This window comes from Halichoerus grypus, chromosome 14, assembly GCF_964656455.1.
Source record: "Halichoerus grypus chromosome 14, mHalGry1.hap1.1, whole genome shotgun sequence".
NCBI lineage: Eukaryota > Metazoa > Chordata > Mammalia > Carnivora > Phocidae > Halichoerus > Halichoerus grypus.
In genome coordinates, this window is record NC_135725.1 from 3,669,139 (window position 1) to 3,811,434 (window position 142,296).

The 142,296-nt window shown below is 52.7% G+C and overlaps 1 protein-coding gene and 1 long non-coding RNA gene across 3 annotated transcripts; both read left to right on the forward strand.

The window, feature by feature from the left end:
• The first annotated feature begins 10,976 nt into the window (after nt 1-10,976).
• On the forward strand, nt 10,977-14,364 carry LOC144379978 (uncharacterized). The gene is made up of 2 exons (XR_013443595.1): nt 10,977-12,371; nt 13,441-14,364. It is a non-coding gene; the product is annotated as an uncharacterized LOC144379978 (long non-coding RNA).
• Nucleotides 14,365-20,517: 6,153 nt separating this feature from the next.
• On the forward strand, nt 20,518-97,293 carry SYK (spleen associated tyrosine kinase). 2 transcript variants are annotated; one of them, XM_036113940.2, is made up of 14 exons: nt 20,518-20,581; nt 52,674-53,137; nt 54,790-54,950; nt 66,644-66,782; nt 69,102-69,183; nt 69,522-69,571; nt 71,170-71,238; nt 79,166-79,253; nt 80,118-80,295; nt 82,803-83,012; nt 83,945-84,134; nt 88,674-88,814; nt 89,477-89,589; nt 95,101-97,293. In XM_036113940.2, exons 2-14 carry the CDS (start codon nt 52,724-52,726, stop codon nt 95,171-95,173), a joined length of 1,908 nt encoding a protein of 635 aa, XP_035969833.1. In that variant the 5' UTR covers nt 20,518-20,581; nt 52,674-52,723; the 3' UTR covers nt 95,174-97,293. The 2 variants fall into 2 exon arrangements, with proteins under 2 accessions (XP_035969833.1, XP_035969834.1); XM_036113941.2 differs by lacking the exon at nt 71,170-71,238 and having other exon boundaries at nt 20,523-20,581.
• Nucleotides 97,294-142,296: the final 45,003 nt, after the last annotated feature.

A 142,296-nucleotide genomic window follows, 5' to 3' on the forward strand; every position in this document is an offset into this window, starting at 1 on the left:
CACTGAGCAAGCCCCCTGGCTTTCAAAAGTGGCTCCTTCAGCAAGGTCTTTCTTTGACCTGATTGTGATCGGTTTGGGTCTCAGGGACCATGGCTCCAAAGTGCACCCCAGACATTGGGAATTATCCTACTTGGAATAATCATGATAATCTCCCTGGTGCATTGCATTTTCTCAAAAGCTTTAAATGCGTGTTCATGACCACTCACCACCAAGCACATGATCCCCCCTGAGACTGAAACCTCAGGAAAAGAACAAACAGGACAACCGACCTAACAGTCATGAGCCTGAAGTCCTGATCTGTGACTATCACGGAGAGTGAACAAAACGTCTCGTCCTGGGAACTCCATGCCCGCGGGGAGTGACAGAAGGGGCAAGAACCATGGAGCCAAGTGGATAGGGGCACCAATGCCTTAATTTTGATCACATCTCTCAGGTAACCAGACAGTGTGATCAAAAGGGGGGATTAGAAAAAGCGAATGGTGGGACCAGAATAGAGTCACTCACGCCCGGGGCAGTTGAAACTCCCCCGCGCCCCCGGAAACGTGACCTTTAACCAGCCAACCTGGAATTACCTGGTCAGCACTGGGAGGTGATCCACCGATAGATCCTTTCTAGTCCCCTTGGTGGGCAACCTTGCCCAGGACAATATGTGCTGTGCTCATAATTTCCTTTTTTTCCGCTCCCTTTCTGCGCAGCTAGTTGGAGCTCCCCTCTGCTTGCCGAGACGGGACACTGCCTGATTCATGAACTATCCCATCCAGGCCCTGAGCTCTTCAAGTCTACTTGGCTGAATGCTGTTTGTTAGCGGTTAGAACTCCCCTAGGCCACATCTGTGTGGTGGGCGTCCCACTAACGCATGACAAAGCACTAGCGGCCAGTGTAGACGTCCACACAGCGCCAGCAGGTGCAGTCCCCTCGGGGTCTGGTGCCTGAGACCCCGACAATCCTGCAGATTTCTCTCCCCAGAGGTCCACGCGGGGCGAGCCCTCCACTCGCCGCCCTGAGCGCCTCACTGAGCCCATGAAGCCAGGCGAGCAGGGTTCAACCAGCCACCCTTGAAGAGAGAGAGGACAGGGGCCACAAGCCAAGGACACGGGCAGCTTCTAGAATGAAACAGAGTCTCCCCCAGACGCTCCGGAAAGCGTCTTGCCCACACTTTGCTTTTAGCTTTCGTGAGACCCGGGTCAGATCTCCGAGCCTCAGAACTGTAAAATAAGACATCTGTGCTCCCGTGAGCCACCAAGTTTGCGGCAATTGCAGCCGCCAGAGGAGACGAACACACGTCATCTTTGCATGGTGAAGGCTCTACTCTTGGCAGAGCAGAGAATGCTCCGAGGGGCCTCCTGCCTCCGCCGTCCAGAAGCTGCCCGGTCATTTCAGGGGATGACCCAGAGGGAGGAAAGATCGGGAAGGAGGGCTATTTCAGAGAGAGATGTTCAGAGGGCTGGGAGCCCAGAGACAGATGGTAAGGAGATGAAAGGCAAATACTGAGTCAGAGCAAAGCAGGAAGACAAAAGACAAGAGGATGAGATGCAGAGGGAGGAAGAAAACAAGACATCCCACGCCGGGTGGTGGCCCCTCTCCCAGCAAGGCTGCAAGGACTGTCGGTCTAGGCCACCGCCACCGTATTGTCACCAGATTCCAGACTGGAGGGTGGTCTGATGATGCTGGGAGGGGCCCGACACGTGGGGTCCGGCCAGAGCCCCCTCCTTACCGAGGGCCCAGGTGTACTCGTTGCCCGGAACCAGTACCTGGCAGAGCAAGGAGATATCACATCATCCCTCCTCCAGCCTCTGAGAGCGTGTCCTCGGGCCCCAGGCCCGGCTCACCCGTGTGCGGAGAAGCCAGGGTGTCCCAGCCCGCTCTCTGTCTCCCCAGCACCTGCGTGCTTTCAAAGGAAAGGACGAAGAGGTCCCTGGTCTGGGTCATCCAAAGGGACCGGGTGGTCCCAGAGGCCCAACAAACAGCATCCTTCCCTTGGAGACTTTGGGCATTTTTTTTCTTCTTCTCTCCAAATTTCCCTTCTTGTGAACTATGAACCCGACAGGTAGCTTTAGCCTCTCCCATCGGGAGCCAGGGGACAAACCATGTCAGGACTTGGCCTCCGGTCGGCCATGGATAAGCCCCAGACCCTCTCTTCATTCCTGTGACACTTACCGAGGAAGGAAAGGCTTGCATTTAAGGTTTTCCCCTATAAGATGGGAGTCATGGTGGTTTAGAGGTGGTTTAAGTGAGGGGACATATGTAACCGCCCCCCCCCAGACATAATAGCATATGGCCTGTAGACAAGACCCCAGGAGGCTTAGCTATGGTGTCGTATGAGTTTCCCATCATTGCCATAACAGACCATCACATACCTAGTGGCTTAAAACCACGAGAAATGTCTCCTGTTACAGTTCTGGAGGTTAGAAGCCTGGCACAGGTCTGCCTGGGTCAAAATCAAGGTATTGGCAGGGCTGTGCCCTTCTGAGGCCTCGAGAGAGAACCTGTTCCCGTGCCTGTCTGGCTTCCGAAGGCATGTACCGCCCTGGCCCCTGGCCCTCCATCACCGGCCTCCCTCCCGGCGGCTCCCTTCCCTGCTTCCGAAACTCCCACCTCCTCCTTCCCTTATAAGGACCCTCAGGCAGCTGACTGGGCCCTTCGTAATCCTGCACAGCCCACAAGAATTCGTGGGGACACTCTTGGGGTTATTCTGTCTTCAACGGGTATGGAAACAGGATGCGAGCATCCTGAGACTTGCTACAGTAAAAGGAAAGGCCTGGCTGGGCAGAACTCAGGTGGGATAGAAGGAGCAAGCCTCGGCGCCGACACGGGGAGCGGCAGGGGGCCCCTGAGGGGTGTCTGCGAGGACGTCGAAACGGACCAAACAAGAAACAGGGTCTGGAACGGTGACTAGGAAACCAGTAGAGAAACTGAACAATTTCTGCCAAAAGCGGAAGGCGATGAGGACAAGCAATAGCAGGTTAAAAAAAAAAGTGAGCTGAAACAGCTCATGACTAAGATATAGTCAATGCATGCAGTCTGAAGGCACAGGATGGAGAGCTCCAGAAATGGGGCAAACACCTGTTTAGAGCTATGGAAATAACCCCCGGCAGAATTACAGATACTCTCTAGCATCACAGAATTCCCTCCCTGTCCCCTTTCTCTCATGCTGTTTGTCTGCTTGTTGGCACTTCCCTTTTGCTGGAGTAAAGCATCCAGAGACAGAGAGCATCTTTTGGGGTCCCTGCTTCTTGCAAATCCCCCTTGTTTGGCTCTCCCAGAGCCAGGTTGCATCTTCTGGAAACCTGCAGACAGATGATGCTCTTCCACGCTCCCTGCTGCGATGCTCGGGTCCCGCTCTTCAAGCCCTGATCGGTGGGGTCTCTGCGGGGAGGGGGTGAGGCGCGTGCGCTCAGACAACTGCATTGAACCAGAAGTTCGGCGGGTGCGTCTGCGCAGGCCTGCTCTGCTTTCCCGAAACCAAAGGCGTGGGCCTCGTGACGGCAACTGTCCCTGACACCTTCATGCCTTGTACTCCCGGGGTGCACTGGAGCCCCAGCTCAGGGAAGCAGCCCCCTGAGGCTGTACTTCAAAAAAATGTCTTACCACCGAATGCATCATCGATTTCCTTTTTTAAAACTGTGAGGCCCAGATGTCTTACTGGCGAAAGAAGTACGTGGAAGACGTGGCCTGGGGTGTTCCTGGAAGGGGGTCAGGCGTGAGCAAGAGGAACTCGGGAACCTCTTCTGTCTTTTGTTGTATCCCAGTGGTTGGACACGGTGGGGGGGAAGCGGTGTGCAAGCCCTTGCACACTCAGTGTCTCACACAGCAGCTGTGCGTGCGGCCCACCAGGTACCACTCAGGGCCACGACGCTGCAGCCGCATCCTGGGCCACAGGCAGACAAAGGTGCTCCCAGGATCCAGAACCAGGCGCCGACCACGAAGGCAGGCAAGCCAGGCCGATGACCCCAGGGCCCTTAGGGCCTGAGGAAGAGGGTCCCGAGTGAAAGGACTTGGAACCCACATTCCTAACCCCTCAACAGGGGAAAGCACGGGAAGCAGGGGCTTCCTGCCAGAGGATCCCGAGATCCTGTTCACCCTCTTTGGATTGTTATCTTTATTAGTGTTTATTTCACTTCTCTCCTCCCAGAATGTGAGTTAAGTCATTCCCGACAAATCCTCTGACACCTTCAGAAAGTCCCGAACACCTGTTAGATGTGGAGACCCACTGTTTGCCATCCTCCTTCCCCCAGGAGCACACCCAGATGTGAGACCCCAGGGAAGGAGGTCGTCCGGCAGGTGCAGGGCACCCAGCAGGCGTGTGACAGGGAGGGGAAGGGACCAGAAGGCAGCAGGTGAGGGGCACGACCAGGCTGCCATCCCTGCGGGACCCTGGAGCTCCGCCCCCTTGCAAGTGGAGCCCCTCCCTCAGCGGGGCCTGGGAGATGGGCATGTATTCACCAAGAGGCCAGTGGCAGGAAGGCACTACCAGGCTGTGAATTCCCATGTCTGCATGGACGTGGACAGAGAGGCCTCCCGAGGTTCGGGAGGTGATGCTGGGCAAAGAGGAAATGCAGGTAGAATCTGGGCAGAGCCCACAGGCCAGACGGCCGTGTTGGTGACTCATCAACAGCTCCTGTGACATTTACATTTCGGGAGAAGCTTCTGGAACCTACCAAAGGCAGATCCGGGTAAAGACCGTTCCTTCCAGTCGGTGGCCTGCACAAACCAAGCCTCAGAGGACTCACTGTTGCTGACCCTGAGGGCGGTGGGAACGGGGGCCGACTGTGTGGGACGAGCCCTGCTCTGCCCCCCAGGAGCTCTGTGATCTCCAGCACGTGGCTTAGCGTCCCTGTGCCTCACGTCCCCCCTCGGTAGCATGGGCTTGATGCTCCTCCTTCCCTGGGAAAGTCCTTGGGAGCGGCTCACACGGGCACATACATAAAGCCCTTAAAGAGTGCCCAGTTCTTATTCTCTGTCTTTCATGAGTTGCTTTCGTTTATGAATGCTCTGACGGCCTGGGTGCTCAAATGAAAACGAGGCATCCGTTCTGCCACGAGCCCGTCTGCAGAGACCCGGGGGTGCGTGTGCATGCGTGTGCACATGCATGTGTGTGCGTGAGGCCCGGGAGCGGGCCACGCAGGCCGCCGGTCACCCGAAGAGCCCCTCCTACTTTATTAGGATCATCGGACCTTCAGTTCTGAATCCCAGTAGCATGTAGGTGTACATGAAAACAACCTGCAAAGAAATGAGGTCGTACGAGACAGCCTGCGACAGGCATGCATTCTTTACGTTGGATTTCGGGACGTCGACCGTATCCAGTGCTTGGTGATGCGCTCAGCCGCCGGGCACCGGCCGCCCCAGCTTCCACTACAAGCATGTTAACAACTTCTATAAACAGACGTGAGGGAAAGCACACCACCTTCATCACTTCTTTTCACGCATGGAATAAAACAAGAAATCTGTTTGCTTTTATGCCTTTCTTACACCTTCCAAGGAACAATGTTCAAATGGTGCCTCCTAACAAGATAGGATTTCATCTGAATCTACTGCTGGGCACTCTTCCGAATCCTCTCCAGATTCGACCCCTTTCAGTGGAGATCGGTGTTTGCTGGAAGCGGTTAGATTTGGGCAGGTCCGCCCTGGGAAGGCAGGGCGCAGGTGTGAGCCGGCACCGCCCTCTGCTGGACGGCAGAGGCCAAGTCAGGCAGGGAAATGCTTCATTTTCACTAAGTTTATAAAAAGCCATACAGGAGCTTTGCCTGGAGAGCAAAGGGGGGCTGTTACCGTCGCAAAGTCTCTCCCTCTTGAGAGGCAAACATAGGAGGTCAGTGGTGCACTCGGAGCTGGAGGGACCGTAGGGGTTGCAAGGACAGCGAGGTTCCCGATGGGCCAGTCCCAGAGGTGCCACTGCTGTAAGCCTCAGCTCCTAACCTTGGAACTGGGTTAATCATCAGGATACCCCAGGATTACAGAAGAAAATGTATGCAGAGTTGTTCGCTGGCAGAGTGTTTTCAGTGAACGCTGGTTATCATTCCTTAAAAAAGGCAGAAACTCGAAAGACTTGGCAAAAGATCCCAAAGTCATCTGTCTGCTTAGGGACAGAGGAGAGGGAAATCCAGGCCAGAGCCTTCCACCTTCCCCTGGTCTCCAGTCCCCGGCTCCAGTGAGCTCCTTGTGCTCCCCAGTTCCTGCCTCAGTGGATACTTGGCCTCGACCCTCTGTCTGGGCAGCCCCATCACCCCAACAAGGAGATGTTGCCACTCCTGGGCTGAGCAGCATGCTGGTGGGCGCTGCAGAGACCAACGTGAAGCTCGCGCAGTTCTCAAGGTGGGGAGACATTCCCATGTGCCATGCGTAACTGGGTTGGGACAATGGGGTCTGAGAGCGAGGACCATCGGCTGACTGAACTTACCGAACCATACAAAAGTCCACTCATTCACTTTATAGTCATTTATTCACAATATGGATGAACACCACTTGCCAAGCAAAGCTTCTTGGCACTCATGTTGATGGGGCTCCAGATGGCTTCCACCACGCCCTCGCACACCTGGCGGGTGGACTGGTTCCCCTTTCATGTGGTTTGTCACACCCCAGGACTGCCTGTAACCTGACCGGGGCATGCTCAGAAGATCCCGCACAGTGAGCAGTCCCTCTGTAAACAACTGAAGCAGCTGAGGGCTCGTGTTGTCTTAAGCCATATGTCACCAAAGCCACATATGTGCTAGCCGGGACCATCCAGGCATCGTCCCAACACCACGGCTGTGCTTTCAGGAGATCCCACGGGCACAGCGACCACTGCACCTCGGGCCCTCACGGCACCGGGGCATTGCACAAGGATGGATCTAAATCACCACCACTCACCGTTTGGATTGGAATTCCAGAAATAATCCCAGCGGGGCCACCTTCCACCGAGTTCTATCTTTCTTGTCACACACTTCTCATCAGATCATGAGAATGATCATTTTTATCTTGCAAAATGGTTGTAAGAAATAGAGATAGCAAGTGTCAAGTCCCTGGTTGCACACTTAGAATGGGCACTAAGTAAATGGTAGCCCCCCCATCATTTCTCACCCAGACAGAATACATATGTGGACTGTGTGGTGCAAGATCACGTACCTACGTGGGTGCAGATAAAAACATGCATGCTGATTTCTGATATTTTTATAAAATACTGACACTGGAGAAGAGGAAAGAATATACACTTGAAATTATAAGGGGTAAATACATTTACTTAGCCAAATGAAAAATTGAAAAGACACTGCCTTGGGGCGTGAAGACAGCTGCTTTCTCTGTCTCTTGAGGCAAAGGAAATATCTTCTATGGAAAGCTGTGGAGATCGCCACTAAGTAAAAATGAGATTTCAACTTGTTTTAAGGAATGAAATCAGTGTTTCCCTTCACTTGTCTTCTTAAGTATCCTGAGGATAAAAAAGAGATCTCATCTACGGGGATGTATTTTAGGTTGACTGGCTTACATTTCCGCCATGCAAGGAGTTATAATCGTGCTGTAGAAATGCACCGTTCCTGACATACTCAGCAGTCATTGCCTCCCCACCCCCAAGGGAAGGTGTCGTGCAGGAGCACCTGCTACTTTCGGACAGACAAGTGATGGCAGGAGGGAGTTACGATGACAGCAACCTCATGCGTGAGGTCACAGGGACAGCCAGCCTCTGACGTCAGGAGCCAGACCGTATGGTTCTAGCACTTCCCAGCTGTCTGACCTTGGGCAAGTTCCCCGCCAACCTGTGCCTCAGTTTCCTCTATATAAAATAGAGATGACAGCACCCCAACCTTATTCTAAGAGTAAATCAATTAATACCTAGAGAAGCACATCGTTACTACTGTTTGTGAAATAATGCTTTTGACTTTACTGATATTTTAAAACCCCTTCAACTCAAAAGAGATGCCAAGGCTTCTTGTCTTGGAGAAGTTAATCTTGACAATAATAAGGAAACTCTCTCAATCAAAAGCATTGAAAACATGTAGCTGACAGCATACTTAATGATGACATAAGGAATGCTTTTCCCTAACACTGGGAAGGAGATAGGAATGTTCACACTCAACAATTCTATTTACTGTTGTATTAGAGGTCTTAAGTATTGCAATAAGACAAGAAAAGGGGAATAAAAGATATTTCTAAAAAGCATAAAGATAAGAAAGGAAGAATATAACTGCCTCTGCTTGCACGGGATATAATTGTTTGCATCAAAAATCTTAAGGGATCTACAAAGAAACTATCATAACATACAAATGAATTTACTAAGGTTTCAGGACCCAGAGTAAATGTACAACTTGCCATTGTATACCTATATACCCATATACCAACAAAAAACAACAACAAACTCACAAAAACCTATACTATTTTACAATACTATTAAATTCTTAGAAATACATAAAGTAGTGCAAGACCTAGTCACTGAAAACTATAAAACACTGCTGAGAGAAATTAAAGAGGAGTGAATTAATGGAGAGGTATACTATGTTGATGGATTAGGAGATTCAACATTGTTAAACTGTCCCTTCTCCCCATATTGATCTATGGAGTCAATTCAACACCAATCAAAATCCATGGAGGAAAGAATAAGCTAAATGTTTATATTTATATGGAAAGGAAAATGACCTAGAATAACCCAGACAATCTCAAAAAAAGAAAATCAAAATGAAGCAATTACAGTACATGCTTTTTCTTACTGGTGTAGAGTTAAACATGTAGCACGGTATTTATTTAAGGTTAAATAGATCATTAAAACCAAATAGAAAGTCTAGGTGTATATGGTTAAGTAATTTTTGACAAAGGCATCAAAGCAATTCAAAGGGGAAAAGGGAAGTCCTTTCAAAAAATGATGCTGAAACAACTGGATATTTGTATAGGAAAAACAACAACAACAGCAAACAAACCACAACTTCTATCTTACAGCATACACAAAAAATATTTCCAGATGGATCAGAGTTTCATTAAATCCAGAGCTATAAAGTTTCAAAAAAAAAATCTAAGAGAATATCTCATGAGGTTGCAGAGTTCTTAGACCAAAGATAACACTAATCTTAAAATTAAAAAAAAATGATCAATTTGACTTAAAATTTACAAAGTCTGCTCTTTTAAAAGAACAATAAGAAAATAAAATGGGAGAAAATTTTTGTCACATGTTTATCTGACAAAGGACTTGAACCCAGAATATATTTTTAAAAATCTCACAAATCAATAATCTAAAGATGAATATGCTAATATTTTTAATTGAGCTAAATATTGGACAAGCACCTTACCAAAAATAATAATAATAATAATAATAATAATAATAATAATAGAAGGGTCAATAAGCATCTAAAAGTATATTCAATGATCATTGGTGATCAAAGTAACTAAAATCACAGTGAGATACCACTATGCCCCCCACAAGAATAATTAAAGGATAGTCAGGGAACATCCCCTGTTGGGAAGGATGGAAAGCAACTGGAATTCTGCAAAAATCTTATACTTGAGATGGAACAACTTTGAAACTCTGTTGGAAGTTTCCCTTAAAGTTCCACAGAATCTATGATTTGGCAATTTCCTTCTAGATCCTAGAAATTAACCCAAGAGAAATAAAAATGTAAGTGCACAAAAAAAGACTCATGCAAGAATGTCTGTAGCAGCTTTATTCAGAACAGCCAAAAACTGGACACAACTCAAATATCCATCAATAAGAAATGGACAGATAAATATATATTTGATAAAAATAAATGGAAAAGCAACATAGGTGAATTTTTAAGAACCTGGTATTGGCGAAATGAAGCCAGACATACAAGAGTATACAAATGTATGATTCTATTTAAGTTCAAGAATATGAAGGGAGGGAGGAAGGGGGAGAGGGAGGGAGGGAGAGAGAGGGGCGGAGGAGGACATGCGGGCTTCCACAGCTGGAGCAGAAGGTAGAGGCTGAATGGACTCTGGCACAGCTGTAAGACCCCAGGTACAATGCCTGTGAGTGACTCCCCCTCTTTCTTGCTCCATTCCCCCAGCTGCCTTCTTCTCGTTCTTCTCTCCCCCTCCTATTTGCTGGCCCCTTTCCTCCATCCTCAGGCAGGCTTTCTCTGTGAGCCAGGAGATGGGGAGCTGTGTCCTCAGGGCACTCAGCCAGGAGGAGGAGAGGCCCTCCCTTTCCCAGAGTTCCGATGGCAAATCTGGAGGAAGCTTCCAGGTGGGGTCTGCATTACATGCCTGCCATGTGCCCATCACCGCATGGGGTGGCCTGATGAGCCCAAAGATAGCCGAAAGGAGGGAATAATAAACATAATAGCAGAAACGGACAAAATAGAGAATGGAAAAAAAATCAACAACATTGACAAACATTTAGCTAGACTAAGAAAAAAAGAGAGAGAACAAGTCAATAAAATCGGAAATGAAAGAGGAGACGTGAGAACTGATGAGAAAGAGATGAAGAGATGGTGAGAGAGCCCGGCAATCAGCACGGGGGGTGGCCATCTCCATGCGCCCGTGTCCTGACAATAGAGGGTCTGAGCCCCAGAAGGCAGCTCGAACCCCAGGAGACAAGTCTCAGGAAGTGAAAGTGTTGATCAGTGGAGGAAAGAACGCTACAAAAATTGGAGTTCCCCCAAAATGGAACAGAGATTCTAGGGCTTCTCAGATTCTCAACGCAGCCCCCTTGAAAGGAAAGTGCGGGATGTGCCTCTGTCTCCGTGCAGGGAGCGAGCCGCCTGGAGCCGACTCGGGGAAGGGGGTCCCCGGCCAAGCCCAGGCCGGAGCCGACTCGGGGAAGGGGGTCCCCAGCTAAGCCCAGGCCGGCCAGGAGGGGAGTGCGGTGTGAAGACAGTGGACGGGGCTGCGCTGGCCCCCCGACCTCACACTCTGGTGTTTCCCTGGACCCTGCTGGGCTGTGGGTACTTCCAACGGGCTGTCCCCAAGGTCATGGACAGAGTGATGCTGTCCGGAAACCGAGTGCTTTCTTCAAACCCAGTTTCCTCCACTGGTAGAAAAAGGGAAACAATTTCACATATAAAAGCATGTGCTCACTGTGAAGGCTCAGACAGCACAAGGAAGCTGATGTGTTCCCTGTGGCGTAACGGCCACTTTTTCTGAGAAGTCTTTTTTGGGGGGATTTTCGGCAAGGTTTTAGGTTTGAGGCTCCTGACTTGAATTTCCGGGCATCTGCAACTAAGCAAGTTGTGATGATTTACTCCCTGCCTGAGGCTGATCTGGAACAGGGACACGGCCAGCCTCAGGGCCTCACCCCTGCTCGCAGGGTGAGAAGAAGGGGTGCCCTGGGGAAGCCAGCGCCCCGGGAGCCCACACCTGTCTCTCCTGCAGCAGCCCAGAGACCGCCTACCTGTGACCCTTGCTCTCACCTCCGATGGCCACCAAGCTCGTCACCAGCTCCCTGATTGTCAGGACCGGTCAAACCCAACCTGTGATTGTATTTTTAATCATTACGATGAGAAGCTCTTTGCTGTTTCTGCTCAATTGGACGGGCACAGAAGGGATTTAATTTGGAATTCAGGAAGAACTTTGCAGTGATGGGAGTTTTGCATCTCTAAGAAAGATAACTGAGGGTGTCAGTATGGGCGGAAGATCCTTGGTTGCTTAAACGTAAGCAGGGGGGTTTTTCGTCTCCTTCTCTCGTGTGGTTTTTTCTGTATTAGAATCAAAGAAAATCAGATCTGAAAGAGGGCCTCAAATGCAGAAGGTAGGTCTTCCTGCTTCAAAACCCAAGGATGGAGGCGATACCATCAGTCATGCAGTTTAAACCCGGAGGGATGCTGAGTGGGCGTGGGGTCCGGGTCAGGCTGCGGGGACAGGGAGGAGAACATGCTGGAGAAGCCGGCGACGTGTGAGCAGAGCCCTGCGCTGACAACAGCCTTCATCATCAGATGCCATCGAACATGGGGGAAGCCGGGAGAGGCAGGTATGGCCACAGTCCGAAACATCTCTGCAACTTTTCTACAAATGAAATTATTCCCAGACTAAAAGTTTATTAAAAAGAAAGGACAGAGCACACGCCCGGCTGACTCAGTCGGGTCAAACATACGACCGACTCGTGATCTTGGGGTTGTGAGTTCGAGCCCCACGTTAGGCGTAGAGATAACTTAAAAATAAAACCTTTTAGAAAAATAATAAAGGACAGATTTCCATTTATTTGTAGATTTCTGAGTCAAATTTATTTTCTGTACTGAGTGATAATACATGTTTAACCCCGTATTGTATATGTAAATCAGGACCCCCAGCCAAGATCTCCGAAGGTTAGACAAATGAAGAAACTTCGTCCTCATTGTCATCTGCGAGATAAAATGAAAAGGTTCTAAACACTTCAAATCTTAATGTAGGGTAAGAAGAACTTAAAGTGAGCACCACACACGGAAACAAAAAATAATGTTTGAACCTGATTCTGCCATGTAAGTACGTAATTACCCTGCTATGTAAGTACCATAATTTTTTGAATAGAACCATCCTTTTAAGAAGTTTAGGTAGTAGCAAACCCTCGAGGGAAGGAAAACAGAACTTTCTGTTTGCGTTTTGCATTTTTGTTTCCGTCCTTTCATTATGCTACAGGAAAGAGGGAGAGTGGGCAAGCCCGTGGCAGATATCTCCTGTTTAACATAAGGTTTAATGTAGGCCCAGATAGAATCTCTGTCTTCTGAAGGTGGGGGGTGGCAGGGTGGCAGGGGCAGAAGAAGGGGGCGGGGGGTGGAAGGGGGGTGGCGGGAGTGACAGGTGTTTGACCACAGGCAGCCCCAGTGGGCTCTGAGGGTCGTGAGACCCATGTTTTTTCTCCCTGACTAGGACCTACCAGCCAAGCCAGCTCAGAATAGCTGCTCAGTCCCAAGAGACTTGAACGTGCTTGTCAAATTAGAGCCCACCTTCTGGTGACACGGACGTCGCACCGTGTCCCCCCCCCCCCCCGCCCCGGATTTGTGTAAGGCATCAGCTCCTTGAATACTGTAGGTCTTCCATCCCAGAGGTCAGCACACTTGCTCTGTACGGAGCCAGACAGTAAAAACGTGAGGTTCCGAGGGCCAAACAGAATCTCTGGAGCCCCATCTGCTTTGTTCAGCATTCATGTGTGTTTTTCACATCTCTTTAAAAATGCAAACACCGTTCTTGCTGTGGGAGGGCATATAAAGGGGCCGCTGGCCAGGTCTGGCCCGTAGCTCTAGACTGCCAGTCCCTGATGCCTACGGACACTATCTGTAATTTTTATGTTTTATAAAAATATCTCAAAGGAAAAAGAAATTACAAGTCCCCGTTAAAACCCTTTCCGTGACATGACCAAACATTCCTAGACCTGCAGGGCCGTTTCACGGGGCAGGCCTTCTTCTGACCCTGGCCTCTGAGTTCCGGGCAGGAAGGCTGTGGGTTTGTGGGGTTTGTGCAGAGAGCCACGGGCTCACACAGACGCTGGTCACGGACCTCCGTCGAGGTCCCCAGGCTCTGAGGCTGAGGGCCCGCCGCCTCCTATCTCAGGTGCTGCCAGGAGTCTGAGGGTGTCACCAGCGCGCTGTTCCGTCACCTGAGCCGGACGGCCAGCTGCCTCCCGCCTGTGCTCGCCTGCCTCTCCTGCGTGCCCCCTCGGACCTGTTCCGACAGCTACGGCAGCAGCCCACCCAGGAAGGACCTTCAGAGCTCTCCTCGCGGCTTCTCCGCTGAGACCCCCTGCACAGCAAGGATGCTGAGACCAGCTGGACAGCACAGGGCCGTCCCGTCCCAAGAGAACCATCATCCCTTGTCCCTGATCCTTGATGGCGAGTTATTCCAATGCTTGCGGTGCTCAGGATGTTTCCACCCTCAGTGCAGCCTTTGATGGGTAAGGAGAATGCAGAGCGAGGGACGCGTTAGGGATGCCCCCAAACCACAGCTTACAGAGGACCAAGGCGGACGCGTGGGCGGCTCCCAGGCGCGGCACAAGAATGCACGGTACGGATATACGTCCCGTCTCCCGCTGCTCCAAGCTGCCCATCCTCTGACTGTGACCATGGGCACTACCCCTTCTAAATTCTCAACGGTCTAACCACACTCCAAAATGTGCCTTCTCTACTACAGAAGGTTAGAGTAGAGAACGTGTGTATATGGTACCTCACGAGCTGTATTCCCCTTAACTGCAGGCAAGATAAATAGCGACCTTGAAGTGCTCGGGTTCTATGTGGCTGGTGTGTCTGTTTGATTTAACAGAAAGGTTGTTCTGGTCTTTATTTCCTATCAAGGAGTCTCTATCATGCCATCAAACACCAAAAGGGGGAAAGTTAGTTAAATCGGTCACTCAAAAAGACAGCAGCCATCGGCCTCTGGATTACAAAGTAAACTAACATAAACACATTCTATATCACCAATTATAGTTTAACAAACTTTTAATAAATATTCATGTGCCCAGCTGCATCTGTGCAAATACAACGGAGTATGGAGTGGTCTGTCCTTGCTTTTTTTAGCTGCTCATCCTGATGCAGGTCACCAGAAACATGGGAAAGATTTAACACTCGGAATAGATCACCATTAGAGAATTAACACGTGTGTCCAGACTCACTTTTCTACTCGACAGCCGTGAACTAGAGGGCAACGTGCCTCCATCTCCCTCACTTACCTCCTCCAAACTGAATTCAAGAATCTGTGCTTGGAGAGTCCACACACATATGTGCTTGCTCAGAATCTACTGATATTAGAAGTGAAAATCCCATCATGCCCAGGGAGGGCTGTTCCTACCAAAGAAGAGTTTTTCAAATCCTGAAAATGCATTATGTCTAATGAAGCAAAATTACAGAGCTACCTCAATACCTCGCATATTAGACAGATGAGGGCAACAGAACAGAAAGGCCAATCAGGTGTTGATGTAATTTGGTATTTGATAAATATGGTATTTGTCTTCCTCTGTCTGACTCATTTTACTTAATATAATGTCCTTGAGGTCCATCCATTTTGTCACAAATGGCAAGATTTCATCATTTTTTATGGCTGGATCATATTCCACCGTATATAGATCTCACGTGTTCTTTATCCAGTCATTCACTAAAAGACACATAGGTCGTACTCTGCTTTTCTCCGCCGTATCTCTGTTGTATCTTACTGTATCCCTGCAGTAAATAATGCTGCAATAAACATAGGGGTGCATATAACCTTTCGAGGTTGTGTTTTCCTGTTCTTCGGATAAATATCCAGAAATGCAATTTCAAGATCGTAGGGTAGCTCTATTTTTAACTTTTTAAAAAATGTTTTAAAGATTTTATTTATTTATTTGACAGAGAGAGACACAGCGAGAGAGGGAACACAAGCAGGGGGAGTGGGAGAGGGAGAAGCAGGCTTCCCGCAGAGCAGGGAGCCAATGCAGGGCTGGTACCCAGGACCGTGGGGTCATGACCTGAGCCGAAGGCAGACGCTTAACGACTGAGCCCCCAGGTGCCCCTCCTTTTAACTTTTTGAGGAACCTCCATACAGTTTCCCACAGTGGCTGTACCAGCTTGCATTCCCACCAACAGTGTAAGAGGGTTCCCCTTTCTCCACATCCCCACCAACATTTGTTGTTTCTTGTCCTTTTGATACTAGCCATTCTAACAGATGTGAGGTAACAACTCATTGTGGTTTTGATTTGTATTTCCCTGATGATCAGTGATGCTGAGCATCTTTTCATGTGTCTGGTGACCATCTGTATAAATGAAAAGAATGAAAATTTTTCATTCTTAACTGAGTTTCAAGGTAGCGACCTCCACCCTGGATCAAATCTGAACATTCAAATCAGTCAAGTTTTCAAACCTTATCCACAGAATAGATGCATAGACAAGCGGGAAATTCCCATTCATTGAAATGAAACATATTTTGAATCAGAAAACATTATTTCTGTTCTTTGTTCCTAGGCATATGTTTTTCTGGGTACACTTAAAATCTATTAGGACTCCCAGGGTAGTAATATTTAATAGGGACTACACACCAACACACTTAATGCTTTACATTAGAAGACTATCCTAAGATAATGTTATATTGCTCATCAAGTTAGTTACTATATACTTAACTATAAATTGCAACTGAATTTAATTAAGTAATTATATTTTTGAAGAGTAACCTTTTAGGCAAATACATGGTCACCTGTTGAGATATTTGATCCTTTTTAATCTCCAGGGCTTAGGATCATGCCTGGCAATAACAGACACACAGTGGTGGTTTGTTGATTTGAATTTCACTAAAAGTAAGAAATCAGAGGTGCACGGAGGAGCCACACACACCTAGGGAAGTGTGGGGACGGTAGCCTGGGCTTTCTTGCCCCTGCCAGTGGCATCAGCGCTGGGTGTAAACCCAGGCCATCCAACTTCAAGCGCTATCCTTAGTCCTCGAGTTACCTTTTCTCTTTTTTTGCTCAAAACCTCCCTGACAACAGAAAAGGAAGGAAGCCCACCATTTGCAGCTAAAAGGTCACTTTTAAATCCCAGTTCAACTGGGGAAGGAGATCCAGCTGAAGGAGCTTTTTCCTCCTACCACGTTCTGTAGGATTTTTGGTGTGATCAGAGGTGGGACTCATTGAGATTCAGCTGTGTGGGACTCACTGAGATTCAGCTGTGTGGGTTGATCGAAATTAACTTGCTTCGTAAGACAAGATAGGGTTGAGTTATTACATTTTACAAAGGTAGCCTTACTCCTTCAAACAGTTAAAATGGTGAAGTCTGTGTGGTGTGATTTTTCTTTCAACTTAAAACAATTTGTATTAAAGTATAGCTGGTGCTTCCTACCTCTGGACTTTGCCCTTCCGTGCACCAATAAAATCTTGCTATTTCAGGAGCTGGAGCTGAAGAGTCTTATTTGCAGCCTGAAGCATCTTAACAGATAGATCATGTGTAACTTGTGTTTTTGAATCCAAAAGAGATGAAAAATGCAGAGCTTTCATTCTAGATAGTAAAATGTCAATGTATCGTCCACATGTTCTGTACATCTATAGTTTAAAAATGTGTGTCACTAAATTCTGGATAAAGGTGGTGAACTCTTCAGGGCCCAACTACCTAAAAAAAGAAAAAAGAGCCCTCCCTCCCCCTCCCCCGTCTCCCCAGGAAAAAAGGGAGGGGCAGAAAACAAAAATATAACAGTTACCAAGATTCACCAAACACAAAAAGGAGAAGCACTCAGCGAGCCGAACTTGGAAAGGTGCTGGCTCATACGAAACACGGAAGTTGGAGGGAGTCATGGTGAGGTCACATCCCGCCTCCCTGAAACCGTATCTTGTGAGTCTATAGCATCCTCGCAGTTCTCACTCAAATCTTGAGGGGATAAAGAAGAGTCATTGCATATTCTCAGTTTTTCCTGATTTTGACTATGGGGTAGTGAAAATGGCCGCAGTGGGGATGAGCGGAAAAAGAAAAATGTCAGCACCTGGGCATGGCTTTGTCACAAGTGTGAAGACTGGGGCCCCACAGGAATTAGGGAACTGACCTGATGCCCACGGTGCCTCCAAAGAAGTGGGCGAGCTCCTCCCTTTCCCTCTGCCAGCGAGGAGCGGACCCTCCTGCATCCAACCCAGAGTCCTGTGGGCAGGGGGGCCCCCGTTGGCACAACTCATCTTCAGCTAAGCCTATCCCCCAATGCTGAAGGCTCTAGAAAATTAGTCATAAAAGGAATATGAAGCCCCGGAACTGTAGCCCTGAAAGAGAAAGATCTGCCATAAGGATCAAGGAGCTGTCACCCTCCGAGGAGCAGAGCAAAAACAATTCTGGGAAAACCCTGCCAAGCCAGGGCAAGGTGAAAACAGTGAAGCAGTCACCATGCTAACAAGGATAAAGAATCAGAATAAAAAGACAAAGAATAAAGAACAAAGAACCAGAATGGTTGGGACCTCTGGACATCAACACTTGAAGCAAGAAACCAATAGAATAATGACTTACAAAATGTAAAGAAAAACAATTTCTGAACTAGAATTCTTTACAATCCAAACCGTTGAACTCGAGGGTAGAACCTTTCTGGATAGATATGGAAGCTCTTTAAAATACCTATACTTCCGTGTCTCGGGAAACAAACAGAGAGTGTGTTCCTCCAAAGTGATGCAATAAACTCCTAAGGAAGAGAAAGGCACGAAATATGAGAAACTCAGACTCCAAGATACAAGAAAAAGGAAAGGAGGAAAAGAGCAGAAATAGAAGAAATGAATCCTTGAAAAATGGCAACCATAAGTTGACCAAAACTGTGCCCAAATTTCCAGCTCAAATTCCTATCACCTAGGTGGTCCAAAGAAACCAGAAGCTGAGAATTTACCTTCAATTGTCCAAACACTAGTTTTACCCTGGGCTTCTGATGGAAGCAACAGCAAATCGTCTCTGAAAGAAAACACAGAGACTCCAGATGCCAACGAACACGGCAACACCAGAAACCAGGCGTGCTTACTATTCTTAAAGAAGAAAAATAAAAATCTGCAGGAAGAGGAGACTTTTTTTAAAAAAAAAAGATTTTATTTATTTATTTGACAGAGAGAGAGAGACAGCAAGAGAGGGAACACAAGCAGGGGGAGTGGGAGAGGGAGAAGCAGGCTTCCCACCAAGCAGGGAGCCCGACGAGGGAGTCGATCCCAGGACCCTGGGATCATGACCTGAGTCGAAGGCAGGCGCTTAACGACTGAGCCACCCAGGCGCCCCAGGAACAGGAGACTTTAAAAAGTGACAGTGTGGGGAGTCCCTGAGACCATCAGAGTCCAGGGTTTCATTAGGGGGGCCTCCAGGACTCCGAAGATAGTCACAGCAAAGATTTTCTAGGTGAAAGATTAACAGCAAAGTGGGCAGCAGGAGAAGACCTGCAGGGAGAAGGAAGAAAGACTGGCAGAAACGTGTTGACTTTTATTTATTTATTTTTTAAGATTTTATTTTTGGGGCGCCTGGGTGGCTCAGTCGGTGAAGCTTCTCCCTTTGGCTCAGGTCATGAGCCCAGGGTCCTGGGATCGAGTCCCTCGTTGGGCTCCCTGCTCAGCAGGGAGTCTGTTTCTCCCTCTCCCTCTGTCCGTCGCTCCCCCAAGCAGTCTCGCTCTCTCCCTCTCGCTCCCTCTCTCTCTCCGTGGCAAATAAATAAATAAAATCTTAAAAAAAAAAAAAAAAGATCTTATTTTTAAGTTGTCTTTTAGAAAGGTTTTTCCCTGGGTATTTGGGTGATGATTTTAACACTTTTTTTTTTTTTTTCAAAATCATCGTAAGCATGCAAAGTAACTTTAAAATGCCTCAAAGGTGAGAGGGCCCGCAGCAGTCCAGAACAGCGGTGCATGAGAACAGATCTAGAACCTCATCACCACAAGCCACCCCTAGGGAAACACATCATCTTCCTCCACACCCGGCTTGCTCTTCTCATGCAGACTCAAAACAGGTCCTGTTTGTCCATTTCCAGCAATATCGCCCACTCTGGAAACCTCCTGTATCCATGTTCTGCAGCCTCTGTTGAGAGAACCCTGACTATCTCATTGTCTGTTTGGAGCACAATTAAGTCCACTGCTTAATAAATAGAACCATAATAAAAATCCCTCACTTGAGTTAAAAATGAATGGAAGAGAAGTCCAGGTGGGAAAGACAGAGGGGCACCGATGAGGGTCCATACTCCCCATCACCTTGTATTTCTCCACAGCAACTATAATTCTATATATTTAATTTTAATTTAATTTAATTTTTTTTTTTGGCTCAGGGTACAGCCTTTTACACCTACTGCTAACTGCTGTTACCAAGAATCTGCGGGTGGGGCACTGTTTTATGGGAAGTTTTTAAAAGAAGGCTGTTCAACCCAAGAACGAGGAGAGGGGATGGGAGCTGAAGGCTAAGAGAGGTGTTTTCAAAATAATTTTTTAAAACTGCGGTAAATATTAAACTTAATTTATTTAGCTCCAGGCATGAGGACCGGTCGTGGGTAGAAGGAAGCAAGTTAAACTCACTGGCAAGAACCCTGAAGTAGCGAGAGCCCTCAGAAGACAGGGCGTTGGAGGAGCCGGGCCGGCCAGCGGTGCGCAGGGAAGGGTGGTGTTCACCTGGAGCCCGGGGCGGGGTGGCACAGGGCCTTGTGGTCACAGGTCAGCGGGGGCGTCTTGGGTTGGTGACTGGGAATACACCACACAGGGAGCAGGACTGTCTTCCCGAGGCGTGGCTCGGCGAAATGCGCGCGCCCCTCAGTGCTGCCGGCGCTTCAAAGGCCCAGATGGCAGGCTGGCGAGGGGGCCCCAGGTTCCTGTTGCTGGCAGCGCCCCTGGTCCTAGAGGAAGGCCCCTCGCGCGGCCCCGCTGCGCCTGGACGGCAGGGCGCAGGGGCGCTAGGGGCGCTCGGAGCCTGTCCTGGGCGCTGGGGCGCTGGAGCCACTCAGGCGCGAGGGCGACAGGGCGGGCGGGGGCGCCGGGGGCAGTCGGAGCGGCTCCGGGGCGGGGGGGGGCACTCGGGCGCAGCGGCAGGGGTGGGGGGGGCGGGCCCGGGGCGCTGGGGCGCGGCGGCCGGGAGGAAGTGCGGGCCCTGCCCGGGCGCATTAAGGAAGTTGCCCAAAATGAGGAAGCGCCTCGCGCTGGGCGGCTGAAGCCACTCCGGCAGCGGGAGGAGCGAGGACGAGCGAGGACGAGCGCGCCGTCCCGCTGCGCCCCGAGCGGCCCCGGCCCCGGCCCCGCGCCCCGCCCTCGGCTCACCTGGCACAGGTAGGTGTGCCGCGCGCTCCCTCCGCCCGCAGCGGGGACGCGGAGCCCGCGGGCACCCACGCGCGGGGGAGATGCGGCCGTTGCCCCCCCCCACCCCCCGGGCCCAGGTCTGTGCCGGCTCCCGGGCGGGGCAGATGCGCTCAGGGCCTCAGGCCTTTGACAAAGGAGGGACGATCTGATTGCCTCTTTTGAATCAGAGCCGGTAGGTGCTGCCAGCTTTTGTCCTAAACCCAGCGCGTCTGGGGGTCGGGCCTGTCCGGGCGGTGCGGAAGCCGCGCGCGGGTGCGGAGAAGCGCGGGCCCGGAGTCCCTGGGCGCCAGCCAGAAAGCGCACATTTTCGTTTGGCCATTTTACAGATCCCCTGGAAAATTCCACTGTATTTACGGGAGTGACTCAAGGTGCAAATGCTTCTGTGCCTGCAGAGGGTTTAATATGTCCACGCCTTTTCCTACAGAAAGAAAGAGCAGTTGCATAAAAACATGAAACTTCCTTAGCCACCGCTAAAATTTAGCGGGATTGCTCACTGTGACACATTTTCATGGCAAAGTAACTTAATTAGCCAGTAAGGGACTTGGAGCAAAGTGTAGCACCCTGTAAGTTTGAGTTAAATACTGTTTTGGCAATATGGCTCCAGAACGTTAAGCCCACCTACATTACTGTACAAAGGCAGTTCAGTTTTAGGTTTACTCGAATGTTCGAGAACTAGAAAGCCCGTCACTAGAGAAGTTACAGTTTGAATCTTTTGTTGCAGGTTATTTTTATCAGTTTGCCTGAATCACTGAAGATTCCATTGATCCCTAGCAAACCTTAACTAGCAGGCGTTCCTTTCCTTAAACCCTGGAAGCATGTCAGCGCGTTGTTAGGAGTTGGAGATGCCCCACATCTCAATTTTCTAGTTAAAAAGGAGTTCATCTTGTGATGACTTGGAATTCCTGGAAGAAATGGAAATGATTCTAGAGGCTGAAGTCTTTGTTTTAGTAAGAACAAATTCATTGCTACTAGGAAGACAGCATTTCAATTAAATGCAACTGAATTCATTGATCTGCCTCGCCCCCCAAAAAAGTCCATATAGTGCACGAATATATTTATCCTTGAGCTAAAACGTCGAAAAACTTGTAGAGTATTAAGTGTTTTAAATGAGAAATCCTGTCTGTTAAAATTATTTTATCAAACAATTTTGTCCCTCCTCCATTATACTTTTGTTTTGATGTGTTTAGAGAAATTTTGCAGTAAAATAGAAATGGATTTGGATTCTCTGTATGTGGAGTGCTTTCATAGGTAGGATTTTATAAATAGGCTTAATAACTAGAATGTTTTTAATGTTTTGAGCTAGGATAAAAATTGAGGTATATACTTTAGGTCTTACCCTTTCCCAAGGGAGGAAATTGACAGATAATTTTATTGCTAGATCTGTATTTAAGAAATAACTCACGGTAGTCTTCTTTAGGCTCATATTTAGTATTCTAAGCACAGGTCTGATTTCTCTGTTTTTATTTAATTTTCCTTTTTTTAAAAATTTCTCTGTTTTTACACCAAAGACTTCTTAGTATGCTGTCACTTACACAGTACATAGCACGTCCATACTTATTTTCCAAAACCCTTGTGCTGATATGTTTTGGAATCGTGGGTTTTTCACAACTTAGAATTCAAATTGAGGCTCTAAATTTCAGTACTGAGAAAAACATTTCTCAGAATTTAGAAAGGTACTGCTCCCTGAGCAGCCTCCTATAATCCCACCTGTTCATATATCTGCACTAACAGTGTGATTCGTCCCGCTCAGTGGAATAAACAGACTATAAATAGCTGTGTGTCTGTTTAGGGCAGATGTTGTCACCAAGTGAGTTCCCTAAAACTTACCTCAAAACCTTGTTTCTCTGAGCTTTTGCGCATTAGGACTTAAGGGACCCTTTAAGACTCCTAGGGGCTATTGTTTACTTTCGGAAATAGATTGCATTTCTACTGCGCAGTAGCTCACACCTTCTGCGATTAAATGGGCAATTGTGCCTTTTCGGGGAGTCTGAAATAGCAAGACTTCGCTGAAATTTCGGTGATAACAATCACAGTACAGATCCCAGTGAGAATAGCATGTTTCTGATAAACAGTGCTCTCAAACAGCAAGGGTTCCGAGGTCGACGATTTCAGAGCAAGATCGCAGGGAGGGTACTGCCAGCCTTTATAGGTTCAGTGTCTTTGGAAGAACCGCTGTTCCTGTCCCCTCCACGCCTGGCTCGCTGTCTGCCTGTTATCTGTGCCTAAGGAATGGCCGAGTACTTTTCCCAATCCGAGCTAATTTTTGCTTCATCCTCACTCCTCTCCCCCGGATCCCCATTTGCAAGTTTTAACATTTTCTTCCCTTTCTGGATTGGTTTCCCTGTAAATGAGTAGAGAAACAATGAACTCTTTAGGCCCTTGGGGGAGAATTATTTTTTAAACATTCATGCACTGAACTTTTTTTTTTCTTTTAAAACAATTGAAATCAAAAGGCAGAGTCTTCTTGAGAGACTGGAATTAAAATTGCCCAAATTAACGGTGTCTCATCTCTTGCTCTTCTGCCTTGCATTTCAACAGGTCGGTTCTTTTTCACTTAGAAAAGCAGGTTTTTGTTTTGTTTTGTTTTTGGCTAAGAATTGTGGAAAGATTAGTATGAAACTAGACAGAGCGGATTTGAAAGGAGAAGTTCATTCATTCATTTGGGTGTTATATTAGCAGGCGCATTTTCTTTTTTTTTTAAAACTCTTTTTTTTTTTAAGATTTTATTTATTTATTTGAGAGAGAGAGAGCACGTGAGGGGGGGGAGGGTCAGAGGGAGAAGCAGACTCCCTGCTGAGCAGGGAGCCCGATGCGGGACTCGATCCAGGGACTCCAGGATCATGACCTGAGCCGAAGGCAGTCGCTTAACCAACTGAGCCACCCAGGCGCCCAACAGCAGTTTCTACGAGCTTATAGTTTGTCTGACAAAATGTTAGCTCGTATCCATTTGAGAATTGTTTGCCTTTAGAAATTAATTATGTAAGTTTTTTCCTATGGATCTTGAAAGGTGGTTGAATTGGAATCTTAAATGCAGTCACACTTAGCTAAGGCCTAAGATACGAGTACAGGAAAGAATATTGAAGTTGTATTACAGTAGGTTTAACGAATCAAAAATGGCTCTCTCTTGATCTGTCCATTTCTGGAAACCACCAGAAATGGGTTTTGGAGGCTGCCAAAGACTGATGGTTAGGAGGAGGGACTGGGTGTTGAACAAATATCAGTGACACCCCAATTACGAAGGAGGGTGGACTAGCAGCTTTTATGACGGATGGTACCTGGTCAGCAGCATCATCTGTCCTGGGGTCCCTCCCTCTGGCGCTGGGGTCCCGGGTGCTGAGCTGGAGAAGGCGTGACCCCCCTCAGGGCAGTGCGGGAGCATTGGAAGGGGCCCAGGGCGGGAGGGTAAGTGAGGCACAGGCCCAGGGATGGTCAAAACAGCGAGTGGGCAGCGGGGAAGGATGGCCGAGGGCCCCAGGCCCAGTTTTAGAAAAAGCCACAACTTAGATATTGGCTTGTTTATCTATGCCCTGTGTGGCTACAACAAGCGCTTAAATGTCCAACATGTGACCTTCTGCTCTCCCACTACAGCTGTTTGTCTTAATTGATAAATCTTCATTGCATTCTGGTCAGTCTGATAATTTCTTAAAGCTGCCTGTTTCTGCTAACTTGTCGTGGAAATGCTTTGGTGTGGCCAGAGTTGAGTTTTGCTTTTATGAAATTCGACTTTATAACAATACCTTCCCACCCTCCAGTGCTGCTCCCCAGAGCAATCTTTTCATCTTTTTAGCTATCTCTTCTAGAATTCTCCACCTTATTTCCTGATAATATGCTCCTTTGTTCTTGGTTTCGATGTGTCCGTGTTAGACCGTGTCTGCCAACTTCCTGCCCTGAGCCAGGAGCACGCGGCAATCCCAGACCACCACCACCCACGGTAGTCATGCCGTAACTGGGGGCTAAGAAGCCTCTTTGGAATCGATTGTGATTATATTGATTGCTAGAGAGAGGTGCATAATATAGTTCCAGTTTATTTCTTGGAGCCCTTTGTTGTTTTTCCTGGGTACACTCTTGCCTCTGTGTCTTCTCAGTAGGCTCTGTGCCTATGACAACGTCTCCCCAACTCTCTGACGCAAAGCCAGCCCCCCCACTCGCTTTCCCACCGCACCAAGTAAACCAGGCGATCGATCCGTTCCATTTTTCTCTTTTTTTTCTGGAACGCTTCGTCTTCTTGCTCGAGTCTGATGGCTTCCCCTGTCTCGCTGCACACATATTAATAAGGGAAGCCTGTCCGGGGAAATTGCTTGACTAAAGACATTTTTCGCAAAGTGCCTGTCAGATCTTTGCTCTACCTTTGGGGTCTTAACATACCTCTGATCAGCAGCATTCACGTACAGTGTACCCATTAAAAATCCATGGTAAAAATTTTTGAAAGCATTTCCTCAAAACTTTTTATTTCTGTAAGATATATATGTGTGTATATATATATGTGTGTGATGTATATATTATATATAATATATAGTCATTCCAGTTTTGGCATCTGCATTTTACATCCGTTTTCCTGTCACCTTTGTATTTGCCGTGACATTAGTGTTTTATTATTCAGTTGATGGGAACATGTATTTTCCCAGGAATGGGGAGCCCACATTGCTTTTTTTCAGATGCTTGGCCTGGATCCCTTGGTCCTGAAGCGTGTGCTGTGTGATTTTAAATGACATTCCCAGGGAAACTTCCCTTGCGCTAGTCACGAGATGCTGGATGGAATCATGTTGCCTGAGCAGGTAGCTGTTGGAGGAGGGGAGCCACGGTGCAGGTGACTCGCCCGGGGAGGGAAGGCATCTGTCAACACACTCACACCTCCGTGGCCATGGGATGCGTTGGTTCTTGGAGCATCTTGGGGATCAGAGCTCCTGAAGTCCACTTTGTGAAATGATTGGTGACCTCCTGCTGCCCCTTTATAAGATCCTCGGGTGTTGCTTGGGTGGAGGTAGATGTTGTGGTTATTTTCATCTTAAATGCTAAGAATATTTGAATCATTTGATTGTTATAGGTCTTCCTGAGTATCTTTATCAACAGTGGTTGAGAGTAGGGGTCTGAAGCTCCTTTGGGTTCAAGTCCCATTCTGTTTTGAAACTACTGTTTTGGTCTTTAGGAATGGAACGATCACAGGGGGTTTCATGGTGAGGCACCACGGGGACCCCGGGTGCAGTGCCCATTCCTGGCCTGTGGGTAGGACGGACGTGGCCATCTCCGCCTCTCCCAAGGGAGTGGCTGTGAATCTTCTGCAATCTTGGGGGGAGGCTAGTAATAGCACTCCCAAACAGGTCACAGATGAATAAGTACTATTTCTAAAGTGAGTTTCTCTGACCTCCAAGTCGGGAGAAGCTTCTAGCATTTTTTTTTTTTTTAATGTGTTAAGTGCACGACATGCCCCAGTACGTGTCCATCAGGGAAGAATTCGGATTTGACAACACCACTAACACTCACCTTGACCAGCTCCCCCCGCCCCAGCCCACCCTCGGTGGGAGGGAGGTGTGTTTTCTTCCAGCCTTGGCCCTGTGCGTTGTATGTGTGTGTGTGCGTGTGTGTGTTCTTAACACTAGTATCATTCTGCAACTTTCTTTTTCTAATCAACCACATGCCTGGGGGTGAGGAGGTCTTCCTATCAGCGATCACTGCAATTTATTCCACAGACTAGAAAATAAGCTCATTTACTGACAGACATCTAGGGTCCCCCCCCCCACCAATTTTTGATATTATATTAACACCACGCCTCTCACCAAGCGAGCTAACCAGCCACCTAATTTTTATGAACAAAGCTGCAGTGAATGCACTTTTTCTCTCATTTTTTTCCTTCTTTTGCCCTCTGCATTATGTTTCACAAAACCAGCAGGTTACTCCTCATCTCGAGAAAGATCTTAGCCCTGTCCATCCTGTTACGAAGTCCGTCTACAGAAGCTGTTATATTCCAGCAAGCAGGTGGTTAATTTCTAAGGAGTGTAGTTAATCCCTTATTCTTTTTAACGATACATTTGGCTTTTGTGGTTTTTCCTAGTGGTTCCAGCTCGGACGCTGTCTTCTTACTCCATAGCCTCTGTCTTCCTTTGGCATCGGCTCGTCTGTTGGCTCATTTTGTGCCTTTCCTTTATGGGGCGAGCTTTCCTGCTGTGCTTGGTGTTTCTAGGATGTGTGCTGGTCTTTTTTTTTTTTCCCCTGAGGTGCCGTAGGAGTTCATTTTCTGGGTCTGCATTTGTTCTGTGGCTCTCACTGAGCCTGTGCCCCTTGCAATAGGAAGGGTGAGGTATGCACAGGGCAGGGGGAACCAGGAACCAGGAACCAGGAACCAGTGTGTGGGCTGCAGCCCTGCCTCTCCAAACGCATGTCTTTCCTGCGGAGGGACTGCTTAGCAGGGAAGGGGGGCAGCGGCCGAGGAGCTGGAGAGGTTTGGGCTGCCTGGCTGCTCCGACCCCCCCACCCCTGCCCTCCAAGGCTCTGGCATTCCCAGGGCACCGCAGCCTTGGGCCCGCTCCCCCTTCACGGCCGCCCCCCTCCTGTACGTGGACTGTGGTTTCCCTCGCCAGGCTGAGCCCACCTTGCTTTGTCTTCTGGGGTGGGCAGCAGCTTGCCGTCCGCTGGCGGTATGCCTCCCTTGCTTCCCATCGTGGTCACGGACTCACAGTCTGTCTTACCGTGTTAATGCTGTTTCTTGCCTTTCTCGGCATTTATAGCTGCTGCACAGGCTTGGAGAGGAACTCCACCACTTCCTTTTCTTAGCAACCCCGATCAGCTGATGGTCATAGCTGTGGAGGATGTGACAGCGAGGAGGAAGGAGGGGAGCTCACTAGAGCGGCCTGGACTACAGGCCCAGCGCGGCTTTGGGGTTCGCGGTGGCCCGGGAAGCTGCACCAGCCACCCTGGGGCTCAGGCAGGAAGTGCACCCAAGGAGAGGGCTGCCCTGTCATGTCTGGGCTGACGATTAGGATGTGGCCGGTCCAGAAGCATCGCTCGCTCAGAAGCACGTGTAAGGATGCACAGGGTGTGAGGGTGGGAGGGGGCTTGGGGACCATCTCACTCACCTGCTGAGAAGGTGAAGTGACTTGTCCAACTGCTGAGGGGTGTCACTGGATTTTGAAGCCTCAAACCGATGTGCGGCTCATCCAGACCCGTGATTCTTACCTGCTGCTCTGATAAGGCACGTACAGGGATCTGCCATGGTGCCTATCGAGGAGGTGGAGAGTCCTGTCCACGGACACGAGGAAGCCCAAGGAGGCAGGGCGGGGGAGGGGGTCATGAGCTCAGTGCACCAGCTTTGTGTTGGGAAACTAAGCTAATTCAATAGGAATTGGACAACAAGTCTTGAATCAATGAGAGGTTAATATGAGAACGCCAGATGCTTTCACGCTTTGGCTCCTTTCAACACACGTGAAGCTTACTTCCAGGTTCCCCATCAGAGTAAACCAGAGCCACATGGAAGCTAGTTTGACAGGGCGCCCCGAGGCACCGTCTACACCGCAGGCCGCCCCACAAAGGGAAGAGTCGCTGCTCCCTGCGGGCATTTCTGCCGCCAGCGCCGGGAGGGGAGTACGAGGCCTCCTGACCCGTGGAATGGAGCAGGGGGAAGGGACGTTTTCCAAATCAGTGGCGTCCAGTTGGGGGAACACTTGTGATGCAGGCAGAACTGAAGTGGTCCGGTCAGGGAAGGCAGCTCGCGAGCTGCTGGGAAAGGATGCACTCTAGAAGGAAGGCAGAAGGCCATGTGGGGTTCCCGCCAAGGAGTACAGGTGTCTGCAGACCCACACACACAGACACATGCGAGCGCGCGCCAGTTAACCCTTCCAGCTCATCTCTTCTAAGGAAACTCTGGAAACACGTGCATATCCATCCAGAGAGGAATGGTGTTCGTTTGCTAGGGTTGCTGGAACAAAAGACAAAAGACGGGGGGGGTGGCGGGTTACATAAAGGTTCTGGAGGCCTGAGGTCTGAGATCAGGTGTCAGCAGGGAGGCCTCTCTCTCTGGCTTGTGGATGGCGTGTCCGCCCTGTGTCCTCACACCTTCTTCGTTCTGTGTGCCTCTCTGTGTCTTAACTTCCCCTTTTTATGAGGACGGCAGTCATATTGGATTAGGACCCACCATAATGGCCTCATTGGAACTTAATCACCTGGGTAAGAACTCTCTTTCTAAATAAAGTCTCATTCTGAGGTCCTGGGAAGTTAGGACTTCAACACACGAATCCGTGCGATGTGGTGGGTCAGCCTGGCTCCTCCTCACAGTGACCTGCTGCCAAGAGCACAAGGGGACTCCACGGGCCTCACCATGAGAAGACCCAGGGACACAATGAAACACAGGGTGGGTAAGGGGAGACGGGATCCACGGGATCTTAAGACACAGGTGCAGTGGACAGTGGAGAAACAGGCCCAAAGTGTGGAATGTTAGCACAAGGCAAGCAGGGCATCTGCCATCTGTCAGGGAAGGGAGCATGGGGTATTAGTTAGTGGCCTTGGAAAACCTTTACTTCTTATACCAAAGTAAGTTCCAGGCTGAGCAGAAGATAAAAATATAACAATAAGATCATAAAAGAAAAACTTGGGCAAGTTTTTAAATAATTATGGTGTGAAGAAGGCCTTTCTAAATATGATAGAAAATACGAAACCAAGGAAAAGATTGATGAGTATCATTTCCTAACATTTTAAGCAAGTTTCTATACAAATGATAAAGAATGTATAAACAAGTGGCAAAAACCCTGCAAAAGATTTATTTTCAGTGTCCGTGGTGAAGGACCAATAGCCTTGACATGCAGTGAGTTCTTTCAGATCAGTGAGAAAAATGAACACAGTCCAATAGAAACCTCTACCAAGGATACAGACAAGCAATTAAAAAGGCAAATGAGCCCAAAGTGCATGGACATACCCTGCCTCTCTGCTCTGAGCATTGATTTAAGGGTCTGCTGAGTGACAAGGTATGGGGGAAGAGAGACACACAGGTGGACGCAGGCAGGATTGTCTTCTGAAATTTAAAACACGCATGTGCTTTGACCAAATAGTTTCACTTTTAGGAACTTACTACACATATAAATTCACAAAAGTGAAGCAATATATATGCATACAGTAATTCGTTGCTGCATTTCATTTTGTAATACAAAAAAAAAAAAAAAAACAGGAAAAGAAAGGAAAAAAGAAATACACATCACAAGAGGGCCTGGTTGAATCAGGTGTGCTCTGTCCATGCCTTGTAATCCCGTGTGGTGGTCTTTCTAAAAACGTGGGATCTTTGTAGACCAAGATATAAAGATGTCCAAGTTATAGTCGGTGAAAAAGCGAATTGTGGTACATCGCTATGTATTTTCTAAAACACATTCATACACATGACGAAGGAGGCCACGTGGATTATTTCCTACATTTAGATGGAGGTCTGTCCGCTCAGGTATGCACCGCACACGCACAAGTACGCGCGTGGTCTGGAAGCAAAGGCACCGGCTGTGAGCAGCTATTACCTGGGGAGGGCAGTAACGTCAGTTTAGAGAAAAAGTGACATGCACCTTTTGACTCTGCATGCGGAAGTTTTTGGTATTTACGGTGATATTGATCAAATGAGGAGGTTTGCTCGGGCTGAGACTGGGGGAGAGCAGACACAGGACAGAGCATCCCCCGTGACTGGATGTCGGTCCCCGAGCGAGGAGGTGGGCCTCCAGAGGTTTGCCGGCTTGCTCGAAGTGGTGCAGCTGGGGCCCTCCTGCGTGCTCTGGCAGGTGGCTCGCCTTTGGACGTTCGTGAAGGCTCCCGCCCCTTCCCCCACCGAGTGCAGCAGCTGAGGTTGAGAACAGGTGAGCAGGGCTTTAGAGCACACAGGCACATCTTTAAAGCCTAGCAAAATTGCCATCGAGTTTGACTGTGTTCGTGTGCTGGGCGTAATGGTGGCTGTGCGTGCCTTTGATTGCAAAGACTCCGGTCCGTCCGCACCTGTGCATGGGCGCGTGGGAAGAGCGAGACCTCACACGTCTTCACACTGTGGACACCCCCTTCCTTTTGCACTTGCATCACGAGGTCTGGATGTCTGAAGTTGGGGAAGAAGGGGTGTGAGCCTGAACGTCAGGGCGTTCACTGCACAAGCCAGCAGACTGGTAGGAGGTGCAAGCATGAGGAATGATTCTCTGGGAAAGAATGTGCACCCGGGTCTGAGAGAAACACTGGCCTGTCGCGAGGGCATTGCACGGTTTCCATTTGTCAGATGACTCTTCAGCATTACCCCAGCTCCCCTGTACTTACTTGAGATGGTTTTTTCTCACGAGGACTCGAACAGTTTCGCTCAGGGTTGAGAGCTGGGGCCCTGGGTTCTTGGTGGCTGTGGCTTGGCTTCGGGGCCTCGCCGGCTGCAGCGGATGGTGACAGGGGCCTGCTGTCACTGTGGGCCATTTGGGGACAGTCTGTGGCTGTGCTTTCCCCGGGGCTGACTCTGTTCATCCATGCACGCACGTGGGACACGGAGCTGTACTTCCACGGGGAGCTCCCAGGACTCATCCCACGTGCCCATGTTTGTATTTGTAACAGAACTTTTAGGACCACTCCAGTGGTCCTCCAGTCCCTCCCTGGGGGCAGCAGGGTGGCAGAGGCAGACAAGGCACGTGGGTCTGGAGTCCATCATTCACGGAAACTTATTAGGTTCTTTCTTGCTAGCGCATCTCCAAAATGAAGCTGGAGGATTCCAGGTGCAAGATTCTGGGGCCTGCAGATGCAAGAGTCTGGGGCTCACAGACACAGGATTCTGGGGCTCACAGATGCACGGTGCAGAGCACCAACGTTCTGGCTTGCCTGCCGGATGGTCGTGGCTCGGTGCGGGGAAATCCAGGCGTTTACATAGTGACCTCTGTTCGCCCGGGGAGTGAAAAAAGGGGTCCTTTAAGAGCAACATGATTTTAGAAGACCGTGGGAGGGTCACAGAAACAGAGTGGCCCTTACCCGACAGTGTCACTTTGACTCCGAAGCAATCCCACTGCTCTCTAGCGATGCATCTGGGGAGCCTGCTGGGTTTCACCGAGCAGCAAGCGGGGGATGTGCTTGTCCTCCTGTGCCCAGTCATTGGACAGCAGCACCCCCTCCTCACAGGGTCATGGCCTCCCTCCTGCCCTAGAGCACCGAAACACTCCGTGGCATTATTTGGGGCCCTGCCATGCGCTTCTAAAACTTCCATTTGGAGACTGTGCCACAGACCCGTCTGCGTGCTCTGTGCTCCCAGCTCGGCATCGCTTTGTGTGCACACATTTCAGTGTATCACGTATGCTTTGGATACAGTGACTATTTGCTATTTGGTATAGGTATTTGGAGTAAAATGTCTCTCCCCTTAGTAAAAAGAAAGCCCACACTTGGCCTCAGGAGGAGAAATGTCTGAAAGGGAGAGATGTCTCGAGGTGACTTTGCAGGATGATCCCCAACTGTCCCATCATGTTGGTCACGGGCTCCGCTGCTGACACCGGACCCGGGTGGGGACAGAGGCCTTTCCCTCGCTTCCCTGCCAAGGACCGAGAACCGTGTGGTTCCATATAGCACCACCAGCCACATGTGGTCATTTACATTTCAAGTACTTAAAGGGAAATACAGTTTTAAGATCGGTCCTCTGCCACACTTGAAGCCATGCATTCAAGGGCAGGAGCCCCCCGTGGCTCGTCGCTCCGTGGGGGGCAGAGAGTGGAGCAGCCTTTCCCTCATGGCAGCACGGGCCAGCCCCATGCTCTTTCTTGCTCTTTCTTCCCGGAGTCAGGGGACACAAGCTTCTACCCCCTGCCCCCGAAAATGCTGCCTGTGGAGAGTGGATTGTAACAGTTGCCACTTTTCCACATGCGGACCTGGATGCCTCCCGTTTCCTTAAAGGGCTCTGACCCCAGGGCGCCCACATCCTTCCGATGAGACCCAGAGTTTTGTCCACAGGATCTGGTCCAGCCCAGTCATCTGCATAGTGACATCTACACTACAGCCTTCCTTGACACATGCATGCACATGCATGTCATACACATGCACAGAGCACACATGTCTCACGTGTGGACGTGAGCATGCACACACCCATGGAGAACACACACGCATGTGTACATGCACACCCACACGCCCCCACGCATGCAGCATACACACACATGCACACACCGCACAGAGCACACCTATCGCACGCACGCAGGTACACACACACACACCAGGATAGCCTAGCTCAGTGACGGGTCGGTATGAGCCGCAGAGAGACTGGGGTGGTTTCCGGTTGCTGCCCTGGCGCGCTCCCGAGGGAACACAGCCTTGGAGAGAGTTACTAACTGCTGTGTCCTTGGTCATGCATACTTGGTTCAGTATAGTTCTGGAAGAATCAACTAGTTTCTTGTTCAAGAGGATTTTGAGGTAATGGAGAAAACCTTAGTACTTGTTCATTTCTCTGCAGTTAAAAAAAAAAAGTCCAACATCATTTTCTCAAAATATTTGAGATCGGAGTTTCTGTCCATTTAGAAAGGGACGTCTGAAGAGGGAACACGTTCCAACTAAGGCAGAAGGAAGAAAATCGTGCAGATCTCATGCCGTGCAAGAAAGCAAGGTCTTTATTTCCGGGAGTGTGCACCGTGTGCTCACGTGTGCTGAGCAGAGGGGTGGGCGTCCTGGGGAGACTTTGACCGCACAGGTGCCCATCCCGCCAGGCGGGACCGCCCCAGCTGGGCGCCTGTCCCTGTCCCCGAGGCTCCAGCCCTGCCTCGCCCTCCATCCGTGCACTTTGGCCTGTTTCTGGACTCCTGTGCTGCTTATTTGGGCGAGAGATAAAGCGGCACAAGATAGCAGTTCTGAAGGGTTGGGGAATTCTAGAACTTTCTTTCATGATTCAGCCTGTTGTCAGGAAGTGTAGCAACACGGGCTTCCTAAACTTAGCTCGGCGCCTCGCCGCCCGCCCGCACCACCGACAAGGCGGCCAGGGGCGAGGCGCTCTCACCTGCGGGACTGTGTTCGCAGCGCTGCTGTGTCTGAGGGTTCGGGGTGAGGATCCCCGTCGGGGCAAGGGTTTGCCGGAATGCCGCCTGCACATTGCTGCCTCTTCCCCAGCAATGTTACTGCTCACCACCCCGGGCCGGCTCTGTCTGGGTCAGCGTGGAGCCCCAGAACCTTCGGTGCAGAGGCGGCTGGCCTGGAGCAGCGGTTCTGCGTGCCCCCTCCCCCCCCCACCCCCCCGGCTGCACCAGTCACCTGGAGAGCTTCCAAACCCCACAGACGGCTGGCCCCGCCCCGGGAGGCTCTGAGCAGTTTGGGGCTGGAGCTCCATCACCAAGCACTTAAAACAATGAATCACCCGGGCTATTCTAAGCTGTAGTCAGGGTGGAGAAGCATTGCTGTGGTCTAGAACTTTCTTGGGTTTGTGAGTCGAGCTTGCTCAGGAACGCAGACCTCTTAGGATTCTTGCATGAGGAACGCCTCGGGCAGCAGGTGTCCTGGGGCTCCACCACGGTGGTGGTCTGCACCAGAGACAAGCGTCTGCAGTGGTTTTGAAGCCACGTCTGGAAGGGGGTAGCCCTGCTCGGGCCTTCCGATTCTGGGGAGACCATCAGAGCCTTCCTACCATCCATGGCACTGTGGTCCATGGTCCACGTACCCCTGCCCCCAGCCCCAAGCCCGCTGGACCGTCGGCTCGCGCTGGGCACACGGGCCCCTCGGGACCGGCTCCCACCCTCCGGCCTCGAGGGTGGCCGGGGAGAGGTCTGAGGTCAGTCATTCACGCTCCCTGATAGGCTCCCGGGCTAGAGAATCCAGGGGAGAAGTCCTCTGGGTTCTGAAAAGTGACTTTAATTAAAGCTCTAAACGTCTGCTCCATTCCTTCATTGAACTTTAACACTTCGGGGACATGGATCTTGCCTATTGGGGTCTCCTTTGTCTTTCTAGTGTTTTTGTGCTGAATTCTTGGTGGATTTGTCTTTCAACTTTCTCGAGCTACTCCACCCTGTCCTTCGTGCTCTTCATAACCAAGCGCCTGTTCTCGCTCTGCTTTCCCACCTTCCCCGACCTCTGCCGCTGACTTCTCGTGACCCTCCTTGCCTCCCCATCTCCCCCACTAACGTTTGCATCTCCAGTTTGAGCTGCTGTTTTAACCAAGCGATTATTCTGGTAAGTGCTTTGATCCCATGGCTGTGTGTGTGGGCTTGACTTCATCTGCCCCTTGGGACAGTCTTCCGGTGAATGTTCTTTATGCCCCACCTGTCTCTCTTACTCTTCTCTCCTTGGGTTCTCTTAGTGTCACTGTGCAGACCCAGGGCAGGTTCCTCCCTTGGAAATGAGTGGCCCAGGGTGGGTTCCAGGCCAGCAGAGTTTTCCTCTTCTCAGTAATGCTGTGTGTGTGTGTGTGTGTGTGTGTGTGTGTGTGTGAGAAAGAGAGAGAGAGAGAGAGAATTGGCTTAATATTTATTTCTTCCCAAAGAGCCTGCCAGCCATTCAGAATCTCTTCTTTGCCCTCAAAACATGGTTGATCCCCCACTGCTCTGTGGGAGCCCTGCTCTGTGGGCTTTGCCCAAGGTCTGCAGCTGCCCCCATGTTCCCTGAGGGTCTTCGTGCTCCCGGGGTGAGCCTTTGCTGCATTGGGTCCTGCTCCCACAATCGGGTGTTTGGGGTTAGAGGGGTCTACTACTGATTCCCTGGCATGTCTCCTTCTGGTTCCCGTTGTGGGGTTATTTCAGAGAGGAGTTGGTCGTGACATCCTTACTTTGTCAACATGCATGCTATCTGATGTTTTGCTATTTATCTTACAGAGCGTTTGTCATTTTTTATTAAACGACTAAGTTTCTGCAGGAACAGTTAAGAATAAACAGAAAATACATTCAGAATGACCAAAAAGAGTTCATGTGGCACTCTTTGCTTCTACCAGCCTCTCCGATCTGCGTGGCCAAGCAGAGCTGTTTCCTTGGCTGGCTCTGTGATCTCTTCAGCACATTGATTTATTGACCAAGTTCCAGCAGCCAGGAACAGTGCTCGGTGCTGGGGCTGGAGCAGTAGCCAAGATCCTTCCCTGCACTCAGTCTGTTTCTGGTCAGACTGCAAAAAAGAACAGGAGCCCAGCCCCAGGCCTCGATCACAGATGACCTCATTTATTCCTCATGACAACCATCATTTGGGGGAAATTTTAAATATACAGAAAAGTGCGGCCACACTCATAATTAACAAATGTTGCCATTTTACCTTTTTTCTTCCTCTTTTTTTTTTTTTTTTTTTGCCCTTATATCTCCTCAAAGAACATTCCACATAAAGTGAAAGCTACATCCTTTGTATGGAGAGTAATTTGCCCAACACCAGAGAGCTGGTGAGCAGCAGGGCTGATGTTCAGGCTCGGGTCCCTCCGGGGGCAAAGGCTGCTCGCTCATTCTCTTGTTTACTTTGCGCGTTGTCGTGTTGTTTTATGCACACAACATTGATTGGCTGGCCTACAGCAAATATCAACCTGTAATAGTGGGCCAGGCAGACTTGTCTCATGCCGTGGACCGATTTTTGATATATGTATATAAAACCTATGTTTTTGAGGATGCCAGGAAATTTTTGCAAAGCTGACAAATAACAGCAAGATGGGGTCGTCAGGAGCGAAGACTAAGCGAGGTTTAAGTTTTGCAATACTACTTCTGTCTCCTTACCGTTGTATGCATTTTACAATAACTACTTGCCCATCTTATCTGTGTGTGACCATGGATGCCCTTGTGAATGTTCTGGAAGTCACTCAAAATGGGTGAAGGATGAATCTACAACTTACATTTAGGATATCTTCTATAAGACAGGGTACACTCAATCCCCATGAGTCGCAGATTCTGTGTCTGCGAATTCACGTACTCGCTGAAATTCACTCGAGGCCGCAGACCCGAAGCTCACGGGCTCTCGAGGTCCTTTTCGGACGTGCAGACGGCGGCAGGGCGTTGACTCACCGGGCCACGCACGCTCCTGCTGAGGTGGATGAGGCGCACTCTGCCCACGTGTCATCTTTGTGTCAATCGAGTTTCACATTTTAAAAAAAATTTTCTGCCTTTTGTTGGTGACTTTGCAGTTTAAACCTGCCTGTGACCCTAGCGCTGGAGTGCTGTGTGGTGCCCCACGGGCACGAAGCTGTGATGCGCCTTCTGGGGAAAATACATGTTAGATGGGCTTCCTTTGGGGAAGGGGTTGCCATGTTGCTGGCCATGGGCTCAGTGTTAATTAATTAACAATATTCAATCAGGTGTCTTAAAGCAGAAACACACCTAGAACAAGACTGTGCATTGATTGGTTGATGGGAGTGTATGACCACGGACCCCCAAGAACAAGCCTGTGTTTCCTCTCGAAGCAGTGGTTCCTTATCCACTAACTTGGTGTTCAGGGCAGCTTTTTAGGACATGATTACCACACACAAGGAGAATTGACTGTATTTTGTTTCTTTCTTGTACAAAGCAGGGAAATTCTTAAAACCAAGTTGGATTAGACTGTTTTTGTAAGAGACATGATTTTGAAACAAATGAACCATTTTACAATACAGCGAAAATCCCTTAGCCGTGCATTTCTTATTAATTAATCAGGTGACAGATTCCTCTTGAGCTCCCACAACGTGCCTGGCACCAGGCTGCTACCTAGGGGACATCAGTGAATAGGTGCAGAGGTCAGATCACAAACCTCAGGATTCAAAACAGTGTCGACGACTTGATATTTCTTTTTTTTTTTTTTAAGATTTTATTTATTTATTTGACAGAGAGAGAGGCAGCGAGAGAGGGAACACAAGCAAGGGGAGTGGGAGAGGGAGAAGCAGGCTTCCCGCGGAGCAGGGAGCCCGATGCGGGGCTGGATCCCAGGACCCTGGGATCATGACCTGAGCTGAAGGCAGATGCTTAACGACTGAGCCACCCAGGCGCCCCATCGACGACTTGATATTTCTGTTTAAAATGGTAGCAAGCCCAGTGAGTTCCCCAAACAAGAATATTCGAATTCTCACACAAGTGTTTTTCTTTTTTTTAAGATTTTATTTATTTGACAGAGAGAGACACAGCGAGAGAGGGAACACAAGCAGGGGGAGTGGGAGAGGGAGAAGCAGGCTTACCGCCAAGCAGGGAGCCCGATGCGGGGCTTGATCCCAGGACCCTGGGACCATGACCCGAGCCAAAGGCAGATGCTTAATGACTGAGCCACCCAGGTGCCCTCATAGCCAGTATTTCTGAGTAAGTATTTTTCTCATAACCAGGGACTGACTTTATGGCGGGTTTACTTCCAACTGCACAATTTGGCAACTGACAATGATGTAGTAAAATGCACACCCACTGGGGGGGGTGGCCCCTGCGGCTCACACTGTTCAGGCCCCCAGGTCATGGGAGGTCACGTTCAGCACAGGCTGACTCAGAAGGTGGGAGGCAGAAATCTTGGGGGCACATTGGGGCGGCAGTGGGCGTTTTCCTTCAGTGGGTCTGTACTGCTTCATACAGCGCAGGGGCAAGGAGATGGGTCCACACCTGCAGCGTGCCCAGGTCCCCACCAGAAGCTGATCCAGAGCTTTGTTTTTTATCAGGTATTTTGAGATCTTCCAATGCACATGCAATTTATAAACTAGGGGATAGGAAAGGAGCTCTTAAATGGCCATTTTGGTGAATTTCTGAAGGCTGAATGTGGGCTAATTTGAGAGAGAGAAACTCCCATGGGTTGCAGACTTAAACAAGGCCTCCACTTGCTTGGTTTTTTATCTCTAAATGTCTCATTTTAAAGATACTTGGGAAATGTTTTACTCAGGTGTGGTAAGACACACAGACATGGAAATGATTGTCGTGAAGGAAGAAGTCTTTACGCTCACAGATCCCTAGAAACAGCGGGTACCGCATGCCCTGCCACACGAGGAAGCACCAGGCTCAGTCAGGAGGCAGAGGGAAATGGGGAAAAGGGGGCAAGAGCCCTTGTCGTGGTTTCTGCAGGAAAGGCAAGCCAGGGTAAGCAGGCTTGAGATCAGCTCCTCTGAATAATTCCATTGGGTTCTCGGGCGTAAGGGCTGTCCACAGTTGCCAGAGACCTGGCCCTAGGGTGTGAGAGCCCAGTGGAGGAGGTGGATGTGGGATTGGTTGGCTGGGATAAGAAAGACTTACTTGTAGGAGAGAGAGACCTTTACTGTCTGCAGAAATTGTCCTACCCTGCGAAGGGCAGTCTCTCTGGGATCAGCAAGACCCAGGCATCAGAACATCAGAAATACAGAAAATAAGAAGAATAAGAAAATAATGAGAGAAATGATTTATACAAACGTCCTGAGGTTCTTACAGTGACGACTGAGAAAGAGCCCCTCATGACTGGAAAGGGGAGGAGAAGAATCATTATGAAATTCACCCAGAGCCTTCCCCACAAGAGACTCCTCTCCAGGGAGAAGACCTTGTCACTGCTGTGTCCCAGCTGAAGCAAAGGGATTCTTCATACTCCACCCCCCTCCTTGTGTCACCTGAAGGCCAAAAACTCACCCACCCATCGTTAATGGGGGTAAGGCTTCAAGTAAATGGATTGGAACATAGCAGACAGGAAACGGGGTGTGGGGCTGGGGAAAAAAAGAAGCTAGACCACTGGAGTAACACTTGGGAAGGTCACAGCCTTGTGGCCCTGGCTCGCTGAGAGCCTGAGAGTTAATGGCAATGTTCTGGGAAGCTCTCCTTCCTGTGTGCCTTACCCCCACACCAACAGGGCATAGTGTAGCACTGGATGGCAGCTGAAAGAACAAGGGGCAAACAGTCCTCTGAGAAGGGGTAGTCGGGGAAACCCAAAGGCAATAGAGGACATAGAAACAAGACACAGACGAATATGTAGTCTTGCCTCTGTAGCTACAGAAAGCATGAAATCCTAGTATAGGAAGGTAAATCCTCACACCTCAGTTCCTATTACCTGATTCAACACTGCCAGGTTTCCAACAACAGTAACAACAACAAAAAAACCAAAACAAACAAAAAAAGCAAACACTTCCAGGTTTCAATAAAAAATTACAAAGCATGCTAAAGGGGAAGCGAAAATACAGTCACCACAATGAGGATCCAGGAAACCCACAGAAAGAACCTAAAGACAGAGGGAAAAATCTTGAAAAAAGCCAGAGAGGAATGGAGACCCTATGCACAGAGAAATGAGAAGAGTTATTTATGGCAGACTTCCCCTGATAAACTGTGCAAACCAGAACTGGCGTTGTGAAATATTTGAAGTGTTGAAGAAGACTACCCAGCACAAACCTAGACTTGTATCTAGCTCAAGTATCCTTCAAGTGTGAAAGAGAAATCAAGACTTTCTTGGACAAACACACACTAAGAAAATTGCCCACCAGCTTACTGGCCCCACAAAAAAAATACTAAAAGAAGTTTCTCAGACAGAAGGAAAAGGAGAGAGATCTGAAACTTAGACCTGCCTGAAGAAAGGAAGAGCATCGGAGAAGGAAAAAGTGAAGGTAAAATAAAATATTTTACTTTTCTTATTCTCAATTGATCTACAAGGCAGATCGTTCATTTAAAGCAATAGAAGTAACAGCGTACTAGTGGTTCTCACATGTCTGGAAGTGGAAAGAATGACAGCGTTGTCACAGATGTGGGGAGGGAAGAATAAGAATGCTGTTAGGAGGTAACTGTACTGTATGTGAAGCAGATAGTGTCATTTGAAAGTTAGATTTCAAATTTAGGTTTTAAGTGTATACTGTAAACTCCAGGGCAACCACTAAAAATTTTTAAAAGTTATGCTGGGAGGATCTACTGTGGAATCACATAAAATGCTTGAGTAAAACCAGAGAAAGCAGAAAAAGAGGAGAACAAAGAGACAAAGAACAAATGCAATGAATAAAAAAGTTACAAATGTGTTAGATAGCAGTCCAACTAAATCAATAATCACTTTCGGCGCAGATGTTCTAACTGTACCACTTAAAGTACGGAGTTTATAGGAGTGGGTCAAAAATATGACCCAACCGTATGTTGTCTACAAAAAAACCTATCTTAAATGTAAAGACACATGTGGATTAATAAAGGAATGGAGAAAGATATTCCCTGCTAACACCAATCAAAATAAAGATGGAATAGGTACATTAATTTTAGCTAAAACAGACTTGAGAAAATAGAACACTATCGGGGCTAAAGAGGAGTGTTGCATAACAATAAAGGATCAGTTATCCAAGGAGACATAACAATCTTCAATGTGTATGCACATAACAAAGAGCATCAAAATACACAAGGCAAACACCAATAGAACTGAAAGGAAAATAGGCAAATCCACTACTGTAATTGGAGAGCTCCATCACCTTGTCAGTAATTGGTAGACTAAGTAGATGGAGACTCAGTAAGGGTACAGATGACCTGAGCAGCACCTTCAATCCCATTGATCTACTTGACACTCATAAAATATTCAATCCAACAACCCAAAAATACACATTCTTCTCAAACTCACATGCAACATTCATCAAGACAAAGCACATTCTTGGAAAACATATGTAAACATACTTAAATGAATAAAAAATAATATAAAGTATGTTCTCAGAATATAGTGGAATTAACCTAGAAATCAGTAACAGAAGGATAGCTGTAAAATCCCTAAATATTTTTAAATTAAACAACAGACTTTTGAATACTTTGTGGGTCAAAGAACAAGTGTGAAGAGAAATGTAAAAGTATTTTGAACAGAACAAAAGTAAAAATACAACTTAAAATTTATGGGATTTAGCAAAAATAGTGCTTAGAAGGAAATTTATGGAGTTAAGTGCAAATATTAGGTGAAAGGAATATATAAAATTCATAACCTGTGCTTCCATCTTAGAAAACTGTAAAACAGGGGCGCCTGGGTGGCTCAGTCATTAAGCATCTGCCTTCGGCTCAGGTCATGATCCCAGGGTCCTAGGATCGAGCCCCGCATCGGGCTGCCCCCTCAGCGGGAGCCTGCTTCTCCCTCTCCCATTCCCCCTGCTTGTGTTCCCTCTCTTGCTGTGTCTCTCTCTGTCAAATAAATAAAATCTTTAAAAAAAAAAGAGAAAGAAAACTGTAAAACAAAAGAGCAAGTAAGGCCTAAAGCAAGAAGAAAAGAAATAATTAAACTGAGAGCAGAAATCCTTGAAATTGAAAACAGGGAAACAATAGAGAAGAGACAAATTACCAGTATCAGAAATAAAAGAGATATCGTCACTACTAATTTCATGGACATCAAAAAGACAATGACCAAATAGTGTGGAAGATTCTGATCTCACAAATGTGACGACATACATGCAACAGACTAAAACTACCAGGACTCACAGAAGGAAAAATAGCCTGAATAGCCCTGTCTCTTCAATGTAAGTCAAAAATTTAATAACCTCCTCTCTGCCTGAAAAAAAAAAAAAAGTCCCATGCTCAAATGGTTTCATTGATGAATTATACCATACATTGAAGGAGGAAATTATACCAATTTTCAACCATTTTCTCTTCCAGAAAATAGGAACAGAGGGATGGAGACATCAGTGTGACCTCACGTTTAGGTTAATATAGATGCAGATGGATATATAGAGAGAAATACTTCAGATGGTGCACAGATACCCTGAAGTGTACTTGTATGCATACTTTCTTTCTCTGTCATCTGAGAGGATCTAGAGGCAGTGATATCCTAGGAGCAGTGAGCACACCTTATACCCAGATCTTGGTCTCTAACACCACTGTCCATCACAAGGAATAGAGAAATGAGAGAGTGTGGGAGTGGAACAAGAAGCATACTTGAGAAACCTGCAGTATCTTTACTGCCAGAAATAAGGAAGTGCCCCCCCAAAAACAAAACAAAACAGAAACCACAATGCTAGAGGCATTTGAACAGGGCACAGGAACCAGCTGGAAGGGTTCCCAGTGGCCACACTGGGACTGTCAGAGCAACAGAATAAAGTAGTATTGGATTAAAATCTGATGCATAAAATAAATATCCTTGAATCCATACTTACACAAATAAATGATTGAATAAATAAATAAGAGGGGGAGAATAGACAGTTCTACTCTGCAGAAGGATTCCAAATAACTTTGTAGATACTCACTCTGCACTCTAGGAGTTGAAACATACCTGCTCTCTCCCGATGTGTAGACCGCACAGAGTTTCTTCCTTCCAAAAGGGGCGGGACGGGAGAGGAGGGGGTGAGAGATCACCTTTACAGTGGAGAAACCCGACAAGCACCAGCTCTGCTAGGTGTCAAAGATTAACGCTAATGGTGATAGGTCACGTCGATAGCATGCACCCTTGATCTGATGTGAGGAGGATGGCACTTTCCCTGTGTGGTCTTTCTCCCCCAAATACATAACTCCAGTCTGACCATGGGAGAAACATCAGACAACCCAGTTGAGGGACCTTCTACAAACCACCTGAGCAGTCTTCCTCAAAACTGTCGAGGTCATCCAAAACAAGGAAAGTCTGAGAACCTGTCACAGCCAAAAGGTGCCTAAAGAGGCATAAGAACTAAATATAGTGTGGTGTCTTGGGGGGGTCCAGGAACATAAAAAGAAGGCATTAGGTAAAAAACTAAGGAAATCCAAAGAAAGTAATAAAGTGTGGGCTTTAGGTAACAATAATGTGTCACTGTTGGTTCACTAGTTGTGAGGGATGTACCGTAGTCCCGTAAGATACGACAGGGAAACTGCGTGTGGGGTGTGTGGACACTGTACTATCTTTGCAATCTTTCTATAAACCTAAATATATCCTAAAATTTAAAGTTCATTTAAAAAGTAAAAGACAGAGAGATGGATCGATACCATCTCTGCCCTCCTCGGGGAGACAGGCATTCATCAAATATACTCATCTAAGCAAAGATATATTAAAATTAAGTCAGAACTGGTCAGTAGTGCAAAGGAAGGGGCAGGGTACCTTGAGGGGCACCAGGTGGTCTGGGAGCATCCGAGGGTGCCGTACTGAGAGAGCCCAAGGGGAGCGACTGGGGGAGAGCCGATTGACCCTGAGATCAGAGCGCGGAAGGTGGAAGACCGGTCCATTAGCAGAGAAGTGGTGTGACCAGGTTTTGTTCGAAGGGTGGGCATGTTTGGAAGGGTGGAAGGTAAAATGGGTAGGATTGGTGACCCAGCGACACGGAGTCTTGAGCGCCCTGAGAGGACGTAGATTTTTGTCTTGAGCAGCTACACGGATGGCGTTGTGGGGTGTGAGTCCTCAGACGTGAGCATGTGAAATCACAGATGGCCGGACCCCACCCCCACGGCTTCTGATTCTGCAAACCTCGTGGAGCCTTGACGTTTGCATTTGCGTTTCTTGCAAGCTCCCCGTGATGCTGGTGTCGCTGGTCTCAGGGCTGCACGTGGAGAACCTCTGCTGTGAGGTGACAAGGAAGGAGCTCGGAGTTTGGCCAGAAAGGCCTGAGTCGCGTTAGGTTGTGCTGGCTGAGGGCCTGTTCCCACGCCCCCAAGTGCCTCCGAAGTCTGTAGCTAAGGAAGGGCTGGCCTCCAGCCCTGGCTCTCCCATGACTGCCCGTGTGTCCTTCGGGAGGTAACTGACCTCCTGGGCTGTGTTCACGCCAGGCCGATGAACCTGGGCACCACTACCCTTAGGGATGCGGGCAAGTCAGCTGATGCCCTGTGAGCCAGCACTTGTGAGCTTCCCTTTGCCATCCTGTCATCCGGGTCACCATCCACTGTTGCCCTCATGGTTCTCACTGGCCAGGCTGGCCCTGAAGGTGCATACCTGGCCTCTCTACAGCTCGAGTTTATCATCTGTAAGATGGTAATGAGCTTGCATAGAGCTGTCATTTCTATAGGCCTGGGATGCAGTTTGGCTTCTGTTACTTTTCCAAACCCATCCTTGCGAATCTCCTGGCCACACCAAAGTAGACCCTCCACTGGACTCCTTCTGGCGGCTGCTGGCATATGGTGAGGGCGTCTCTCCGCGTCGCACCTCCTGTGATGTTTCAGAGTGGGGGCTGGCCTCTCCCAGCTCTCTTCCCAAGTGTGGGAGACAGCAGAGCCTGGATGTGAGCTTCAAAGTCGTGGCTGTGTGTCCTGCTGGTACCTCGAGTGGCCGCCTCCCAGGAGATCTGGGATGGGGTCAGAGAGAGCTGGTGCCTGCTCTCACTCTGCACACGGGCCCTCCTGACATGAAGACCAGGTCTGCTCAGCCTTGCCAGCCCCCTGCCAGGAGTTGGTATCCTGATAAGATTACTCTAGGATTTCTCTCCTATTTGATCCAGTTTTATAGGGAATTTGATACTTACAACATCTTGGGGCTTTTAAAAATATATATATAAAATACCCACGAAAATTTTGGCATGCCTTACTTAGCACCTAGGTTCCTTTAGCAACACAAAGTTCATTTAGTAAGAACTCTTGGGGCCGTGCAGTCCCTGGGGACTCAGTGCAACAGGCTCAGCGGTGTTCCCTGGCGCTACCCTTAGAGGCTAGTCTGTTCCAGCGGGATCGGTGTCCTTGGGGTTGGCTTCGTCTGAATGCACCACTGAAGGAAGCCCGTGGCGTGGAGGATCGGCACCTCTGCTTTCCGGTTGGTTTTGTGCTGAGGCTGGAGGCGTAGGCCCACTTCCCTAATTACAGACACGGTGCAGCTGCAGGAAGGACTCCAGCTTGGAGGGGCTTGTCTTCTGCTTTGTCTCGTTGCTGCTGTTCTCCCTTTGAAAGCTTCTCCCCATCTTTGTGGGCTTTTCCCCCTCCCACGCTCCCTTGCTGTCCTGGGCTCCTGATTCCAGACCTGTGCTTAAATCCAGGAAAGGAACATAGGTGGAATGTGTGGGAGTCGAGCACGTCCAGAACCCCGGCCTCCCGCTTTCCACCCCCCACCCCCAGGGCGTCTGCAGGAAAGGGGCTGAGCTCAGGTTTCAGCAAGTCCATGTCTGTGCTCGCGTTTTTCCCCACTGCAGCCCACGCTCTTCCGCCGAGCACACGCGAGTGCCATTCCGGTCCTTTCCTGCCCAACCACCCTTCTTCCCGTCATATAATCTTGGCCACCTACTCAAGCATGGGGTGTGCTTGTGTCATGGGTTCATGACATCCAAGAGCATCATCCTAAGCTTCTGAGATGTGGTGCAATCATGGGTTCCCCACAGACATGCTTGCCCAGACTAGGGAATGGTGGGTGATAGTGACTTTTAATATATACTCAGCAATGCTTTCTGTGGATGTCCTAACCCTCGTTAGCTCATCCCTATGTGTTTAAATCAGGTGGTTTGGTTTCTCCAGCAGCCACAGGGCCCCTGTGGTTTGTGTGAATGAGGGACAGGGATGGGAACCCCAAAAATAGTGTCCGGAAGCTAAAAACCTCAGCCAGGCACCTCTGGATGGGATAGGAGGAGCCTAGTCTCTGTGGGGTGACCAGGGCTTCCCTGGAGCGTCCCCTGGAGCAGGACCCAGGAACACAAAGCTGTTTTGCTGCTTGTCCTGTTTCCCTGTGTGGTTTGCCGCATGAAGAGGCCGTGAGAGGGATTGGTCACGTTTGGTGTGTTGTCCTGTTACTTCATTGTTTTTATTTCTCCTGCTTTTGGGACACCGTGGCTGGGTGTCCGGGGACCCGCTGGCTGCAACCCCACCCCCTCCCTTTGCAGGAGAGCAGGAGAGGGACGTGACCTGGTGACGCCTTGGATGGCATCCTGCGCTCACCAAGTCTTCACTCAACCCAGCTCATGTGTTAACAAGCACGTCCTCCCACCTAAGTCCCGCCCGGGCTGTGAACATTCGTGTGTGCCAGGAGCCCTGTGGAGAGGCCGGGCAGATGCAGCCCTGCGTCCCCAGTCCAGGCTCGGCCCGCCTGCCGCCTCCTTTCCTCCCTGGCCCCTGGGGGTGGACGTGGCTAGCTCATCTCTCTGCTCAGCCCACGTGGAGTGTGAAATGCCGGCTTATAGCAGATCTCTCAGCAGTTAGAGAGCTCCGCTTCTCCAGGGAAGCTCTTTGCAATCCAGACTCACCCTCTCTGTGCTAGGCCTGCTGGGCCTGAGCTGGGGCGGGACTCCTGCTTCCGGAGCTGAGTCTGGGCCAGGCCTGAGGGTCGCATTCGGCAAGCTCAGGGTGTAGGTGAGCCGGAGCTCCCTCCGAGAAGCTGAACCTGCATCAGCTTTGGCCAGTCCCAGCGGGAGGCAGGAGAGGTGTAGACAGCCAAGGCCCTGGGGTCCTCGCAGTCCTGGGGTACACGCTGGGCCCCAGGAGCGGACCCCCGCTCCCCTGAGCCACCTCTGCTGCTGCTTTTCTGGAGGAAAGAGACTTTCTTTTCCCAGGAAAATCACTTGCACATAGATGCTCAACAAACATAAGGAATACATGAATGATTTATATTTTAACGTTAAATTCACTTACAGTGGGCTGGTCGCTTATTTGCAACCAAATATGTTGAGAGTGAACATTTATGTTGACATCAAAGCACAGTATCTGCGAGTTGTGCTGATACGTCAAGGAAGAGGTATCGGGTAGGCTTAGAAGCAGGGTTCTCTTGTGGAGCCTGAAACTCCAGACGTTGGCTAAGAGACGTCTCTTTCCTCGGTGCATTGTTAGGGCCCACGAGTTCTGGAAGCATCGTAAAAGGACTCAGGTTTGAAGGTTTGGATGATATTTTCAAGTATTGAAACTTCTCCTCTACTTCTAAATATTAGTAAAAAAAAGTCACTTTCTCCAGCCTTAGATTTACTTTTTATTTCTGGAAATGTGTGTCTCTGTATTCTGAGAAGCTGTGCTTTCCCCCAGATGCAGAACGGGGGAGCTCGGAGGAGATGGCGTTGCATGGCTCTGCCTGGGGAGACTGGGTCTGCAGCGGCGTGGCCAGCCGGCGGCCTCGGGGAGGCTGGGGACAGCGTTGCAGGGTGGTGTCCCGGAGGGCGAGCCCGTATCGCTCAGGAAGCCGGTGGACACGGGCCTGACTCAGGCCGGGCGCCACAGGTGCTGTTTGTCTGTGGGCGGCCACTTCGTCTGTGTCCACGTGTTTTGTCCCGCACGGCGAGATCCTGCTGTGGGAGGCAGCGCCCACCACCCTGTGCAGAGAGGCCCAGGGTGGTCGTCTGGCTGCGTCTGCCCCTTGCACCTGCCCAGGCTGGGTCATCTGCCGTAACTAATCAGCCAGCCCCTACCCAGCCCAGGAAGCTCTATTGCCCCTGTAGACTGGGCTCTTTCCTCTTTCTTATGAAAATGAATCAAACCCACAGATGAGGTTGTTCCTTTTACGCAAGTCCCACACTGAGTTTTCTCAGCTTCAAGCTACAGAGGGAATTCCCAGGCAAATTTTTATCAGGGCTGCTTTGCATTGAGGTAGCCATGTAGCTCTGAGCGTCGTAAGCCAAGGTATCCTTTTGTTCCCCTCCACGGCAGGGCTCTGGCCAAAGTGGTCCCCAAATCTTTCCCAGAGTGCCATGCATTTCTGTCACTGTCACCTCAGTCCATATTCTTTGGGAAAGCTCTGGGGCGCAGTGATGCGAAATCAGCCACTGTAGCCGGCTAAGCGCTGATGGAGATGTTCTCTGCAGGAAGTGGGGGAAACAGCACCTGCAGGAACCACGGTTCAGTGGGTCTCCAGAAAAGCAGACATCTTCAAGCACTGGTCTGGGCCTCTGATAACCGGGACAGATAGGGCTTAAGAAAAAACAGAAGTATGAAGACGCAACCTACCTCTTCACAGGCTAAGGTTAAAAGCACTGAAACAAACATGGATTTAGGGAATGTGGTCTTATCCCGAGGCAGCGTTGTGCATCTGTATTCGGGGAGAATGAGCAAAATCAGGTCGTCGGTCCTCATTATGTAGACTCCACAGTTGTGAATTCACCTTCTCGCTGAACTGTTTTTGCAAGCCCCAGTCAGTACTCATCTCGTCTGCGTGGTCATTTGTGGTCATGCTCAGAGCAGTGAGTCTCCTCACACGCCCGTGACGAACGGGAGAACCCACAGGAGGAGTGTGAGGGCAGTCTTAGCATGCACGTCGAGGGTAGGGACGTGCTTTGGCCACTGTGGAAAGGGCAGCATTCATTAGCTAGAAGCCCAACGTCAGTCCTGGGGTGCTGAGGTCACCCACCTGGGGGACACCAAGTGCAGACTCAGGAGTGGCCTGTGCCCTGCTTGTTTAGGTCCCCGCGGTGGTGGCATCAAAGCTGGCCACACTTTGAAGAGGGTCCTGGGTGAAATGGAACCATGTAGGCAAAGTGCCCAGGATGGTGAACGTCCTATAAGTAATGTCAAGTGAGGGAGGACCCTGCCCCAGGAGCAGGGCTGTGAGCAAGCATGTGAAGATCGCCCGGGGAAGCAGAAGTATCCTGCAAGCAGCGGGGGGGCAGGCTGGAAGAGGAGAGGCAGGGATTCAGGCAAGCAGGTCCGTCCCCCGCGGGAGCGGGTGCCCTCAGGGAGCAGTGAGCCAGGAGGAGGTTGGACCCGTCCTCCAGGTTCTCTGATGCTGGGCTGTCAACGTATTGCCAAAGCAGCCTGCATTCACCGCAGAAACTCTAAAAAGGAGAGGTGAGCATGTTTCCATCCAACAGGCACGTGAGAGCACTGGGAAGCCCCAGGGCGCTGGGGGTGCACGTCAACACTCCCAGACTTTGGAGCTCCCGTTTTAGGGCGGGAAGACCTGGCTTGTGGTGAAGGTGATGAGGGAAATAAACCCTTTTAGAAGCTAAAGATGAGTGGGGGCATGTCGTCAGCTCATGCCTCTCGGAGGAGGTGGAGGAGCGGAGACCACAGGCCGGAGAAGACCAGCCAGCCGGAGGCCCAGGTGCGGGGGACAGGAAGGAGGGCAGGGTGGCTGGACGCGGTGAGCACAGGTGTAAGTGGGCAAGATGAGGAGCGGCTCAGGCCAAACCAGGTAGGGTTTGGGATGTGACGGGGACAGGGAGGTGGCTCGCCAACATCACCCTGCCCGCCATGTAGGGAGCAGACCGTGAGGAGGGCAGGTGGTGGGGAGAACTGGGCCAGACCCAGCGACGTGCTTTCACCAGGGTGGCGTTGGGGGAGATGGTGAGAAGCCATGGCTTTGGGATGTACTTGGAGGAAAACTGATGAGAGCTCCCCAGAGAGCACCTGATCCAGCCTCCTGCACGGAGCTCAGACGCACCCGGGAGCGAGCACGCCATCTTCTGACTCCATGGCTTAGTGCACTGTGACAGGGAGGGGTCTGCAAACTGCAGCGTCTCGTCCCCAGGAGCTGCCTAGGGCCAGTGTCCTACCCCCAGTTAGGACAGGCTGAGGGATGAGGTGTCTGAGCAGCTGAAGCCCCCTTCGGGCACGTGAAGTTGAGTTGCCTGTTGGACATTCAAGTGGAAACGTCAGGTGAGCAGTGTTCAGGTCAGGAGCTCGGTGGCACAGGTGGGTGTGGGATCGGTGGGCATTGCTGGTATCGGGGGCCGTGTGCAGGAAGAAGGTGAGGCTGGAGCCCCAGCCCCAGCACCGGCTTGCGGAGTAAGTGAAGGAAGGAGCCATGGAAGAGGGGTCGGCAAAGAAGAGAGACTGACCCGCTGAGGCAGGGCCGCTGGGCTCCATCCACTGCTCCCGAAGGTCAAGCCAGATACAGCAGGCAGGTGACCTTGGGTTTGGCCACTTGGTGACGTTGGCAAGAGCGTGGGAGTAAAGGCCGGGCAGAGGACGTCGGCGGGAGAGCAGAGGGACGGCGCGGGGTTTGGACAGTTACAGAGCAGAGGTGGGTAAGGCCACCCACGGACCTTCCAGCCCGGCTGTCCCTCCCACTCCTGACGTGGGCAGGTTTACCTGTGCGTGTGGGTATCAACTTCTGAAAACAGAACTCGATTACTCTGTACGCATTATTTTAAAATCTGCTTTTATTAATCAGCCAATATTTGTGGCCACCCACCTCGTGCCAGGAGCGGTTTTGGGCACCCAGAAGGGGCGGTGAGCACAGGCATCTCCGTGTTGGTCCCAAAGCCGGCAAGCTGCTGGGGGGGCAGACGGGAATCACACTGGCGGGAAGGTAGGGTGTGGGAAGGGATTGTGTGGCCTGTGGGGTTGAGCTGGGGAGGGGAGGGGAGGAAGCAGCAGAGTGGGAGATGCCCCAGGCATCACAAAACATTATTTCATGTCATAAAACGTTTTTCTGTCACGAACTGCACGTTGAGCCTGGGTCATAAAAAGGCCCCCGAGGGGTCAGTGAGGCTGCCATGCTTTGAGGAGCTCACCCCGCAACGTCCTGCAGCCTAACCTCATTGAAAAGCTGGGTGCACACATGCGCACTGGCCGAGGTACGGGGGGCGCCGGGGGTCCGCTCTGTGGGATCCAGAGGGCCCCTCGGTTTCTCAGTTTCGAGCTTTTGAATAAAGTGGTTTCACACGTGGAGAAAAGTAACTGGGAATGTTAAAATAGACAAAAGTCCGTGGGGGTTAAACGCAGTCTGAGCTGCAGACTTTCCCTGGGGTTGGAGGAAAAGGCAGATTTGGCCGGAAAACAAGTCGCAGGTGGGGGTGGGGGTGGGGCTGAGTCGATGGGCACAGTGATGGAGGAAGGTGCACAGCGGGGAAGCCAGCTCCGTGGAAGGCACTACTGGGGGAGGGCGGGGGGGGCGCGTGGTGAGCAGGTGAGGACAGCAGTGTGGTGATGAGCCGGGGGACACCGGCTGGAACGAGGGGCCCTGTGCTGTGCAGAGGAGGTTGGAGACCAGGAGAAGGCCGGGTGGTGCTGGGGGGAGCACGAACAGGGCATCACAGACCGTGTTCATGCCCCAAACGAAGTAGCCCAAGCCTGTGCCCTAATTGCTCTTGCTGGAGCCTGGGTCAGAAGCACCACCACCGGACAAATGTGCCCGTGTCCCCTGTGGCAAGTCACCCCCCAGGAAAGAGCTGCTCAGCTGACATGGTGACACATGCCCCCCCCCCCGCCCCGGAAAGCCGACATGTGCCACCTGCCTGGGGACGAGTCTGAGCTCCATCAGGTCCATGCAGGAGCATCCCCGCTCGCACTTGGGGAGTGGGCCCCGTTCAGTCTTACGTGATGCCCTTCCACGCACCCATCACGCCGGAGCGCCAGGCCCGATGCACATAACCACAAACCAATGAATTTTGGAAAGGATAGTTGTGTTGTTAGGATTTACCCAAATTAAAAAGTACTTGTTCGCATTTAAAGTAGCGTTCTTGAGGACTCACGGGTTTCAGCTGAGGCTAACGGTGGGACAGGTCTGCAGGTGGGTCTGCAGGCGAGGACAGCTGTGGCCCGTGGACCGTGCGTTGAGGGACGAGGCTGCCAGGCCAGGAGGGACAGGGCGTGCTGGAAGGGCCGAGAGAGGAAGTATTAGAACCTTGGACAGGGAAAAACTGATGGTTGGTCGTCGAATGCCAAAGAGGAAGCTAGAACATTGTTTATATCATTAACTTATAAAAAAAAAACTGATGGTTTTGGGGGGCTCACTCAGGAGAATGGATTGGGCAGTTCTGCCTGGAGAAAATCGCTACCTCCATCAGTCAGGTGTTCTTATGTTTTATCGCTACTTGTAGGAAAATCGTATCGTGGAGAAGCTGTTGGCACGACTGTGTGTGTGTTCGTGTGCATTTGAGTGTGACACAAGGGGGCGCTCACTTTTCTCCCTACGTATACAGATGGACGTACCTAGGTAGTTTTCCGTTGGTGACAAGCCCTTTTGGTTAAAATATACGCTTCTTGGGATATTTTTGGAATTGGCAGCACATACACCCTTCTCATCTACTGCCACAACCGAGGGAAAACACGCTCCCAGTTAAAGATGCGTCCTCTGTCTTCGCGCTTCCCCCCGAAGTGTGTGTCCGCGCGGTGCGGAAGCGTCTCCTCTGTGACGGATGTCCTCGTCACATGTGGACCCTGCACTCTTTCTTTAATATCCGCCACGCAGATGGTGCGTGGTGCGCGCCGGGAAGTGGTCTGGAGAAGCACAGGGAAGGAACCGCCCGAGGCCGGGGGCTCTGAAGGGCCAGCCGTCTTCAGCCTCAGGGCAGCGGCTTGCGGGCCTCCCCCCGAAGGTGCGTGGGCCGTGGTGCGCACCATCCCCGTCTCACGTGGTACGTGAGCGTGGCTCGTTTTGGGCTGTCTGGTGTCGGTCTGCCAGACTAGACCCACTAGAACCCGGCGTCCAGGCACAAGGGTGTTCGGGACCCGGCCCGGGTTTCGGAGGGTCGGTGCTTTAGCCACTGTCCTTGCCGCCCCAGGCCTGACCGATGTCCCATCCTTTTTCTTCTTGCCAGGAAGACCCCCGCGTGTGCCCCCAGCCCGTGGCTGACGGGGACGCGCCAGCATGGCGGGGAGCATGGCCGACAGCGCCAACCACCTGCCCTTCTTCTTCGGCAACATCACCCGGGAGGAGGCGGAGGACTACCTGGTCCAGGGGGGCATGAGCGACGGGCTGTACCTGCTGCGCCAGAGCCGCAATTACCTGGGCGGCTTCGCGCTGTCGGTGGCGCACGGGAGGAAGGCGCACCACTACGCCATCGAGCGCGAGATGAACGGCACCTACGCCATCGCGGGCGGCAGGACGCACGGCAGCCCGGCCGAGCTCTGCCGCTACCACACCCAGGAGTCCGACGGCCTCGTCTGCCTCCTCAAGGAGCCCTTCCACCGGCCGCCCGGGGTGCAGCCCAAGACAGGCCCGTTCGAGGACCTGAAGGAGAGCCTCATCCGGGACTACGTGAAGCAGACCTGGAACCTGCAGGTGCGCCCCGGTCCCGGGCCGGCCGCGTCTCCCCGCTCAGCGGCGCGGGCCAGAGGTGCCCGGCTGCGGGGGGCGCAGCTCCCCTCCCCGGGGGCCCTCCCGCCAGCGATGCGGGTCACCCAGTCACCCCGCTCACGCGGGGCGCCCTAGACAGCCCTCCCGGGTGTCTGGTGTTTTTATGCCCCCGAGGGCGTCGCTCTGTTCAAGCTGATGGGCTCTTGATCCTGTAGCTTCCTAAGGTGTCTCCAGCAGAACGTTCTGGGTGAGCACGCATGTAGCTGCGGCAGCCCGTGGATGGAGGGCTGCCTGGCATTCCCTCCCGCACCCCGTCGCTCACCTGCCTGCTACCTGGTGGTGGGCACTTAGTGCCGCTCGGAACTTCCCTCTGCGCATCGTTCCCAGCCTCTGGGCAGGATGGCCCCGAGCCCGTTGGGCTGGCCACAGGGACGGTGCGTGGGTTTCATGAGTACACGGTGACACGTTGTCATCCGGAAAGGCCCCAGGGCAGGGTGGCGGGGGGCAGCTCAGTTACTGCCACACTCTTAGCAGCCCCTGATGTCAGGAGCCACCGGGCTGGCTGAGGGTCTCCTGCGCGGACCTGTGTGTTCAGACGTCTCTCTTGCGTTTCCCGTTCTGTCACGGATGTGTGACAGAACAGGCTTTTTGAGGATTTTACACAGGGACTGCTTTTCCCTCCTCGAATGGGGTCTACAGGAATTCACCCTTGCAGGCAGATAGCAATACCCTGGTCAGCAGTTGTCGTTAGTATTATTGGATAAGCCTTAGACCATCTTTTTATCTTTTTTTAAAGTCAGATCAGATTTATGGAGGTGTAGTTTATACAGGGTAAAATTAAGCCTTTTAGGTGTACAGTTCTGTGATTTTTGACCAACGCAGAGCACCACGTAGGTCCCACTGCACTCAAGATAAGTTGCCCCCACCCCAGCCCCCAGGGCCCCCCACCTGCTCTCTGTCCCTACAGTGTTGCCTTTTCCAGAATGTCATCTATGAAGGGACACACACGTCCCCTCGTTTGGACTCATTATATTTTTATTTTTACTTTTTCTTGTCCTTTTTTAACGTCCAATAACCCAACACGGGGTCTTCATTTACAGCTGCGGAGAATACCTCTGTTTCTCCCACTAAGCTCGGTCGGGAGGGGACCTCACCCAGCTGTCAGCCCCCTCCCGATTTTGTTTTCCACATTGTCACAGTTCACGTCCTCCGTGCCCTGTGGCCACATCCACAGGTACGGGCAGCAGAGTGAGCGCTGGGAGGAGGCCTCGGTGGGCAGACGGGAAAGCCTTGTCTCCTTGGTGGCTGAGCTGTAGGCGGAGGGGCGTCGGGTTCTGATGCAGAGCCATCAGTTTAGTGCAGGGCTGCGATCCACGGAGGCAGGAGGCCTGGTCTCTGGACCTCAGGGATCGTGCCAGATGGTTTCTAAAGCCCCATCCGGCTTCAAAAGGCCAAGCTCTAAACTCTATGTTGTTACTTATATACTCAAAGGTACTTAAATCACGTATAAGGAGCTTACAGTTTTCTTTATGGTGAATGAATGAATGACCACGTCAGGACTCGGGACAGATTAGAAATGATTCCTGCGTCTTTTCCTCATTTTTACTTAGTACTGCTCTGCGCCCTTCTCGTGGCAGGGTCAGGCTCTGGAGCAGGCCATCATCAGCCAGAAGCCTCAGCTGGAGAAGCTGATCGCCACCACGGCCCACGAGAAAATGCCCTGGTTCCACGGGAAAATCTCACGGGTTGAATCTGAGCAAATTGTCATGATAGGATCCAAGACAAATGGAAAATTTCTGTAAGTATGGTGTCTTTTCCCCTTACCTCCTACTGCTGGGCCCGTGCGGATGGTCGGGGTAACTCGGCTTCCCCATTACTGGAGCCCACGTGGCCCAGGGAAGACTCACGTGCTGTCATCTTACAGCATGCACGCGGGCCCGCCGTAAAGACGTTCCCAAAGCCATCCCTTGTTGTTGTGTGAGTTTTGCCCAGTGCGACCCCAAAGCAAACACTCTTCTTGGGTACTGAGGGACGTAAGAGTTAAAGAAATGTTATTCCGCCACGTGTTTTGCTTTTCGCGGCAAAGACAAGATGCATAATGACATCTGTGGCTGTCCTTCAGAAGTAATAACACTGCAGCTCATTCACTCACAGCCCCCACCCCCAAGATCTCAGACTTTATTCTCTTGTGTCGCTTGGAACTAAATGGCAGGAGGGCAGATATCAAGAAAATGTGCTGAGCATTTGAGCGGTTTCCTGTGAAGGATTTGATCACACGCAGGTCTGTGGATGTCAGCCTTACAAACTCAGAAATGAGGTGTGCATCCCCAGCTCTGTTCATTGTCACCCTAGCGACCGATGGGCCTCGGGCCTCGAGATCCTGGGGACAGGGGCCCCCTCGGTGCAGGGTCAGCGGTCGTGGATGGCACGGGGCCGTCTTAAGCGGCTGTCAGCCTTAACCCCCGGCGTGCTGTGGCCGAGCTAACACCCCGGCGCGGCTGGCGGGGCACGATCACCTCTTGTCACTGCTCAGTGACCCTCCAGAACAAGGTAGCCGGCTTGGCACGCGGTGGGAGCTGGGGTGGCGATTCAGTGGGTGCAGTGGCAGCCTCGAGCAGAAATCCTGCGGGAGACAGTTTTCCCTCGTGTGGCACCTGTCTGCTCATTTCCTCCTGAGGTTCGGACCTTTACCATCTTCTTAGGAGTAATTTGCAACACAAATGTCATGGGACCGTGCATGTAGCATCTTGGTGCGTGAAGTCAGCCCCGAGTGGTCTAATCCGAAGAGTGATCGAGGCCTCTCGCCTTCTCGCTGGGTCGGACACCAGCTCCCAGGCTCGCTGGGGACCAGCTATGGTCAGAGCCGGCTGCCTGCTCCGCACTCACACGGGGGTCCCCGGGACAGCCGAGGGCTCAGCTGTGGGTTCCTTCCCTGGCAGCGTTCTCACACCTCATCCATGCTTCCCTATAGAATGTCGTTCCTGCCCACTTTCCAGTCCTGGGGTTGCCTCACCCGTCCATGAGGCAGTGTCCATTAGAACCCACAGTTGTGGGGACTGCCAGCTCCAGTCTGCACTTAGAGATGGAGCCACAAAACCATCTGCCTCCTGAGCTAGCCTCTCAGTGGGGGGAACGGACACCGTACAGTAGGCTGGTGCATAGAAGGAAAGGGATGGAGCATGCCACGGTGGGGGTATCAGGTTCTGTTTTCTGCCGAGACGAGGGGCCCTGCTTCAGGGAGACCCTCGAGCAGAGACCTGGAGGCCGTGGGGAGCCGTTGGTGGGCAGCAGCGTGTGCCCTGGGCAGGGCGGGCCTCAGAGGGCTGGTGGGCACCAGCAGTGAGTCCGTGCACCTTCGGAAAGTGTTAGGGCAGACCTGGCTGAAGCTCGGGGGGACCCGTCTGGCTGGGTGTAAGAAAGTCCGTACAGAGGTTCAGGAGTGAGCACACTCAGAGGCCACTCGGTGCACATTCATATGTGCTTGAACCAAAGTGCGATGTTCATTTTTCTGTAGAGTTCTGGGCCTCCGCCTTCTCATGCCTGAGCGCAGGAACTGTGCGTGACGCTTGTTGGAAGACAGAGTGGTGTGGGAGCTAGCGCGTGGCCCAGCTGCGTGGCCCTGCCACGTGGCCCTGTGCTGTGGCCCTGCTCCGTGGCCCTGCCGTGTGGCCCTGTGCTGTGGCCTTGCTCCGTGACCCTGCTGCGTGGCCCTGTACTGTGCTCTGTGCACCTGGCTCTGGTGAAGGCCAGGGCTCTGGGTCTCTTCCCTGCAGACGTGGCCTCATTGTGAGTGCGTCTCCTCCATGCCCTCCGGTGTCCCTGGCACAGGCTTCAGTGAGGAGGAAGGCAGGGTTTCGGGTGGTGATGGCCATGTGAGATGCTGCACTTGGCGAGCAGGCCTCACGTCAACCCTATTTCCCGATGTTTACGGTTCCTTGTCCAACCTCACCTTGGGGCCTGATTTGCCCCACGTGGGCCAGAGCTTCGCTCTCTGCGTTGCTGGTTTCCTACACTGGTCCGTTCCCAGTTCTTCTAGGACATGGTCTGGCTGCAGTCCGCGGCCTGCTGCATGTGCCCCACCCCCCCGGTCCCCTCCCCACTGCCTCGCTCAGGGGTACTTGTTCCTGGCACGACCCCGTCTGAGACCAGCCAAGGCCAGCCTTCCCTCCCTGGGGCCCCCGGAGCACCTGGCAGAACGACAAGAACCAAGGAGGCTCTCAGATCCTGAAACAGAACCTCATTTCTGTGGCTCTGAATGCTGGGCATCACGAACTGGATTTAAGATAATTTAATGCATGTCAGCATGCTGGGCATCACGTCTAGCACTTTGTAGATGGTTAATAAATACAGATCTTCCTCAACGTGTGATGGGTGACATCCTGATCAACCCTTATTAGGTAGAAAATATCATAAGTCAAAAATGTGTTTAATGCCCCCACGCTACTGAACAAACGCCACGGCCGAGCCTAGCCCACCCACCGTGAATGTGCTCAGAACACTTCACGTGAGCATACGGTTGGGCTAAATCATTGACATGAAGCTTATCTGATAGGTGTTGACTGTCTCATGTGATTTATGAAATGCTGTGTGGAAAATGATGGAACGGTTGGTCGTCCACCCTCCCGATGGCGTGGCTGCCTGGGGGCTGGAGCTGCCCCACCCAGCATCGCAGAGAGGACCACACCTACGCACATCGCCCATCCGGGGGGAGATCCACATTCAAAATCTGAAGTATGGTTTCTACCGATTTCGTATCAATTTCTCTCCACCGCCGTAAAGTTGAAAAATCACAAGATGAACCAAATCATGAATTGGGGACTCTACAGGCTGGTTTGGGGTCTTGAACAAACAGGCAGCCGAGGCCCAGGGACGCCGTTGGGCAACGCTGAAGGCTTGCCATTTCCATGTAGAGAACAACATGGAGGGTCAAATGGGGAAGTGCAAGAGTTCATTCTGGAACCTCTGATTTGCATTTATGGTTCAGTGTGGCAAGACCCCTCTCTTGGGAAAACACACGCCCCTGCCACCCGTGGAAGACATGGATGGGAAGTCAGCATGTTTCGAAACATGTGAGGCCTGCGTGAGGTTGTGAATCTTCACCAGTATGGCTCAAGACGCAGGAGATAAATCCCAGAAACCCCCATCCACCAGGCTGGGGCATGTTGGGCGGATGCTGGCCCACTCTGGTCCAGTTTTCTCTCCTCATGAATCAGGGTGTAAAGTCCATGTGCAGGGCAGAACACTTGGACCAGAAGGGACCTTACTGCTCGTGGGTGTAAATCCTGGATTTTCCGAAGGGGGACCTAGGCACAAGGGAGCTTACCCACGGTTGTCAGGCAAGTAGGAGATGAGAATCCGGATCCAGGGTCCTGAGGGGTCTGGGCTGAGGCAAGTACAGGGACCCACTACCAGCAGCTCGCTGCTCACCCCCACTCCCCATGCAAGGCGTGGCTCCAGGGCGTGTCCACAGGAAATGTCGGCTCTCCCCTGTCTATCTCCTGTCACACAGCCTGCCGGGACCACACAGCGGTGACTTTGAAAAGGCAGGCGTCTGGGTCTTTGCACTATGCTCGAAGAATAAAGAGTATGAGTGTAAAGGTCTTTACCGCAGAGATGGACACTGTGGGTCTACAGACCCTCTTGTGGGGCATCATCTGTGGTGTTTCTAGGGATGATTATTCATCACCTACTGTTATGGGCTGGATGTTTATGTCCTCCCCAAATTCATGTGGTAAACCCTAGCCAGTGTAGCAGTGTTTGGAGGTGGGCCTCTGAAGGTGGGTGGGGTTAGAGGAGGTCGTGAGGGTGGGCCATGATAGGTTTGGGTTAGTGCCCTTTGGGGGAGAGGAGGCTGGAGGTGCCCGTGTGTGCATGAACCAGGGCCTGGCCCTGTGAGCCCACAGCCAGATGGTGGCACCGACTTGCCAGCCAGGAAGCGGGCTCTCACCAGACACAGAATTGACCGCACCTTGATCTCGGACTTCTGGTCTCCAGAGCCTTGAGAAAGAGATGTCAGTACTTAAGCTGGTATTCTGACTAAGACACCTGTACGGGTCTGGGGTCTGGCCGGCCACACGTGAGGACAGGGACCCTCCCGGTACCTGCCCCCCCCCAGCCACGGTCCTGTGGGTAGGGGTCAGAGTTCTGCCTCCCTGGTGACCCCAGGGACCAGGGCTCTGCTGGGGGAGGGCAGCCCCTCCGCTTTCTGAAGCCTCCCATGATGACATGGTTTGTCGCTTTGAGAAATTAGTCACAGCTCAGGTGTAACTGAAAAATGAATTTGTTAGAAAAGATAACTTATTTTCCAAAAATTACATATCCCTCTCCTCCAAAGGAAGGACCCAGGATTGGTGGGGTCCAAAGCATACACAGTTTGGAGATCCTCTTTTAAAAAAATACAAAGTTGGGTACAAAACATATTTTTTATTTTATTTTATTTTTTTAAAGATTTTATTTATTTGACAGAGAGACACAGCGAGAGAGGGAACACAAGCAGGGGGAGTGGGAGAGGGAGAAGCAGGCTTCCCGCCGTGCAGGGAGCCCGATGTGGGGCTTGATCCCAGGACCCTGGGGTCATGACCTGAGCTGAAGGCAGACGCTTAACGACTAAGCCACCCAGGCTCCCCAAAACATATTTTTTAGAATAAGAAAAGAATTGCAATATATTACAATTTTTTTAAGCTGGGAAATAGGGCAAACATACAAAATTTAGAAAACAGTAATGTAATCTTCGACCTATCTGCCTGACACTTCTCAAGAGTATCTTTTATTTTCTACGTTTTTCGACAATAATGTTTGCCCCTTCCATGGACAATAATGTAATGATATTATTTCTTACGTATGGAGAAAAGAAAACACAGTCCTTACTCTGGGTTCACCACTCATAACGCACGCACATTTTCAGGATGTGAAATCGCTGTAATGTCTGCCGTTTAAAGAGAGAAGCTAGGAAAGTTGTCATTCACTCAACAAAATAATCATGCATTTCACCAGAGATGTGCCAGGCGTCGTGAGAGGGGCCAGGAGACTGTGACAAAAAGGACGGACTCTGGCCCCCAGCGCACATGCTTGCAGGCTGGGGGTGGGTGTCCGGGTCAGACGTACCTACTGCTAAGTGTGTGGGCCTCCATCCGTTGCGGTCGTCCCGTGTTAAGCTCATGACACTGTTGACACCCAGGATGCTCTTGGTTTTATTTCTGTGCGCTTGTCCCTTGTCTCTCAGTCCCACCTGTTCTGAATGCTATTAGTGCAGGAATGGTTGCCACCGTCCTCATGGGTAGAACCCCAGTGCTCACAGCAGGGCCTCAGCGGGGGCCATCGTTCTGGGGTAAGGGACATTTAAATGTGCCCTGAGCAGTGAGGAGAAGAGAGTTAGTGCAGAATGAAAAAAGTGCAAAGGGGGAGGCAGCAGGAAGTGTTGGTGCAGAGCCTTGGGGGCCAACATGGTGACCTGAACGTGGCCTGGCCAGGAGCGGAGGCTGGAGCGACAAGCAGGCAGATGGGACAGGAAGCCCTTCCTCATCTGACGGGCGGCCTCTGAGCAGGTGCCAAGGACGAGTGCAGCTTGCCCTCCAGACACCCTTTCCAGCCCCCCTGGAACAGCAGATCCCCCTGTGTGGCATACTCTTAAGTGCCTTGCATCTGAAATTCAGGTGCCCCCTGACATTCCTCCCCTGTCCCTTCCAGGGAGAAACAAATCATCCCACTTTATTAGCCATTTCCAGGTAGAGTGTGATACTTCCGTTGTTTCCGCCTTTCCTTCCCGCCCCCCCCATGCCCTTCTCCATCATCCCTCCCTTACACACCTGTGCACGCTCTCGCACTCACGCCTCTCCCGTTCCTGGCTCCGTGGGGCCCCCTGCAGGTAAAGCAGGGGCAGCATGCGTGGAGGGCCCAGTGAAGGTGTATAGCATTCTGTGCACAAGTGGGGACTAGAAAGTTCAGTGAAGGTGGCTGTCAGTCCATGCAGAATTAGGGGTGCGCACACATCAGAGCGCTGTGGCCTTCATGTAGGAGGGACCGGCGTGGGGATAACAGACGGCCCACCTGTCACCCTTGAATATTAGACAGTTTATTCCTTCAGAGGCTCCTATTAAATACATAGTAGACCTTAATCCATCCCCTATATGGTTCCTTATTTTCTATCGTCTTTTCTCTGCGTGCTGGACCGTGTGATGTCTTCTGAGTTGTTTTCCAGTTCCCTGAATATCCCTCCATCTGTGTCTACTCTGCTTTTAAACTCAACCACTGATTCTTTTTTCCCCACCAATGACATTTTCTTTTTAATCTGTAGCTGTTCAGTTTGTGGTAGGGCTTGTTTCCCAGATATTCCTGAGCGTGTTTAGAGCGGCTCACTGCCTGGCCACGCGTGTGATGCCATCGTGTGTTTCCTTGAACACTTCATGTGTAGTCAGCTGATCTTCCAGTGATCGATGATTCCCATACGAAATGCCTTGGGGGCACAAATCTGTCTCCTCTGCTCTTTCCCTCCCTCCCCTGGTTCTCATGACTCACGCTTGCTTAGGTCTTCATGATCTTTTCGAGCTCATGTTTGATTGATCCGCACCTGTGGGGATCCTGCGTGTCCTATGTTGGGAACGTGGCCTTCCAGAGTCAGAGAGGACTTCTTCTTCAGGTCCTGCTTTAAGCGGGACTCTCAGGGGCTCAGGTCCTGGGCCCACCTGCTGGCCCAGGATGCTGCCCCGTCCACTGTGGCACTGATATTGGTGTTTGCCCTTAGACCAAACTCACATTTTTTGTTGTTGTTCTTATTTAATACCACTTACTTTCCCCTGCTCAAGTTTCAAGTCCCTTTTTGTTATAGACTTAAATTCCAAAAGCAAAGTGTGGTTTTTTAGAAAAGCCCTTACTCTTGTTCACTGATGCGTGAGATTGCTTGTGGCTGGCCTGAGCCCCACGTGCCGCGATGAGCGCCCAGGGCCGCTGCGCCCTCACTGGTCGGGGGGGCCATGTTATCTGACGTGTGTGGTTCTGTGGGTCCAGGTCAGTGCCGAGGCACGGCCTGTCTGAAGTAGGAGCTCCGGGGGGCTGTGGACGGGTGTATCAGCTCGTCAATCTGACCCAGGCCTCCGTGAAGCTGGACGAGGGGGAGTGTGACCGAGTTCCGCCTCACGAACTAGAGCAGAGGGAGAGACAAAGGGCTCAGGTGGGGACCCGTGTTCTGTGCTGCTCCCACTTTGCATGGAATGTGCACCTGCGTCCTTTTGCTATGGAGCAAGGCAGCGGTGCCCAGAGGGTGCGTTTTCTTGTGTCTTTCATGGATCAGTAGGGCTCCTGCTTCGGGCTCAGAAGGCCACTCACAGAACTCCCTCCCTGCGCTCCCGCTCTGCTCCCCGGAAGCCACCGCTCTGCAGACGGTGGGCCAAGGACGGGCCCAAGGCTGCACGCAGGACGGTGTCCATGCTGGACAGGAGGGGCAGGCCCGGGGGAGCCCTCCCTGTGTGTCCATACAGCCCGCCCCAGCCACAGTGACTGTCCCGTGCCCTCCCAGCCCTCCTTCCCCTCCGGCCAGCCTGCTCCGTGCCACCGTGGAAACAGCGCACAGTGAGAACGGCGGGGTGGCAGGGCTGTGCCCTGGTCTTGTGCTGTCTGCAGCAGACACAGGACCTGGAGGTGGGTGTGGGGGGCTCGAGAGTCCCTCCAGCTCCCGGGTCCTCCCTTCCCCGCCAGGGCCTGGGCCTCCCCAGCACACAAGTGCCTCTGACTTAGGAGGCCAGGGGAGGGTGGACAAGGGGCTCAGTGCCTCCAGGCTGGGGCCGCAGGACGGACACTCCCCCCACCTCACTGGGCCAAGTGCTTTGGCGTCTGTGAGACGCAAGGCCGTGAGCCCGAGGCCTCCACCCACGGCGGCGGGGTGGCTCCCCTGCCCTCTGACCCAGGAGGGTCGCCGTGCCTCGTGGCATCGAGAGGGGCTTAAGGCCAGTTAGGACGCCTTCGCATCCTCGCCACCATCCAAAGCTCAGAGATCCCACACTCCGTGATAGCAAAACGCAAATGCCTTGTGAGCTCACTCCTTCCAAGAGCCTCGCTGGGAAGAACATTCCTGAGGCTAGCTGAGCCCGGGGCCAGGAGGGAGGGGAGGGGGCTATCTTCCCCTCGTCGGGGCTCTGTGTGGTGGCTGTGCAGGGGCACAGAGAGCACTCGGAGGAGCGGGGGTGGGGGCAGGAGGAGGGGCTACCTCAGTTTCCCCAGCTGCAGCCTTCCAAGTGTGCTGGATTAAAAAGAGCCCCGCCCGGGCGCTGCCTGAAGCCCGCAGACACTTCACAGCGGCCTGCCCTGAACGTCGCCCGGACTCTGGGCTTTGCCACCTACAGAGGCTGGGCCTGTGGCTTTCCCTTGTCTGCGCTCGCTTCCTGCCCGCTGCCTGGGCCGGGGCGGGGGGGGGGGGGGGGGCGCGCTGCGCGGCAGCAGGCCTGCCGTCCAGGGAGCGCGCTCCCCGGGGTAGCCTCATGCTGGGCGCTGGGCAGGCTGCCCGGCCGGAGCTCCCGGACAGAGGGACTCCCCTCCAGGACCCGTGCCCCGGGCAGTGGGGGGCGGGTGCCTTCGCAGACACCCCTTTCCAGAAGCAAGACACGCTCTCTTTCCGACGTGCACCAGATCTCTTTCATCCCGTCTTTGCCGCGAAATCGAACACGCGCGAAGCTGTGCATCACTCCGTAGGTGCGCATTCACCACGGCTCACAAGGCAAACAGCCGCAGCGTGGAGACGGCAAGCGCCCCCCCACAGGACGTCCGCCCCACTCACACCTCCAGGACACCACTTCCTGGATGCTCATGTCCGGCGGACCCGTTGGGTTTTCTTTTTTCTTCTTTTTTGGTTTTATCACCTAGGACCTAGGTGTACATCTCTAAACAAACCATTTGCTTTAGCCTGCTTGGGACCCTGTGATTACAAAACTGTGGCCTGTGTCTTATGCCCATGACGGGGGCCTATGTTTGCTGTTTGTCCTCCTTAGTGTCCTGTGATATTCCGTCACATGAATGCCCCAGCATTTATGTACTCGTTCTGCACGTGGTGAGCATGGTAGGTTGTGTATGGGTTTTTGGCTATCACAGATAAGGCTGCTGGTAAACACACCAGCATACTTTCTGGGTGTGGAGGGCATAAGTGTTGTGGATCTTACAAAAGATACAGAGAAAGATGTAGCTATAGAGTGGATTTCTGAGGATTGAACAGGTGTGGTCTCCGTAGAGAATTCCAGCCTGTCTCCCGAAATGGTCAGACTCATACTCCCAGCCGCAGAACAGAGGGACCCGTCGCCCCGCTCTCCGGCAGCACTTAGGATTAGCAACCTTTTTAATTTTTGCCAGTGTGAAGGGTGTGCGAGGGTATTTCCACTGTGGTCTGACTTGGCCTTTTTTCAGATTTCTGAGGAGGGGATTGCATGAGCTCGCTGGGCAATCTGCAATCCTCAGGCTCAGTTTTAACAAGAAAAGGCCAATGAAGGCTAGGGAGAGGTGGAGTGGTGGGATTTGGGCATAAATTCAGAAAACCAGAGTTTGGATCCCTTTTCTTATTTCCAGGACCCTGAGGTCAAAGAGGGGAAACACTGTAAATCAAGGAGAATGATATTTTGGAACGGCCCATGGATATCATTCTCCTGAGGTCACCTGTCGTAAGTGTAGGCGTAAATTCTTAATGCTCGGTATTCGTTTTAGGCATTCTCTGTACCTCCAAACTATCCTTTGTGGAGGGCACTAATGCTTATGAAATACATAAAATATGAATAGTCCCACATTCCACATTATAAGATAACTTCCTATCAAATAGACTGAGCTCCCCTCCCCTATGAAAATAGGTTTTACCTTTTCTGCGTGGCTGTTTTTCACTTTGACAGCAAGCAGCAGGCCTTAACGGGCTGTGGGACTGTGAAGACGCAGGTTCACGCCTGGGGTGCTGGCGGCTTGGTCGGGTTGGGAGGAAGGAGCTGTTTTCAAGGTGCAGAAGGTTTCAGAAGCGGCCGTGCTAAGGACGCAGGGGGTCTGGGTGTGTCCAGAGCAGTGGGCTGTGGAGGGAACCCGTCCATCGTGCACGGCCAAGCACAACCGCACGAGAATTTTATTCTTATTATTTTTTAAGATTTTACTTATTTATTTGTCAGAGAGAGAATGAGAAAGATCAAATGGGGAGCAGCAGGCAGAGGGAGAAGCAGGCTCCCGGCTGAGCAGGGAGCCCGATGAGGGACTCCATCCCAGGACCCTGGGATCATGACCTGAGCCGAAGGCAGACGCTTAACCAACTGAGCCACCCAGGCATCCTGGGGAAATTATTCTTTTTTTGTGGGGGGGGAATTATTCTTAAAACAGAGTTCCAGCTACACAACCCAGCTCGGCCCTCAGCCTCGGGCAGCCTCTGGAGAGGAATCCCCAGGCGAGGACTATGCCAACTCAGTTGTTTCCAGAGCCCATCGTGGGGGTGAGACCTCTTGCCACCCAGAGGCAGCTTCAGAAATCTTCCCAAAACTTGGAAATTCCATGCAGCTTGGCACTTTTGAACACTTCCCAAAATGCAGTGCATTGGGGCACACGCTAAACATTTTGGGGTCTCGGTTTCTTCGGGGCCAGAAAAGCTTTCTGGAAGCGTCCTGACTCACCCTCTCCCAGAGCCCCTGATTCCCAGGGCTTGAGTTGCTGCGGGGCTGAGGTGGGGGGGCGGGGAGAGTAAGAAGCTGCAATGGGGCAGGGACTTATGGCCAAGTCTTGCTCTGCAGTCCCCGCAGCCACCTGGATCTGCCCTCCCAAACCCCACGGGCCTTCTCCTGGGCCCTCTCCTCCCCGTGCGGCAGCGGGTGAGTGCTCGGCTCCTTGTTGGACCAACAAGTCATATTCACAGGGAAGGGAGTGGCACCAAGGAGAGCCCGCAGGGGCGTGGAAGCAGAGCCTGAGGGTCAGCACAGCCCAGCGCCGCCCTGACCTTGCTTGCTGGTCCCCGCAGTGCATGACACGTTCCTGTCCCTGGGACGCCATGTGACACTATCCTATGGGACAGCATTCTAAATCCCAGCCCCGCCCTGCCCTCCTGCAACGGGAGATGTGAGGGGAGGCAGAAGGGCCCTGGGGAGTCGGGGCCCGCACCCCCTCTATGCTTATCAAACACCCCCACACCGCACCCCGGCAGCCGGCGGAGCAGCAGGTCTGGGACTGTGACCTCGGGGAAGAGAGGCGAGTGCAGAGACTCTCCGTGTCCCGCGGGTCCCCTGTGCTGGTGGCCTGACCGTGCAGCCGCTCCAGGTGAATGGAGACTCGCCCGCAGGGCCCAGGCTTCCCTGCCGTCCACCCAGGGGTCCAGCTGGGCCGTGGCCGTGACCCACCCGCCACCACGGCATTTCCTCGTCGCGAGCTGCCGGGGCCGCCAACCTGCCGGCCGGGCCTGTCTGGACCTGGGGCCGAAGCCCTTGACCCCAGGCCGGGAGGGGCCGCTGCCTCTCGCGGGGTGGGTGTGGCTGTGACGCGCGATCTCCTGTCTTGTAGGATCAGGGACAGGAACGACAACGGGTCTTACGCCCTGTGCTTGCTGCACGAGGGGAAGGTGCTGCATTACCGCATCGATAAGGACAAAACCGGGAAGCTCTCCATCCCCGACGGGAAGAAGTTCGACACGCTCTGGCAGGTAGGGGCCGTCCTCACGAAGGAGAAAGCCCACCTGGGTCCCTGCCCGACACCCACCCAGGCAGGGCTCCTTTCAACCCTCAGGTGCCTTGAAGCCCCGGGCGGGGGCTGGGGGGCGGGGACGGCAGGTGGACGAGGCTCCAGAAGGCCCAGGACCGCTCAGCTCTCCGCACCCGGAGGTGCCCACGGAGAGCCGTGCTCACAGATGCCCAGGAGGCCCTGCCGTTTCTCCCTGTGTTCCAGACCGAATATCAAGGGTCAGGTGCCTTGCTCGCTGCAGAAGGAATCTCTGTGAAATTAAGGCAACTTAGAAAGTAGGTCAGCACCGCCTGCGCGTGCTCAGGACGTTTTCAGCTCTGCTCTGAAAAGGGTTTATTCTTGACCCCACTGTTAGGAAACCCCCAAACAGCTCCTAATGTGGGAGGCACGTAGGGAGTGAGGAGCAGGGAACGGACGCCATCACGCTTTCCTGAGGGCCGAGGTGGGCGCACGCCGCTCATCAGCACTTACGTCATGGCTACGCGTGGCCGAGGCCATACTGTGTGCGCCATCCCAGCCCAGCACCCTATAAACAGCCGGGCCCAGCAGCGCAGTTTCCCTGTTTCCCTGAGAGTCGGGCGTTGCTGCCCTTGGTGGAATTCCTGACTTTGGAGAAGGAGCCAGCAAACCCCGAACCCAGCCTGGCCCCCAGCCTTTTTTTGTGTAGTTCTTGGAGAAGTGTTTTTTTCACTTCGAAGGATTCTTTAAAAAATAATAATAATAATAATAAGTAAAAGGTTGTGCAACAGGGTACGCAAGCCTAAAATATCGCTGTCTGGCCAGTTTGCTGACCCCTGCCCTTGAGGGGTATCCTGACAGGTTTGCCCACCTGCGGGCACCCTCGTCCAGCACACTGTCGGAAACCACAAGATATTTGAGTGACACTGGAGCGCTGGACGGGAAGCCTCTCTGCCTTAGGGACCCCGAGACCGGCAGCCTGAGAGCACGCAGTTGCATTCATCAGGGCAAGCTGAGCCCCGGTTTCAAGCATCTTAGGGCCGGTCACACTGCAACGTCTGCTTAGAGGGTAGATCTCACCACAATAAAAGACAATGCTTCCTGGAAGGATAAAATATATTCATTCGGGGCGCCTGGCTGGCTCAGTAGGTAGAGCAGGCAACTCTTGATCTCAGCGTCGTGAGTTCAAGCCCACCTTGGAGTCTACTTTAAAAAAAAATAGATATTTTTTTTTTTCATTCAACAAAGATTGACCCAAGCAGGGAAGTTTTGAGAGGAGAGAAGATTCAGGAGCAGGGTCCTTAACTGGAAAAGTTACCAATAAACAGATAAGGAAGAGATACCAGATATGAAGATTATGAAGATTCTAGGTTGTCCAAAGAGGAAATGTCTGTAAGAAAATGTGAAATACCAAGACTGTCTTCTTATTGTGTAATTTGGATGAGATATAAATAAATCTATGTGCCATTACTTAAGTTTTGATGGACCAGTTGGACATCATGAGTCATAATTTTCTGGGAGCCATTAGCCAAGGATGGCCACATTCTCAACAGAAGGTCCCCTTTCCCCGTGTCCCAGCTCTGCTGTCTTCTCCCTGGAAGTCTTGGGCTGAATGACTTGGTCACTCCGAGAAGCCGTTGCCTACAACCCCCGTACAGCAGTCATTAATAATTAACAGTATATTTCGATTCCTTTACCTGCCTCTCCATCAAGAAAGGAAGTGCCTCAGGGATAGGAAATGTATCTCATTCACCTTTGTTTGCCTTTGGTCCTGCCTTGGGGCCCAGAGGGTTTGTTGAATGAGTCTATGAAGGAATAAGTGTTGACATGCTGAATTTGTTTTTATAACATTACATAAAGGGAGGAGAAATAAATAAGTGTAACTTGCTACCAAAAAAGGAAGGGAGGGAGGGACAGAGGGAAGGATGGAGGGATGGATGAAGGGGTGGATGGATGGAGGGGTGGATGGATGGAGGGATGGAGGGAGGGAGGGATGGATGGAGGGAGGGAGGGATGGATGGATGGAGGGATGGATAGAGGGATGGATGGAGGGGTGGGTGGGTGGAGGAGTGGATGGATGGAGGGGTGTAGGGAGGGTGGGGCAAAGTCCAGAGGGGAGCTGGTGAGTGGACTCCTGTCCAGGATGTGAGTGTGGAGCGGGAGAGGCATGAGGAGGGACCAGGACGACCTCCTGAGGAACCATGTTTTGTTGTTCAGGGGTATCCTCGAGTCACGTTTAAGGTGTGCAGGGGGAGTGGGCTGCTCCAGGATTTCCCTATTTCCTGCCTCTGATGTTTATGGCTCTTTCCTTCTTCCCTTTCAGCTAGTGGAGCATTACTCTTACAAACCAGACGGGCTACTAAGAGTTCTTACAGTTCCATGCCAGAAAATTGGTGGGCAGTCAGGTGAGTTCCTGACCTTGGAGCCTCTGTCTCTGGGATCTTGACAATAATCAGCCTGGCTTTACAGTCAGCCTGTCCCAGATCCGGGTGGGATGAGGGCTTGTTTTTACCGGTTGATGAAAGATGATGTCGGGTCACTCCAGTTAATCACATTGTAGCTGATAGCTTTAACTGGAGAAAGCGGGTTAGTTCTAATTGCCTGGGTGAGGACGCTGAGTGGAGGAGGAGAAACTGCTTCTTGGGCAGGCTAGCTGACGGTCCAGCTGAGTGATCTGCACCCGGGCAGGGAGCCGCTGGGTGTTGGGGATTTAGCCATGACTGTCCACGCTCTTTCCACCCAGGAAACATCAACTTTGGAGCCCGCGCGCCCCTCCCAGGGGGCCATCCTGCGGTAAGTTACGAGAGCTGGGCCCGCGGTGGAGCGGCTGCATGCTAGAGCCAGGAAATCATGGGTTAGCGCACAGGATAGCCATGATTGTTGTTCCTGCCACCCTTGATAACCTGGGGCCGGGGAGCGTCAGCTAGAATCAGCCTACTTTCAGTTCCAGGCCAGCCGAGTTCATTTCTTCATAGGTTAGACAGGGACACCCGGTGTTAAATCAGAAATATGCCTCCTGGCGGCTTTGGGAAATGATGTGCAGGATCCAGAAGACCGTGCACACGGTCCCTGGAGTGAGTCTGCTGTGCGAGATGTCTCACTGAGCTTGTCCGCCCGGCTCTTTTGGTTAGATCATCGTTAACAGAAGCATCGACCTCGCCGGAGAGTGGGTTTGATGGTAGCTTAGCAGGGGAGGCTTGGTTGGGGGTGGGATGCTCAGCAGCATCAGATGAGAGAAGCCTCTAGAGAAGGCCAGAACGCACCTCTCCGTCCACGTCAATGGGAGGTGAGAATGTGACCTGTCCCCACGTCTCCATGTGGGCTTGCCCAACACACACCCCTCTCTCTCCCCCCACCCCAAGCCAACAACCAGATTTATACTCAGAGAAGGAATTGGGTCCTGCTCCTTTTTGGGGACCTCGGTGTGGACCTTTGGTGTCTTTTAATGCCATCTATAAGTATAAAAATCCCCCTATCGTGAGCTGTGTGCTCCACGTCTCCCTATTTGCCTATTAACCCTTAAAAAACAGAATCAGCAGAAATCGGGATGTCCATTCTGCCCACAATAAGGATGGTTGACCGCTCACAAGCCGCACCCAGATTGAAGCAGGGAACCTCTCCAGGGGCGGCACCTGTCACCAGATTGGCGGGGGGGATCGGAATTTGCTAAAATACCAGTGAACTTCTGCATCAACATCTAAAATAGAGCCCCTGTATGGAATCATCATTTTATTGTACCCTTCATGTGGCTCCTGGGCTGGCACGTCTAGATGCTCCATGCGCCATCTACCATACGTCACGGTAGATGTTCCATGAGACAGATTGATCTTCCTCCCAGATGGGTGAGGGCTGAGGGCTAAGAACTCTTACAAGAATATCAAGCCCTAGATGCAGCCGTGCATCACCCAGTAGCTTCAAGAAGTTAGACATTTTGGAAAATCTTTTTATTGACTGTCTCAATGCATACAGAAAAAAACACGCATGCCCTATGTGTCCAAATCAGTGAATTTCCACAAACCATGGAACCAGCCCCCTGAAGAAGTAACAAAATTGGGCACAGTCAGACTTACTTCTAGTTTCTTTAGAATGATTTGTCGTGTTTGTGATTTAGTAACCTATATGAGACGGGGGCTACTTAATGTGACAGCCCTAATTCTATAGCTTTCCATGGAAACTATTAACCAAAGTATTTTTCCAGATCCTTCTGCTCAGGTGGCAGGCTTATCCTGAAGCATCCCTAATGACCCAGTGTGGCCGGCAGCCAGTCTCTGCAGCAGAGTGTGGAGGGGGTTGGCAGTTAATCACAAAGTGATACCACAAAATGAAATAGCATGTCATGTGTTTGCTTTCTGAGATACTGACTCTTCCCTCTTTGCCGTTACGGTTTCTAGATGTGGTCAGCGGGTGGAATAATCTCCAGAATCAAATCATACTCCTTCCCAAAGCCGGGCTACAGAAAGGTGCTAATGCGTCCCCCGCTTCCTGTCCCCCTGCCTACGTGGTAGGACTGTCCCGCACGCGGCACCCGCGCTCCGGCCCCAGCTGCCCTCCGTGCGCGCTCCCCGCCCCGTCCAGCCGCTGTGCTCTCTTGCCTGCCGTGTGTGGCCCTGGGTGGGCAGCCCGCGTCCAGTGCTCGCCGCGCTTTCCGTGTGGGTCCTGGTCCCTGCCGCCCGGTCCACCCCCGCCAGCGTGCTCTCCCTGCTCGGTGTGCGCTTGAACGTCCCAGGGTCGGAGCGGAAGGTGGGAGCCTCGTGTCGGAGAACCTTCTCCAAGCAAGCCAAGTGATCTGTTGTCAAAATCACAAGTTGCAGAGCAGGGGGGTCGATTATATAAAGTACGTGCTGATGAAGGGTGCCGGGGTTTTGTGGGGGCTGCACGGGGAGCGTCTCAGGCCGTTTATTGCGTGGATGCCAAGGGCCACGACCCCTGCATCGAGGCTGTAGATTTCCAACACGGAACTTGACTATAACACGTAAAAAGACAAGCATGGAATTGGAGGATTAGAAGCGCCCTGTTTCTTTTTTTAAAGATTTTATTTATTTATTTGAAGAGAGAGACACAGCGAGAGAGGTAACACAAGCAGGGGGAATGGCAGAGGGAGAAGCAGGCTTCCCGCCAAGCAGGGAGCCCGATGCGGGGCTCGATCCCAGGACCCTGGGATCATGACCTGAGCCGAAGGCAGACGCTTAACGACTGAGCCACCCAGGTGCCCCAGAAGCGCCCTGTTTCTTTACGAGGCAGTTAAGGTTGACCTGGGATTCGTTTCTGTATTTGGCTGTGTGATTGAATTGTGAGGGAAAAAGCGAAGTTTTTTTTAATGATTTATAATGAATCATCTCCATCTATATATATATGTGTGTGTGTGCATATATATATAATATGTATGGGTTACTATTTTTTCCTTTGTACTTTTTCCATTGGTGGTAGAAAGTGGATTTTTTTGTTAATAATTCTTTCCATTTTCATACCAATTGATATTTTTTTTCCAACATTTCAACCATACAGTTGGGCATCAACTGATGAAGCAAGTTGCTGAAAGGACTTGCTAGGAACAACAGAAAGAAAAAGCATAAGATCCCCAAGATTTTATTTAGGAAGGATTTTCCAGGTGGGCAGTCGTACTCTGCGTGCTCCCAGTCTTGTTGTTGACAGATCAGAGAAGAGAGTTGAATGTGATGGTCGAGGGGCAAGTTGTCTGACGAACGGAGCGGCCGTCTGTCTGAATGTCACGTGGCCAGGCGGTGTGGGCCAGCTCGTGGAACCACAGCTAGGATGTGGCAGTGCTTTGGCAGAACCGCAGTCAGGGCCGCCCGCACCAGGGCGGGCGTGTTAGGAGTCGGGGACCAGGTTGTCAAGGTGACACATTCTCTGTGTCCGGTGCCCCTTTGTCCCACGCTTGGTGTGTGCTTGAAGCCACCGGGCCCAGTAGGTGATTGAGGCTGTGGACCAGAAGAGGTCAACATCTGCCACGCTCCGACGTAAAACCCTCCGGCTGCCCCCTTCTGGCCCATGTGGCCCAGGACCCCCATCGGCTTGCGCCCCTTCTCTTGGGAGAGGGCTCCGCATGGCCGCCCGGATGGCATCTAACAGGCCGGAAGTAGCCTTCTGATTCAGGGTGCATTTTAATCAAGAATCATCTTTTCGAGGCTGTAATCACAAATTTAGTTCAAATTAGTGACTTCGGTACCACGGTTTGGTGGTCAAACACAAGATGCAAGAGTGTTTAATCGAATGTTGCATAGACAGTGCTTCATAGAACAGCTCAGGGCAGGACACGTGGCCTCCACAGTGCCCGGAACCCCTTACTCACTGGCTTCCGTGGCCCCTCCGTGTTCAGGGCCTGCGTGGCAGCCATGGAAGAAGCCCTGTGGACGTGGGCCACACCGCCGGTTGCCACCACTTGTCTATTCATTATTCCCTTTATGATGTGCTGACACACAGCCCCCCGTCCAGGTGCGGTCCCAGAGATGGGCGGTCTCACTGTGCACGGACCACATGCCGTGCGTGTCTTAGTTCTCTGGCTCTGAGTGCAGCATTCACACATCTTAACATGCATGCACCCCACACACACATACCGGTTTATCACAAGGACTGGCCTTACACAATGATAGGGGCTGACTAAGCAAATCCCATAGCTGTAGGGCAGACCGTCAGGAAGGGTAGATCAGGAGCAGGGTGGAACCCCTCGGGCATGGCTGAAGTTGTCGTCCACAGCCAGGGGTCAATACGCCCTCCGCCTTTCTCTGTTTCTCTCTCAGGAAAGCTGCAGCTCTCCCCAGAGGACTCTCAACTGATTAAGCCAGGCCCACCCAGGGTAATCTCCCTAATTTAAATCAGCTAATTAGGGATTTTAGTTATATCTGCAGAATCCCTCCATGGCAGAAGCAAAATGACAATTTGATTTGATCATGGAGGACTGGAGCTCAGACTAACCACGTGGACACATCAAAAAGCCAGGAAACAGTAACCCAGCCTAGTGAGGAGACAAGACTCACCGCCACCCCGTCGCTGTCCCAGGCAGGCTGAAGCAGGCTCACGTCACTCGCAGTAACTAAGGAAATATACAGAAAAGATGCAGTAGATCTTTGTATTAAAGGAGAGCATGTCTCTTTCTTACACTATCAATATATCAGTAAAACTACCTCAAATATCAGTCAGACTACCTAAAAATAAAGAACTGTCATCAAAGGAAATAACAAACCGGGAATAAGTATTGGTCCCGATGATACACAGGCAAGGTTAAGATCTTTGATATATAAAGAAATTCTGTAAGTCCGTAAAAGTTTTAGCTAACAGGCAAATGGCAGAGGATGTCATTAGGTAGTTTGTAGTAAAGCAGATATAAATAGGAAAAACGTAGGAAAACATAAAAATAGGAAAAGCTGTTCCATTTCATAATAAGAGAAATGCAAGTGAAAACTAGGTGCCCTGTTATGTCCACCTGTGAAATGAACCCAAGTAAAAAGCAACAGGATGTGCAGCGAGGGTGTGGTGAGTAAGCCCTCCCACACTTTGCTGGAGAAGTGTGAGATGATGCAGCCTCCGGAGAAGGCAAGTTCACAACATCCATCCCAAGTAAAACCACATATGGCTTCTCTACTGCAATTTCGTTTCTAGGTATGTATTATTCTTGCGTTTGTGTGTAACCATGTGTCCATGAAAGTGTTTATTCCAGCATTGTGTAACTGACAAAGTCTGGAAACAAATTAAAAGTCTGTCATCGGGAAATAAACCAGTTACAATAAAATTCATACCGTGAGAGGCAGCTGAGGTCTAGAATTATTTCCAAATTCCAGTGTTAATTACAAACAACCGATATGTGCTGATAGAATGTCAAATATTCTGGAAGAAATACAGAAACACAGCGGTAACAGTAGTGACTGTGAAAGCACGAAACAGGAGTGTCAAGGAGACTTACACTCTACCGTAAACCCCGTTGTGCCTTCGTAAATTCATACCTCTCGAATTTAATCAGTTTTTTAAAAAAATAATTAAATATTAGAAAGTAATGAATCTGATTAATACTGTGAAAATACTTCTCTGGCAAAAAAAAAAGGCTGTTGCCTATTTAAATTTATAACAACTTTGAAATATGCATTGAATTTTCCTAGATGCCAAAAATATTCATAAAGAAGGATTGTGTGATTTAAGTTATGGATTAAATGTATTTTAACTGCTCATCAGAAATATTTTAGGAGAGCTAGTGTTTATGTTTTCGCAAATAGAGGAGGAATTTTCTATTCATTAAACAGTCATGAGAAAGCACTTACAGGAATTATGTCAGATATCCCATCTGTTTAGATAAGGTGCAAATGACTTTCTTGAGTTTGTTAATTTGATCAGTATACGTGGTTGTTTTTCATAATTCAGGCCCAAAAAGGACATGTCAGAACTTGAATTAATTCTAGCGTGTGGGTAGTTACTGAAAAGTATGTTTTGACTTGAAGAGGACTGTTAATTAGATATTAGAGATTTCCTAATAAAAACTTAAGGACAGGTCTATTTTAAATCTTTTCCTTAGAGACTGGGAATACTTCCGTCCTTAAAAATACAAGTGAAGTCAAGTAACCAATGTAAATAATGATCCACCCTCTTCCCTGCCCTCCGTAATAAAAACTTAAGGGGCGGGTCTATTTTAAAGTTTTCCTTTGACGTTAGTCCTTAAAAATATAAATGAAATTAACTAACGAGTGTCTGTGGGATCCACCCTCTCCCCTCCCCTCCCAACACTTACTTTAAAGGCTGGACGTCCTTAAATGAACAAAGTCCCTCCAATCCTAGAACGGGAGCATCTGTCTTGCTCCTTCAAGTACAGAAACCTTTGCTTCGTGTGAATAAGAGCATCCTTATAGGAGCGTCCACCTCCTGTTTCAGAGGCATGCTCCCTAAAACGCGACACAACATTTACCCGTAGCTCAGTGGTGGAAATGTGTTCCAGAATTTCAAATTCAGACCCATTTCTCATGCTGTATTCCAACCCCTGCACTGATGATTGGATTATTTGAAGGCTTATGTGTAAATACACAGTTGGCTAGGTTTGCGCTAGAAGAGCGAGAGGAGAACAGTTGTGAGGTCACCGTCAGGTGGTAACGCCGAGGCACCGGGACAGACCCCGGAGAAAACGTGTTGCCCTGTCATCGTCCGGGGCCACGCTGCAGCCCTCCGCTCCTTAGGTCGGGATGACTGATGGTGGACGTCAGGTGTTGGTTTGAGTGGACCAGAAGCAGACGTGGTCTCATTCCGTGCCCTGGCCGAGGAGGGTCTGCCCTGGGCCGTGGGGTCTTGTTCCCCCTTGGGACCACAGCCACTCTTGCAGAGACCAGGGCCGTGCCCGAAATGGCAGCCCGCGGTCTGAAGCCTGCGGGCTCTCTTTGGCACTGCGGCTGTGACTCATACATGGTCCTCTTTACTGCTGCTCTGCCTGATGGGGAAAGGTCTGTCCAAAAGCCTAAAAGCGAAGGTCTAGAAATGGATGTTAGGACACAGCACGATGCTCCCAGATCACCAGGAGAACGATACCTGTGTATCTTGTTCACTTCTGCATCCCCACTCAATAGGCACCCAGCGGACAGCTGTCGAACACATTTCAGTTTGCAGTTAAGCCTGGCCGGTAAGAGATCAGGGATCATAATTTAAGACCCAATTTGGTCTTATCTTTAATTACTGTGGAGTGACCTATTTTTACCTCCATTTATAAAATTAACGATCACCCCTTGTTCTCTGGGAGGGAGAACGCGAAGGTCGCTAGTGCCATCTAGTGGTGGCCCGCAGGTTTGAATAGCCGCAAAAATGGGAGAAAAAAATGCACCTGCTCACATTCCATTGACACCTTATGCTCTATGCGGAAAAGGTGATGGTATTCATTGGGGCAGAATAAATCATCAAATATAAAGCAGAAAGAATAATGACAGATGACAGAATAGGTCAGCAATGTGTTTTTCATTAAATTCTAACGCCAATCAGTACGTTTATAATTTAGCATCATTCTTTACAAAGTCTTCGAATTCTTTTCAGCTGAGCATTCGAACCCAGAGGGTGTTTGGTGTCATTCTACTCAGCGGCACATCCATCAAACATTTTAGGAAAGATGGAATTGTGTTTTGTACTTTACCTTCATCATAACGTCACCACCACCCTGTTAACTGACGCACCAGAAAATCTCCCATTTCTCCCAAAGAACATTCTCCCGAGTGTCCTGCCAGCTTCTATCCCAGTGGGGCGACCCAGGGGCCTGGGCAGGGAGCAGATATGGTTACTGAGGGACTCGCGGGGCCCCAGCCAGGCTGGGAAGGCTCGTAAGGGCACGGGGTCTGCGTGACCTTCCAAGGGAGACCCCAGCCCGTTTCCTGATGCATAGCCAAGGCCGGCGAGGGGTGAGCGCCACTCTGCCCATCAGAGTCTGCTCTGCTCTGTCCAGGGCTTTAGGCTCAGTGTGTCCAGCACCACCAGCTCTCACTCACTCTTGTCACTCATTTGTACACTCCCACCTCTGCTTTAGAAGTCTTCCCCACAGGCTTCCGATGGCAGGTCATTGCATTCTGGCTTAACCTGTGAAGTCCTGGGGCTCAGGAGAGCATTCGCTCAGGGCGGAGCATTCATGGCCCCGGGATAGCCTGTCCTCGGTGGGCAGAGGGCAGGGCTCAGGGCCAGGAGAAGGGGTGCGGGCGTCTCTCCTTGTCTGTGACGGGCGGTCCTGGTGTCTTGAAGTCGTGTCTTTGGATCTCAGAGTTTCCTGCCTCCAGGGAAGATCAGAGATGTTGAGATGATTGTATATATGAACCTAAAAGAGGTTTTTTTTTTTTTTTTAATTGAACACTATTTCCACCTTGGAGTTTGACTGCAGCTGAGCAGAGGGTTGATGGGAGGCCTTGGGGATTCCCAGTCTCTCCGAGGATAGTTCTATCGAGATAGGGCAATTATCTTCTAAATGAGAAGTGGACTCACAGGACATCCAACCGCCCTGTAATCACAGGCCAGTTTTTAAAAAGAGGTGGTGGATCGTCATTTGGGATTATCCACGCCTATTTCCCTCCATTAGGGTAAAGCCTGGAGAGATCACTCATTTCTAAACCACACTGACTTACACTTCCCGTCTCCCAGTTTTAAGACACTATCCCCATTCATTCATTCATTCACATTCATTCATTCATTCACTCGTTGGTGTGTGTTTGGTACATTTTTTTTTTGAGCTCCAGCGGCGGACAAGGCAATGTTCAGATGCAGTGAGGGGACTTACGCTGTTTTACTCGTGATACGTCCCAGCCCCTGCCGTGGAGTGTGGTAGGAACGCGGTAGGAACGCCGAGAGAGGCGGAGAACGTGGGGCGAGCACCCTCCGCTGACACGGGAAAGCGGCATCCCGTAGCCCGGTCCCTCGGGCCTTTGTGCTGTGGGCAGCAGCTTGGTGGCGCTCAGCAGAGGCCGTGAAGAAGGAGGTCCAGGTTTTGGAGACAGGTGGTGGCCTGGTTCCTTGTGACTCCATCATTGCCCTTCTGGCTCCCGGGCCTGGGACGTCAGGCAGGCAGACGAGGACCCCGGGTGTGCCGCGAGATACGTCACCGTGGACAGTGAAGCTTGGTGTCTCTGTGTCTTTACGTGTCTCCAAACCCTGGCAGTATCTCGTGTCTTCGTGGCCAGTGTTTGGGCCCTGCTGAGGTAAACGGCTAGGTGACCCTCCTAGTGAACGACACCAAAAAGCAAACAGAAAAAAGGTTTGAATTGTGATTTTTTTCCCCACAAACCAAATGTAGTAGCAATACCCTTGTGTTAAAAGGAGGGGGCGGAGGCGGGCCAGGAAGACTCAAGATAGAGACTTTCAAAAGGGAAAGGTTACAGGGATGTAAGGAGGAGATCCTTCCCCCACCCCGTTAATCCATCATGCAAATTAATGTAAATCAGATCAAGCATCAGGAAGATTGCTGCCCTCCGGCATCCTATCCCGTAGCTAGATCTCCATGGAAGGTCAAGTTCAGGACTTGGTTAGACCCTGTGGAGTCAGGGAGTAGGGGAAGCAGCTGGTGGATACTGTGTTTCTTCTTACATAACTTTATATGACATTAAATTGAACAGAAAGGATGGATGGAGGAAAACGAATCCCAGGGGGCCGTGTGTAGGCAGAAATGGGGTTTGAAAGGGCCTGTGACCGGGGCCCCTCTGAGACTGTGCAGCCCCTTGAGACAGAGTTCCATGTAGCCCCCGTGGGGTCCAAGCAGTCGCCCGAAGAATGAGATAAGCCATGGTGTTTTTTTCTGTCTCTCTCCCTGACGCTTTCCCTTGTCTTCTCCGCATAAGTCGTAATGTGATTATTTGAAAACAAAAGTCATTGTGCAGATCAGCGCCACGGTGCGTCCGCGGAGGAAAGTAACCTGCTGTCCTCTGTGTACTTCAGTCCTCCTCGTCCACAGGGAGCCGGCCCGAGAGCTCCGTGACCTTCAATCCTTACGAGCCAGACCGGGGGCCCTGGGCCACGGACAGAGGTGAGCCATGCGCGCGGTCACATCCCTGGCCATTCGCGGCACAGCAGTGCCCACAGCCCTCGACCAGACTTGCCATCAGCAGTGGGGCCTCAGCCGGACCTCCTTGGGTTCTCTGCATGGCTCCAGTTCTACTTGCATTGGTGCACTCAGTCTGTTTATTGCTACAAAAACGGCCCCCAAATGTAGTAGCTTCGGGCAGCAGTCATTCAGTTACGTCCTGCAGGTCAGGGGTCTGGGCCAGGCTGGGCAGCGGGGAGGCCGTGGGGAGGCTGGGGCACGGGGCTGGCCGGCATCTCGGTCTCCACGCCGACGGGGCCCCTCCCTTGGTGTCCCCTCGAGGGCTGGCTTGTGCTTTTCCCAGCATGGAAGGCACCCGGGCACCTGGTTTCTGAAGCTTAAGAACCAGTCTTCCAGCCAACAGGGCAGAGACGGTGCATGGTCCTTTATAACCTCGCCTGACTATGTCGCCAACGTCATTTCCGATATAGTCCATTGGTTGACACAGTGACAAAAGCCACTGGGGGTGGATGGTGACATAGACTTCACCCATCGATAGAAGGAGTGTCAGAGTTTTCAGACAGTGTAAAGCCATCCATTAGGGAGGCTTCTGGCATGAACGACCCCTTTTCTGTGCACATCCGTGCAAGAACAGGGTCGAGTCCCATGGGGGTGAGGGGCTTTTTGCTGCTGCCCCCTAACAAACCGGGAGAGACTGTGCCCTGAGTGCTCACTGGCATTGCAACTGTCAGAGGTGATCAAGGTCTGGAAAGGCGAGGTGTGCCCAGAGGAGGCAGGAGCGGGAGATACGGGGATTTTCAGCAGGGACCCAGCCCCAGGGTCGGGTGTCTCTTGACCGCCCTGCAGACGCCCAGAGAGAAGCCATGCCCATGGACACCGAAGTGTACGAAAGCCCCTACGCTGACCCCGAGGAGATCAGGCCCAAGGAGGTCTACCTAGACCGCAAGCTGCTGACCCTGGAGGACAGTGAGCTGGGCTCTGGCAACTTCGGGACCGTGAAGAAGGGCTACTACCAGATGAAAAAGTAAGTCGTGGCCACACCGCCACACGGCTCGTTCTCCCGTGGGCCGACGTTCTAGAAACCGCCACACTCCACGCATCCCACGCATTTAGTCCCAAACACAAACTCTAACCCAGCAGGGCTGAATCCTTCTTCGTTAACAGTGTATGGTTGTTCGTTTCTGGTATAGCTACAATGCAAGCATTCATTGTGTATCCTAGCTTTATATACACCAATTCCGTATATTAGTTTGCACATAGGAAGCGTGCCTTTTAGAGCATTAGAAAGTAGAAACAAGCAAAACGTAATAAAATGAGAACATCCTGTTTGTACCATCCAGATAACCCTCCTGTTAAGTAACAGTAGTGTCTATATATTATTTGGGTCTTTTTATGCACACACATACACGCATGTATTTTTTAATTAAAATGCAATTACTCAGTGACAGTAACAGCATTTTCAGGTATTTTATTTTATTTTTTTAAATCATGTCTCATTTCTCTTACCCAGAAAATTCTTGATTATGGACGTCATTAGTGTAATTATTTATCTGCTTTTTCCTATAATTTCAGATCACAACACCCACCATACAATAGTTAGAATTACTGTGTCACTGAAATCTCTGTGCCTCATTTGCTCTTTAGAAGGTGCCCTGCATAGAATGTTCAGTAAATGTGCCGGACTGTGTAGTCCTTTGAAACAGACCCTATCTCTGAGTCTGTATGTTTGAATTAATAGGTTACTGATACGAATATAGTTGGGTTTAGTTGTTTGATATTATTTTGAATTATGACATTTTATAGATGTTTTATCTTGAGTAGGTAAATTTACATTACTCAAGTGTCAAGAATGTAGGCAAAGCATGCACGGAAACTCTTGCTTTCAAATCCCGTTTTTCTGGGTGCATGTAATTGACTGATAGGCTTGTTCAAAAATCCGTGCGTGCATATATCACAGTCATTTGTGGGATGAATATAAATTACTCTGTATTAAGGTATAAATTTCCTCAATTAGTTCGTGACACTTAAATTCCTTGCTTAATTAAATACATATATTAACACAGACATAACTATGGATACGTAATTTCAACTAGAGGGCTTGGGGAGAGGAGAGATGTTTTTAATCATGGATGTGCATTACAGCTTATTGAGTACTCGTTTTCTTCTGCTGAGATGACCTTATGGTTTTTCTCCTTTGTTGTGTTTATGTGGTGAAGGACACCGATTTTCAGATGTTAAAGCCACCTCACCTTCTTGGAATAAACCCATCTTTGTTCTTGAATTAGATATTCATTTTTTTCATAAATCACTGAATTGAATTTACTAATATTTCTGTTAGAATATTTGCATTTAGGTTCACAAGAGAGATCAGTAAATGATTTTCTTGGAAGTTGCTTTGTCTGGTTTTGGCATCAGGGTATAATGCTGGCCTCAAAGTGAATTGGGAGGTTTCCTTCCTCTTCTCTTTTCTGCAAGAGATTGTGGGTGTTTTTCTTCCTTCACTACTGGGAAGGATCGAGAGGTTTCTCTTGTTCATTTTGACCCCTACCTCACGCCATACACAGAGCCAGTTTCAGGTGGATGGTAGTCGGAAATGTGGAAACGTAACATGATGCACTGACTAGAGAGAGCATAGAGAAGTAGCTCCACGATTGTAGGAGGGGGAGGGATGCTCCTGGGGGTGCTTGTGTAGGGTCTACAGCTTGCGTTCGGTGTGGAAACACTTGTTAAACTCTACACTGAAGTGGTCTGGGTTTTTGTGAATGTATGTTAGACTTACCCCATTGTTCTCTTATTTTACCATCTTTTTGGACAGTTCTGTTTTTATTCTCCCATTTCGGAGTTCAACAAAGGAGACGTTCTTCCTGCATGTGTGCGAATCCTTATTACAGAGAAATGCACTTTTTTCAAATCATACAGAGTTAACTTCCATTCGGTTATTTAAGTCCCACTATATCAGAATATTTTCAGGAGATCAAACATGACCTGTGGGATGTTTTTATAAGAAAGTGAAAAACAATTTTTAGCAAAGTTGTTGAAGCTTGCTTAAAATTGTCAATGCTCAGTTTTAAAAAGTGTTTTGTAAACTGTGAGCTTTAACAATGTATGCTTTTTAATTCCGCACCTGGGTATGCTTTTTAATTCCGCACCCAGAGGTTCACTTTCAACATATATCAAAGGAATGTTGTAGTCACACACATTACAGATAATCTGAGATGGCAAATCTGAATATGTTGCAGGAATCCATGCATGTTGCAATTTGTGAGGTTTATTTGAAAATTATTTACATATCCCGTAATATTTACGCTCCGCTTGGTTGGGTCTTTTTCAGCACCTCGTCATTGTCTGTAACTAATACAGTGTTACTGTTTGTCTATAAAATGAGAGAACAAGGTTGTAACTACCTCCATAACACCGTTTCTAGCACAGCAGTTATGCTTCGCAGAAGGTAATTTCCTAGAATTAGGGAATTTAGAACTTAGAATTTAGCCACTTTGGAACGTTTCTTATGTGTTATGATTTCTTACGCAGAGTCGTGAAGACAGTGGCTGTGAAGATTCTGAAGAATGAGGCTAATGACCCGGCTCTTAAAGATGAGTTATTAGCGGAAGCAAACGTCATGCAGCAGCTCGATAACCCTTACATCGTGCGCATGATTGGGATATGTGAAGCCGAGTCCTGGATGCTGGTCATGGAGATGGCAGAACTGGGTCCACTCAATAAATATTTACAGCAGAACAGGTATGTTTCGGTCCCCCAGGAGCTGATGCTGTGGTGGGGCAGGGCCCGCCTGCCCGGTGTACGTCATAGCCCGATTGCTATGTTGGCCCACACTCAGGGACCTTGAGGGAAGAGAGTTGTAGTCTTTGGATCAAAAGCTCTTTTAGCTCTTATTGTGCTCAGAAAAACTCTAGTACAACAATTTGGTCTTCATTCTCTGCTCACTCTATATTGTTCGGCCTCAGAATATCCTGGCAATCAGTCTCTCCTCAGTAGGCAGAACATGCCATACCTAGTGAGAGAAATATTAAAATAAACATTTTAAAAGGGAGTAACAGTGATTGATGTCTTATGTGTCTGGCTGACCTCTACGTTCCTACGAGTAATTCTGAAAATAACTGTTGCTGTTAATGGATTACAAACATTGGTGGGGGATTCATGCTGTGCTCATTTACAGCCATTGTTGAGATGGAGGAAGTCACGTGGGATAAGTCTTAATAATAGCCACTGATCACTTGGTCCCAGTTGATACATTACGCGTGTACTCTACTTAGATTGTGCCTCTAATCAGCATAGGAGGGAGGAGGTGCCGTTAGCCCCACTTCGCAGGTAAGAAACTGAGACTCAGAGGTGGTTTTGTTACCTGTCCAATGTTGGAACAAGGATTCCAACCAAAGCCTGGCTGTCCATGAGTCAGGTCTGTCCACCTCAATTATACTGCAGTTCAATTCAATTCATGCAATTCAGAGCGCACCTTGAAAATCGTACCAGTTGAATACCAGGATAACGGTGCTCAGTTTTGAGCAGCTATAAGCTAACAAGGTTGTCACCACTTGTTACTCTTAAGGAAAATAGGAAATGAGAGGATCCCTCCGCGTGCACGAAAAGCATGGTTGGCTGGTCCCAGACGGACTGCTGTCCACCATCACTAAAGACACGTCTATAACTTTCAGGCACGTCAAGGATAAGAACATCATAGAGCTGGTCCATCAGGTTTCTATGGGAATGAAATATCTGGAGGAGTGCAATTTTGTGCACAGAGATCTGGCTGCAAGAAATGTATTGCTGGTCACTCAACATTATGCCAAGATTAGTGATTTCGGACTTTCCAAAGCACTTCGTGCTGATGAAAACTACTATAAGGTAGGAATAATTTCACCAACATGCAAAGCAGGTGGTGAGAATCTGAAATGCAAGTGTTTGTGTTCTTTATTTGATTATGATAGGGTTTCAAGAAGCAATTTACCTATTGAATTTGCCTATGTAAAAAATGTTCTTGTTAAGCTTTGATTATGTTGTTCTATAAAATGAAAATACTCTAATATATCACAACTTGAGTTTACTCTGAATAGTATCTTCCAAACTATATTCCTGGGAACAAAAAGGAATCAAGGTATTAATTGATAATTCGTTAAAAAACACACACACACACACAGAAGAATAGAATTCCTTCCTTAAATTACTTTGGAAAAATGTGTTGAACAGGTTGATCCTTATAGGATTTCTCAGAGCCCCCCCTCAACCCCCCAAATGAACTGATAGCAACTAAAGGAAGGGAAAAACATAAGAAAGTCTCATATGAACTCAGTCACAGTGTGTATGTTGAGTCTAGGTTGATCAACTAGAAAATGTAATGGGAATGAAACTCAGATAGTGAAAGAGGAGGCCAAGAACAGATTTCCAACTCTCCAGGTCCCTGGGAGAGTCCAGCATTCTCAGAAATAGACGGCCCACCCTGAAGCTCTCACTTGAGGATGGCAGGATGGGGGCCGTGGGATTGCCCTGGGCTCCACACCCTGGAGTGCCGGGTCCCCCACTCACCCACCCACTCACTTCTCTCTGGGACGGCCACCGTGTGTGTGGCAGATGGGGACAGCGGGTCTTGGCCGGCTAGGGACTGGCATAAAGGATGAGCAGCAAGAGCAGAGCTGTCCAGCAGTACTCCATCCTCCAGAGAGAAGCTGGCCTCAGAGCAGAGCCCCTTCAGAGATGAGCCACTGTTAGAAAAGCACCGAGTGAGCCCTTTACAGATACTGCGGGGAAGTGAAGCAGAGGAAACGGCAGCCTAGAGGGACAAACCCAAGCACGCCCGAGAAAAGCAGATGTTCCGTCCGGAGGTGCTTTGGAACACACGCTTCATCATGATAATTAAAGAGAGAGGAAAATCTAGACTGAAACTAGAACTCCAAGAGGACACAGAGAAGTTGAGATAACAAATCGTCCCCAAACTTAGTCATTAACACAATACCAAGTGATAATTTACTCACAGTTCCGCGGCGTGGGCGGGGCGTGGTGGGATGGCGCATCTCTGAGGCTCATGGTGTCTCGGGGACAGTCCCAGGAGGGTGGGAGGATCCACTCCCACTCTGCTCACTCACACAGCTAGAGCCTGATCTCACATGGGCCGGGGCCTGGCACCTCCGCTGGGGTGTACCCAGCTCACCTGCACGTGGCTTCTCCACGTGGCCTTGCCTTCCTCACAGCATGGCAGCTGGGTCCGGAGAGCAGGTTACTCACGAGGCAGGAAGTGAGGCTGCCAGGCTCCTAAGGCCAGGGCCCACGAACTGCCTCAGAGTCATATCCACCCTGTGCTACGGGTCAGAGCATCCACAGCCCACCCAGATGCAAGGGAGGGAGAAGGACAGACCCCACCCCTAGTGAGGACGAACGTTAACACGAAGGCCAATGTCTAAAACTGCCAAGATACTCAACAGCATACTGTTGAAAAGGAAACCAGTGACTCTCTGAAAATTAATGAAGCAGAGGAAGAAAATATTGAAGACACTAGAGAAATACAAGCCAAAGGATCTGAACCAAGATAGTGGGGTAGGAGACCCCAGCCTCCATCCCCCGACAAAGATCAACAATTAGATAGCCATCCTTGAAGGAGACCGCTCTGGGAGAGCTTGGGAATCCACTTTAGAAAGCTTCAGCAACACAGGGCAACAACAAACCTCAGAATAGCTACACAGAAAGAGACGGGAGAACAGCGCCATTTTACCTGCCCTAGCCCATCCATGAAAATGGAAACAAAAAGTAGCAGGAGTAGCTATATTTATAGCAAACAAAATAGACTTGAAGTCAAAATCTGTAACAAGAAACAAAGAACGTCATCATATAATAATGATGGCGTCAGTTCATTAAGAAGTTATAACAATTCTAAATATATATACACCCAACGTTGGGGAACTTTCTGAATTTAACCTGAATAAACAAATACTAACATATCTGAAGGGAGAAATATACAACTATACAATAGTAGTAAGGATTTTCAGTACCCCACTTTTATCTATGGATAGGTTATTCAGACAGAAAATCAATAAGGAATCACTGGACTTGAACTATACTTTAGGCCAAATGGATCTTAACAGAATTCACAGGTGAATTCTGCCAAACATTTAAAGGAGAATTAATGCCAGTCCTTCTCAGACTCTTCCAAAAAATGGAAGAAGAGGAAACATGCTCAAACTCATTTTCCAAAGCCAGCATTACCGTGATCCCAAGGCCAGATAAGGACAGTACCACAAAAGAAAACTATAGGCCAAAATCCCTGCTGAACATACATGCAAAAATTCACAATAAAATACTGGCAAACTGACTTCAACAACATTAAAAGAATCATACACCACAATCAAGTGGGATTTATCCTGGGATGCAAGGATGGTTCAACATCTGCAAAACAATAAATGTGGTACACTGCATTAATAGAATGAAAGATAAAAATCATATGGTCATCTCAATAGATGCAGGAAAAGCATTTGACAGATTCCAGTATCCTTTAACGATGAATACTTTCAACAAAGTGGGTATAGAAGGAACATGCCTCAACACAATAAAGGCATATATCACAAGCCCACTGCTCACATCAGACTCAATGGAGAAAGACTGAAAGCTCTTCCTCGAAGATCAGGAACAAGGGAAGGATTCCACTCATACCACTCCTACAGTATGGAGGTTCTTCAAAAAGTTAAAAATAGAGCTACCCTATGACCCAGCAAATTACACTACTAGGTATTTATCTAAAGGATACAACCATAGTGATTCAAAGGGGCACATGCACCCTAATATTTATAGCAGTAATGTCCACAACACGTGGTTAAGGAGAAGAATTAAAAAGTAAAGTGCAAAACATATGTCCTAACTTCTCTACCTCCCAGAAGATATATATTACCTATCTGTACTTGGATATAGACTTTTTTCTGGAAAGATTCAGGAAAAATGATCAAACGTGCCCATCTCTATGGAGGAAGATTTGAAGTTGGTGGAGAGAGACTTCACTTTTCGACATATTTAGGACTCGTCAAAGGGTCATCTTTGTATCATCTCAAAATTCAAATTAAAATTGAAATAATACATATGACTATATTGTTCACAACTTTGGAAACCAGAATCTAAAAATAATGCATTACATGATTGAGACAGAAGGGTAATCAGGGTAAACCGTGGGTGTCTGTGGTCCCAGAGCGATGTCCCGGGCTGGGCCCCTGCTGACCCACCGTAGGGCAGCCCACCTCCCTCCCTCCCCCCAAGGGTGCTTGTTAGCATGACCTCCCCAGGAGGTAGCCGGACTGACTTACCCACCGAACTCCAAGCCCCAGAGGAAAGAGTTCCTGCTGGGCACAACTTTTATCTCTTTACTACCCCTTGCTTTTTTAAATTAGAAAGTTGAAAACATTTTTGGAGTGCTGGGCTGTCTCCGTCGGTGGAGCGTGGGACGCTTAATCTCGGGGTTGTGAGTTCGAACCTCACGTTGGGTGTAGAGATCACTTAAAAATAAAATCTTAAAAAAGAGAAAAGTTTAAAACATTTTTAAAGCCATACTAGCAGTTTGTGACAAAATAATTAATGTTGGCTGAAAACTGCAGACAAGTACCTAGTAATAGTCAACTATTCTTGGGAATGGCCCAGTATTTCTTGGAGCACAACCATAAAGTTAAAATTCAGGCTGGGTTCTTGTGTTGGCACAACAAGCCCCATGAAGCTGTGAGTAGCCAAAGGAAGAGGCGAGAGAAAAAGACAAAACGGCACAAGAAATACAGCCTGAATCTTAAAAAATATAATGAAATCTTAAAATTTTAATTTTTTTTAAGATTTAAATATCTATTTTTAAGATTCGGACCAAATACATACATGCACACACGCACAGGGCATTTCGTGAGTCATTTTATTCCTGTCTTTTTTATTATTTTGGTTAACACACATCAATTTTATTTGTTGACATAAATTTTACCATCTGAACTATTTTTAAGTGTGCAGTTCAGTCATGTTAAGAACGTTCCCTGTGCTTACAACCACTCTCCAGAATTCTCTGAAACTCTGTCCTCATTAGATAGCGACTCCCCTGTCCTGCTCGAGCCCCCCAGTCCCTGGCAATCGTCCCTGTGACTTGGACCCTCTAGGGGCCTCGGGTGAGTGCTTTCATGCAGTATTAGTACTGCAGGGACTTGGCCGGCTGATTTCCCCGAGCCTGATGTCCTCAGGCTCCATCCATGCTGTTACGTGCGCCAGAAGTCCCTTCCCGTTGGAGGCCGGGTGCTACTCCATCGCGTGGATATGGATGGACCTGCTGTTTACCCAGTCCTCCGGCGGGGGATGCGTGGGGGCCGCGCAGCGTTTGCTGCCGTGAACCCGGGCGTCCACAACCCTGTTGTCACCGAGGGTCTCTGTCTGCTCTGCTTTCAGGCCCAGACCCACGGGAAGTGGCCGGTGAAGTGGTACGCTCCAGAGTGCATCAACTACTACAAGTTCTCCAGCAAGAGCGACGTCTGGAGCTTCGGCGTGCTGATGTGGGAGGCGTTCTCCTATGGGCAGAAGCCCTATCGGGTGAGCCCCTACTGTTTCGGTTCTAGCCCAACAGACAAGCCCCGGGTGATGGTCACAGGACGCCGGAAATCACAAACTCGTAAAATCTGGGCTCCCTGTCTGAGTCTTTCACTGTCTTTTGACGGTGAGCAGTGGATATGACCTCCGTTTATTCTAAACTGAAAAAAAAAAATGTGATATTAACTGAACAGCGTACTTAGTTTCATTGTGCATTACACATATAAATATGCATAAAAGAGACCCACGTCGACATTATACTTAGAGTGGAAATAGAGATATTTATATATATATATATTTATTAACTGGCAGTTCAGTTAAATATTTTAGATTTTTTAAAATCAAAATATGCATACCAAAAAGGGCACCTGTGCTAGAATACAGCTTGATGAATTTTCACAAATGGGTGTGCCCATGAAACCAGCCCCCAGATGATGAACAGAAGGCCCCCCGTGCCCCCTGCATGCACAAGCTGTCCCCCAAGGGTAACCCCGTCTGACTTCTAGATCATGGGTTAGGGGCCCCTGTTTGTGTACTTTTTATAAGTGAAATTGTGCAGCGTGCACTTTTGCCTCTTTGGGGCGGGGGTAAGACTTATCTGTTGTGTTTTGTTTTGTTTTGCTGAACGCTGCCTTAAACAAGCTCGGGTATGTTTTGCATTTTAGGGCATGAAAGGCAGTGAAGTTTCGGTTATGCTGGAGAAAGGAGAGAGGATGGGGTGCCCCGCGGGGTGTCCAAGGGAGATGTACGAGCTGATGAAGCTGTGCTGGACATATGAGTGAGTACCCAGCGTGCCCTGCAGTTTATGCAAAGGCCCTGGGGCAGGTGGGAAGGCCCTGGAAAGTAACAGCGCCTCTGTCTTTCCGTGAACCAGGACTGTGCTCCCTTCTAAACAAAGAGCGGTGGGGTGGCTTGCTTCCCAGACCAGGCGCTCATATTCTTCGGTCTAAAGAATAAGTTTAGACAATGAACTCTAATCCCGGGTCTCTAAATTTAAGTGTAGATGGTACCAGCTGGGGGTGAGGGCGGTCAGCGTAGAAAGGCGTTGGTGGAGTCCGGGGTGGTGCCGTGTCGCACTTCTGGCAGCAGGGCCTGGCGGAGGTCCTCAGCAGGGGAGTGAGTATCATACTTGCCCGATTCCTGACCACCCTTCCAGGCAAGACCATGGGTGTCGTCCAGGTCGCAGGGGGATCGGCCAGGGGAGCGCTTCCCCAGAAGTGACTCAGGCCTCGGACAGTGGCCCTGAGCGTCTGCCGCGTGCAGTCATGCGTCCTGCCTGGGGGAGCGCGTGTGATGTTGTAGGCTGGTGGTGTTCGGGGCAGCTCAGCGGGCCACAGACGTGCACCACAGCTGACAGTCAGGGACGCGGCCTTGACCTTGCAGGATCGGTGGCCTGTGCGTGGGCCGCGGGGAGCCCCCGAGCCTGGTCTCCATGTCTCTGACCCCGGCGTGTGCCTGTGCGCCCTCGGAGCTCCGAGGTGCTGTGGGTCTGTGATCTAGAGGAGCCGTGTTCTTGCCCTTCCATGGCTTCAACACTTAGGGTCAGGTTTGCTGTCAGAGACGCGGGCTGATGGAGCAGGAGCATCTGGAGGGTGAGGAATATTCCAAGTGCTTTCAGATGCCGCCAGGGATTCTGTAACTCCCTGAGGACGATCGTCCACTACAGCTGGGAGTGGAAGTAGAGAATGCCATCATTATCTAGAAGGGACCCAGGGTCTGCCCCCAGGGGAGAGGGCAGATGTTTCCCTGGCTGACGCTGTGGACACAGTCCAGGGAAAAGGCCTTTGGCGGGGGTCCGACAGAGCCGCTGGGGACAGCGCAGGCTTGTTCTAGCATCCAGCAAGCACCGTGCACCCTGCATGGCTTTGGAGACCCCCCAGGCTGTGAGGATTCTTTGGGAGCTGACCTCCAGGTTGGAAATGAGCTCACAATGCCTTCCCTCCGTGCACTTGGGTCCCAGCCTCTGGCCTAAGCGACCTCTCCTTCCCAAGGACACTGGGTCGGGTGACCCCCAGCAGCAGGGCGAGGCCACGGGTCAGGCGCAGCCCTGGGGGAGGGCACTTACTAGAAGTAAGTAAACTTGTAGAAGAAGTACCTTCTCCTCCTGTGGAAGGTTTCACTTCCTCTGGGAAGAATACTCTTGAAATCATTCTGAGACACATTTTAAAACCTGAAATTAAAATCAGCTCTCAGGGAGGTCGTTAAAATTTGTGTTTTGGCATTTAATGCTAAGACTGACACATTTATTTCTGTCTGCTGTCTTTTGTGTTTGCCAATGAGGAGGGCAAGGGTGGGCGGGAGGGGGCTCAGGGCGGGGGCGGGTGTGAGGGGTGGGCCCCGCGGGGTGGGGCAGCCAGGGCACCACCTTCTGCCGCAGCTCCCGCCTGGCTCGGCTCGGGGGCCGTGAGCCTGCCCAAGCTGCTCAGCACCAGGCGCGCTCTTCCTGTGACTCAGGGCATCCGGAGCGGGCGCTCTGCCCACCTGTCCCCACAGGACCCGAACAGCTCCTTGCACCGTTATTGGCTGCATGGTCCCCAAAGGGAGGACACACGGGGACACAGGTCTCCTGGGTACTCACCAGACCTGGGGTGCGTGTGCTCACCGGGAGGCTGCAGTTACATCAGAGTGAGGCCTACAGGCAGGGACGTCTTTCCCCCGGCTTCCAACCCAAGCATGCGCTCTGGTGAGTTCCATGTCACTCACGGAGAACCAGCCACAGGATTTAAGTATCAGCCAGGTAAAAGCGGTGATGGCAGTCCATGCCCGAGATGAGAAATGATGAGTCCTTATCAGTCTTGGATTCGTTTTCCAGCAAAGCTGTATTTCTGAACGTTCAGGTTCTTCTGGTAGTGACCCGACATAGGGTAGAGGACAGGACGGGGGGTTCGGAGACTCGGTCTCAATGTAAGTAGTGAGATGATGTGCCCTTGAATGACAAAGCACCCTTTTCTTGGGCACGGCCACCAAGGAGCCCTTAGACACCAGGTGATGGTCTGGCAGCCAGGTCCCTGCCCAGGGCCCTCAGGGCGACGCCTGGCCAGGGCCACCGGCAGCCGCTGCATTCACCCAGCCTTCCCTACGGTCCCACAGTGTGTCCCGGCGCAACGTTCTGGGCACTTTCCAGGGTGGGGGCCGGAACCCTGTGTAGGCGGACACCCCCCCTGGCTCTCTGGTTTTGCGGAGGGGAACAAGGCATTCCGAGCGGCACCTGCAGAGGTCGCACTGAGGGCAGGGGGCAAGTCAGGGCCAGGAAGGGAAGATGGGCCCCGAGGAAAATGGGAGCAGCAGGGCTGGGGGCTTCGGTTGTGTTTTACAGAGTCAGTGTATGGCCTGTAATTAGGGATGCCAGTGGGAAAAACCCTTGCTAATCGGGAGAAGTTGGGTCTCTTCACCCTGAAAAATGGGCTCCTGCCTAATGGAGAAAAGCCCGGGACGTTGAGGATCTCTGAGGTCGGGAATGATCTAGAGGGAGCTCGAAGTGCTGCTTAAAGATCAGTAAACCCGAGCAATGGGGTGACACTGCCTGGACCATCTGGAGGCCCGCCCCTGGCTCCCTGCTCGGCTCAGTGCCAAGTCCGTTCCCTCTGAGCGCCCCGTCCCCTGAGCGCCCCGTCCCGAGCGCCCCCTCCACTGAGCGCCCCGTCCCCTGAGCGCCCTGTCCACTGAGCGCCCCATCCCCTGAGCGCCCCGTCCCCTGAGCGCCCCGTCCGCTGAGCATCCCGTCCGCTGAGCACCCCGTCCCCTGAGCGCCCCGTCCCCTGAGCGCCCCGTCCACTGAGCGCCCCGTCCCCTGAGCGCCCCGTCCACTGAGCGCCCCGTCCCCTGAGCGCCCCGTCCCCTGAGCGCCCTGTCCACTGAGCGCCCCATCCCCTGAGCGCCCCGTCCCCTGAGCGCCCCGTCCACTGAGCGCCCCGTCCACTGAGCGCCCCATCCCCTGAGCGCCCCGTCCCCTGAGCGCCCCGTCCCCTGAGTGCCCCGTCCCCTGAGCGCCCCGTCCCCTGAGCGCCCCCTCCCCTGAGCGCCCCGTCCCCTGAGCGCCCCATCCACTGAGCATCCCGTCCGCTGAGCACCCCGTCCCGAGCGCCCCGTCCCCTGAGTGCCCCGTCCCCTGAGCGCCCCCTCCCCTGAGCGCCCCGTCTGCTGAGCGCCCCAGTGTTCACGTGGCCTGCACTCACCACTGGAGGTGCTGTGTGCAAGCCACCATCCCATCACCCGGGGCGGGGGTCAGCAAGCCTCGAGGAAGGCCCAGACCCTGCCCTGCTAGAGCCTACAGACGAGGGGAGGGGCGAACAGGCAGTAAACAAGCTAAGGAACCCGTGTGCTCTCAGAAGGTAGTGAGTCCGATGGCGTTTCAGTGCCGAGGCCACGGCCCAGGAGGGTGTTGTACGTGTGAGTGGGGTCTTAGAATACCCCCCGTGTGCAAGTGCTTTCTCACCAAGGAGATGTAGCACCGGCCTGGGGCCCAGAAGCACATGGAGCTTCCAGAACCTGGTGGATTCCATGAAGCAAATACAGACGAGCCCTGTGTATTCTCCAAGCTTTTTGAGGCATTTTTTGTTGTTCTTGTTTTATCCATTCTGAACAGTCAACTAGGTGGATGAATCAATTAATACGTGATAGATGGCTAGACAGATGATGGATAGGTAAGTAGGTAGGTAGGCAGACACATACACACACACTTCAAGGCTTATCACTGACACACTCTATTGACCCCCTCCACGTATGTATCGGTGGACACTTACCTGGAGGAGGTCACGATCCTGGGCTGGCTGTGCTGGAGGACTAGGTGTTGGGAGGCAAACGTGCCACAGATTAGCCCCCCATAAGCCCGTGATCACACATGGCTATCTTTTGGTTAGCGGTTCACATCGGCCTCCATCGGGGAGTGGTGTCCCATCTGAGGACTGCAGGATAAGGGGCAGGGGTGCGGGCAATGAGGAAAGAGGGGCTGCTGGCCCGAGGACCCGAGCGGAGAAAGCCCCCTGAGGCCCCGGGAGGCCGATGCGGGCAGGTGGGGACAGACAGGAAGCTCACACACGTGTAGGACGCTTGGCCACACTGGCTAAAGCTCAGCATCACAGCATCACGCTCAAGTGTCGAGGAGAGATCCCCTGGGAGGCCAGACCAGGTGTCCTTGCCGAGCGCCGATCTGTATCCCTATGTAGGTTGGTTTGTTTCGTGCCTGGCTGCTGGCTGGCTGGAGACTCAGGAGCTCCGTGCATTTGGGTCCCCAGAGCTGGAGGGGAACGTTCGGTTTTGCAAAGATGATGAGGTGTGTTGTTTGACTGTAGAAGGAGGGAGGCTGTCCATCTGGGTAGACACCGCGTCCACCTACGCTCCTGCACCCGGGCTTGGCCCCCAGCTCTCCTGAAGCACAGCTTGGTGGCCAGAGGCGTGGCCCCCACAGCAGTGCCCTAGGTGGCCTGTGTCCCCAGCCATGACCGCAGACGGCTGTAAATTCCAGCAGTCCATTATGGTTTTTCCTTACTCTTGAAAGTTGTAGGTGAAACCATTTATTTTGATGGCATTTGACAAAACCCATGTGGGTTCCGTGGAAGCCACGCTCCTTGCAGTGGTGAGTGATTCTGGGTCCCCGTGAGCCTGCCCCCTGGCCGCCCCACCAGACCCGCATGGAACCTCCTGAAATTCCAGTCTGAATGTGGACACTTCCCCCAGTGCGGCCTCAAGTTCTGTTTCACTTACTGGGCAACTTCACCCTCGGGCAGGGTAGCCCCAAATCCCGCAATATAAGCAAAATTACTTCCACGCCGGGGCAGGTTCTCACAGTTTTAAGAAATACTTCCTTTCAGCTGATGCTGTCCTGTGGGAGGAAGCAGAGAAGTCTATGACAAGTTTTGAATTTAATGCGAACCCATATCAACAGCACGTTTTCAGAAAATCCAGAGCTATCCGACTGGGGTGGGGGAGAGGGTACTTTAAATTGTGTCCACCTCTTTTCAACAGGATTCCGAGTCCAACTTGAAATAGGTCTGGGGCCCATCGACCCACTAAGTACTTTTAGGCACGTTCTATTCTTGCTAGATCACAAGGACAGAGTCTCCGACCTGGGGCTCAGAGATCCCGACTCTGACAGCAAAACGGCTCCACGTTGAAGGTGGACACGAGTCCGTGGGGAGCCTGCTGCGGGCCGGCGGGGCGCTGCGGGGGTTCCTGGCCGCCGGGTGCAGGGGCTTCCAGGGGGCGGGGCCCCAGGCACCTGTCGCAGGGGCTGGATCACAGCGCGTGCGCAGACAGACAGACCGACAATAACACGGGTCTTCGTTTCCAGGGTGGAGAAGAGACCCGGCTTTGAAAACGTGGAGCTGCGGCTGCGCAATTATTACTACGACGTGGTGAACTAAGGGCCCCGCGCCCTGCGCCGCTGCCGGGGACGGGGAGCGGTCACAGCAGAACCCGCCCGACGCAGGGATTTCGAGAGCGTCCACCTCTGTCTTGCCGTCGGGAGAGCCAGCCTCGTGCGGGACATGCCCGCGGCCGTTGTCCCCAAAGCCTGCCCGGAGCACGCCGTCTGCAGAGCACAGCCTCCCCGAGGAGCCCGGGAAGAAAGCCGGCAGGATCGGAGGGCCCGTGGATTCCGTTGTGTTGCTCGCCTGTGCGGTCGGCAGGGCAGGTTCCGCTGAGGACCCGTGTGGGCATCTGAGTCCGCAGCGGCCGGGGGCGTCCCGGGCTCACCTGCGCCGCCTGCCCCGCCGGGAAGGCGAGCGGAGCGGCTTTGGCTGCCTCCAGAACCTGGCGCCGACAGGTCCAAAGACTGAGCCCTGCCACGAAAAGCTTTCCTGGCGATGAAAGTGCTTTGAGGCTTTAAAAAAGAAAAAAAAAACAAGCTGGACCAGTACAGTTTCTAAGCGTGTAGCCAGTTAAAGGGGGGGAAGAAAGGTCTGGATACTGCATTTGCTCTGTGCGTTCTGAGACACAAGACTCAGATCCCCGGGACAGATGGGGCTGTGGGCATGAACTGGCTTGGCGTGCCTTCCCCCCGAGAGCCTCTCTCCCGCACACCCTCCTGGGACTGTGCTTGCTTGGAGGTGGTGGAGGGGGGAGGGTGTCTGTCCTCTCGGGCCTGAGCGAGGACAGACGGCAGGTGCATCGGGCTGTCCTCTCCTTCGGGAGGTCCGAGCTCCCCTCCCCTAGACAGAGGGTACCTCCAGAATCCCCCGACTTTTCCTGTGTTCACAGTGGGGGTGGGGGGTGGGGACAACCCCGGGGCCAAGGCCATCTACACTGAGTTTCCTAAGGTTGTATTAATTCATAATAAAGCCACAGACCTGAGCCTCGCCGCAAGCATGCCTGAGTGTGACTTTGGGTTGAAGATACGAGACTGGGAATTCTCGGCTAGCTCCCTAGTCTTAGCGGAGCCTTGAGTCGTGTGTGAGCTTATACAAGTCATCAGCCCATGTATGGCAGTTTGGAAGTCAGAGGGAGTTAGCTGTTATTCATAGGGCAGCTGAGACCCTGGGCTGGCGTCGGTCATAGTGGAGACATTTTAAAGTATACGTCCGGCCTGCTGTCGGGAGAGTTTCCCTTCTCGTAGCCCGGCATCCAGGCACAGGGAAGAGCCGCAGTCAGCACCCTTGCTCAGCCAGAAGGAGACATGAGTCACTCGTCGAACTGGTGGGAAGAAGCGTGTAGAGCCCACCTGGGCTTTTTTGGAATCGTGCTAGCTAGTGGATTAATCATTTTGTTAAAGAGAGGGTCCCGGCGTGCTGAGCAGATACTCAAAACACGGGCGGCATACATCAGAGTCCCTGAAATTAAAAAGCCGAGTGACAGAACCTCTGCGGGGGGCTGTCTGTGGATTTGGAGTCATGCCTGCAAGGTTGGACCGAGCACTGGTGACCTCTGAGCCAGTGGTCGAGTCCCGGGCAGAGGCCGCGCGTGGAAGGCTCCGTGACGTGAACGTGCGCAGTCTGGGAGGTGAGGATCCTCACTGGGCACTGGCCGCGGCTGGACCTCACGGGCCCGCCACCCTCCTGACGGTTCTCTCTCCCTGGGCCTTCCCCTTCTGGTCCTTGTTCAGGGGCAGCAAGACGGCCTCTCGGACAGACACACCGCTCCGGCCAGAGCCAACCTCTGCGGGTGCCACACACCGTGTCCCCACCGGGGCCTGGAGCTTTCCATAACACAACCGTAATCCATTCTGCGTGACAGGGACTGCTTGTGGTTGTCAATGTGAGCGTGTCCCCACGTGGGCTGTCACCCGCCTCGCAGTTCCCCCAGCCCCCGGTGGCCGCCGCCCTGCCCGGATGTCCACGCGCGGAGGTGACCGCTGGGTCCTTCGCCCCCCACCCCCCCCACAGAGCACACGCCACCATTTCAGAAGAACAACTTTTGTCACTGGACTTGTTTTTTTTTTAACTGTGATTTTTTAATAAAACTTTTAAATGAGCTTTGTGATGATTTTCATGGATATTATTGGAATGCTGTAGGTTGCACCGTCAAATAAACAGTGTTAAGCAGCGTCGTTAAATGTGAAATGTGGTGTTTTTTTAAAAAAATGCTAAGTGCCCGGTTGAGTCCTAAAAAGCCGGATGCGCACAGATCCCTGGGAACGGGTCTGGGAGCTTCTGTTGTGCAAAGGCCTACCGAGGAGGGGCCTGTGGGCCGCGACCCCTGTTCCTGGGGGCTGCCCAAGGAGGGCCTGACAGCCTGCCTCGTACCCTCAGGGAAGAGGGTGATGATCCCTGAAACCCCCACAGGTGCCAGAGCCCGGCTGGGGGTTGTGGGCTTCCCCTCTCCACGTGAAGACAGCGTACGGGGCATCGGGGAGCAGAGGAATTCAGAGAGTCCCCATCTCCACCTGTTTTGAAGGGGGTCGCACACGCACACTCATATGCTCCCATACACGTGTGCACACCACATACGTACACACACCACACGCACACGTGCCTACGTATCGCTCACAGGTAGACGCGCACACCACACAAACACACACCACACACTGAACCCTACTCCCAGTGACCCTCTAATGCCAGTGGGGCAGTCGTCCTGCCGCGGGGATGCACTGCTGGCTCTTTCTGTCTCTGCCTCCTCCTCGGGCGTGGGGTGGAGCATCGGTGCCTCTCCTGGCCACCAGCCCCCCTCGGGGTCCCACTGAAGGGCCTCCTGCTGCCGGCAGGCAGAGGTCTGGAGGCCTGTGTGGGCCGGCCTCACAGTCCCTTGGTGGCCCCGAGACCGGGACAGCCGCGAGATGGGGCCGACACAGAGCGGGCCTGTGGCTCCGGACGTGGTACGGGCGTGTCAAGTGGCAGTGGTAACAGTATGGTCAGCTGGTCCCCAGCGCCAACCGTAGTGGGTCCCCTACACCAGGGGAGGCTCACCCACCGACCTGCGTGGACACCTGTGAGTACAGGGCCCGGCTCTGAAAATACCAGGGGGAGCCCCACCTCGTGGGGACCCGAGGGCCAGCTGGGTGGTGACCCAGGAAGCCAGCGACCTTGACTCTGAGCCTTCGACCCCGGAGGAGGGCGCAGGAACCACAGCACCACGGAGGCAGGGACGTGAGACAGATCTGTCACTAAGTGAGCTCGGGCAGAGGGGTTTGAGACCTGCGCTTGCGGTTCCAGGGTGTGGACAGACTTCAGAACTAGTCAATAAACGCATTCTCGGTTCAGGAAAGGAAGAAGCCTTTGCCGAGAGCCGGAATGAGAGTTTGCTTTCCCGCACGCTCTGTTAGGGTTGGGGTAGGGTACGGTGCTGGACGCTGCTCGTGGTCTGGGGAATGGTGGCCAGGGACAGCGGGTCCTCCTGAGTCCCGCATGTTCTCCGGGGATGGGAGCCAGGCAGAGGCGGAGCCCAGCCCTGCTTCTGCACCTGTGAGTCTGACGGAACGGCTCGGGCAGCTCAGCTCGCCCTGCCCGGGAAGGGCCCCGGTGCCAGGCAGCCCACTCGCAGTTTGAGGAGCTGGGCAACAAAGACCTTTCCATGCGCTCTTGCCAGCTCAGCGTTTCCCCGACTTCTCGGACCGCAGACCCGCCGCTGTGCTCAGTGCCCGTTAGCAAGACGGAGCTGGTGTTCCACACACAGGCCGGGAAACTGCACACGAGGGAGGCGGCTCTCCTGGGGACCCAGGGCGCATGTGGGGAGCTAATTCCATCCCTGACATCAGCCGGGGAGGCCATTCGCTGTGCTGTTAGCTGAAGAACCAGCCCTGTCCTGATCTCAAACGTCGGCTGCTTACACACACCATGTTCTCGCTGTCTCTCTCTCTCTCTCTCACACACACACAGGATACATATAAGCAATCATTCCTTCAAAGAAAAAAAAGAAGAAATGGTAGCATCTCACTACACCTGGGCTGCCCAGGGCACATAACTTGGTGTTTCGCCACCTAGAGCTGTTTGAGGCCACTTAGGATTTTGGAGTTTTGCAGAATTAGCCTAGAGGGAAAAAAGCACAGTTTTCTGGAGCAGTGGCCGCCCAATCGGGCGACATCCGCCTGGTTTCCCTAGGTCAGTCCAGGGTGTGCAGACCTGGTCTTCCCCCCACCCCCGGCCCCCAGAGTTAATCCTCCCCCCGGTGTCCCCCGGGGGGCTGGGCCTGGGGCTTGTCTTCCTATTTCACTTCCCAACGAAAGGTCTGCTTTTCCCGGGCCGCTCAGAGACTGCCTGCCCGCTCCGGCTCCTGGGGAGGGTGGGTGGGTGCCGGAGACCCAAGGGCGGGGGCCATTCTCCGCACGCCTGCGGGCACTTTCTCTGTGGAATTGGACCAGTCCTCCTGCCCTCAAGAAAGCAGCGTAACGGGCAGAACAGGCTTTACAACAAATACTTCATCCCTCACGTGGTCTCCTGAGGCCTCGACAGTGGCCCTGTGGGTCCCAGAGGCCGCCCCCTGCACTGCTGGCTGACCGGGGGGATGCTTCCCCCGCCTGGGCCCGTGGCCTTGGCCACTGGTGGTTCTTGGAGGCTTCTGGGAGAGAAAGCAGTTCGCCGCCTCGTCCGCGGCACTGGAGAGTGGCATTAGGGTCTGTGGGTGTCCTCGTCTTCCTTCTCCCCACCCCCAGCTTTTGGGAAGCCCCCAGCCGAGCACTCAGGGGTCAGAAATATGGATGCCTACACGACGCCCTTCAGTAGCATCGGCCCCGCCTCTGACCGCGGGCAGCCCGGCGTGCAAAGGGCTTCATGCTGCGCCAGTGGACAAGCCGTGAACACACACAGTGAGAGGCTTTGGACCCCAGACCCGTGGGACGTGGTGCTGAGGCCTCTGTCACAGAACTTTCGTTTGCACGTTTCACAGCTAGCCAAGTGTTTTCAGGCGTAAAACACTATTTTAAGTCTAAAAACAAGCAACTTTTGAGACAGCTGTCATTATTAATTCTTCATTTGACAAGTGAAAGGCCATGATTCAGAAAAGAGCACCAGAAAAGAGCCGGAGCCCCATTTCTTATCCCACAGCCCTGGCTCCTAGGCCAGACTGCCCCCTAGAATCTTGAGTGGAGCCTTCAAAACGCAGGTGCCGGGCTCTGTTCCCAGAGCACGGCCTCACCGTCTGACAAAGAGGGGTAAGTTCTCGGCGGCACCGGGTGGGCGTCAGGAGCCGTGCTCAGCCCAGGATGACACAGAGGAACCTGTGCGATCCAGGCCTCGCTCGGGAGCAGAATCCGGGGGACCGCAGCCTCGAATGCCACACCACCTGTGTCCCCAGATGGTGCGGGGATGCCGGCAGGGAAGAAAGCCCGAGGTCATTTACCTGAAGCCATGCCCTGTAAGCATCCCAGGGAGCTCTCCATCAGCCACACGGAGAAGCCTCAAATGAGTGACTGCCCTGAGCAGCGAGCTAAGCAGCTTTGAAGGCTTCCCCAGGGCAGAGGCAGCTGCGGAGTCCGAGCTCACACACACGATTGTAGAGCCAGCTCTGAGAAAGCGCATTTCACCGGACGCACGGGAGCGGGCTCCCGGTGTGCACGAGCTAAGGCCGGGCCCCGCACGCTGGCAGGTACGGAGCTCCCCCGACAGACGGTCCTGAGCGTGGGATGGCTCCAGATTTGGCTCACGGACTGCGCATGCTGGTCATTTCCACTCTACGTGACTTCCGTGGAAAAAGAAAAGACAGCATGGTGCACCTACGATTGTGTAACTTTTGTTGGGCCACGTGTGTGGCCGCCAGGGGAGTCTCGCTTCCAGACGAGAAGCGTCCCTGCTCCCGCCGGGAGGGAGCTTGCCATAATCACGCTTCCGGCTCTGCACGCGCAACCGCGTTCCTCCTGCACATGCACAAGGGGACACGCCACCTTCTGTCTGTCTGTCCGTCTATCAACTCCCGCCACCTTCGCATCTCAAGCCAGGTGCTCAGGAAAGTAGGCGGTGGCCGGGCTCGGGAGACACAGGACCCAGGACCCAGGCGGTCTGCACCCCCAGCGCGTCTTTCCTTCCCCGAATCTTAACAGGGCTGCCCGGGGAACGTGGAGGGGAAGGAGGCAGCTGTCTTGAGAGATTGCAGATACAATTTCTTCCCCTGGGAAACTGTATTTAAACGGCATGACTGTATTGTTAGGTCTTCTCCCAGGACCTTGGAGGAGCCCATTCAAACCCTGGGCACTGAGGATTGTACGGTATTAGCTTCCCGGTGAATCGTCGCTGCCAAAGGCCAACGGGATAGTGAGAACCTGAGTATTAAGAGAGTGAGAGACAGACAGAGGAGAAGGAGGGGTGAGGAGGGGAGGAAGAGGGGACAGGGGAGGAGGGGAAAGGTGGAATTGGGTGTAGGTAGTATGGGGAGGCAGATGGGTGGTGCCAAAAAAGAGGACAGAAGTCACCTGCTAGGGCCACACTCTAGCGTGAGTTCTGCCTGTGTCCTGCCCACTCTGTCCGCTCCCCAGGGCCGGCCCTGGTCAGTACATCATCGTCGGGGTCTGAGAAGGCCCCTCCAGCCACACACCTTCCCCACCCTCCTTCTCTCCAGGCCCCCCACCTGTGCATGGAACCAAGGCCAGGTTCATACAGAGGATGGAAACGTCCCCAGCTCCCCCTCATCTAGAGACGACCCGGCCTGCTGCTGAGTGTCCCCCGGTCTCACATGTGACCCCAACAGACTTCCTGTCCCCCGAGGTTGGAGAGGCTGATGGGGCTGTGGGGCAGAGCCTGCCCCAGAGTCCACATGGAGACCACGGTCACCGGCCACGACTCACAGGCCTGCCACGTCAGGTTCCTCAGAGTGTGTCTGCCACACAAGCCCGTGTGTATAGCGGCCGTGGTCATCGGGTGTGGCCCTGAGACCCCGCCCAGCCATTCCCTGAGCTCAGGAGCACCCGGTCCGCTCCCGGCCAGCATCCCCGTGTGTGCCATTGTCTCAGGCTGCCAGAGTCAACACCACCCCCCGGGGTGGCTTAAACACACATTCGTGGGCTCTCGGTCCTGGAGGCGGGAAGCCTGAGGTCTAGGCGTGAGCAGGGCTGGTTTCCCCTGAGGCCTCTCTCCCTGGCATGCAGAGAGTCGTCCTCTCCCTGGGTCCTCATATCCTCACATGCTTGACCTCCTGTGTGTCTATCTCTGGGTCCCCATGTCCCTTTTTTATAAGGGGCCCCCCTACTCCCCTATGACGAATTACACCAGCAGTGACCTTATTTCCAAATAAGGCCTCCTTCTGCAGGGCTGGGGGTTAGGACTTCGACGTGCGGATTTGGGGACACAGCTCAGCCCATATCACAGTGCTGATGGACTCTTTGTCATCCCGTTCATGGTTCATCCCCAGTGCCCAGTGCCCAGAAATGGCCGGAGTCCTGCTAGGGTCTGACCGGAGCCTTGCGCCCAGCTCAGAGAGGGTCTAGCCGCTGGTTCCCTCAGGGCAGGGTGGCTCCCGAGGCCGGGCCTCGAGTTGGCAAGGGCGTCTTCCCAAGGCCGGGCCTCGAGTTGGCAAGGGCGTCTTCCCAAGGCCGGGCCTCGAGTTGGCAAGGGCGTCTTCCCAAGGCCGGGCCTCGAGTTGGCAAGGGCGTCTTCCCAAGGCCGGAGGGCACAGCTGGAGACACAGCTTGAGGACGGCATCTTGTTGCAAAGCACATTGTGCCTCAGTGGGTCCGGGGCGCGGCCCGCATTGCTCACAGCTCCTGGGCAGGCCGATGCGGCCCACCTGGGGCCCCATCTCGGGTGCTCTCTAGACTTGCCTGCAGGGCTAGCGATGCCGGCCTCCCGGCTCCGGCCCGTGGCCTGGGCAGTGCCAGTCAAAGCCTCCCGGCTGCGAGACCCATAGCTCCCGGGAGGGAGACACTCCCTGGGTGTTGGGGGGAGCGGTGGCAGCTCCTATTCCGGGGGGCCTGAATTTCGTCCAGTCTGGGGCCCTTTATAAGATCAGACACGTGCACATACTCTGGGAGGCCGCAGAAGAGCTAGCACATCTCCTCGGGCTGGTCGGAATACCTCACGTTCACTAAAGCATCTGGTCGTGTGAGCACGTTACCAAGGTCCTTCCCACGTCCGAGAAGCAGCAGATGAGGGGTCTCAAACCCAAGCATCTCCGGATGTATGATGACCCGTCTCTCGTCCTAAGTTAGGGCCCCTGGGGGGAGCTCCAGGGACTGAGCCCAAAGGCCTAAAGGCTGGATCTCAGAGTCCCAGGGACCTGGACTCGTCCCGTGGGAGTTAGCTCACCTTGAGGCTTCGTGAGGGAGGCTGCGGGTGGGTCCTGATGAAGGTCTGTGCAGGTCTGGCCATTTCGGCCCCCCTGGGACAGCTCTGCTGGGCCATGCTAGCCCCGAGCCCCTGAGGGGTCGCTGCTGTGCACCTTCTTGCGTCCACCCCCGACAGATGCGGATCCCACGGCCCTCACCGACAATCGCCCGCCCCTACCCTCCCTCTCAGCGTCAGTGTCCCGGAACACCTGCCTGGAGGTTCTTTACAAAGACCCCGTGCACACAGGACTTGACTCATGTGTGGCCCGTGCTGGCGTGAGTAGGCAGAGTTTCGGGGTCAGATCCTGGGAGCTGCCGCCCAACCGTCCCCAGGAGCCCACCGCTGGTCACTGAGAGGGTCTGTCTGTCGCCTCCCACCCTCTCCCACACTTGGGGGCTTCCAGAAGCCTGAGCAAATGGAAGAAACGACTCTGTCCCTATAGAGCCCCCGAGCCTGGAAGGGTCAGGGTCAGGGTCAGGGTCAGGGGTGGGAGGGGAGCACCACGCCGCCAGGATCCTGCCCACCTCTGTGCCCCAGTGCCTGGTGCAGGGCGGGCTCAGGACACAGTACTCCGTGGTGGGGCATTTGTCGGGGGCTGGGACACCTGTCCCCACCCTGCCATTCCCTCCCACCTTGTCTCCTGGCTCACCCCCAGAGCCGGTGGAAGCTTCCCCTCGAGAGTGCAGGGTGCTGGCCAGTCACCACGGCGCTCCCGGGAGAAGCCGCCTGCCGTCACCACGTGCCTGGACGGTCCGCTCCTCCGTGCCCTTCGTCCCCGACAGCGGCTGGTCCCGAGGAATACTCGAACTCAGAAGATCTGGGATTCAGCCAACCGCAGACGTGACTCCATTAGTGGGAATAAAGGCTTTTTACCAGGGGCTGCTGCTGACTGTTAGATCAACAGTCCCGGGAGGACACCTCGGCCCTGCCCTCCAGGACACCCCGGGCCCTGGGTGCTTATAGGCAGAGACTTGGGGGCCCTCGAAGGCTTCGATCTTTTGAGGTCTACATTTAACAACCTAGACGCCCCCTTTCCCAGCTAGGTACGTGCCCCTCCTCGCCCCGGCTGGCAGGTCCCCCCTTCAGCCAGCTTGGACAGCAGGTCCCGCCGCCGCTGACAGGGCGGAGGTGGGGGCCGGAGTGACCTGGCGAGGAGGGGGCTCTACTGGAAACCAGGACGCTTCCCCTGCTTCCCCAGGTCTGGTCCATACCACACAGCCCCCACGGGCTTTTAGAGACAGGACCAATCGTCCACGTGGAGACACGGGGCCACAGGGCAAAGGGGATGCCAGTGTGGGAGCCAGGCCCAGTGTGCGAAGGGGCCCGGGCCCTGCTGTCCAGCCTCCCTGCATTGAGCTGCCGGTGTCCAGCACAGGCCTTCAAGGTGGAAGCACACAGGCGAAGGCGCTAGAAGGTGTTTCCGGAAGGCCCCGCCCACCCGGACAAAAGAACAATGACAGGCTGGACAGTCAGTTGCTCCCACGCCCTCTCCCCACAAGCCACCGTTCCCTGCTGTCATCACGGTCTCTGCGTGGCTGTGTCCGGCCAGGTCTGTGGGGGCTTTGCCCTCTCACCCCGCAAGGTCGTGAGTTCTAACCCCACCCCACAGGCCCCGGGGGTGCAGCCCCCCTGCTCAGCAGCTGGCCCTTCCCAAGTGATATGGCCCAAAGACAGTGGAGGTCAAAGGCAGGTGTCACCCTACGCGCCCATTGTCATCCTTATTCGCAGGGTCAGAGTAACCCTGGGAAGGCTGCCCGGCAGGTTTATATGTGGGGATTTTCAAATCCTGGCACTCGGCCCTATGCGCACGTGTGTGTGTGTCTGTGTATGAGAGAGAGAGACGAAGGACGATGGAAGAAAGAAGAAAAACCCAGCAGGACGTTTCTAGAGCCCAGAGAAGTCGTGTCTGAAGGAGCGTCCCAGGTAGTACTTGGCTCTTAGGCGGGCGGATCCCAGCCCCGAGGGAGGGCCCCATGTGGAAGCAGGAGCCGACCACGGCCCGTCCCTGGCTCTGCCTCGGCAGGCAAGCCAGTCAGAAGCCCCACACCTGTGCCGGCGGGCACCCGGGGAGATGCTGACGGGACGCTGTCTGTAAAGACTGATGGAGGCACGAGGCAGGCGGCTCCCTGCCAGCCACAGCCCGCCCATCCCTCGGGCCCACCAGCCTGAACATCCAGGCGTGGATGGCGGCTCTGGGCAGTGGCCAGCCTCCCAGATGGCACCTGCCTGGCCCATGCCATGCGTCCTGCGGGAGCCACCAACTGAGTTATAAGGACCTAATGCACTAGGGGGCAACTGAGTTATAAGGACCTAATGCACTAGGGGGGCCGGGGCAGAATCACAGCCCCCAGGTGAGCCTCATTCCTGAAACCCTGGCAGGGAGGGGGCCTGCCTTCTGGAATGGAGCAGCGCGACCCGACGCCAGGGCTGAATCCCTCTGTGCCAGGCCGTCCCGGGGTGGAGCCTGAGCCTCTTTCAGGAGGCGGGAGGGGAGGGAAAGGAGGCCGGCCCGCGGGCGCACGGTGTCCCTCCCTGAGCACCCGCTAGGGGGCAGCCGACACCCGGGCAGGAGCTCGCCAGTCCTGGCCACGCGTCCACATCAGGCCTATCTGCACAGACCCCTGAAAGCTGCCAACTGCAAGCAGTACTGGAAATCACTTCCGACAGGTGTAAAAGGACGTTGTCAGCGATTTAGTTTCAAAGTAAGTGGCTGGCAGCTGGCTACTCTATTCAGGGAAGCAATTCCTAATCTGCCATTAGATATTGGCCAGTAAAGGGGATTTGGAAGGTTTCTTTACGTCCTCTTGTTAACGATCTGCCTGGCACATGTTCATTCCTGCCAGCTTAACCTTGAAGCGTGCTCCCTGTGACGTCTGAGCTGGAGGGGCCCCTCGTCCAGGCCTGGTGCCCCTGGGAGCCCCGGGAACTGAAGGACCCACCAGGCGTCCCTGGAGAAGGCCGCCAGGACCACAGCAATCCTGGGGCCCCTTAGTGGGGCTCGCATAGTCTGGGCCTCTGAGGAAGGGACAGTCTGGAAGCACTGGCCGTGACTACGTAGTCAACACCGTTGGGAGGATCAGCCCTTTCTGAACATGGGTCCAATACACCCGGTTTTCCAGGGGAGGCAACTGAGTCCCCCAAACCCGAGGTGGCCCAAGACAGGTGTGGATGGACACGGTGGACCACAGCTCCCAGAGCTCGGGAATCACAGTGCAAGGCCGGCTCCTGCCTTCTCTGGATCCCAGACAGGAAGCCAAGCCAAGGCCGACCCACCCCCAACACCCCGGGGACGGTATTTGAGAAAGGTCGAGAAGAGCGGCTGTTGAAAAGCTATGTATTTCCGCGTATTCGCTCGCCTCCTTCCCGCTGAGCGATAGCAGTTCGGGACGCACCACTCAGAGGTCAGGGACGTAGAGCCCAAAGGTGTTTTGTCTCCAGGTCCGTCCACACTCGGGCACGCCGCTGTGGACTGTTCCAGGCGACACACCCGAGAGCTGAGGGCCAGCCCTTTCACTTCCCAGCCAAGCTCCCGGCCACGCTCAGGGAGCTGTGGCTCGGAACCTAAGCTTGTGTCCCGCACGGTGCCGCCTCCCGCCGTGGCAGTTCCTGTGGCCTGAGAGCCTGTGGTTAGAGCTGATGCACCGGACAGAGGCGCGCGGTGGGGAGGGAAGGGCGGGTCCTGCTCCACCTGTTCCCGTGAGAGCAGAACAGCCCTCATGGAGGGGGCGGTCAATCCGCACTGGTTTCTGTTTCTGAATGACTGGACTTGGAGATTTCACGGTGCCGGCTCTTTCCAACCACGTAGAGAACATTCAAGCACCGTCCACTCATCCCTCCCTCATCCTGCTGGCTCCGGGTCCAGCCTCTGGTGTAAGACACGTTCCCGCCCGTGACAGACCAACAAAAGCTTGGCCAGAGCCAGTCATTCTTTGCAACAATCTTCACCACGGGGGTGGTTCAAAGGCGTCTTAAAAGCCGGGATCAAAGACCACCGCGTGGCTTTCTACTTTGCACGTGGACACTGGTGCTTCAGCAGCCAGGCTGTGTTAGCAAGGCCTGATTCCCCCTTACTGAGGTCCCTTTTGCTTCCCTCCTGCCAGGAGGCCTAGCAGACATGCCCTGCGCTGTTGAGTTTCCCCGAGAGGCCACCGAGAGCTGTGAGCCGGAGGGCGAGGGACCCGGCCCTGCCCCGGGGTCCCGCCCTTTCTGCTAGCACAGGCCTTCCAGCTTCACCGCCCTGACCCCCCGGGTGGGTCAGCTGGGTGTGCGAGAGCAGCAGGACCCTCCCGTCCTGTCTCCTGGCTGTCCCCTGCCTCATGACGTCACAGCCTCTGACACGAGCTCTAACCGGTATTTCCAGACCGCGTTCCGCTCAGCAGACAAGCAAATGCCCCGTGGCTGAATACTTCTGGAAACCTCTGTAGACTGTAGTCCCCCACTGAGGATCCAGAAAGCATATTCAAAATGCACGGGACTCCTGCAGCGTGGAAACCTGTTCAAGGTCCCGTCCCCCCACGTGTCCTCGGGGTCTTTGGCCCGGAGCCATCCTGCATGCCTGCCCAGTGAGGGCGCCCCATCTGCCCGCCCTGGCTCTCTCCTGGGCCGCGCTCCCCGAGCCTGAGCAGCCAGCCCACACCCCTCCCTGGACTCCCCGCTCCTTCCACTGCTGCCGTCCACTCCCTGACATCCCCCGTCCCTGCGGGTCCTGGACTGCGATGTCCCATCTGGTTCGAGGTGCATGTTTGCTGGACATCAGGCGTACACCCTGCGAGGGCAGGAGCTGCGTTCTACCCCTTCCCTGGACACGCGCAGTGAGCAGGTGCTGCGAGTGCCATGCAGGGCACCCAGCGGCCAGTGAGCTCCCCCCAGCCCGCCGGGTGCCCCCGTTCCGTCGCCGCGTGTCCCCCCTCCTGGACGGCGAGGCTGGCTTTGCTCATCAGCACCTGTGCCAGGGCTTACGGGGAGGGACGGACGGACAGCAGGACCTAGACTCCCTGGGTCCTGCGCCAACTCCTAATTCTGGCCAAAGCAAGTCCTGTGTTTCTGTATTTGAAGAGCCAGAGGAGAAGTCTCCATTGCCGTGTGCGTCTGTCCGTCCGTGTGTGTTTGTGTCCGTCTACAGATGTGTCTACAGAGGAATGTCTGAATACGTACGTGTCTGTGTCTGTGGGCAGCTACGTGAGCCCACGTCTGCTGCCCACGCACTCGTGAACCCGGGGCACACACAGCGGGCCTGGCCTTCCTCTGACACGGGAAACCTGGTCTCCCAGGCAGCCCGAGGGTCCCCGGTGCCGGCCCCGTCTGTCACAGCCTCCCCGTGCCCCCTCCATCCTCCTGGCCGAGCCGGGCGGTCTGGCGCCCGAGCGGTGGGGTGCTGCGTTCCGACATGTCCACAGGCTGGGCCCGCGAGCACCACAGCCCTGCGGGCCAGGCCAGCGGAGGGAGCTCCGTCTGGAACCTCTGGCCTGGGTCCAGAGCCTGCCCCGCCGGTTCTGCGAGGAGATGCCCCGGGGATTTCCCTAGCAGCCCGCCCTCTCCCCCCACCGCTGGCCTCACCACCTCCTTTGCTTCCAGGGGGAGCCCTGGAGGGCCCCCCAGGGCCCGCACCCAAAGTGGCTTAGTGCTCCAATGACAGGATACTTACCCGCTCGGCCACCGCTTACCGTGGTCACTTCCATTTCTTGAAAATGGACTCTTCTTTCTCTCTCTGGAAACCTCAGAAATTCCTCTTTACCTCTGAAGTTCCAAAACAAGTCTTTTTAAAATGCATTCTGCTATGAATTTGCCTTTTCCCACAGGGCCACACATCTCACTTGCTGGACTGTGCAAAAGTAACTGGGGGACCCCGGTTCAACGCAGGACAATGGTGTACTTAAAGCTCCCAAAGTAGGACACTCTCCTTTCCTTCCCCATCCCCCCTGACCTGCCACGGGGGGTTGCTGTGCCGTGTGGCATTCCTAGCAAAGAAAGACTGATGCTGCATAAGACGAGCTCCCCGTTCACGTTCACCCCGAGTTGGGCGTGCTCTGCAGGCCCTCTAACTTCGACTCACCAGGAAGGAAGAAGGACCCAAGGAGGAGGCGCAATGGGTCTCCGCGCCTTTCCCTCACCTCCTGCGCCATCGGTTTGGAGGACGCAATTGCTGATCCCGGGTGAGAAGGGGCAGGACGAGGTGTCTCCGAGAAGGACACAGCCGTCCTTCTGCCCTTGGAACAAATCTGGGTCGAGGAGAGAGTGTGGCCTCTCGGAGCTAACAGTGGGCCACACGCTTGTCGGCACCTGCCTTGAGTCTCTCCGAATGCCCGCAGGCTGGGTCCCCAGGACACTGTATTTGCGAGGGGCTGTGACACCATGGGACACCAGTTCTGCGTGGGATCTCCACTCACACGCACGCTCCCTTGCCCCAGGAATTTCACTTAGATCAAATTATTAAGGATTTCGAGATGCTGGCCTCAGTGTATTAAACCCAGCGGGTTCTTTCCACACGTGGGGCCCGTGGGACAGCAGGCCACATAGCCATGAGGTCAGCCCTGCCGAGGACGGGGGACATTCTCACGAGCGGTCCTCTCTTCCTTAATTGATTATCTGCCCCCGGACTCTTTCTCTTCTCCTGGAGTGCTGGCAAATACACGAGGAGACTTCTGGTCCTCCCCTCTGCAGCAGCTCTTCTCTCTGACTTTCGTTTCTTTGTCCTCATGAGCGTGCGCAGGAAGTCCTTGACCCGTTCTAGAATGCCTTCTCCTGTCCTGTCTGTGTTGCTAGTGAGCCTAGAAACTGAGATTCCATCAACAGGTGTTTCATAAAGCTCAGCGTTCTTCGGTTCTTTTTCGTACCAACCTCTTCTTGGTTTGTGGAGAGTTCATGTTCTCCAACCCCTTGGAGTGGACTCCTTATAACCAACTCTAAGACTTTAGTCTGCTGTGCGGGCTTTTCCACGGGTGGAATTTGGTTGCTACTTTTTCACAGTGATGGTTCTCCGATGTCTGGCTGTTCTTGGCGCTCAGCTCACCCATCTGTTTGAGAATCCATGACTGGCACGTCCCCCCAGTTTTCTCATTTGTAAAATACAGACCTCAAGGAGGTCAGTGGTTCTCAACTCTTCTTAGCTTTGGTAAATGCTGTCGGGTGCACACATATTTGTGGAAGCACAGTGAGTCCACGTGGGGGGATGGGGCAGGTGCCGGGGATCCTTCTGGCGGTCGCGCCTCTAGACGGGCCGCACCCCGCGGCTCCTGGGCCAGCGACCCAGGCCCCGTGCGGCTAACGGACCAGATGATCCAGATGGCCGTTTCAGGCTCCAACACTGTTTGATTCCTTGTGGGGAATCCCCAGACTTGAATGTCTGTGAAATCCCTTCCTACATACTCATTCTGGCACCGTTCTAGAAAGGGACTCGCACGCCCTCGCGCTCTGGATGGGAACAGAATGCCCGTCCGCGGCTTCCAGAGAAAGTCTCGACACAGAGGGCCACACATAGCAGTGGTGATGCGTGTCGCCAGAGGACACATCATTCATTTATTTTCCTTAAGTGGACCTCCTGATTTCAAAGGAACCGTTTCCAGAAAAGACTGGGCTCAGCTCCAGTCTTGGCCTCTGTGGATCGTATCAGCGTAGATGCTATAAATTAGTCAGTTCTTGGCATTTTATCACAAGAAGGACGAAACGGCCTTGTCTGCTGGGCCCACAGCTGCTTTTTCTCAGCCCCCGTGCGGAGCAAGCACCAGGTGGGGCCGGCTTTGCGGACCTGCGATCCCGTTTCTGATCTAGAAATAAGTCAAAGCACAAAGATGTGCAAATACCTGCTGTTCTTAAAATAGTTCTGTGTGTCTCGGTGGTTTTTTTCTTTCCTTAAAGGCACTGGAGCTTCAGCAGAGGGATGAGGAAGTGAGAGTTTTGAATTGGTTTGTCCTCTTCTATTGGGGGAGGATGGTTCTTTTGTTAAGGGTTTCTGAGAGGGAAACTGAATTTCTTCCTCTTAAGAGGATCGGTTTTGCATGAACCCAACTCCCTCTATTACTACTATTACTACCACCACTACTAATAATAAGAGTAAATACTGGAATATAGCCCCCGGAAAGTCTGCAGTGGGAAGTCTGTTTCCTGGGCTCTGGAGGTCTCCAGCTTTACCTCCTCAAGCCCTGGGGCCAGGGCCACCCCCACATGCTGCTCTCTTTGTCCCGTTACAAACACTCTAGAAGAACACTGGATCTTCCGCGTCAAGCGCCAGGATGCTCTTGGGGGGGTGGTCACTGTTCTGGATAATGTGCAGTCATACTATTGAAAGCCTCCACAACAAAGATAACCTTTTGGTCTCCCCTTGTGCTGGGAACCCCAAAGCCATGACCCCACACGGGAGGCGCTCAGAGATAGTCACTGACAAGGAAACACAGCCCAGAGCACGAGCCGGACAGAAGCACTGCGGGCAGAGAAAGGTGGTGTGTGGAGAAGGCCTCTCCCACCAGAGGCCCATGTGGGTCTTCTGATCTGCTCGCCCCACGACGGAGCTGGCCCTCGCTCTTCTTATTCTCCCATCTAAGACGCACATGTTTCCTAAGTGCTCGGTGGTTGGGTCTCAGGACGTGCTGCTCATCCCACGTGTTCAGCCCCAGGATGAGAACAGACCCCAGCCCCACCACAGGAGGTCACTGCCTGGCCGCATAACCCCGCCCGGGTCACCTCTGCCCCAGCTTCTAACTGCGCGGCTCAGTTTCCCTGGATGTCCTAGCGCTGGAATGAATCATACAGCTTCTACTTTTCCCTCCAGCTTCCCGGGCTCAGGTTGCGTTTGCAGGATTCCCATCTGTGTGTGTCAGGCACTTGGAGGTCACCGTGTCCTCGCTGTTCCTGGCACGCCCGCCGCGGTGGGACGGAGCCGGGACACACCCATGCATTCGTCTGCGGACTGCACCCGTGGGCTGACCCCTCCTCAATGGGGCGACGCGCTGGCCGTGGCCTTCACGTGGAAACAGCCAATGTTGTCTAAGAATTTAAGGAACAAACCAAACCCAGCGCCCCAGGTGACCCGTTGAATCAGTGCAGGAAGGGGAACAGAGCCGCAGGAGCTCACAGACGGCATTCACACGGGGGAATTCAGAGTCTGAATTCTCTGGTCGGTGCTACCATAACCTCCTATTACTACTTCTGCTGGATGCATGTTAACTACACGCTATTATCTGCTCTTTGCAGGCTCTGGGGCATCTTTTTCCCCAAGAGAGTGCCATTCTGTAAATTCATCCAGTGAGCACAAAAGTAAATGGATGTGTTCAACGACGGAGGGAGTTTGTGTTCCCAGGTTCACCTGATCTCCGGCTGGAAATCTGGTTGAATTTCAGGACGTGATTCACTCCTGGCCCGAAAGGCCCTGCTGTCTCAGGGGCACTGCCAGGCCCTCCGTGTTCCAGGCATGGGCCCCGTTCTTGTGCGGGGGTCCCTCTGTCCTCCTGGGGGCGTTAGGTGGCTTGTGCTCACCCCTGGCCAACAGCAGCACCCCAGAACAACCCCCGGGGGGTGCCTCGGACGGGGCAGGTGGTGCTTGGCGGCCTGCGGCTTGTCGAGCGTCCACATGTGACCCCCAACCACCGTGTCTCTGGCTCTGCAGCACGGCCCATTCTTCTCCACTGACCCCAAGCCAGACGAGGACACGATCGGTGGAGAGTCGTGTTTTCAGACTGAAAAATAACGTGTTTTGATGATGTTTCTGATCTCCAAGCCAGTAATGATGGCTAAGGAAAGGTGGTGGTGCCGCAGAAGGATTGAAAAGCCTCTTTCCTTCTAAACCTAGTGGATGGAAAGCCCCAAGTAGAAGCAGGAGAAAGATGCCCGTTTAGTAAGAACTGAGGAGGGGTCAGACCACCCACCAGATGGGAACAGAAGAACCTGGGAAAACCACTCAAGCTCGCGTCATTAAAGCATTATCAGGGGAGGGAGTAATGAGGTGAAAGTCCAAACGTGGGGGTCAGGGGGCAGTGCAGAAATCCCTTCCTAAGTGATGTGGATTCCAACGTGTAGACCCGTCAGAGATGAGAAAACCTGCCCGAGATGTGCAAGGCGGTTCCTCCTGACGGCTCCAGCGAGGCGAGCTCATCACTCAGATGTAACTTTTTCTAACTGTGCACAGGATCTGACCTTCATAAAAACACAAAATATGTAAGAGCAAAGAGGAGGGCAGAGGGCTGGTGGCATGCTGGAAGAACGCCATCCCCCTCCCGTGGGGCAGAAGCACCCCAGCCACAGCCTCCTGCAGGAAGAGCCCCTCCAGATATTAACGGATGGGCTTTCCTTCCCTGCATCCTCCTATCCCTTCCTCGCCTGTCAGACAGGTTCTCGAAGACGATGGCTACCGTAGAAGGAATTTACCAGCAAAGAAAGAGCCATGTGCAGCCTCTGACTTCCAACCGGGAAGTCCACACTTTGAGACAACAGCGTCCAAAGTCAAAAGCTTGCATCTGTAAGAGAGCATGGTGACCTAAAACAATAATCACAAAAGGCTTCGACGCTCAAAGATGCGTGAGCGGGACGTCACATTGTCCGTGAGAAAGAGACAGCAGGTGGAGGACAGGCGCCGTCCAGAGAGCAAGGGGGGCCATGGGGTTGTGGGCTCAGCACCCAGGGGAGGCTGGTGGCCCTGTGGGACAGGGAGGGACTGCCTGCGGCTTGCGGGGCCATCAGTCTCGCAGGAGCGGGGCCCCTGCCTGCCAGTGTCCATCTCAGTCCCGGGAACCTGGAGCGCATACCCATGAAGAGAAGTGACATTCACACTTTGGGCTGCTGACCCCCAGGCACACCTCAGCCGCCCTCATCCGCTTGTCACATGGGAGAGGCTCGAAGGCGTGCCCAAAGACCAGTGCAGCTTTTCTCAATAATCCCGTGTCATCCAGAACGTTCCTGAGTACCCCCCCGAACAGTGGGCGAGGCCCCAGGCACCCCGAGATTGAGCCATGGGAGGAAAGAAAAGTCCTGGTGATGTTCATGACCACCCGCTGGACGCTCAGATTAAACGTGATTCCAGGTGTGTTGGTGAGGGTGTTTTGGGAAGAGATTAGCATCTGAGTAAAGCAGATTGTCCTCCCCAGTGTGGGTGGGCCGCATCTAATCAGAGAAGCTGGGGCTGAGGAAGGGAGGAGAAGGTGTTGTCTGAGAGCGAGGCCCCACCTTCCAGCCCAAGCTCCCGAGGGACAGGTTTTAGGTTTTCAGTGCAAGCTTAAACTCCACGTGGTCAGAGGTGTGGGGGGCAGTGGCTGAGGTGGGGGGTCTCAGAGGGGGAGGCAGGGCCGCAGACGGACACCAGCCGCGGGTTTTGGTTCACACAGACCAGGCACTGGGAAGCCAGGCGGGATCTGCTGGGAGCAGTTACACGCTGACAAAGTGGCGGAGAGGAGCAAGGAGCCGACCCTAGCCCGGGCCTCCAGGGGGTCCTGGCCACAGAGTGGACCCGCCCACCCAGGGCTTGGCCACCTCTGCCACAGTCAGGAAATTCAGTGACCCTGAGCAGGTGTGGGCGCCTCCAGCTCTGAGAGCCCCCATCTCGGCCTCTGGGGGCGCCCACCCCCCACCTCCAGCTCCGAGAGCCCCCACCTCGGCCTCTGGGGGTGCCCACCCCCGCCTCCAGCTCCGAGAGCCCCCACCTTGGCCTCCGGGGGCACCCACCCCCCGCCTCCAGCTCCGAGAGCCCCTACCTCGGCCTCCGGGGGCGCCCACCCCTGCCTCCAGCTCCGAGAGCCCCCACCTCGGCCTCTGGGGGCACACACCCCCGCCTCCAGCTCCGAGAGCCGCCCCCACCACCTCCAAGGGCGCCCACCCCAGCCTCCACCTCTGAGAGCCCCCACCTCGGCCTCCGGGGCTGCCCACCTCCGCCTCTGAGAGCCCCCACCTCGGCCTCCGAGGGTGCCCACCTCTACCTCCACCTCTGAGAGCCCCCACCTTGGCCTCTGAGGGCACTCACCTCCTCCTCCACCTCTGAGAGCCCCCACCTTGGCCTCCGAGGGCGCCCACCTCCACCTCCGCCTCCAAGAGCCCCCACCTTGGCCTCCAAGGGTGCCCACCTCCGCCTCCACCTCCGAGAGCCCCCACCTCGGCCTCACAATGCTTACAAGATTTTGAACTATGAAGTCAATACCCAAAGGGGAAGAAAGTCCATTTGCTTTCCCTTGTGTAAGAACCCCCTCGCCATGACTCCTCTGCTGGGGGGCTGCCGGGGGCCCCTGGGGGGGACGGTCCCAGGGCTGCTCAAGCCAAGGCATCACCATCACCAGCCCTACCAATACCACCAGCAGCAATGTCTGAGAACTGGCTAGAAATTAAAAACTCTCAGGCCCCTCCCCAACCTCCTGAAGCAGAAGCTCTGGGGGTGAGCCCAGAAATCCGGGCTTTCACAAGGTTGGGGGTGATTCTCAGGACTGCTAAGATTTCACAAGCACTGCCCTTCGTATTCCCGAGATCTGTGCGAGTCCGTCTCTTGCTCGCGCTACAACAAACCGGTTCCAGAGCCCGTCAGGAACCACATCACGCCGGCGCAATGGTCTCACTCTCTGTGTGAATACTGCGTCCCGAAAGTTCTCCACGTTACTGACACGGCGCTGGACCACCGTCAGCAGAGTGTTACGGGCTGAATTGTGTCCTCTGAAAATGTACGTGCTGAGGCCTTAAACCCCAGAATTCCAGACTGTAATGTATTTGGAGACAGGGCATTTAAAGTGGTAATTAAAATAAAAGGTCATTTTATGGGCCCGAATCCAGTAGGATTGGTGTCCTTCAGGAAGAGATGTGGACACAGAGACAGGCATGTGAAGACACCGGGAAAAGACAGCCATCTGCAAGCTGGGGAGAGGGGCTGGCCCAGATCCTTCCCTCAGACCTTCGGAAGATACCGACCCTGCCAACCCCTCTATTGTGAGCTTCCAGCCTCCAGAAGTGCCAGAGAATGTGTTCCTCCCGGTCAGGCTGTCCACTCCGGTGCTTTGTCACAGCAGCCCGGGCGAAATGCCACACAGCAAACACCTGCTGCCCGTGAAACAGGGAACTCCCACGTACAAAACACTCCGTGAGAGGTAGCTTCCAAGTTAAATAATATTTGAAGAAAAGAGGGAGCGGCGTGTCCCCGACCACCGCATAGGATGAGCGCGCCCGCCCGCTGCAATGAGCCTGCAGACCCCACCCCCACAGCACGGAAGCACCTGTTACCCAAACCCTGAGCAAGGGAGTCGTTCCATGACAGCGTTTGCATAACTGCGCCCACATCGGACCATGAGTTCAGCTGTATAATTAAATAAATTGAGAAGGCACGGCCCCTGGATCAGATAGCTTATCCTTACGTTCGTGACTATATTTGCTGAGAACATTAGGCATGATAAAGATGGTTCCAGAGTGCTTAATCTGAACTGTTGTTGGAAGCCGTGCCTGTCACAACCAATGCATTAGGGAACCCCAAGTGCCAGTGAGGCCATGGGGAGGAAAGCAGTTGGGGCTGGGGTGTGGGGGGGCTTTTCAGAGGGCAGCTGACCCCCTGAAGCTTGGTTGTTCACCCCAGAGTTCCGTTTCACTGAAATTGGCCCATTCTGGTATTGCTGACTGGGAGAAAGGGATGCATTTCCTCCACCTCCCTTAGGTGGGCCAAGCGCAGGTGTCTGAAAAGCAGCCTCCCATAGGGGGAGCCCTACCGATGAGCTCCTACAGAGAACCGTATCCGGTGACCACTCGATGCAACGACGCATCGACTCCTTACGTTACCCTGAACTGCCTACCCATTTGCAGAACACAGAAGACCAGGAGCATCCATCAGTGGCTCCCTACTTCTGAAACATAAAGCTGACTTTCAGAAAAGTGAAAGTAATTTAAACCAAAGTACATAACTGACATCTAACTTGTAAACATACTTGACACTTGGCAAAAATCAGAGCTAGCTGCCAGTGAACTAGTACCTCTGTGTGGATTAGAGTCCCCAGTGCGTTTTCAGATGGCTGCCCACAGGCAGGTACATCATCCGCACACCTGCCTGGACGGCTCATCAGTACACCATCTGGGTGTACCAGAGAATACAATGAACTGATGGTGGGGGAGGCCCCCGCCTTCAGATGACTGCAGTCCCAGCCAGCACCCGATTGCAATGACAAGAGAGAGATTTGAGCCAGCCATGCTGCTCCCAAATTCTTGACCCACTGACACCGTGAGAGATCATCAATGACTATTTGCATTTTATTTATTTTTTTTAAAGATTTTATTTATTTATTTGAGAGAGAGAGAGAGAGAGAGAGCACAAGCAGGGGGAGGGGGCCTGAGGGAGCAGCAAACTCCCCGCTGAGCAGGGAGCCCAACCTGGGCCTCGATCCTGGGACCCTGACATCATGACCTGAGCCAAAGGCAGACACTTAACCCGCTGAGCCACCCAGGTGCCCCAACTACTTGCATTTTATACCACTAAGTTTTGGGGTGACATTTTGCACAGCAATACATCATTAATGCACATCTAAACCTCTTTATTTCCAAATATATAATCCAGCAATGGCTCAGGCACTGCCTAGATGCCCGCCACTAAAGTTAAGTGGTGAGCATACAGGACTGCCCATTCCACCAACTCGTGACCGAAGGTCAGGACCCGAGGGTCGTAGCAGCTCCAAGCGTGTGATGAGAAATCACACGCATCTGGCTTCTTCCAGCCATTGGTTCTCATCTCATCGCGACCTCCTTCCCACGCCACCCCCTCTAGATGCTCAATTACTCGATTGCTCCTCCCCGTGCTTGTCTTCTCCGTAGCCTTTCTGATAACTTTTGTTTTATACACTCACTTACTTCCCTCGCTGTCCCACCCCAGCCCAGTGTCCTTGGCGCCTCAAACAGGGCCTGGCACATGGTAGCTGGCCAGTAAGTACAGGTTGAGTGCATGAGGGAGCCTAGAGGTTGTCCGAAGTATTTAGAAGAGAAAAAACAAGCTCTTCTGTGTGTTGGAGCAGAGCATGGAGGGGAGCAAAGGGGCCTCTTATATTGATGAGCGTCTTCTGCTCCATCTCAATATGGATCAAGACGTGCGGGGTTGATGAGACAGCTCATTTCTATGTGCTATTCATGACGCACAGAGCATTCTAGTAAACGTGGCTTCCCTTGACCTTCACAACATCTATGAGATAGAGCAAGAAGAAGCTAGCTATTGTATGGGCAACTGTCCCACACTCTACTCGCTTCAAACAGCATCTACTGAGCTCGCGGTCCAGCCGGTCAGCATCTAAGGCTGGGAGTGGCCGGGCAGTTAGGGCAGTTTGGGCTGTGCTCGCCTCTGTGCCTCTGGAAAGCTGTGGGCACTGGCGGGACCCCCGCGAGCTGCCCGCTGAACGCCTCCGTTCTTCTCCTCGCAGGCCGGCCCAGGCTCGCTCTTGGGCGACAACGAACGAGCAGGAGTGAACAGGGGCACCAGCCTCCGGGGGCCCAGCCTCCGAACGGGCTCCCTGTCTCGGCTGCGGTGCTGTGGAGGCCAGAGCCCATGACAAGGCCCCGCAGGGCACAGCGTGGGGAGACAGGCTCCACCGCTCAGGCGCGGGGCTGAAAAGTGACACTGCAAAGGGCGGAGGTACAGCGGAGCGGGGGCAACTGGGGCCGGTTTCACAATCCATCCCTCACGTTCACATTTTACAGAAAAGGGAGGCTCAGGGAAAATGGAGTGCCTTAGGTCACAGGGCTCAACCGGAGACGTGAACATGAGTTTTCTGCACCCTATTCTCATGACTCAGCTCCCAGCGCAGGCTTGTTCCTTCCCCTTCTCGCCGGAGCAGCCGGGGGCTGAGTATTTGCCCCCGGGCATCTTCACCTCTGCTTCTGGCGGCGACTTGGATCCATTCCGACGTGGACCAACCGCAGGCCCGGAGAGGCAGAGGGTGTTTCTCATTGAGCGAAAACATCCAGCTTTGATTTCAGTGTTGATGCCACGCGAGCAGTATGGTGCTTCTGGCTCGAACGTAATGGAATTCTCCACCACAGATGGTGCACGCGGGCCTTTTGTTCCATGGCGGTGACGCTCGCTTGGCACCCTTCACGCACCTCAGAACTGTGTAGGAGCCCCAGCTCTCGGGGACGGGAAACCACGAGGCCGGGCAGACATGAAGGCAGCAGGTGACAAACAGGAAGGTCCGAACTCCTTTCAGAGCTCGTACAAATAGGAACAGAAAGAACCACCGGAGTCTGACCCGCCCACGGTGTCATTCCATTGGAAAGTTCCGGCACAGTTACACAGGCAGCGAATGGACCCAAAGAGCAGATGTTTTGTATGGTGGGAGGAAGATTCGAGGCTGCCTTTCCCCTTTGTTGGCCAACGAGAAAGAGATTAAAATGTAATGCATCGCGTTTACTAAAAATGCAATTAAAAATGCCATGAACACGTGTTTAAATCAAATAGTGCCTTAAGACAACAGAAGAATTCAGCACGATTTCCCCAGCTTCTGTCTCCCACAGAAAATAGCATTACCAATCAGCTCAGACTGGGAGTTGGTGAGCGACAGCCCGGGGGCCAATAAAGTTTTATGTGAACTCTTTCATTCACCTTTCTCTGTGACCAGAGTTTCCATCTGTAACTATAGGGTTGAGGAGTTGAAATGCAGAGCATCTAGCCTTCAATGCCAAAATGATATTCTACCTGGTCCTTTACAGCATAAGTTTGTAGGGCCCGGATCTGCACCCTCGACCACAAAGCTCTGCAGAAGGTCCTGGGACGTGAAGATGGGGAAGCCTGTGCAACTCGTGAGGCATGACTAGCGAGCCTCCAGGTCTCCCATGCCAGGCCAGCGTTTGCTCAGCAGAAGGGAGAGAATGGAGACCAAGCCCATGTCCCGGGGGAAGAGCGTGTGGACTGTGATTCCTGTTGGTCCAGCCGGCTAGAGTCCAGAGAACGAGTTCAACCCAGGTCCCGAAGATCTGCCCCAACTCCTATAAGGCAGATCCGCCGCATCTGTTCCCATTGGTGCTGGGGCGCCTCTGAATCACAAGACCTTCCTGGACCTCAGGCTGCTGGGATGAGGACCCCAGCAGCTTGAGAAGGGCCCTAACTTGCTAGAGGACCAAAGGACAAGCTGGCCGATGCTTCAGAAGGCTTAGCTTGCCCCTGATGCTGCAGCTGGGCATGTCCACACCCCAGCTCGGGTGCGAATGGTTCCCAGGGTCCACACATAGCCACACTGGTGGGGTTGCTGTCATCTCTGATGAATGGGTGCATCTGAAAAGGCTGAGTGACGAGGAGCCCCTCAAGCCTGGTTTACGCCAGGGCTCCCGTCGGTTTGGGTATCTGATGGAATGCTCCAGGTGATGGAAGCAGGCAGGGAAGGGGAGGCCGTGCTAGGAACACCTGTCCCAGGGGCTGAGCAACGTTGACACCCGCCTCTTGCTCGGTGGCTGTCCTCAGCCCCCTTTCTCTTCTGCTGGCGTCCTTGCTCCATCTCTCCCCAACCTTCCTGTCCTTCCCTGTACCCAGGGCCTCCGCCGCTGGCCTGTGAGGCCTCTCCCTCCTCCCCTGTCCTACCCAGGCAGCACTCAAACCTACTCTGCCCGTGCCCTTCCAATCCCGTCAATTCTCACCCCCAGCTATCTGGGGGATGCTGATGGGCACACCCCAGACCCAGAGAATGAGTCTCAATCCAGCCTTCCCAGGGGTTGGATCAGGCATGGATATTCCAGATCACTCTGTCAGAGACACATGAGGGGTGTCTGCTGGTGGCCTCTGGGGAAGGGTGTCTTTGCTGCGGGGAGACAATGAGGAAGGGGCAGCGTCTCCCCCTTCCCTGCCCACGGGCAGCTTGCGGGGAGGCTAACAGGCTGGGAAGATGGACAGAACCCACATTCTTGGTGGTACCAGGAGATGAACTAATCAACTCTGGATTCACCCTGACTCCAGAATTTGCGCTACGTGAGAAAAGACACTTCCCTTGTCACCGAAGCTATTTTGAATTCATTTGCAGGTTACTCGCAGCTCATGTCGTCTCTGCTTCAACAGGCTTTGGCGGGCCTGCCACCTCGTGAACGCCCCTCCACAGACCCCCGGCCTTCCCTTCGCCCCCAGCCGTGGCGTCTCCCTCTTAGCCTTACACCCTGCAGGGATACTTACACCACCCCCAACACGAACGCGCTCCCTGAACCCGCAGTGGGCGTGTACTTCACCAAGAAGTCCTCACGCTCCGCCGGCCTGTGCCCTCCGCTTTCTGCTGCCGGATCCGAAGGTGATCCTAATGTATGTAAAACTGAGTCACAGGACTTCTGCTTCTAGTGGTGATGAGCCGGCTCATTGGAAAAGGAACTCCCACTGGGGGCAGGAGAAAAGCTGGATGGAGACGTGGGTCCAGGGGCGCCAGGGAACTCACAGGACATCCGAGAACTGCCGTGCCAGATCCCAGCAAAGATGAAGCCCCCAGAAGTGAGCTCAGCTCGGCGGCTTTTTCCCGGGGGTGCTTTCCCACTTTACAGAGAGCAGCTGACGACGGGCGGGGTGGCACATTCCACACACCCGAAAGGAGTAGCTGAAGTCAAGGTCTGAACGGAATATGAAGCCACGGAAACACCGGCCAAGTGAAAGACAAGACTTCTCAGCAGGTGTGGCTGGGTCTGCCAGAGAGCCACGTGGAGCTACGGGAAAACCAGCTCACGCCGTGCATGCACCCTGCAGATCCAAATGTCAAAGGCAGGACAAGAAGGCTCTTAGACAAAAATATAAGAGGATCTTTTCTTGGAACACAGGACAGAGAAAGACGCATGCAACAAGACACAAAAAGCACTACCTGCAAAGAAAAAGACTTGATGAATTGCTCTACAACACTTGTCAGACCCTCTAGCCACCAAGAGGCGCCAGTAAGAAGGGAAGAGATGATCAGCCAGAGGGAGAGAGGGGGCATCTGCAGCGCACCCATCTTACCAAGGGCTCTTTCCTGGTGTATAGAAGGGTTTCCTACAGATTAATGAAGAAAATGACAATCAGACAGAAAACTGAGCAAGAGCCTATATGCGGACAGTAAATCTACGAACAGATGCTTAAAGAATCGCCAAGGCAAGCGGTGGCCAAAATGGAAAGCCTGACAGCACCAAGGTGCTGGTGTGGACGTGAAGTGACAGGGCCCTCGGAGCCTCGGAGAAGCTTTGGAAGACAGCTCGGCATCATTTATTAAAGCCAAAGACACAGACCGTGTGGGAACCACCACGTTCACCTGTAAGTGTGTTCCCAACAGAACTGCGTGGACACATGCACCGGGGGTCAGCACAGTAATACCTATTCCTGCAGTATTACGGCCCCGAACTGAAAAAAAAGTGCTTCAGAGACAGAGAGGCATTTGTAAGGTGCATAACTAGACAGGAAGGAAAAGGAATGATCTGCAGCTAAATATAGCCAGCCCGATACCAAAGAGTACTTACTGCATGCTTTTATTAAGATAAAAATCAAAGCCAGCAAAACTCAACCACAGCATTCCGTTGTTAAAGCAAGAAAGTGACTTCCATCAAAGGCAGGATAATTGTTACATTTAGGGGCAGGGACAGAAGCCGGAGGAGGTCCTCGGGAGTGGCCGTGTGCTCCTCTGGCCCCCGGGACTGGCTATGCAGGTATTTATGTTATCTCAGTTCTGCACCATTTTCGGATTGTGTTTCATATTTCACAATAAAAGCAAGATAAAAGGAAAATTTGCACTCAGCCCCACTCAGTGAAGCCTGCCGGGGAAAGGCCTGCCTGGCTTCTGACTCTCCACACTCGGGATTCACACACAGACACACAGCACAGCGCCCTGCTGTGCTTTTTCTCCTGGACACCGTGGGTCTCCTCCCTGTTCGCGTCTCCTCCTTTGGTTCCAGTCCCCGAAGCTCAGTACACCTGCTAAGGATACAGTCGCACGCCCTCTGTGCGCTGGTCTTACTTTGTTATTTATTCTACTCCTAATCTTTGAGTGAATCGGTGATTCACTCAACCCAAGGACCTGTGTTTTGATGAGTAACTTTATCTTTTTCCATCTTACAGCGTGTTTATAGACGATACTGTCTCAATTATCCATCGCTGTGTAACCAGCAACGCTACCATTTATGGGTGCAGACGGTGATGACCGGCCCCCCTGACTCAGCTATCCGGGCTGGGCGCCGGGATGTGCTGGGGTTGGAGCACCCAGGATGGTCTCTTCAACCCGCTGGGGCTGCCTGCGCATTCTTCTCCGCACACGGTCTTCCCAGCGGCGCAGCCGGACCTCCTCTCATGAGACTTGGGGCCCCAAGAGATGCTGTTCCAAAAAGACTAAGCTAATCTGCACGTTCGTGAAGCCTCTTTGTCGTGCTGGTTAACGTTCCGCTGGCCAAAGCCAGGCACACGGTCAAGCTCATTTGGAGGGGACAACACAAGGATGTGAATACCAGGGCTCAGTAGGAGTCATCACTACAAATACACGGGCATCATCATAATAAATGTATAATAGTACATCTAAAAATACAAATACAGGGGACCAATCAAACACATGTATTCAGGAATACTTACAGCAATTGAAAGACTTAGCAGGCTTGGATACATCTGTGCACTTTTTCCTTCTTTGACAATTTGACCAACAATTCACGAAAGACAAAAGCTCTGCGGGTTGAGGACGCATTCACAGCAACACTGGTTAGAAAGTTTTCCAAGAGTAGGTGTTTTCATGAATATTGTAACTCTCATCAGCTTGAGAAGTGGAAGTTTTAAGTGGGAGGTCTCAAGCCCCATGGATGTACTGCAAAAGGACACAGCCCCTCCAAAACATTCATAGTGAGCTGAGCACTCAAGGTGTTCATGCCTTGCCCGAGATCTGGGGGCTCTGGCCACTTTCCCTAAAGCCTGGCTTGGACTCAACACCTTTCCTGGGCTTCTCAGAGTGCCCTCCCCCATCAACCTGTCCCACTGCTAGAAATCACTGTCTAGGTATTCGCAATCCCACTGTTAGAAATCGCTGAAAGTGTAGGAACTGCTAGGACATTCACCTGAACAAATAACGCGAGAGAGCCCAGCCCTGAGGCTTCCTCCTCAGACCACGGGATGGCGTAGTCTGGGTGGAAAGTACCAGGGCTGTACAAAACTTTGAATTGCTATTCCGCAGTCACCAGGGGCTACTTCCTGGAAACCCTCCAGCAGAGCCCCTCTCCTCCCTGCCTCCCCCACGAGCGGTGTGACTCCGGGGCCTGTAAACGCTGCTAGCTGGCGGGGAGTTCTAGGCTGCACACTGTTGCTTCTAAACAGCTCTGGGCTACAGGGCTCCTCCTCTTTGGGGGGAGTTTCATGGAGCGGCCACCCGGTGCGCACCTGCCTGCCTCCTTGAAATGGAGTGGTCTCCACCCAGGACAGCACTGGCATCTTATTTCGTGCTCCATATAAGCAAATGCTTCATGAATAATGCGGGCAGAAATGTTTAAATGAGAAACAAATGTGCTTTAAAAGTCCTTGCATTTAGCTAAATTTGTGAGGGCTCATGATATGCCGGATGCTCTATTTATTACCTGACTTGACCCTCACAATGTTTGAAAGTGGCGTCACGGTGCCCATTTTCACAGCCCTGCAAACTGAGGTGCAGAGAGGTGGGTCACGTGGCCCAGGCTGCACAGCCAGTGACCACAGGAAGGAGGACAAAGTCTGCCTCTCTTTGGCCAGAAGCCTAGTTCCCTCTCTCCATTTACCACCTTTCCAGGCACGGCAGCTAGCCCAGAACTCAGAAATCAGCCTGGGCTCGTGTCTAGAAGAGTCCTGTCCCAAAGAAAGAGAATGCAAGTCACAAATGTGAGCCACCTGGGGAATTTTAAATTTCCTAATAGCCACCCTACAAAATGAAAACAAAGTAAAATTAGTTTTAATAACATATTTTATCTAACTCAATATAAGGAAATACTATTCCAACATGTAGCCAGTGTAAAAAAATTACTAGTTAGATCCTTCACTTTTTTTTTTTTTTTTAAACCAAGCAACCGTCTGGACTGGGACTAGCTGCATTTCAAACACCACCGGCTGTGTGGGCTAATGGCCACCCCATCGGACAGTGCAGATTCCAGTTCTTTGAGATGTCACGGTTTCTCAAAATGTGCTCAAAACAATGTCAACGGTAGAGATGGATTTGTGCTCCAAAGCACATGGGTATGAGTGGGTACAAGGAGGAAAAAATCAGATGTGATAGAAATCAGTCAAAAGTAGGGTACCCCCCTGCTATAGGCTCACATAGTCTCCAGCCCAGCATGGGCTTCAGGCAGGGCTGTCTCAGGGCATGTAGATGCGTTAAATTAATATAGAAAGAGATAAAAACACTCAAATATTGGGTCACAAAGCAAAATCAAACACTATGCTGTATACTAGAAATACACCTGAAGCGAATCGAAATGTTTGAAGGTAGAAGGACGAGCAGAGTTATAGCAGAGGACACAGAGGAGAAAGCAAGTGGGTCACAGTCTAACGAGGTGAGGATTCTGAAAGGGACATCAAGAGAGAGACAAAGGAAGATGCTCCACAATGGACGATCCATAGTGAAGACACGCCAGTGCATCTTCATAACAGTTACGGGTATCCATCCGCCAAATGAAATAGCACCCCCCCTCCTAAAGGATAAAACCAGCCATACAAGGAAAGCCACACAGAGGGTATGGCAGTAGAGATCCGAACCACTCAGGTTGTAACAGAGGAAGCCGACAAAAATAAGTTCTAGAAGATCAGAATAACAGAGTGAGTCACTTTTTTCAAGTGCCAATAATGCAGAAAAATTGACCATTTCATAGGGTACACAGAGAACCACCACATACTCCAGAAATTAAACAAACGCAAACATCATTCTCTGGTCAAATTGCACGAAAACAGAAATTAATAACAAAAACAATAAACAATCGAAATAGCCATCAACAAACAAACAATCCCTACGACAGGGACATTTTTAACCCATCTCTTAACCAATTCTTAACTCAAAAAGGAAATGAAAACGGGAGAGGCCGTGGGGACCCCAGTGCAGCTGGGGGATTAGTTTTGGCAGCAGACGGATGGAAGGAAGTGAGCTGGGAAGGCGGGAGGAGGGGGCCCGGAGAGCAGGACCCCCGTACAGGGGACTGTGAGGATTGGAAGGACCCGTCCTCGTAAGGGCAAGATTGAGACCCTGGGGGAGGGTGGCTGATGTGGGTGGGGGACAAGAGCACTGGGGGGCAGGGAGGACCCTCTATGTGGCCGCTGAAGTCAGGGAACATGATAAGGGGAGGGGCTGGACCAGACTGGAAAGATCAGAGAGGAATATTAGAGGTCAGGTGGGGTCGGCAGGGAGAAGAGGCCACACGTGGTGGATCTGAGGTCAGGAGCCTGAGACCTGAGGGGGAGGGGCGGTGAGCGAGTCGATGGGAGAATGTCCTGGAAGTGAACAAAAAAACTCGGATTCTCTCCCTGATTTAACGAGGCCCACCCAGAACCACTCTGGAGCTTTAGCAGGGGTATGGTAACTTCTGTTACGTCCAGCCTATATAGGACTTCCTCATGGGGAATGGGATGTTAACAGGGAACTGTCTCCCTCCCCGTCTTGCCTCACTCCAAAGGGATGGCAGTGATGGAACGTCCAGGTGCCCCATGGGGACGGCAGGGTCCCCTGGGGTGGCAGTCTGAGGGATGAGCCTCTAGGGCAGTGCTTCTCCCAGAGCACTGAGATTCACTCAAAGTCAAGTCCATGGGAGAGCGAGGGGTGCCCACTTTTGATCACGGGCCCCTTTTTTTTATCAAAGGCAGATGCTGGGGAGAGTGTGAACAATGAAATGCCCTGTCTTCCCCGATGTGTCAGAGATGGTGATTAAATCAACAATGTTGAGCAGGTGCCGGCGTGAGCCACCCACTCATCCAAAACGTGGGCCGAGCGAGCACGGTTCTACACCTTGCACGTTACCCTATTTAATATTGACAACCTGCCCTATGATAAAGTAGCTACGCCACCTCCCCTTCCACAGATGGGGAAACTGAATGCTTTGCCTCGACTTACAGACTGGTTGAGGGAGCTGGAGGTCTGGTGCGATCCCAGGAGCCTGCCTGGACACTTTGTACAGAGCCCCCCGCCCTCCCACCTCCAGCCGGTGTGCCGTTCGTGACTCGTGAAGGAGCCTGCAGACCAGGCTGGGGCTGGGGCCTGCTCCTTCCAGCCCGAAACACCCCAGGGTGCCCGCACCAGCAGCCCGGCCGCTCCTTCCAGCGCACAAATAGCCCAGAGGGTGTAAATCATAAATCCAATCACACCCTGACACTCGTGGGGAAGACAGGTGGGGCTCGACTGGGCCACAGAGGCAGCCAAGCGTTCAGCTCAGAAAGAGATTGTGTGGCATCCCAGAAACGTGACCTGGTTGGGATTTCTGTCCCTCAAACTTGAAGAGTGGGCACTGGGTGCGAGGCTCCTGGACCAGCTCGGACTCCCAGGCAGCCCTGTCTTACTACACTTTGCACATACCTCGCTATTTACAAATTGAAGGTCTGGGTTAACCCTGCATCGAGTAAGTCTCCCAGTGCCATTTTCCCAATAAAATTTGCTCCCTTCCTGTCTCAGGGTCACATTTTGGTCATTCTCACAAGAGTTCAAGCTTTTCCATTACGATGACATTTGTTACACTCACCTGTGATCCGTGGTGACGACTCGCTGAAAGCTCAGATGATGGTTAGCAGTTTTTAGCAATAAAATGTGTTTAACTAAGGTGGGTACAGTGTTTTTTTGGACATAACACTACTGCACACTTCACAGACGACAGTACAGATATAACTTCTATGTGCACTGGGAACCAAATATTCATCTGGCTTGCTTGCACGATTTGCCTCATTGCATTGGTCTGGACTGTGGAGATACCCGCAGCATCTCCAAGCGGCGTCCTCAGCCAGTCGGCGCTGGGCTCCTCCCCACGGGCCGATTGCAGCGCGCACCTCTGCAAGGGCGGCACCAGGCATAGGACTCGCCAAACCCGTTAGCGGCTCCAGGGTGGCCTGAAAGTGGCAGTGGCCCCCAAGCGGTCTGCAGGATGAGGGGGCAGGCGGTGCCCCTGGCAGTCGGGGGGAGGGTGGGCACCGCGCAGGAGAGCGGCTGGGGAGAGTCAGCATCTGCGAAAATATTAGGCGGCACAGAGAATCCCGCAGATCTGTGTGCAGGGACACACGGCCACTCACACTTGACCTGCACGGGAGCCCAGTGCGTGGCAGCTCCGTCCCCGTGGAAGCCAGGCGGCGCTCCCACCGCAAACACGGCTGAGTCTGAGATAGACCAAAATAGAAAGCCTTCCTATCGAGTTCATAACACAGGCTTCTGAAAAACGCAAACTTCCAGTTCTGCTGGGGAAAGGGCAGGCGGAACAGGCAGCAGGGACGGACCCTTGGGCCTGTAAGACCTTATTCTCCCAGAATGAGTCAGTTTCCCTGGACCACTTTCAAAACATGCACCCCAGGTAAAAATTAGACAGAATAAGCAAAATAAAATTCTCTCTCTCTATACTAAGATTTTGATGAGATTTGCTGAAACAGATCTCTTCTTTAGAGTCAAGCAGAATTTCCCAAAGTGATTCAAAGTGTGACGTGAACAACCCTTGTCACCTAAAAGCTGTGTATTTATGTTAGAGCATCTTATAAAAAACATAACTAGCACATCAAACCTATGACTTTAGGAGTGATGTAAAGCTTTCTTTGTAATTTTACATAGAATCATGTTAAGCTGGTAACCTGCCCCGGGTCTCTGAGGGCCCTGAAATAAAACACAGCAAGACCCCACAGATGACCGGGCTGTGTGCAGAAATGTGAATTTTTTTTCTTCTGAGCACAGAAAATCTCAGTTTTTCCATATTCCTCAAGCTCAAAAATATGAAAAAGGTGTTTTGATGTTTGGGGGGTCATGCAAACACCTGAATCCGGCTATCCCGGACGAAAACGAGGTATACGTGTCGGACGCTGGGGGAGAGCCTGCTCCAGATCCCAGTCCCAGTGGTGATGTGGCGGGCAGGATTCTGGGACACTCCGAGGCCAGCCTGGGACGTGATGGAAGTCACACCTGTCACTGCGGTGCCTTCCATGGCTGGGTCGGACCTAACCGCGCCAGGCTTTTAGAAACACAGAACCTCCCTGGCTGGTTGCAGAGGAGGAAGCGGGAGATGGTCCTGCTGGCCTGGGAAAGGAAGCAGTGAGCCCCTGGGGCAGCTCTGTAGCCACTATGAAGGAAGCCGAGAGCTCAGTCCCACTGTCCTGCTGCCACCGGATCTGAGCCCGAGACACCGAGCAGGGGCTCCAGGTAACTGACGGAAATGTGACCCGATGCATCTGCAGGGCTTTGTGCTTCGGAGTTGGTGGTATTTGTTACACAGCCATGGGGGACACGTGCAGTGACCACGGTGCCCTTGAAATGGGGCGTCCGTGACAGGCCCTTCCCACTACACCCGAGTCCACCCAGAGCTTCGGTGACAGGCACTCTGAGCTTTGCTTTGACAGCCTGTCGACAGTCATCAGATAATCTCTCCACCGATTATTTCCTGAACCAACAACCAAACTGGCGAAACAGCTCTGCCCTCCGCCCACCGCCAACAGGCCAACGATGACCTCCTCCTGGGGCAGATCCTGCTAAGTTGTGTCATTTTTAAGCAAGCCGAATTCTGTAAGAACACACCTGGAGACGGGAGAGCACCCGAGGCTCAAGCGCTGCTTTGGAGGTTGTGTGCTGGGGAGGCGGGGAGCGACCGTGCCTGGCCGGCCGGGAAACTGTCACAGGTACACAGCTGGTGGGACGGTGACTGACACATCACACGGCTGTCCCCGCACGTCTGCTTTAGCTCAAAGTCTGCTGATGTGTTCATCACATCTAAAAAAATACCTTCCCCGTGATCTAGACTGGTGTTTGACCAAACAGCTGGGCACTGTAGCTGAACCAAGGTGACAAAATTAACTATCCCAATCATAAGACCATTAAAAGTGATATTACTTGCATAATAGCCTGAAATTTATGGTTCAGTACTTACTCCCTTGAAAGCAAAGGCAGAGAATGCTATTCTCTGTGCAAAGACGAAAAATAGGGGCTATTACTGCACGTGCTTGTGCTTGCATATGGAAAACGTGGAAGGGTTCACACAAAGCTCGAGCAGGCGGAGACCAGCCCCAGAGCAGGGGGTGGGGCAGAGAAAGATTCGGGCACAAAGTGTCACTCGGGGCCTGATGGACCTAGGAGCTTTACATCGCTACTCAAGTCAAAGGTTTGACGTGCCAGTTATGTTTTTTATAAGTTGCTCTAACGTAAGTACACAGCTTTTAGGTGACAAGGGTTGTTCCTGTCACATTCTGAATCACTTAGGGAAATTCTGCTTGACTCTAAAGAAGAGATCTGTTTCAGCAAATCTCATCAAAATATTAGTATAGAGAGAATTTTATTTTGCTTGTTACATCTGATTTTGACCTTGGGTAACATGTTTTGAAAGTGGTCCAGGGAAACTGATTCTAATTTCCCCAATGGAGGACTTGCCCCCTAAATGTTTGAATCTATCCTAAGGAGAAAAACCCGAAATTAGAACTAAAAACATACAAAATGGTAGCTGAAGTTTTCCCCAATCCTTAGCAGGCAAGAGCAGGATGTGGGAAGCCCCGAGCCAGCTGGACTCACCCCGTGGGTTCTGGCGGGTCCTGGGGCCCAGCCTGGCTGGGGTGGGGGTCTGACCTGCAGTGGCATGGGGAGCTGCATAGGGGGTCTGGCCCTCTGGCTTGTATGGGACTGCGACCACCTGGTGGTCTGCATCCCACAGCCCTGGCCTCAGTGGGAGACCCAGCGGCCTCCGGGAAAAGGCCCGCAGACGACCCTCACACATGACCCCAAGCTGACCACTTCGCCTGCTGGGGTGCTGCTATGGGAGGTGGGCAGGGAAAAGATGTGTGAGATCGCCCTGGGTGAGAACGAGTGTGTTTTAGGGCAAGATGTGGGAATGCTTGGTTCCCAAACTCGTCACACCCTGTCTCCCTCGCAGAGCCGGCAGGACCCCTGCCCTCAGCCAGTTACAGGGCTGCCACCTTCCGTGGGTTCAGGAGCCGTGTCTCTGCATTCATCCACAGGGGGCCTGTCCGTATTTGTCCTCCATGACCTTTCCTCCAGACACCCAGTATCTACGTGTGGGACGATTTTTCTGCCCCGATATTTTAACTAGGAAATTTCCAGATGACTAATAACTCAAGGTATGTTTTTCAAGATGTGCTTTTCATTTCACTCCACCACTATGCCCTGCGCAAAGGGTATTAAGTTCTGTTCCAGTTATTACTGTGGCCTAACAAGCCACCCCAAACTTGGGGGTGTGAAGTAACAGCTCATGCTCACAGGGTCTGGGGGTCAGGGGTCAGCGTTGGGGGTGTTAGGGAGGGAGGCAGCTCTCCTCCGTGACCCCTGGGCTGCTGCTGGGCACACTGCAGTGGCTGAAATCATCTAGAAGCCGTGCACTCTCCTGTGGCTGGGGCTTCTCGCAGTATGCACGCAGGTGGAAGCTTCAGAAGGCTCTTCATCACTTGCCAGCCATCTGTCGGTTACCAGTCACTATGTGGGGCTGGTGGAGCCCACAACGCCATCTCTTTCTTCTGCGCCTTTGGCTTCCATGACTTCTCTACACCAGCAACTTTGTAAGAAAGAAATCCTGTGCATGGAATGCCCACAGTTTCCTGGTCATTGGTTCTTCCCGACTTTGTCAGTCTCCATCTTTCTTCTTTGTGGACGGAGTGTGATGTGCACGTGAGAAACAGAAATGTGATTTCTTAATGTCTTTCTCTCCAGGTTTCTGGATGAGAACTGACAAGCACGTGTACGGCCCATCTTAGCAAGCCCTGTGGGTGGTGGAGGGTAGGGGATCAAGCGAGTGAAGCTTGTCCTCTGGGCCCCATCTCTTACTTTGGGGGGGGTCCCTCTTCTCTTTTCCCTTTTCAAATCCTTGCCCTGTCAGTATTTACCCACACCTCTTCCCACTCTCGACATATGAGTACCTTTGCCTGGCACTCTGTAACGCTGTGATCTGCGGGCTACTGTTTTGAGAGATGCTAATGGGAACTCCAACAGCAAAGTCTATATGGTCATATAATTTATGCAAATCGCACCCTCTGTCCTGGACACGCACAGCATACTTGGGAAGATTAGAGACTCTCCATGAAAAAAATCACCTTATAGATGTTTACACCACGTGTTTGTCAAATTTATTTGAGCTGAAAACACAGGTTGATGAGGCCCTGTTGGAAAATGCCCACTTAGTCCCGCTGCATGTGCAGAGAAAGCCATGAGCTCCAGAGCCCAATCCCAGCTCTGCCGTGGGCTCTGCGTGGGCCTCAGTTTCTTTGCTTAAAAATTGGGTATCCTATTACATACCCCGAGGGTGAGTGTGGAAGAACGTACGTAAAGCGTGATGCCTGGCATATAACGATAAAACTCAACAGAGAGACTTTATTGTTTTTGCTGGACGGGACATCGTGTAATAGGAGCTTGGTGCACCGGTCGGACAAGTGGTTTGTGTCAGGGGTGGTGAAGGATTCTTCCGGAACCCTCTCCCAGGCTGATTCTACTAGTATTTATTGGGTCTGTGTCTTACCCGCTGAAATGGCTTCCGGGAAGGTCTGATTCATTTCTGCCTGATTCTCACCTCCCAGTTTGTACAGTATAAGCCCCAAAGATAGTATGGACTCCTGCTGATCCCTGCCCTGCTTGGCTTTAAGCCGAGCATCCCGAGAACACAGCGGGTAGCCAGCGCCTGGCTTTGGGATGTAGTGAGACAGGGGACCAGCCAGGAGTGTCTTAAGTCTCCAGGTGAGTCATGGGGAGGCGCAGCACCTGGGGGTGGGCCCTGGGGGTTGTCCCCTTCAGCTCCACGTAGCCCTGCTATAGAATCTGGGGGCCCCAGTTGGCCTCCCCGTATTTGAGAGATGCCTCAGGCAGTTTAAGGGCATCTGCTCTGACAGTCTCCATGACAACCATGGGAAGCCTGGAGTGAGTGACAAACAGCCCTGGCCAGCAGGAGACCCATCTTGCTATCTGGATGTTGTCTGTGAAAAATCCTACCCGGCGCCCAAATCAAAGGGGAGCTCCGCACATGGATCTTGCCCGCCTTTTTACGTCTGTACAAGTGAGTTTATCCCTGGCATGGGAGCGGTCCTGCTTGTAACACGTGACCTTCCCTAACATCTGCTTGAGGTCCTTAAGATCCCCAGGAGGAGCTCTGTCATTCCCGTTTTGTAAATGAGTAAGAAACAGACTTGACCAGAACTCAAGAGTTCTTATTTTTTGGGCTATTTCAACCAGAACAGATGCTTATTATTCACTTATTGCTCACAGCATAATAACAAAATGCCAAAAAAAAAAAAAAGGAAGGAGAGCGGGAGGGTGGGAGGGAGGGTAGGAGGGAATGATGCTTACATGGCGTGGAATTATCAGAGTGTTACTCACAGACCTTAGCCATAAAGACCCAATCCCACCCCGTGCACAGAATCTGAGACAAGAACGTGTATTCTCAGTGCCCTAAAGCACAGCTGGCCACTGATGACCATCCCCCCAGGGACCCCACAGTTTTAGCTCCCACTTAGATGGGTGACAACTCGACCATGCCCCACGTGTTGTTAAAACGGTGGGAGGATAAGGCCACGTGGCCACGCCGGGTCCCCCACCAGCGTCCTGTCCCACTTCACAACACGCTTCCATTCCCCACGGATGGCGGCCAAGGCTCTTGAAACCAAACCGGCCCTCCTTCGGGCCTTCGGAGCTACCACATAAGGGTGAAGTATTAACAAGTAACAAACCATAAAAATATGTGTGTATGGTGTGGGGAAGATAGCGTGTCCTAAAGTGAAGGCAAAGAATTTGTGCTGAACAAATGTTTTCGTTCCATTCATTCTAAAAATAGACTGACAGAAAGTGGCTCCTGATAGTTTATGGGCACCAAGGAAATAAATCATTTTGGGGCAAAACTATTTAGCAAAAAAAAATTTTTTTTAAGATTTTATATATTTATTTGACACAGAGAACACAAGCAGGGGGAGTGGGAGAGGGAGAAGCAGGCTCCCCGCCGAGCAGGGAGCCCGATGCGGGGCTCGATCCCAGGACCCTGGGATCATGACCTGAGCCGAAGGCAGACGCTTCACTGACTGAGCCACCCAGGCGCCCCTAGCAAAATTTTATGGCCGACTCAGAGGTTCTAGAAAGACAGAGGGAGTTAATATTGTGGAGATGATGCTGAGCTGGTCGCCAGGCTCACGGCAGCGCTGGTCCATGCCTGGTGAGACCCTAGAAGGCGGACGTGTGAGATGGGGCTCTGCCTGGAGGGACAACCCTGCAAGCTCCACGGAGGCCAGAGTCTCACATGACGCGACCCTCCAAGGCCCCGGCGCCCCTGTGATGGCCGCAGAGCAGGCTGCAGCCTGCGCCTGCCGCCCCAGCCCCTCCGAGTCATTGCTCTGTGCGTACGGAAGGCCGGCAAGTCTCCGCCCGAGTTTAAAAGTGGCGTCGCTTCCCCTACGAACACGGAGCCATTTTTCCCTGTTAACTAAGTAAGTTCCACTGCTGCATTGCAGGGATTAAATGATGAAAATGTTAAAAACTTAAAAACCTTAAAAACATAAAATAAAAAAAATATGTATGATGTGTAATAAAAAAAATAATGCAAATGGAAGATGCTAGCAAATTGGATCACACTTAGATGTTTTCTTGGGGGATTCTGTTCCTCGTTTTATTGTGTCCATATATTTCCCGAAGGGGTGGTCCTATGTTCCCTCAGACAGAGGCAAAATAGCAATCGCTCCTATTTACTCTTTGCTATTTGGCAGGTGGCTTATACACCTTTCTGGCTCAACTCTGTGGTTACTTTAATCAGTAAAGAATGGAGTGGAATCTTCCAGTCTGCGTTTTACAGATGAGCACCCTGAGGCCCAGGGAAGTTGAATGATTAGCCACGTCACAGTTAGTGGATGAGATTCAGAGGCAGGCTTTCTGGACCTCAGCGCTCCCACCGGTGCTCCCCGTGCTGCTGCCTCCACCCCGTCCCCTCGCTGCCGGGCAACCTCTGCTCAAGTTCTCGGCTCCTGAAAGAAGGAGCCAGCCTTACAGCATTTCTGCAAAATGGCCTGCTTCCTTGTTCAAATCCAGAACAAAACCAGGAGAGGTAAGAACTCAGTTTACCAACAACAGTCAAAATGTTTCTTCTGCAAGCGCAAAAAAAAACGGTATCACAAGGGGAATTTGGAAAAAATGATCACATCCATGTTTAAAACTATTTACTGCAAACAACCATCCTGCTCATTCACATTCCTTAAAAGAACGGTCTAAATCAGGAGGTGTGTTTACGGAAACTTCTTGTACGAATTACAAAGGCTGAGCTGTGTCATCAGCACTTTATTTGTTTGTGCGTGAATGCATCTGCACTGCGTGCTTCCCGTGAGCGGTTCATCGACCTGCCGCGGTCACCGAACGTGCTGGGGCCAGGCGTCCAGACTCACTTTCTTATAAACCTAGTTTCACAGTAACCCGGTGCCCCCCCAGCAGGTAAATGCCACTGCCCAGAGGCCACGAGGAAGTGTGGCCTCTGTGTCCCCACCACTGTATTTTTTCCATCACTGCCCCATGGAAAGGCAGAGACAAGAAGGGGTATATTCTTCCGGAAAGAGATACCAGGGGGCACAAGAATAAAGACTTTCACGAGGCCGGCTGGTTCCTTGTCAGAAGAAGAACTGCAAGGAGCCTCTCAATTCCTATGCCCCGGGGTAATCAGCACGGGGTGGGCAGGGGCCGCTACTGGTCACATCCTTCCTGCTGGCTGGGTGCAGCCAGGCCTCAGGACCCAGGCATGGATTCACCCGATGCCCTTTGCAATAGGGGCTGCTCACGGGCATATGTGGGGCCCCGTGGAGGCCGGTTGAGCAGTTTTGTTTTGTTTTTTTTTAACAAAACTAAACATACTTTTATCATAGGATCCAGCAACTGAACTCCTTGGTATTTACCCAAAGGAGTTGAAAACTTCTTTCCACACAAAAACCTGCACACAGATATTTATAGCAGCTTGAGTCCTAACTGCCAAAACTTGGAAGCAACCAACACGTCCCGGGTACGTGAATGGATAAACAGCGTGTGGTCCATCCAGACAATGGACTAGTCCTCAGTGCTGAAAAGGAATGATCTCTCGAACCACGGCAACACCCAGAGGAATACTGAATATATATTCCTAGTTGAAAGCAGCCAATCTGGAAAGGCTGCACACTGTATGATTCCAACCATGCGATATTCTGGAAAAGGGAAAACTAGGGAGACATTAAAAAGATCAGTGGTTGCTGGGCATTAGAGAGGAAGTAGGGACCAAGAGGCAGAGCACAGGGGAATTTTAGGGCAGCAAAAGGACTTTGTATGACGCTGTAACGGCGGACACGCGACATTATACGTTTGTCCAGACCCACAGAATATCCAACACCAAGAGGGACCACCATGTGGGCTCTGGGCGATGACATGGGTCTGCATAGGTTCGTCACCTGTCACTGATGCCCCACTCTGGTGGGGGTGTTGATGGTGCGGGAGGCTGTGTGTATGGGGGGCAAGGAGTATATGGGAAATCCCTGTTCCTCCCATTCAATTTTGCAGTGGACCTGACACTGCTCTAAAAAAATAAGTCTTAAAAAACAAAGTCAATTGGCAGATTCAGCAGAGTCAGGGATAAGCAGTTGATCCTGGAGAATGTGGTTTTTTGAGGGAGAAAGCAAGAGGGGGCAGGAAGAGCCGGCGACCGGGTCCTCCTTCTGCTTCTCTCTCGTCGGCAGACACAGAGGAGGAAGAAGATAAGCAGCCTGGGCCTGGGCCTGCCTCAGAGGCCCCCAGCGGCTGACCAGCCAGCGGGCCCTGCCTGTGGCCCAGCTCCGCCCGCCAGGCGCCCTCTATCAGGTTCCTCATCTGAGGGCAAACAGCTGGCCAAGAAGATAGGCCAAAAAGCACCTCCACACCCCCGTCTCTGTAGTTTGGAAATACACGTGCTTGAACGTAGTTGATCTGACTATGCTTGAAAATCCAGCTAAGTTTCTATAAGGGGTTCAATCTAGTTAGTTGGTTACTAACTATTGGTTTTCAAAGGAATTACTATTTGTGGTTTTCTTCCCCACGTCCAGCTTTAATGGGCAGACTCAGAACTTGAAGCACTCGGAAAACATAAGCATGGAAGGTGGATGCACTAGAGCAAGGGGGACGGAGTGGGAAGGCTAGCCCCATCCCGCAGGTGTCCGAAGGAATCAGACTGGCAGCCCGCAGAGCCACGGGGAGCTGGGGGGCTCCGATGCCCGGGCCTCACCCACACCCAGCTGGTCACAAGCCGCCGGGTGGCTGGCAGCGGGCACTTGCATGGTTTTCATCCCCTCCAGGGGACGGCACTGCCCAGCCAAGCCTAGGGGCCCCTGCCCGGAGCAGCTGACCCGAGAACGTCCTGGCTGAGCCCTTCACTGGGGGGAAAGACCCTTCCACCAGAAATCAGAAACTAAGTTATTCTGTAGCTTGGAAAAAAAGAAAAGCAGAAGTGTCATCACCAAGAACGCTTGTTTTTGTCTCATGGCAACTGTGAAACTGTCTCACCAGAAAGAGTGACAAACTGATGCCTGAGAGCTTTTCCCTCTTCTGTTTCCATGACCTCGTAGAGGACTATGCCCTATGCCAGTGGGCTTTGCCCCGGGAGAGAAGCAGGGCGCAGTCTGGGAGAAGCAGGGGTGTGGCGCAGCTTCCAAGGGGAGCCGCGGGGACGCAGGGCCGGACGCTGCTCCGGCTGCCCCGGGCGGCATCTCCCCTCCCCGGAGCTCTTGAGTCTGGGCGGCCCGGGGCATCACCACACGCGTGCGTGCAGGGGTAGCTGGGGCTCAGAAAGTCCCCAAAGCAAAGGGGCTCACAGGGTGAGGAACAGAGTAAGAAGAAACCCCGCACGACGAGCGCAGGAATGCCAAGGAAGCTGGCTGCTTAGCGGCTCGGACCGCCACCAGCCAATGGGTAACACACTGGACCCACACAGCACTTTCTCAAGAAGACACCACTGAGTCTTGGCCGCATTTTTATAAGCTGTGCAGGGATCAGGGATTTTCTCTCTTTTTTTAAGGAAAAATGAAATGAAATGAAATATAAAATAAACAAGGACACGCAGAGAAGAATGAAACTTGTGTCCGATGCGTCTTCCCTGGCGGTCTGCACCTGCGGAGACCCTCCTCGGCTTCCAGGGCCGGCTCCAGGGAGGAAGGGGTGAATTCGGCCAGTGGTGTGGTGGGTGTGCGCCGGGTTAAACATCCTCCAGCAGTGGATACTGGGTCTCGAAGGAAGGAAATGCCCAGGCTGCTCAAGCCAGAGCCCAGTCTTTGTCATATAAAGGTTGTGCGGACCGTGTCTGTCCTGGAGCTGTGTCCGCAGCCGGCTCACGTATACCCAGGGGCCCAGGCTGACTCGGTTTGCAGTGCTCCTGGAAGGCCTTCCAGCCCCCACACCCCACACCCTGCTCAACACAAACAGCAACTCAGCATGACCGCTGACCGTGCACACGACACATGCCCTGACGCACGGGAAGTGGCAGCCGACATCCTCCTTCATCTTTAGCGATAAGGCTGTCCTCAGTCCCTTTAGCTGGAGGAACTTCCTCTGTGGATAACTGAGAAACAAAATCATCTCAGTAAAAACATGGAATTTTCATCCCATTTACCCTTTACTCTTTGAATTAGTGTATCCGTGTCCGAAAGCACTGGTGCACCTAGTCCGTCTCACCTTTCTCACCTATACCTAAAGCCATGACGCTTCTGACCCTGCTGGCCGTGGGTCCCCCGGGAGTCTGTGCGTAGACTCTGGGGTGCGGGTCCGTGGGCACAGATGAAGAAACATGAATCCTTGACCTCATTCGCCTCTCATGGAGATCTAGAATCGGCCCCGGCCGTGAACGCGGGTGACAAGACACAGCAGGATTAGCCGTTCTCACGGTCTGGTCACCTTAGAAATCGCAGGTGTGCTCATGACATAGGAAGTTGTTGCAGACACACATCCCATGGATTCTGTACGTATCTGAAATATGCTGAGAAGGCGCCCGAAGGCTTCATGTTGCCGAGGGAGTCAGTCCAAAAAGGTGAAAATGACTCAAGGGACAAGAAGACCAGACCACAGCTCAGTGATGCCTCAGACGCACCCATGCCCTGAGAAACTCCAGAACACACCACTCATGGTGGAACTCACGGGGACCAGGGAACCAAAGGGAGGAGGGGCAGGCTTTGTCACCGTGAGAGCCCCCAGACACAGAACAGCCGGGTGACACCCACGGTCACATGGCTGGTGGGCAGCAAAGGGAGTCTTTGTCTCTTTTGCCCACATACCCATGTATGTCCTCTCACCAGACATTTGGCCCCTTGCAGGTGGAGATGAGGGGGGCCCTTCTGTGTCCTCCTGCTGTCTGACCCTCTTGGAGCCCGGGACAGGTGGCCCCATCACACACGCAGTCCTCCCAGCCGCTCCCTGCTCCGTCCCTCCTGCACCAGTCTGGGAGGACATGGCTTCCCCGGGGAGGACCTCAGTGGCCCATTTCACCCCAGTGTGCCAGCGAGCTCCTGCCCAAGGGGAGAAGGAGCCAGGCACTCACCCAACAGGCCCCCAGCAGGAGAGGAGGGAGATGAGGCAACAGGAGTGGGAGGGAGGGTGCACAGGCTGTAGGAAAGGCCCGAGCCAGGCCTGGGGGAGGGGGAAGCGGGGTCCGAGGCCACAGAGTCTGTCCCACGCACTCTGCTATTTCCCCGGGCTCATCTTTGTGCTGTACAACCGTTCATCTGGACGTGTGGAAGTCCTCTGGCTTTCTCCATCCTCGGAGCAATTCTCTTCCTCTGAGCTCCTGGACAGGGACCAGGGGGACCCGGCTCCAATCCCAGCCTGCGGTCTCCGCACCTCAGCTCCCCCATCCGCAGGACCACAGGCCCTCTGACAGCAAGACTGTCAGGGTGTGAACCCCGGGGGCCGCCGGCTGCCCCAGGCCTTCCCTGCACAAATGCCCCAGTGCCTGCCCCCAGCAGCTCCCCGAGCTCACCAGAGCCATCCTGCCTACCCCACTGCCCCTCACCTCCACTCCCCTGTGCTTTTTCTGGGCATCCGGCATCACCCGGCATAGAATGGACTCACCCTTGCTTATCTGCCTACTGCACAAATGCCCGTGCCTGGTCCTCGGACCAAGCACAGGCTCCACAAGAGAGTGGAGCCGTCAGCACCCGGGCTCCCGCCATGCCCCCGCCCTGCACCCTGCACCCTGCGGCTAATGGGGGGCGGGGGGGTCCTCCTGCACCACTGGCTGGCAGACTCGGGCGCCGGTGCACTGCGGGCAGTCCTGGGCACATTCGTTGGCTACCGACCCCCACGTCTCCGAGGTCCTGCCCTCGGCACCAAACTTGGCACGAGAAGGGAGAAGGGGGCCGAATGCGCAGCGTGCCCCCTTCCCCTGGGGGGCCAGGCGCTGCAGAGGGTCCCACAGGACAGGGCTCAGAGGAGAGGCTTCTCCTGGCAGCCCGGGGCCGGCTGTCCTGGAAGGAGGGTCACTCTGGGCTGTGGGCACAGCCCGGCCTGGATCTCTGCCCTCTCCCGGCCCAGTGCGACCGTCCTGTGGCTGGCAGGTCACGCGAGCAGACCCGTTTTACGCAACCCGCTTTGTGGTGGGCTCTCCTGCCCGGTATCTGGGACATCTGCCGGAAATCAGGCACCGGCTGTGGGATTCCACAGCAGCCTCAGCTGGCCTCCTGCTGCCGTTGACTGAAGCCACAGCGGCCTGAGCCCCGGGGAAGCGCTCCAAGAGGCAGCGTGGCGCGGGCCATCAATCAAGCCTGGTGCTTCCATCCGAGGTGAATCTCAGGCAAAAATAAAATCAAAATGCCCCAGTTCCAAAATATCCTCGGAGGGAGGGCAGGAGGGGCCCTGCGTGCAGTGGGCGCGGCGCGGATGGCCACATCTGGGGTCCTAATTATAGGGTCCCGGGGCCACCGTGCCCCGTGCCAGCCGAGATGGGCCTTCCAACTGCCGTCCTGGCCACCAGCTTCCTCACAGCAGCAGGACAGAAATACAGACTTCCCTGTGCCCCAACGAGCTTCCCCACACCTGTGGGGCCGGTTTTCACCTTTCCCTCGAGGGGCACTTTTAGATTTCCGGTGAGACGAGGCCTGCATGCTTTGGAAGAACAGCTCCTGTTCTAAGTTCCCCGTGTGTGCGCACAGCACATGGTCACTATGTCTCTGGGGACAAGATACTCACTGGCAGGAAAGTGACATCTCCTTCCAGGACTCTCCCCTTCCAGGACTCTCCCCTTCACGTCTCACGCACCAGGTGTGGCCGTGGGCGGGGGGCTGGCAGAGGGAGCTACAGAGCAGTGCAGAGCCACGGGGGGCTTCTGAAGGAGAGCCGCAGAGCCAAGCACAGCCCTCGGTATGGGCGGGGGTCCCTGGGCAGAGGCGGAGAGGGGCTGGCGGCTGGTGCAGGGCAAGAGGCGCCACGCGGGGCACCAGACCGGCCAGGGAAGGGCTCCAGGAGGAAGCCAGGCTGGCACGAGGCTGACACGGAGGAAACACAGAGGCCGTGAGGGACCATTCCCCCAAGAGGAAAGTTCTAGAAGCTGTGGCTGGTGAATACGAGGGTGAACGTGCTTGGGGGACCCCGAGTTTGAGACGATGAGGGGAGAACACTGCCAACCCAGGACACAAGCTCTCCAAGGAAGTGACCACTGAGAAGTCTTTGACCGAGAGGGGAGACCGTGCTCACACGCGTGTCTGAGAAAACAAGAAAGGGCTACTCACAAAAATCAGTCCGTACGAGGCAGCAGAAAGTAAGAAACCACCGTCAGGAAGCCAGAAGCAGTAGTGATTGCTGCTGGGTAGAAGGGAAAGGGATCCACGTTGGTAAAGAAACAAGAATGGAGGTGATATCCTG

Excerpts from the sequence above, each read along its gene's own strand:
- SYK (XM_036113940.2), top strand. The coding sequence starts at position 52,724 with ATGGCGGGGAGCATGGCCGACAGCGCCAACCACCTGCCCTTCTTCTTC. Across the intron at positions 84,135-88,673 it reads CTGATGAAAACTACTATAAG|GCCCAGACCCACGGGAAGTG; the intron begins GTAGGAATAATT and ends CTCTGCTTTCAG. Across the intron at positions 89,590-95,100 it reads AAGCTGTGCTGGACATATGA|GGTGGAGAAGAGACCCGGCT; the intron begins GTGAGTACCCAG and ends CTTCGTTTCCAG.